A 113,690-nucleotide genomic window follows, 5' to 3' on the forward strand; every position below is an offset into this window, starting at 1 on the left:
AGGGAATAAAAACGGGAATGTAATAAATTATAACGTTATACTCGCATTTTAACCTACTATGAACGTTCGTCCAATAGCTGTTATTTTCCGTTTCAGCGTTCCTTTAGTTTCACAACGCGCAGCCGTTCCATAAAAATGTATTCGGTTCCACGAAGCTGACGAATATCGTTGGAACAGTATGTCTAATTTTGAGCGTCTTTTTCGCCAAATGACATCGTCCGTTAGGTAGCCGAGCGTCGATTTACGCGAGCGTTTCCTTTTTTTTTATGATAGATCATGATTTTGTACGTGAGTCACGAAATAGCGGAGCAGAGGCGTCGACGTGAAGGCAGAAACGGGCAGAGCGAACAAAGAGACAACGTGATTCGTGGGAAATGATTCGTGGATCCATTTCACTGAGATTTGTACCTCCATTAAAGTTCTCGTTCTCATCGAACGGAGAAGTTCCAACAGCAATTTCGCTGTTTTTTCTATTCATTCGCAGTTGTCCGAAAATCGATCCGACGACTCCATTACATCGGTCCTCTGTTCGACCAATTTCAGCTTTGATGGCCGAGCACTACCTACATATCGGAAGCTCGGTCGAAAATCGTAAGATTCGGCTTATTGGACTCGAATTTAGATTTTAGCTGTTCGCTGAACTTTCGTTCGTGTCGCGCGAAATCATATCCGTTTGATTCAAACGGAATTAGAACCTCGCCGTAAGTTCTCTAAAAGCCATCATATTTACGTCTGTACCACAGATTCGTAGAGAAACGTAAAAGGTTTCCATAGAGTTAGCAAGTTCGTAACAAGGCCAATTTGGGAAGTAAATCCGATCATGTCCGGATTAGGTATTACCCATCGATAGAGTCGGGTTGCGAGTCTCCTTCGATCCGTCCTTTCGAAAAAGAATTTACTTTGCAATTTAGTGTTACCTTGTTAGAGAAAATCGCGTTTTCGTTTGCCGCGGAACGGCGGATTATAGTTTTCCGAATTTCGTAAAAAACATTGCGCCTTGGCGCATTTCGATTCCCCTCGTCGCCGTTGAAAAGCGTCGCTCGATCGATCGCCGGAAACGAAATTCATTAACGGCAGAACGATCGCGAAACACGCGGCGCTACGATTTCCCTTTATGCTCGAACAACGGGATCCGAGCGGCAACGATAATCCTCGTCATAATTTAATTCACCATCGATAGAGTTTTCGCCAACGAATGAGTTGTTTACACGAAATCGCGGATCTTCGATTTTCTATCTGTCGTAACGTTGCACGCGGGCACCTCGAAATCACCAGTGCCACGCTATTCGTGTAAAATCGAAGATTTGTAGTAACGAAACTACGAATGCGCGCGCGTCGCTGTGGTAAAAAGCTGGAATTTCGGTTTCAGCAAGCCCGTAGCGCGTGCGCTCGTTCGGCTGCATTTAACACCCCTCTTTGTCGTCGCGATGGTACTCGATTAATTCTACTTGCCAGCAAATTAATAGTTTTCTGCGCTAATTGAGTTTACAAATGGAAGCCAATTCGTTCTCGCCGCTCCACCGCCACTTTGGCGAAAAAATTCATTTTCGCGCTCCTAGATTTCCCGCCCGGCCGTAAAATATTGATTTTTCAACGCTGCCATAAATAACGATCGCGATTCGGGGATCGCTCGCTACTCTTACGAGTTTCGAAAAAAATGGCTTAGAAATTCGAACAAACGATCGTGCTGTCTCACAGTGGAACAAGTCACTCGTATTTGGGAAGTTCGTCGAATATGAAATTCACTTTCGTGCGATTCCAGACAACGACCAGCGAAACACTGTTTTCGTTGCCCGAGTGAATTTACGTACGACGTACGTGCGTTTAGTGGTACTCGCGAACCCCTTTGTTAGAGCGACGATGAGACGCGTCGTCATACTCGACGCAAGTGCAAGTACTCGACGATTCCATCGAGTCGCTTCTCGACTCGAAAGAAGAAACTCGCTCCCTCCGGAACGCAGCCAACTCTTCGCGTTTCGTGCGTGCGCGTCACCGTCACCACGCACCGTCTCGAATGGTCCGAATCCGCGTGCAACTTCTTCTTTCAGTGGCGTAGAAAACCGAGAATTCGCCTGGCCGGCTGTCTATATTTCGGTCAACGAGTTGCGTACCACGAATCGAGGTGATCGATGTCGAGGGCTTTCCGTGGCACGAGTCGAGCACCAAGTATAGCCGGTAAAAGTACAAATATCAGCCACGCTACAGTTTCTCGCCACTTGATCTTCCGCTCCGCGTGCTTTTCGTCCATCTGGTCAGCCTTTCCATTCGGCTAGGCTTGTGCACAGCTGCCTGTTTGCGGACACATTGTCGTCCAACAGTCTGTATTTCGTTTACCTTATCTGTTTGCCGCGTCGTGATTGCGCTGCGCAGTGATACATACACGCCGTGCCGTATCAAAGAAGATAGCCGAGTAAACCGTCCGTCTCTTTCCCCGGTCCATTCGTTCGTCTCCTTGTCCCCTGTGCCGAGACTAAAAACTTTGTTCTCTTCGCCTGACACCCCAACCGTATGTCTCTGTATATCCGGTCACGTAGACCTTGGCCGGGCGTCGCGACGCTCCGACGAGTCCTTTTGCGGGACTCGAGACGCTTCACTAATTCCCCGACATCACGTACGCTCGAGTGCTTCTCTCGATGATTACGTGTCGACGCCCCTCGCATGGAATTAACTCGGTTTGCGTTCGACTCGGATTAACGCTTCGTTAGAGGACCTCGAGTTTTTACATATTCGTCTCCAGCGACTGGAACGAATGACGACGGCGGAGGAAAATTGTTTTCTTTAGTAGAAAACCGAAGCGGGGTTTTCGCTTTGCGATATTTTTATCGCGCTTTGAGCTCACTAATCGTCGGTCAAACAACGAGTTCGGAAACCAAGATACCCGACGATTCAACCAGCGAACCAGATGAAACGAAATTCTATTCGGTTTACTTTGCGCAGATTCTCTTTGTACGATTTTATGAGCGGAGAAGGAAAAAAGCAAAGAATCCCATCTGTCTCTCCACGTTTCGACGGATAACGCGTTGCTCGTTAAAATCGTTCCGTTTAACCGTAAAGGTATCTCGAAAATTTGTCTCGAGAATTGCTCTAATTATAACGGAAATAAGAAGGAACGAGTTGGCTTCGACGCAAAAGATGAAATCGAGTGCCTAAATATTCGCACGAATACGTATCCTCTTCTTCTTTGAGTTTCATTTCGCAACCGACAGGTATGTGCGTGTGGTTATAAACGCGCGCGTTCGATATCTGGATCGGCGCGCATTAGTCAACGTTAAAGCGACTTTCAATTTGTCCCCGAGAGCGTAATATCGATCTCGGTCCAAGTCCAGAAACGTTAATAATCGTCGAAACGCGTGGCAGTCGATCGTGTAAATAAACAAATAAGCTAGAAGCCAGCGATAGAGGCATCGGAGGGTGGTTGTTGTTTCGATTCGATTGCGAGGACGGACGTTCGCCTCTAACAAGCCGTTTCCAGATGCGATCGCTTATAAACACGTCCCAGTCGTATTAATCACGCGTTTCAATGGTCGAGTGAACGCGTTAATTGAATGAATCGAAACATGCATTTGCTCGGATCAATCCGAGCGGTACCTTGTTAATATGAAATAACGAGGACGTTTCGAACAGCATGGCGACGAGGTACCAAAGATTAACCCGGAGTAGGCTGGAGCGCTGCGCTCGATGATTTTCCAACCAAAATTTGACAATCGTGTTACCATCGCGTAACCAGCAATACGAATAGGTGGGATCGATCGGACGCGGGAATGTGTATCTGTAAAATCGGCCGATCGATTAAGAAATTCAATTTACCGACCTTTTCGAATTTCATGAAATTGTATCGCGTTCACCGCGCTTTTATCAATGCTAAACATTGTTATTCTAATTCTTGGCGTGCAATAGCTGCCACGGAAAGCCACGAGTCGATAACATTAAACGAAACTTGTTCGGTTATCTAACAGTGGCGCGATATAACGTAACAATACGAGGGTTTCCGCGGGGTAGGCGTTCCGGCGGTAAGGAACGATCCGAGATTTAAGAATTAATGGCTGCTCGCGAGAGTTGCGAGGCACGCGAGGATGCGTGCACCGAAGCATTTCACACCTGGCTGCGTAAATACAAGAAACTCGCTAGATTCGATTTAATTTGCAGCCAGATTACGAGCGCAAACTCGCGATACGGTTCGGCGTCGCGGCGGAATAAAATCTCCGCCTGTTAATAACCTCGGAAACTCTTACTTCCCGCAACCGTTTGTTTCCTTCTTTAAGATTCGTTCGTTCGTTACGGATCGAGACCGCATCGAGTGTAATACGAAAATTTGACTATCGCGTTAAACACGGTTCCAACCGATTCCGATTTTCCGTTTAAATCAGCTTTTTTATTTTACCGTGGACATGGGAATTGCCGCCGTAAACACCGTGAACAGCGGATACGTATAAACGCGGTGCTTTTTCCGTCCTATGGTCGTTTTCGGCGTACCGCGTTACGATTTTCCTCGCTTTCCTCCCCGCGATTGGTTTTTACCTTTCGCTCGTACCATCGATCGTCATAAAACTCTTGCACTTGCCGCGTACCACCTGCTTTTGAGCGTTCCTTCTTACAGCGATATGCCCGGTTTTTGCGGTAGAACGGACCGATATCGCGTTATTTTCTTTACTTCTCTTCGATATCTTTGATTTCGAGGACGATCGATCACGATCATATTATTCGTCACGCGATAGCCACGACTGTCCGTAATTTTACAAACGTTTCTTCGTTCGATACCATTGTATCGCGATGTCGGATATTATCATCGAGGATCGCAACGTCTAAATTGCATCGTTGCGCTTTTGAAATATTGACCGGTATTCACAGAGAGGTTTTATCGATAACGATTTATAGCGGTGTAAATTCTAATGCGTGCAAACGAATGCGCGATGCTTTCCTTACGACTCTCGCCGTGAAAAGGGATGGCGTCGTAAAAAAATCATAGCGGGCATAAAACAACGTCGATAAAACAGCGGATCGATCGTGATTGAAGGTACTTTCAAACAAAATTATTACGATCCATGACTTCCCTCGAAGCAAGCAACGTTTCGTTGTGTTAAGAACTGAGATATGTACTTACTTACTGTATACCGTATACGGTATACCCCGTACTCTTATCTCCGTGAAATTCTTCTTATCCCCTCACCTACTTACTATCTATCTTGTTTCGCGATAGGAAAGGTCATTTTTTACTCGTCTCCGCCACCCGTTTCTCATTTTTATCAAATTTTTCAATTTTAAACGCCGAATCTGTCCAAGTATTCGCAGGACGAGTGATTATTATTAATTGAAGGCAATACTTGATTGGAGAATTTGGTAATAAGGAAACCTTATTAGGTACGATGCAATATCCTACGTGTTACAGTCCGACTAACGAACACGTTGAGGGATCAACGAAAGAAATCGAAGAAGAGGGAAAAGAGGGGAAGAGAAGGACGCGTTGGAAAGACAGGAAGACGAATAAAGCAACGAAGCAGTCGATCGCGGTGGTTGACTGGCAGACGACTTCTCGCGACGTCCCGACCCGGCAATTTCGTCGGAAATCTAAAATGCAAGTAACAGTATGTTTGTCGAAATTACCATCTATCTACATAGGGGAGAACGACGAAGAAGGGATACGGAAAGATAGATAGAGAGAGGAGAGATCAGATGCTAACGTAGGTGGCGTGCCGACACCAACAAGCCGCTCCTTGAACCGAGTTTCGTGTTCCATTACGTAGACAGACCAAAGCGTCTATCGGACAGAAGCTGCGAGGATTTAGATGCGCCTTTGTATATCGACCAGGAATACGTCGTTATGTCGGGGCGAGTTTACAGTAGGACCAAGTACGTGAGCTGGATGAAATCAGCGACGACGACGCGTACTCGATGTGGCGACGGAATTTCAGATTCAGCAGGCTCGCCCTCGAACCGAGTCGAATAGCGTTCAACCTGTCCCACGATACCCCCCTAGGATAACAACCTATTCGAAACGAGCAGGAAGGATACGGCTTAAACGCATTATAAATACTTGTCGCCTGGTGGTCGGCTGATTCATGGATCGTTTCACGTGACCTCTTCCTGTTACGGAGATCTAGCAATTCGGAATTCAGAGTTCGGAATTCTGCTCGTCCTTGAACACCGCGCTTCAGTCCCGATCCCCAGTGAAATTATTACGTTCGTCGCGCAGACGATCCCCAATGTCGAAAGCAGAAAATGCTGCGCGACGGATGCACGGCTCACGGGTGGCGGATGTTCGATTAAAAAAGGAATAGGTCTCTTTAAAAGAAAATTCTATTGCCTGTAATATATAAAATGCTCGATAAGGTTTATGGCGACAGTTTCTGCAAAGTTTCTACCGCTTTCGCGAAATTCCAGCCGCTCGTAACTCTCGCGTTTAACTGTCGATTCGTTTATACGGACGGCCTTCTCCAATAGCGTCCTTTGGAAAGAGTGTCCTTTGGAATAAGCTTTCCGCTAAGTTTTACAAGAGCGTTAGAGAAACTTGGCTGATGCTTTTACTCTTCCGTTTTCGCGCACGCTCCTTTCCGAGATACACCGACTGTTATACCATAATATACAATATATATACAACTTATTTTTGTATAGTCAACCATCGGACGAAATCGCCACGTGGTTAATCAACGGATGCGCGTTTTTCCCAACGAAATGTCATCCTGAAGTCGAAATTTATCAGGAAATAGCCTTTCGTAAACTATCGTTGGAATAGGTTATAAACGAGCCAATTCCGTGACGTTCGACGAAGCTGGAATTGCGAGGCAACGCATTAGTGACGCGAGGGCGATTGTACATCGATGATCCCAAGATAAACGACGTCGACTTTTGACCTTTTCACGTTGGCGTGCATCGTCGATGGAATACTCCAGAAAAATTGCATTCTTTCGAATCGAAGTTGGGAAATTTTGACGCGATGGACAGGTCGAATCGACGGGCGGGTACGCGAATCGACCGACTCACGAATCGACGTGGCCGCTTTTCGTTTCTTCGAGCTTGAAAGCGCTCGTTCGCGGATCAGTTGGTTAAGTTTCTCTCTTCGGGTCTCTCCGAGTTAAAATGGATCGCGCGAACGTGAAATCACTCGCTCAACGCCCCCGATGCGGCGATTTCATTGAAAGGAACTGCAACGCGGTTGCGAAACTAAGATGAAATACTCGTCTTTGAAACTGACATCGACGTCGTTATCCGAAACAGCGACCCTCGCGTATTTCGCACTTTTGAAATGTTCGTGACATTCGACGAAGATGAAAAATAAAAAGAAATACAAAATTTCGACCGATAATCAGAACTCGGAAGTATTATACAATTTGTATATCGTTTTCAACTAGCTTCGAGGCCTTTCCCGTCCGGATTATCTTAGTTATCGAAATTTATGCCGAATGATATACGTGTAATTACGATGGATCCAATCTCATTTGTTCATTTTTAACTATCGTGGAAGCGCAACGATTTTTATAAAGGGCTGAAATTTGCATGTCTCGTTATATCACGCATAATAGTTTGTGATGTGCAATTATCAACCAACATCTGATATTTATGCACCGTCAATATGCATATCCTGTCGCTGCAAATATGCAGATATTTCGGCATAGATAGAAGGATCGGTGTCTATCATGCACGTACCGGTAGGTGGATAGGCAGTAGCATATAGATTCATCGCGGTTTAAGAGTCTTGACACTTCGGGGACTCGCTGTCCTGAAATTTACGGAGTGAATCGTGCGACCGACGTGTTTCCGCAGATGGTAAGATATCGTGACTGAAAATCGATAGCCGCGTATCGGTGAAAACGTCAGGTCGCGTAACGCAACATTAAACGCCGATAGGTTATCTCTTCGTTCCGGTAAAAATTGCGAATTCGGCAAAGAAGTCCGCTCGCTCGGTTTCCATGGCTCGTGGGTCTTCTACTTCGCTACCGTGACTATCGCTCTCTGCTTTACACAAATTCAACGAACGTTTCATCTAACGTGCGCTAGACGATAGCGGATCGGATGAAGGAAGACGGACGAAGGAAATTGAATAACGCCGGAAGGAGGTGCACCGTGTTCCCTTTGGATATCTCATCATATAATAAGCGGTGTGTAGTCGACAAGATGAAAGATCTTAGGGGAAAAAATAGTTTTAAAGTAGATGAAATTAATCTTGGTAGATTAACTAACTACGACTATTTTTGCTCTCTATATTTTCTATATCCGATTTCCATTGTTAACGAAAATATTGCTTCTTATAAATAAATAATCTGTCGATACTATAGTCGACTTTTCGAGATTTAAGAAGGAAATCGCCGTTATAGAACGACGCAACAACCACTGTTCTTGTTTGAATAAATAAGCGATATTCGAAAGTACGGTCGGTCTTACGTTCGGTACGACTGGCGATCGTTTGGTTGGTCGAGCAACCGTCGAATTACGCGATTCTCGAACATGATAAATGCAAGAACTGTCAAAATTTCCGTCGATCGTGACATCTTCCCATTTATTAAAAAAAAGCCCGAACAGAAGGAGCAAGAACGGCCGGCAAAGAAAAGGATCTGCGAAGAAAAAGAAAATTCAGTTATCGCTGGAGGAGTGAACGGTAAACTTTGTCGTTTACTTTCTTTACTGCGACGATGCCTTATCGCACTGGCTTACGACCGCATCATGGCCGAACGAAACGAAATTGTTGGTACGAAAGTAAAGATTAAAACCGTTTATGTCGAAATTAACACGCTTAATTATACTATTTACTACGACATTATTTATAAAGAGCTCAGGTTAGTCGCTGCTAGCGGAAGTAAAGAACAGCTTGAAAACTTTACCTGTGTATCTTGGCCGACGTGACGCTGTAAACCAATATAAGCTAAAAGTAAATGAAACTTCTCCCGTAATCCTTAATTACCAGCATTCGTTACAAGGAGTAATATCGTCGTTACAGGAGACTAGCGAAATTTTCTTCGAAATAAATAAAGACAAGAACGATAATAACGGGCATTTCATGCTTCTTTCATTTCCATTTATACCTTGAAAGTATACGAAAGAATCTACGCGCGTATAACGCTATACTACGTCGTATTACACGCGTATTTCTCACGGGACAAACCGAACCTTGCGTCATTTTTTAAATATGTATTTATCCGTGGTTTATTCCACGTGGGTAAAATTTTGGCGAATTTAACTTTCTCCTCAGGAAGTAGGAACTGAAAGGTATAACGTAGTAGCGGTGGTCGTTTGAAGTCGATATACTCGGCGCGTGCATCGATTGACACACTTACGTGCGCGCGCGAATACGCCTAAGTGTAGGGGATCCGCGTCATCCCGGCTGTTTGGCAGCCGTGTCATGAAATATTCAAGATACAAATGCCACGTCGAATCCGATCACGAGCACTTCGGTTAATAAGAAACTTTCTAAACTCTAATGCATTTAAATTACCTCAGCCCTCTCCTTCGAGACTCGAGCATTCAATTACGGGCGTTTCATCCGTCGGGGATCGCATTCGACGTCATTCAGCTTATGGATATGCTTTCGTCGATAGCAATTGTAGGTGTTTCGATTTTGTGACCGGGCGAATTCGTTTTATCGCGACAACCTTGAAACTGCTACGACAGTTTGACGAGTAAGAGCCGACGCGGTCGATCCTTGCAAATCGTCGCAGCGGCAGCGAGTTGGAACGTATTTTTCTTTTGCCAGATAGCAGAACTTTATTTCTCTGTCGTACGGAAAGATATCGCTCTCGTCTGCACCGAACCTCGCGATGCAATTGGTTTCCACGTGTGCTTGGGAAAAATTAATGGATCTTTTGAAGCGAGGTGATAGAATATATACAGATATTTCAGGCACAAAGCTAATCCGCAGGCAAATCGATAAGCGATTATCGAATGAAAATTGAAATATCGCGGAATCGTCGTTGTGTAGGAACGTTTATACGACGCAAATGGCTTTTCTATCAATCGCTGATGTTTTTCAGCTTGTGCTTTAATGAAGACGCACGATCAACACGAAAGAACCAACGGTAATCCATAAATGATTGCCTCGTCGATACAGGTTGCCGAAGGTTAGGGCTATAATCAGTCTCCGCGTTTCATATTCGAGGGACGTTCATTACTCGAGATATCTGCTTCTTCTTTTGACGAACCCATGCAAAGGGGTAGCGACACTCCCCTTCTTACTCGATATGCGCGATACGTCGCAGGATTTGCCTCGAAACGATCGAAGAGGCAGACATTATTTTCTGAAATCCGCCAAAGAGTTGGCATTCGTCGCGGAAAAAAGATGGTTGCCGCTTTTCAAGACGCACGATAAGAACGATTTAAAGTTTAGAGGATGATCGCATCGAATGCAATTCTCTGGAGAAAAAGAGACAGAAGGGGTCGGATAAAGCCGCGCCACAATTATGTTCCATCAACGTCATAGCTGATAGGGTTTCAGGCAAGTCGGCGTAAAATTGAAATAGGGGTTGCTAACATTTGGCCGGGGCTAGACGCGTCCGTGTGCTCGCGCGCATATGTAATAGGTTTAGAGATGGAGCAGCCCTTATCTACTGGGCGAGCGTACACGCCGGTAAGATAACGGTCTCTCGACTTCAACTGATATGCAACCGTGTTAAAATCGGTCTTCGCTTAAATATAATCCCGCAGTTGAGGAGATACGTACCGCTCTCCGAAAGTAAAGGAAGTCGTTATAGAAGGATAATATTTTTCAACGATGGCTTTTCTTCGTTAGGAGCCTAGAGTTCGATTAGATACGTTTAAGAGAACATTCAATGACTCGCTAATACTCGCTTCGAAGCATCGTGGAAAAAGTTATCGAATTTATCGTCGGCTAAAATAAAGGCGCGTAGATTATTTTTCAAACTTTATTCGCGAACAGTGTGGCGTGTCTTCGATTTCGACTTCTACGTATACGCATTTTCGATGCAAAATGGAATGAGAGGAATCGCAGATCGAAGTCAAAAGGAATTTTTGACTTTGATTAGCACCGTGTGAAATTGTTTCGACACTTGACAGGCGAACGCCCTTTGTGTTGTCTTGAAACGCGTAGCGAGCAAACGTAATCATAGTTTCCCGCATAGAACGTGTTAAACGCGTTACAAGAAACTCGGCGAAATACACCGTACGGAGTAATCTATCGACCTAGACGGATCGTGTTCGATCATTCCGTGCAATTTATCTATCTGTCGTCTTTCACGCGTCGTGCATTGGATGTGGGCTTTCTAGATAGTCGGCCGTATGAAACGATTCACACACTTAAGCAATTAAGCCGGAGCCGAGTAACCTTGTTTAACAAACGGCATTTATCGCGATGTTCACCTGTTCTGAAATCACTCGATTCCAAACGCATCCTCTCTTTGATCAATCGTCTGTCAGTTTGTACGTATCGGTTTCTCATTTTCTCCTCGTCTTCGTTCCATTTCCCCTTTTCACTCGTCTCTTCTTGTACTTTGTCTCCTCGCGGACGCAACTAATTTTTCGCTCGGGATGCAATTCTTATTTTTTATCCGCTGCAGCGCGTTCGCTTCTGTTGCGTGAACGTCATACCCTTTCCATGGCGAAAAAGAGAGGAAGGGCAAAAATTAGATCGTGTGATTTCGTTCGTTCTTTTTTTAGATTTTTTTTTTTTTTTGTGTGTGTGTTTTTCGTTTTTCTCTCGAGACTATCTCTTCGATCTGCCGACTCCTGTTTCCGTTTACCCCGTCCATTTTCGATATAGTCCATTTTCCTTGCTGCTTGCTGGCTTCGTCTTATATCACGGCGTAATTCTCTTTTCCATCTCGCTCTCTACCGGTTCGATTTTCCCTAACTAATTCTCCCCTAACTGTCCTCTTCATTCTCCTATTTACTCTCGTTTCACCACTTTTTCCCCGAGTAATCGTGCTTTCCTCTTTTTCCAACATACCCTGCTACTTTCGTTCGATTCGAATATTTATCGCTATCGCCAAACTTATCTCTCTATCGAGAGTCGATCGGTCTTGTTTTTATCGTTTCACGCGTCCCTTTTCTCCTACTCTTCGTTTTAATTAATCTTCGATGGTCGCTGCGGTCTTAGGAGCTTGAAAAGAGCGCAAGATCGCTCGATTGCCTGCGTTCCAGCATTTCTTTGGCGTGGCGTTGCAACTTTCTCCTCTACTTTGATATATGATGATATTATATAATATACTTCGCGTGTTAATTCGATCTAATTTATTAATCTGATCAATTTACAAGCGAGTAATATCAGTTGGTTATTTCAGACTGAGAATCGCAAGAGAAAAGAACATAGAAGAATAAGAGAAGGCGAGAGAAGCAGAACAAAAATAAAATAGGTAGAAAGATAAAATAAATAAAAATGAATAAAACGAAGTAGATGTACATAGTACAGATGCCAGGCTGCAATATGGCGAGACCCCGGGTACACCTCTGCCAAACTACTCGGCTGTTGCGATGCAACAGTGAGTGTCCATGAGGATTTCTCCACGTAAAAAAAAAAAAAAAAAAAAAAAAAAAAAGGAAGGCTGCAATATGGAAAGAGACGCGGAGGAAAGATCGATGGCGGATTAAAGAGTGTTGGCTAATTAACAAATTCTGTGAAAAGGATCCCTGTTAGCATATTCGGAAGGGTAGAAAAGAAAAGTTAGATATAAATCGCAGAACGCTACCAACACCAGCATATTTTAACAAGTTTATGTGCAATTAAACTAACCACACAGGTTAAACCCGTTTTCGCTCTAATTTTGCCTTTGTGTCTCCGGCAAGGTTATTTTTTTATGTTAGTCGCCCCATCATCCACTGTCTATATTTCCCCAGACAGTTTCCGCTTTGATTAAACGGCAATAGTGTTGCAACTACCGTGTGTCCAGTTCCATCGCTCGCACCAGTTTATACAGTATTTTGCCGTCGTCCCAGCGATAGGTGTTTCCTTTGCTTTATCACAGACGAGCTTTCCACGAAGATAAACGTGGTTATTTCGCGCGTGAAAATTCATGCTACATATTTCGTTCGAATACCGTATCCGCTATCTATGTATCTTTCCAATCGGTAATGCAGCGTCGCGTTAATCCCAAGGTGGTTGACGAGATCTGAATATTTCGCGCGTGGCGCTTGACTCGGTGCGATGCCAAGTGAAACGAAGCGACTCGACGCAACGAGAACGGTGCGGTGGTGGTGGTGGATAAATCAAAGCGAACGACAGAAACGAATTCGCGTAGTTTCGCGCGCGGCCGGAATAAGTTGCGCTAGCACGAAACAAATCACGGCCGAGCAAACTGGCCGTTTCCGGTGAATCCTGTTTTTGTTTTTCTCGTTTCGTTTATACTACTCCGTGCACGGCGAGCCACGGTCCGCGTATAACATTTTCAATGTTTTTTTGAATTTTCTCTGTTCACGCTCTGTTCCGATCGATCGCGATAGAACAAGCGGAAAAATTCATTCTTCGATGAATGGAAAGCAATACGCGGTACGTTGGCACGAGAAACAGGTATTAACGGTTATACCGAACCTGTCTTTATATCGACTGCATTCGGCGTCAGTTCTCGTTTTCTTAAATTGAAAATTTTGTCGTCAAGTAGACGCGTTTGATCGAACGTTGTAAATAACGTAAAATACAAAAATATTCGATAGAATACCAATTCAATGCTCTACAGTCTATTCCGTCTTTACGTCTATCTATCTTTTCTACACGTTTCATATAGTTACGTGTTACAGTTATTATTTTTGAAACGTGTTTTATCGGTTTCCCGAGGACTTCCGCCAGCTACTCAAATCTTCCGTTTTCGAGGAGAAAGTACATACCCCTGCGTCGATAGCAAGAGAAATTGACTTATCTTGCGTGTATTTCTAAGCAAATACGTACTCATGGCGCAATCTCCATCTCTTTGCACGATGTTTGCAACATGCTCTGCAAACTTTTAACGGGAGTATTGTCTGTGCGTTAAATTTTTACCGTTATTTCTAAAATTTCTTTCGGACGGTAAATTCGGATAGGAACGTACGTAGAATTTGGTAACAAAAAGAGAATCTTACATAGCCGTTTCTTCGTAGTACGAAGAAAGTATACGCGTTATTCTGTCATCTGACATCTATTCGATTAATTGGGGAGATCGAGGCAACTTGTACCCGGACGATGCTTACGATATTGCACGGAAGCAACGGTGTATGTTTAAATATTCCTCCCGAGCCGATAAGAGGCGGCTGTCGTTGACTTTGATTGCACCATTATTCCTACGTCGTAAATGGTCAACTCGGCGCGAGGGAAAATGGTAATGAGCGAGCCTATAATCGTTCTTATCTGAAGTGTATGCACGCGCGCGTGTGCCTACAGCTGACAGGATAGGCCGACAAGAAGAATCGCCGCGAGAAAGAAATTATATTCCGGAATGAACGGATAAGATGTAACGGTGACTGTTAAAAATGAATTCTGTGCTACGGTTTTCCGCACGTTTTATTGAAAAATTTTACCGACTGTGAAACTACGATCTCGCGTTGAACATTTCAACCGCGCTCCCTGCTGTTTATTTTTAGAGAATGCCGTGACACGAAATCTCTTTAATTGAAATTTTTCCAGCAGGAATTATTAACGCGAGTAAGCGATTAGTGTTACAGGGTAACGATCAACGACAGAAACGAAGAAATTTAACGTACATTCTACTTAGTTTGGCGGTACATTCGAGATACATGGATTCCATCTGGCAAAAGTTAATGTAAATTATACGGACACTGCGGTCTTTGAGCTCCGATGGATCAAAGGTAGCCAAAAGGCAGCGCACGTCCGCCTTTTCAGCAAAGTGAAATATCTGCGAGGCATACGAAATATATTTTCATTCCCTGCGAGGCATCCTACTCTCCTTTTTGATAATACGGTCAAAAGCGAACTTGGAGATATTACGTGCGAAAAATATTCATACAATTATTCCTCTCAAAGAAATGGTAAAACTTACAACCTTGGTTTGTTTGTATCCCGCTGTGATCTAGCTGCTTTGTGTTTCGCTTTCTATCATTCTATCTACGTTCGTTAAGTAACGCGCATGATTAGATAAATTCACGATCTTTCTCTTTTCATTTACTTTGCTATACCGTTTTACTTACCGAGAATATTCTTATTTAACGCTGTAACTCAATATCGTACCACGTTCCGTGACAAAACAAAATGTAGTTTAGTCGACGCATGCGGCGCTTTGAATCGAGAGGCTCGTCCGACTAAAAGTAGTTTCGTGTCACTTGCAACGACGGTTATCCTAGCGACGCGACGCGACGCTCTGTCGCAAATGCACTTATTAGTTTTTGACAAGTGTGAAGATCGTTCTCGACTAGACAAATATTTTCGCGACATAGAGAGATATTTTTGTTATCTCGAAATACTCGCTCGTTATAACGTGGAATAAACGTCAAGGGAATCTAACAATCCTGTATCGAATTGTATCACGCTCGCCAAACGGAATCCTTCGGATCCTTCGATTTCTCCGATCGGAGGTGGGAAAGGTGGAAAAATTGCGCGGATTCTCTAATACGGCTAATTAAGGGAACATGTGAAAAATTGCGAGACGGCCACCGTGCATAATGCACGGAACTAGGGATTCGACGGTTTTCTACGCATTTTAATAGAGAACGCTAATTAGAAACCGGATTGCATTACTTTAAATTACAGCGAAACGCATTGAGAATGGCACGAGTGCGGCGGTCAAGCCAATTAACCGAGTCTCTCGATAATTACGAGCCACCGGCCGGTCAGTCGCTTCATTTAAGCCAGCCACACGGTCAATCACCGGTCTCTGCTTGCAGAATTCAAGGACTTTTCTAATTACGCGCGTATTCCTATGTGTCGAGCTGGCTGACCGCGAGTCGCGTTTCGTAATTTTGAAATTATATGGGCCACGCCTGAAATTCGAAGTCGTATAATTTGCAACCTAACTTTCGGCGAACGCGATGAGATATTAGCCAACGGCGTAATAAATGTAAAATAACTGGAGGATATCGTGCGGTGAGAAACTCGTCGTCCGCGGTGAGAAACTCGTCGTCCACGTTGAAGAGCAGCCAAGTCGGTTGCCACGTCGCCACCGGTGAACGGGCGGGTACGCGTAGAAATGTTTGCACGTCGGCAGTCGAGTAATTTCGAAACTTGCGCTCGTAAAGAGTGAACCCGAACACACCACCGTACCGGCTGATATAATTGCACCATCGGTCGACGCGTGAAACGCGTAAATACGCTCCGCTGACGAGCCGCGCAACTTTCACTCGCAATTTTTCCTTCTTCTCCCTGCTTTTTCTTATCCTTCGTGACGATGAGACCAGAAAGCCTCGTCTATGCCGACAGACATTGCCTGTAAACAACGTTCGACGATTGTCGGGCGGCCAACGTACGTAGCAGTCTACAAACAACGTCGTTTGTCCGCTATTATAAGAGTGTGCCAGATATCTACGATTACCTACTTTTTTCACGCCCACTCGAACCCGTAATCACTGCCACTTATACGCGCCTACTGTTCACGTCTAATTTCTGTGTCCCCAGCCACGTCCTTGCCGCGGGCTTACTATCGTGGTTTATAAAACGTATATCGTGTATTTCTTAATTTGCGGAAGAAGAAACAGAAAAGCATTAAACTGTCGCGAAGACGCGAATCTTTAGGCAAAGATTACCAGTAGACTGCGGATTTATACGCATTTATAGGAACGTTGAATTTGTGCACAATCGTTGTACCTCGTTTTCTATTCCGATGGAAAATAAAATATTTGTCCGTGTACTTGTATTTCACTTTCCGTTATCTTGCCGGATTCTCCCCGGACAACGCATACAGAGTGGCAGCGGACGGTCGTTGGTCAGCGTGGATTAGATCTTTATTCGCGGATTATTTCTGCGCTTGAATTCTATCTGCCGTTGTCCGCGGATTCTCCATGAAAAAACACACGTGGATTGTCTGCGATACGTGTCTGAGGACAATTGTCTTCCGGTATAGACGAGGCTTAACCGCGAGTCCTCTCGCGAGCAGCTACGAATAGATCGAGATGAAAATTGTCGCGGTGTACGTACGTAGGAGAGGATACACGGCAGATGCTCGAAACTTGCTCATCCGCAGTATATGAGGTTGGAAACATTTGAGTCGTATTTATTTTTAACAGTTACAGTACGTAGATTCAAAACTTTCTGCATCGATCGCCTTGGGCGATATTGTTTTGCACGCTGCAAATTAGCGATAACTCTAAACGTAGATAATAAGTAATTTACGAGTATACGTACGAGTATAAAAATCTGAACGTCGTTTATTCGGCAGCATCGAGTAATTAGTTCGCGGTAAACAGCGTAGCGAATAAACGTGGAACGCGAGCCGCGCTGTGAAATGTGAAAACATTTGCGATAGAATATACGAAACTAGGAAAATAGTTCGATCAAACGTATTTCACGTTTATCGACGAAAGTTCTTTACCTCGGTAAAACGAATACTTTGGTATTTGCTGCGTTGTGAAATAGCTAGTTCGACTGGCGTTCGAAACTCCACCTACGATTCGATAGCTTCGACCTCGACCTCCGTGGCATCCTTCGTCAACCGAATTCCTGTGAACGTCTGCGGCAGTATTCGGCTCGATACACTGCGCAAAACTCGCGTAGACCAATTGCATATTGAGAATAATCGGCGATATGCTTTCCAGAAGCGAAGAAAATCCAGAAGAAGGAGAAGAAAATTATGAAATTCTCGGTGGTCTTCCCCTGTTATTTCGATAAGAAAATTGCAGGAATATCGGTGGAAAAAATGACAGAGTGCTCCTTTAGAAATCACGCGTAACGTTAGGAGATCAACCGGAGAATATTTTCTACGAACGGCTGATGGCGACAGAGACGCAATTCTAGCGAAGCAGCTGCGAAAGTCGGAAGCGGGCCGCCGCGTTGAAATTACAAGGCCTGTTAATGAAATTTCGCCCTTTGTTCCGGCGTAATACGCTGCGCGCGGAAAGAAAATTCCGTAGAAGCTCATAATGGCTTCTAATGACGATTTTAATCAGTAGAGTAGACGAGAAACTGGAAGCGAGGAGGCCAGCGTTCATCCTGCGACGCGCACCGGAGTAACCTAACTTAAAACGATGGCCGTTAAGTGTCCCCGCGAAGTTTTATGGTTGACTTCGCACTAATGCGCTACACTTTGTCGCCCTGTATGCCGTTAATGGAACCACGGATTAAGGAGGCCATAAATGTTACGAGGACCAACTGCCGGCGGTGATAAGTAGTCGAAAGAATTTCTCGTTCGGTTAAGCGGCTATTACGAGAACACCTATACGTCGCCGGAACAAACATCGTCGATAATGCTGGACGTCTAGTTACGCTAAAATCTCGGAGTATCGAACGATCGACGAATTTTACGACGCGACGCGACGCGACGCATAAAAAGATACGACAAAGAGCGATACGACCGAGACACCAGGTGAAACTTGTCGCAAGTAATTGCAAACGATCGAACGTTTCATGGAGAAATCTCGTTCGCGTTTTAAGAATACAAGCTAACTTGTACGAATCAGGCTACAACGATTTAATGGCCGTTTTATGAAAACGTTAGGTTCGACGTTCGAACTCGATCAAACAGTGTCCTCTTGGCCGATAGAGCGGTAATTTTTCTACTTTTACTCAATCACTACGATGCTTCGATAACAAGGACAAAGTGTATATAAGTAGGTTCGTTGTGTAACGTACTACTGGGCGTAACGTAATTTATCGAGAATGTATAAATTAATAGGGACGTCGGCGTTTTCAATGAAACCTCTTTTGACTGGTATTTCCTGGGTTTCATTACCTTTTTACCGTTGGAATGCTGCAACGCGTTCGTATCAAATCGAGAAGACATAATATGAAATATTAAAAACGAACAGTCGCGGATAAAATAGGTAAATTGAGAAATTTGTCCGTTTGAATTACGTCTTTCCGCTGCTGGCGTTATCGAGGTTTTGCTTCGCGTAGGTATAGATTAATTGAAATTGTCCGATCCCATTTGACGTAGAAGAACATAACGAAAAGTGACACATTTCGCGAAATTGATAGCCGAGGATTATGCATTAATCTTTGCGGTGGAATGCGGAGAATCTTTTTAAAGTGACAGGAAACGCTCGTTTCCAAAAGACATTACCGCGCATCTGAGTGTCGTGAGTGACACATTAACGAAAACCGAGTTTGTGTAATCCACGGAACACGGCACAAATTTCATATCGCGCGCACTCCCATTTACACCGTTTACCGCGCGCCATTTTCACGTGGCGACGTTCAGAAAGCGGCCTGCCTTTTGCTCGCGACATATACGCGTCAGCTACATTCGCAATAAATTTGAAAGCACGGCCCGCGCCAAACGGGACGAAACGACCGTGCCGGAGGAAAAAATGGAACCGCGAGAGGGACGATTACGTACGCTCGAGGAGAGTTTCCGGAGAAAAAATTTCGAGATTGTCGATTCGAATCTAGTCGAGCCATCCGAAAGAATTTGGGAAACTATCGCGCCGGTAAAGGGGCGAAATTTCTCTGGTATTCGGGGAATGAAGAAGCCGTCCGGTCTCCGCGGTAAATGCGATTAACCTTCCTGGAAAGGATGGAACGAACCTTCGATGAAAAGTTATCTCGCACGATCTCACTGATACTTACGTGTATTTCGTCTACGAACGGAGGGTCGAATTCGTTTCCGAGGAAGCGATATCGGTTCGGTTACTGCGCGGACCGGGTCCCCGGATGATGTATCGAACGAGAAACGATTTCGCTTAGTCGAAGGGACGCGTAACCGAAAAGCGTGCCGATTTCGAGGGATGACACGGGTCGAGGGTGAACTTTGCCCCACCGGGTCTGACAAACCGGGACTGACCGTTCGCTAAAGAAAAAAAACTACATCTTGTCACGATAAGTCGGCCACCCTTACACTCATTTCATCCTTGAAACGGTGACGGTGGAATGCGACATTGGACGTTACAACCGCGCGCTTAATTTATAAATTTGTCCAGCTTTCTTCGATCGATATTCTATTCGGGAATTTCCACTCGGAAATATTAACGTTAATTTGCTATCTTGATATTTAATATCGTTTACGTCATCGGCTGAAAAATATTAGGTAATCGTCGTCTCGGAGAAGCTAACGCCTGTAAAGCGCAGATCGATGCCGTTACCGTGATGTATATTTCCATCAATCGCGTTTTTTTCCCACTTGCTTCCGAAATAATTCTATTATTTTAAAGCCGCTTGAAACGAAGCCCCGAAAACGATATCGAGTACGTGGAATGTTTCGCGTTTCGGAAGTTTATAATCGCTTTTACAGATTTATTCTCAGAAATAACGCCGCGATTGTTCCAAGTAAAACACCCGAAAGTTATGCAAATTTTGAAACGCGTTCCAACTGAAAAGCCAATATTGAAGGTGGGATGGAACGGTGGGATTTTTCAAAATATTCGTTCTTCGCGATTCGTACGGTGGAGCGCAGCGCAATGAAAAAAGAGACGTTGAATGATAAGCGACAATCGCAAAATTAGCAGCACGTTCGGCTGGAACGGTATTTTTATGCGCCGCGTGACGCACCGTTGATAATCCTTTTGAAATAACGCGCAGGGCTGAGCTAACGTAACGCTAATGAATATTCGAATCTAATTTTTTTCTTAATTTGCTTCTTTTTTTGACAGGCTGCGCGAGCCTCGGATTTCGTTATAGACGATATTAAAGCGCGTGTCCCATCTTTTTACATTTTTAATTAACCGCTGCATTTTTTATTTTACCGGCCAACTGCTCGCGTCACCTCGATTAAAATATTTTACCGACACTTTCTCGTCTTTTCGCGGGGAAAGCGACCCAGTTTTCCGCCGAATAATATAAACAAATTAGCGAAACGCGCGACGCGAAGGACGAAACGAGAAGCGAATAGTGTGCATCGATCGTGAACGAGGAGCAGGAACCTCTTCCACGAATCCGTTATCTGCATCGGAGAATTGTGGCTCGCCCGAGACATTTTCTCGTCGATATATCTTATAAATAGGAAGAGAAAATTCGTATTAAATTTCCGCCTTTGATCAAAGGCAAATTGAACGGGTTATTTATCGTTCGAAATATTTTGCGCGATTCTTAATTGGACGTGACGTTTGCGTTCGATATGTTACGAGCTTGTCATTCGTTCGAAACAATATCAAACATGTATTTCGTGGCAGAGTTTTTCACACTTTCCATCGTCGAAGAAATAACCATTAATTTCCATACGTCAATTTTATTCGGTCGAGTTTTGTACCGATTCGTTAAAAAGGAATCAAATGGAAAAATCAAAAACTATTTCTTTGGAAAATAATGTGTTTCTCTGTAAATATACATACATACATACATACATATATATATATATATATATCATTTTCGCGGAACTGATTCTCTGTAAACGTCCCATTTCACGATGATTGATTCTCGCGCAATTGCAAAATATTTGTTTTAAATTGAAATCAATTGAAACGTCGCTAACCGAAACGTTAAATCAGAAAAACTTGTTATTTTTGGATTTTTTTGCTGTGTGTCACGCTGTTGGTGAACCAGGAGATGTGATCGGAATCGACCGAGCGGAAATTGTCGAAAGAAAAGAGCTTATTATCGCACGGTCGATAATTATTAGGTGGAATCATTTTTGCGGGCCGTCGAGTGGAAATCGGTCGACTGCCGCAGCAGCTAGCCCCGTCTTCCCAAACGAGTCAGCCCGTTCTCTGACGCAAAAACGTAATGACGTGTTTCCGAAAGAGCGAGGAACAAGGCAGGATTACGCCCCTGGGCGTACTTCTAACCCCGAATGGTCTAGGTTGTTACTTTTATTCGTTGAAATCGACGATTACGGTTATCCTTGGCTAGCAAACAGTCTGCTGACTGTGTGGTAATTAAACGCCGACCTGCACCGCCTCCATCTCACGCTATTGTCCTCTATTTTTCGCGAATCGCGTTTTTCTTGATAAATCCCAGAGGGAGATCGAGGAGCTGGAAAAAGCGCGCCGATCATGGCTGTAATTATAACGAACAGCGAGCAAAGCTGCCGACGTTCGTTAAAACGAAACGGATAGCACCGTGTTGACGATCCAACGTAAATTAAAGTTAAACGCCACGCCATTCGCGCCTCGCAATTATTTCGTTCCACGGCGAAAATCTAACACCGGATTTTCTACACGGTTTCTCCTGTCTTTCCGTTAGACGAGAACCGGCTTCGCGCGAACCTGCTTCTTCCTCGGAGCGAATAAATCTTGCGAAAAAAACGGAGAACCAGCAAGGGACAGGTGAAACTACGTCGAGGCACGCTGTTCGTTTGACCGCTGAAGAATAGCGACTGAAAAACCGGCGAGTTTTTGCGCGAACGGGATCGAACGGTGCGAGCAGCGTGACGAAAAAGCGCGAGGAAAAATGGCAGGTTAGAAAAACCTGAGAACGGGAAACGATCACCTATTAATTGCGCGAATATTTTGCCACCGGGCCAGTTCTTTTCTTTTATTCCGCTCTGACCAGCTCGAAGAAAATAAATAACGGCGCGATACGGCGAACTAGGAGGCGTATAAAATTAGATGTCTTAACGAACGACGGTGCGCATTCTCTTGTTTCTCGGCAGTATATTTTCAGCGAGAATCTTACGAGGTACCGTGATAAATGCGAATCGTAAAGCGGCGCCACCGTATCCGGAGATGTAATTAAGAAGCGAGCAGCAGTTCGAGCGTAACGGGAACGCATCGGTCTACATAAATCTGCTCGTCGAATTAAATTGAACTTTACAAATCCATTGTAGCCGGCTGGTAAAAGTTAGTCAGGAAAGTTAACCACGTACAATCGCAGACGATTCTGTCTCTTTTCGAGTTGGTCGAGAGCTTCGCTAACTGGGACGCTAACCAGGTTCCATGGAATTTATCCCTGGCGCAGCGTGCTCCTTTTGACTCTGCTCCCGAAGACACCCGAAGACGCGTTCGATCATTTGGATTATGGGCTTGCAGTACCACGGGCTACGTGGAACGTTCGCTTTATCCATCCTTGCCGTTTCAGCGAAGGTAGACCAGTCGAGTACCGGCTGTCACAGATTAGTGAAGTCGAGGAATTGACTAAAGTAGTGACACGGCTAGGCATAGCGAGCTCTTCTCCTTGCGTTTAACGTTTTAATTTTTCACCTCATCATCCATTTACGCGCGCAAAATATTTAAACAAATTTTACAACTTACGCGTACGAAATAACCTGAGACCATCGCGTTGAACAGAGCGTACATACGTTTTTACGGAGAGAAAAAATGTAATCGTACTTTGGTTACGCGCATAATACGATTTTTTGCACGAGGTAATTTTGCGCGTGAATTTTAACCGTGTTTAGCGTTTCCGCAGGCAAATTAAATTCATAGCTTACATGTACGATACTTCGTTTCACCGTGAAGAAGATCGAATGTTTCACATATGCCTCCTCGTTTGTATCAAACGCTTCAACGTTCCGCGTTCGAGTAAGTAGAACGGTATCTTACACAAATAACTCGTTACGTTTCGCACGACTAATTTTCATATTTTCTAAACAAAACGACGGTATAATTTTTCCTCTCTCTCTCTCTCTTATCATTCGCGTTTAGTGTTTCTCTAAGTGCTCGAAATGTCACGCGGTATCAAACGTGTGAAAAAGATAATTCTTTTATAAGAATAAAAAGATAATCTCCCATTAACGAACGTGGCTGACCTTGAATCGTCTCGCACCACCTTGACAATCGAAATCGCGGTAAACGCAACTATCGCGTGTCGCCGGAAAAGAAGCGACGAGTAAGGAGTCGCGCAACGCTGTAATTCAATCTTCGACTTAATTTATCGTCCCAGCAGCGTCAAATACCGTAATCGCGAGTTAGGGAAAGGTCGAGGAACTCGGTTCGATAACGAGCCGCGTTTGTCAGCCCAACTGTAATCCGATTGGTCGTGCCTAATTTCGTGGTTAAACGAAATTCTGTCCAACCCCTTTGTTTCTAACTCGCTCCGTCCTTTTGAGATACACGAAAGATTGTTAACGCTAATTTCGTGTTTGAATTCTGCCTGCGCGGTTCTCCGTGTAGCTCGTTAACGATTCCAAGGGACGAAAGCTTATTCGCTCGATCCAGTTTTATTAAGATGCGAATTTGTCAACGTTCGAATCGCATTTTGTTTATCTCGTTGCGTTCTGCTCGTTGACACGATCGTCTGTCGTAAGCCATTCACACTACTCCGTGGATAGTCACGTGGGGAGAAGGACGTTGTTTCGTAATTTCTTTGCGTCGTTTACCACAGAAAATGATATTTCAATTTCTCTTTTTCTCGTTCCTCCTCTTATCCGTTTATCGCTACGTCAAGATACTAACGCAATATCAAAATAATGCTTTCGATCGTAATTTCCAAGTAACGCTTAAAATTTCAAACTAATAATTAAAATAAAGCTACAAATAATCCGAATATTCATTTTCTTAACGCGCGTGAAGAATAAAAATCTCAGAACCCGTGTGGAGAGCGTACGGGATTGCTGGTGGGCATCCGGCGAGACATTAAATTTGACGATCAAACAGAAATCGGTACCCCCCCCCCTCCCCCCTATTGGGTAGAGAATCGTCCTCCGAGTTGGCATCGATCCTGAACGACGGGGACGGTTCAGTGGCAGGGGAGACTGGATGCGCGTCGCTCGCTAATTGGAGCGATAGAATTTCAACCGGGGTCACGATTGGTAAGTAATGATCGGACGTGTCCACTCGCGAGGGATACTTCTGCCACAAAGCCGCGCCGGAGTGGAACGCGGATACGACGCGACGTGTCCATTGAACGCGAACGTTAGGCCGCATGCGGACATACAAATAGCCGTAGACGTCTGTATACATCTACGTATGTATACGTCTACTGATTGACCCATTGTATCAACCCCAGAGTAACTGGCTGGATCGATCGGTCGACCGATGTTCGATCTGTCGTTTATCACCGGACTCGACGAGTATGCTGATAAGCGCCGGTTTTCATATCGATCGAAATGAGCGACGCTCTGGTAAAACTAGCAGCTAGACTTTAATTCCGATAGTACGCGTTCGAGCCGAAGGAAAGCTCGGGAACCTGATTTAAATAACAATCGACTAATCTTCTTCCTCGCGTTTTCCTTTCGTTTACGCAATTAACGTTGTTCTCGGAACAACCATAGAACGGTTTATTGCCGGCGATTCGCTGCGAACGAAACCAGACGCCCATCGAGGCCATTAAATAGCAATTAATTCATGGCCAAACAAGGAAACACGGTCTCTTCTCCGACTGACGGAAATAAGAGAATGCCGGAAAATAATTGCGTCGGACACAATCTATTCTTCTTCCAATTAGAACTTCTTTTCATCGTAGCTCTATTTGTTGCGGCAAAGTTCCTTTAACTTTTTAATTAAATTTTATTCATCTTCGATCTACAGCGAATGTACAGCTGAAAGATGGAAACCTGGAGACTGCAAAATAAAACGTTTGATAAAAACGTAAGGTAATGCAAATATTTGAAACGTTTATTAAAACGCAACCGCCGACAGCCGAGCAATTGAACGAGAGTTGCGATTAATTTTCCAAAATCTCCCTGCGTTTACCCGAGAGAGGTAATTAAAAATTATATCCTTCTCGCGGTCGTTTTCACGCCGACGATGAAGCTGATATCCCGGCTTGAAAGGATAATTAAGTAGACTAGATGATAATGTCGTTCGTTCGTTTATCCTCAACTCGTATTGTCTAACTGAGACGCGATACTGCGGGAAATTTCGATAAAAAATCCCTGTACGTCTACGGCGTTCTAACGTTGATAATAAATTCATTTTTCGCAAGAAGATATAAAAACTTTTTGACCGAGTCGATTAAAACTTTCCACATCTTTCTCGTAGAATAGTGGCGAAATGATAGCGAAAGTAGAGAATTTTTTACTGCTTAAGTCGTAAATTATCCAAATTTTTCTGGCTGTTTTTAAACAAACGAGAGCGCGACGCTTTCGTTTCGCGCGGATATCGTCCTAGTTTGGGACAGATCTTCTCTGGCTAAGAACTACTCGATTGAAGAGGGATCGCGGAATATCAAGGAACCGTGGAATTTCAGCGAGGCGGTCTCAGCGTATTTTTTCGCGTCATTAAACCGTGAACAAAAAGTGTATACTTAGTAGGAGGAAGGGGACAGAGCGGAAACAGAAAAATGGCGCGAGAAAAGGAAGAAAGGGGGCGTCGTGCGGCACGCCTACGGCAGGTGAAATCTAACGGAAGATTGAAGAGGGTGACCGGTTGATGTTACAAAGCGAAGAACGCGCGAAAAAGTCTCGCTGCAAAGAGGGGTAATTAGCGTTGGTCCGCTGGTGGATTAATTAAAACGACTCCTTGAAAATGTGACGTCGACGGTTACTTAAAACGAGAAAAGAAAAGGGTTCGGGAATGAAAGGGCTGTTTCGCGGCCGTTCCACGTCGCACCGGCTCTTCCACCAAATATAATTGAACGGTTTTGTGGTAAAAACCGGCCAACTCTCGATAATTTAGCTCTTTGTAATTCACCTTTTGCCTCGCTTCAGCCGTGCTTTAACTTTGTTTAATTCGTTGGCGCTTCGTTTTTAACGTGTCGCGACCATCGATCCAGGGGAAGGAATTTAAGGATCTTTCGATGAGTTTTTATGTAAATATATCGACCGTAATTCGTCCAAATTTCGGACGTTTAATTACACGTTCGAAATAGGGATATAATCAGGTATTCGGAAACTTGTTGCAATTCCGCACTATTTGACTATCCTTCGTCGATGCATAAGATACATCGTTGTAAAAGACACGTTTTTTTATCCATCAATTTCGAACGTTTCTCTTTAATCTACACTAACACTTAACGTCCATGTGAAAACACAGCAACGTCTATTTGAATTTAACGTGCTATTTAGCGTGCCGGAAATTCATAACATTCTCGCAACCTCGGCAATTGCATAACAATGATAGGAAGATGTATCTACCGTGAAAAGGACTAGAAATTTTCCGAACATCTCTTCGATACGTTTCATGTGCGTTTATTTAAACGCGCGAATATTTTCAAAAGACACAAGCCCTGAATTTATTACGAACGTATTCAGATCTTCGTAAAGATATTTTATCTTATTTTCGATTCATCGTAAGGTGGAAGGAAGAGGAAGTATCGTTGTCAATTTAAATACATCGCTGTTAGAAATGTCATGCGTTTTTAAAGAATCTCAGCGTTACTAAGAATAAAAATCTGACGCTCGATTAGGAATTAACGGATTACTAGGAAATACTAGCCTGTGCTAGACTTTAAACGTGGAATTGGATATGGCATGTACGTTGTCATTCGTTGTAATAGTTGTCAGAAATAACATCGAATGGGTCAGATTTCCTTTTTAATTTAATAAATCGCTACAACGAGAGAATAAGAATCGTCGCTATAAAGTTCGAGGTCCTTAACTATGTACATTTGTAAAAAATCTCTTAAACGAAGAAGACGTAATGGCTAGTTATTATAACCGTCGACTAACCACGTTAAATATCGGACCAACGTCCGTTTTAACGGCTAACAATACGTTTAGATAGACACTCTTGTCGCTCTTCCGGCTTCGTAAAAACGCTTACAACTAACGGTACTGCGTTACGAGTAAATATACATATAACGTGAAATATACGATGAAGTTTATGTGTCCGTTGTGATTCGGCCGAAAGCCTTTACGCTTTACGCGAAAGTTTACATTCCGTTTTACGCGTCTGCTGCCAACAAGTCCTACCAACTGATACAAACGGAGATTTTTCGGTTCTTCCTTTATAGGATATCATTCTATAGAAAGTTATCGTCGTTTCGAGTTAACGGTTATCAATTTTTCGGCCTGTTCGTTTCATGCTGCAATTTCCTTCTCTTTACAGCTTTTCCATCATGTTGCCGGGGAAAAATTGCGCTTATATAATTCCTCGAAAACTAGTAGAACGACGTTCTACAAATATTTTTATTGGCTGAGCTATACAAAAATTGATCATTTTCTATAATCCTGCTTTCAACGTGTTAGTACGGTCGCGCTTTTTGTGTTACAACGATTTAATGCTCGTAATGACATCTGCATACGATAACAACAGAGTCTCGTTGATTCTTGCCATTTCAATTTTTCTACTAGATACATCGCTTCTCCTCGTCGTCGAACGAGAACTTGTCCACAGATTATGTCCACGTGGCAAATACGTACCAGCTAAGGTGAGCTTTTCTCCCGTGGATTCTGAGCTTTCGCTAGTGGCAGATTGATAAGGAAAAGGAAGATGTTAACCCATTCTCATGGATATTTTGTATGAACGATAGCGATAAATCGAACACGGTATCTTTGTCGCCAAAAACCTACTTCGAGGAGGGAAGATATCACTCCGGGATAATAAGTATAACACAGAGAGGTAGGCTTACACAGAACTCGACGAATCGCTGGTACGATTTCTTGGCAACAAACGCGTTTTCTTTGCTACGTACATAATATACGTAATCCAGAAGATGTTTTTGCTCACGCAAACACCCGGCCTTTCGTTTTCAAACACTACCTTGATGAGAATAATTGGACCATCTATATTTACTTAACTCTCGTGGTCCCTTAGGCATAACAAAGAGGAACATAACAAAAGCAACAAAGATTATTATACATTGTGCGAACGCGATGCTAGTTACACCGATCGATACGACGAATATTTACATCGTCGCAAACAAACGTATGTGTACGATAGGCAATGCAAACATGTAACAAATTTTAAATTTAATCCGCCATAACGCAATTTATTCGCTTCGTCAGCATGCTTTTATTCGAGCATCGGCACAAAAATATCGGCGAAAATGGCACGTAATAACTTTACCCCGGAAATAAGCTTTAATGAGAATGGTTTAAAGGTTTCTCCCTATAAAAGAATAAAATTAAGTAGTCGGTACGAATAGCTCCGCAGAGCTTTTGGGTAAAAACTGTTTCAGCGTTTCTTTTCTTAATTCCTGGCAACACTCTCTTTCTTTAAACAGTGCTGCGCATCGGTGCACTCGACCTCTACCGCTGATCCAGTCTTTTATTTCCGAAATAAAACTCGTATTCAAATTTCTGGCACAATTGTCCGTGCACTGAGTTGCGACGGAATGACTGGCCTTTATATTCGTAATACCTTCGAAAGAAACTGGCGCGCGCATCGTTGCAACGTATTTGTAGATTTCTACGATGCGATTCCACGAAAGCAAACTTTTATCGCGCGAATAAAGGAAAAAAGTTGCGTGACAAAGCGTTTGCGCGCTCTTGGACTGATTTACGATCTGGCAATGAAAACAACGTCGAATCACATCGTTTCTAAATCAAGACCATTTCAAACGTTCACGCGATACGACTGTCGTGACACAGAAAATTTCGAGAACGTCGTTGCACTTACGTTCCAATATTCTTTCATCTCTATCTTCTTTCTTAGATTCCTTTAGAGTGTCTCGTTTCTATCAGGTCTACGTAAATTCTTTGACGATCTATAAACGTCTGGTTCGAAACTTTCGTAAAACGTTCTCTCTGATATGCAACATGCTTATAGTAGTTCCTGTTTCTAAATGAATTTTCGTTCACACTCGTAAGTCGATTATTCGCGATAGACACGGAAGACTATACGCTCTTCCGTCTGGCGTTGATTGTATTTCCCGATGACAGGAATAGTATGTAACAAGTTTGCCAGGATAGCAATATCCTTTTCGAGGTAAACGTATAGACGAAAACAAGGCGAAAGTTCCCACGACACGAGACCGAAGCGAGTTTATTATTGGACGCCGTGGCAACATTTCGAACGAGTTTTTGTTTAATTATATCCAGTCTCGGTAGCAGTTGCGCTACCGTAACTCGATTATCCATTCGATCGTATAATTACGCAGAAAATCATCGCGAAGGCTCGTTAAAGAGATTTGATCGATTCGCAAAATGTTTTTAACGATTCGATAACAACTGACAACGAGACGATTTTCTATAGTACTACGAACAATTTAACTCGCAGAAACGTATTATCGTACGTATAGGTTCTTTAACATACATGCGCAATCGATTCGAGCGAACGCGTTTCGAGCTAACGCCGAAGAAAGCAGGAAAGATTTCCTGCCGCGAGTAGGACATATCTACTTGATGGAAAGACTAAAGGAGACAGACTAAAGACAGGAGACTCGATACGATGGAAACTCATCTGTCGAATCCGTACCGATCTGGCGTTAAATGGGGCGATTGCCGCGCGAAATCGCAAGAAAGACAGCGAGAGAATAGAAGGGAGAGTCAGAAAAATTCGCTAGTACTTGTCGCAATATCAGAAAGAAATCGCTTAAATTAGGTTGCACGTCGCTGGACATTACGGTATAACGTTGAACCAGGAAACGTGAAACACAACTAAAAGATCGAGTATTTTCACAAAGGTGTTCTCGCAAGGGACAAAGAAAGAAAGCAACTTATTCGGAAATATGTTCTTACGATCGATATGCAGACGACGACGCTTAGACGAGTTAGACGAAGTCGACGTCGGTTTGTCGTTTGAACGAAGACGAACTCGATCGCCGCGGCTCGCTAACACGCAATTTGCGCCGCGGTTAAAACCTTCCATGAAAACCAAGCACCGGCTAAATGATCATGAAAAGAAGTAGAACGAGGGTAAGTAAGGTCGCAGCCACTCCGCCGCCGCTGCCGTGATGCATTGCTGCTGGATGCTCTGCAACAAACCGAAATTTACGGTGCGATGTAAAAAGGTAGTTTTCATTTTGCCAACCGTAATGAATTACATTGGAAACAACATTCACGGCGAAACTGTCGCGTTCTCGAGAAAAAGACGACTTTTCGATCGATCGGCGCGACTCGACGCGACTCGACGCGACTCGACGCCACGCCACGTTCAGCTAGACGAACATCTCCACTCGCCTTATGCAATTAAACGTAATTGTACGCGAACAGCGTCTTCTAATATGTCTGAGTGATGCGTAAATGAAATTTTGGGAACTTCTGAAACTGGTTGTAACGCGTTGCGCTCGTTCGCAACAAACTCTTCCCGGCAAGTTTCTCGGTTCTTCCCTCCGATGTCGCGCGAGAGAACCCCGGCATGTAGGCGACCGAAGATTTCATTTTGATTACGCGGTTTACGAAACTCGTTTGTACCCAGTTTTGCACGCACACCTCCGCCATCGAGAATAAAACGAATCAAGATAATGGGTTATCGTAACAACGTCGGCCTGCATCTCTAAAACTAAAACACGGAGATATTTAATTTAGGGCGTCGCTGTGCTATTTGGGTTAATGTTATGCAAAATGATTTCGGCGACTAACAGCAGGAAAAATTGGAAGAAAATATCGTATAGCTCCGTAATATGGTGTTACGACGAACGATTTAAGTAATTACCTCGACCGACTACCTTCGTCTTTGATATCTATCAAATAAACAGCGAAATTGGAAACATTCGCCTGCTTTATAAAAGTATCAAAATAAATAAATAAATAAAATAAAAGTACCAAACGGTTATACTCGTTAGCGATAACTTGTTTATAGAGAAGATGCTCGTGTCGAGGTGGACGAATATCAAAGAATATCGTATCGCCAATAGCCAGAACCAGAAGTGTGTCAACGGGGTTTAGGTTCGGCAACGGCTTCGAGTGGCGATATTTGAGGCCCATCGCGTTATATTCTAAAGTTACGTACTGACGACGCGAAACCAATCCACGAGGCTGTCTCGGGACCGATCGACGATCATCGGTCTTATCTTTACCAAGCTCAGTGCCTCTCGCAGCTTCTTATTCGCTTCGTTTTGGAAAAATTTCGCGTATTGAAACGACCTTGTCGAAAGTTGAAAATAATAAGGATTCTAGAAGGATATGATCACGGAGTGGAAAAGACGACGTACCTTTCGGTAAGAGAACTGCGAGAAATGACACGACATATTGTTTTACATAGCGCGGCCAAACGTTGGTACTGTCTGTACGAGAGTTAGTACAACTGCACTTAATCGAATTAGTGGTACAATTAAAACAAAGATCAATGTTTTCGTTTACCATTGACGATGTGAATGTGCACGCTGCTGGAATGGGTGTTACTCGGCGAACAGGTGTACAGGCCTGCGTCTGCCTCGATCGCTCTCTGAATGAGCAAACGGCTGGAAGTCACGGGTCCTCTCTCCGTGACCAAGCTGATACCACCCCTCGGCGTGTCGAAGGTAATCGCCTGCGAAACAAAGAAGACGGACAGCGCGTCGCATTATCCACCTCGTAACGTGACTACCACCGAATAAAGCTACTTGGCGTCTGTAGACGAGGGAACAAGTGGTGACAGGAAGTGTCTCTTTCGAGTGGCGAAATGCATTGCGGAATAAATGCCTTTAAAACACGTTTCCAGCCTACGCCGAGACGCCGACTACCTACGAAACCGCTACTCGAGCCTACTTTTCGCTTTCATATTTTCTTCGTTTCTCTTCCTCTTCTCTTCTTCGTATTTTCAACGAAGTTGGCGAACGAAACGGAAGAACGATTTAGGCAAAGTAACTGAAAACGAAAATAGAACGCGAGTTTCGATCCATTCTCGTCGCGTTTGTCTACTCCTCTTTGATCGACTATCGTTCTTTCGGTCGTTTATAATACGCTGACCGGAGAGCAGAGGAGAAATACGACGGCCTTTTTCCTAATAAATTCCTAGTGGCGAACGACAAATCTCGATTCTCCATCAACGGCAGCTTTATCTCAGTCACGAATAATTTACGTTCGAATCGTCTTTATTTACACGCTGCCCCTCTACGCATCGTTGTCCAGGAACAATCGCGAGCTTGTTAGCAGGCTTCGTAAATAACGGGGCTCGTAGCGGGGAACGCTATTGACCGCAGCGATAATCGATATCGTAGGATAACAATGAACCGCGGGCGTACAATGTACACGTATTCCTGCGACCCTCTTTAATGTTACAAAGAACGACGTTAGTTGCGAAAGATGTATCATCCTATCGCGAGAATAGCTGTTGTCTGTTAGCGCGCGAAAACTTGAAAACCCTTCGCCTTTGTGTCTTCTGCTTTTGACGGGCATAAGAGGAAAACGTTGCGAGTACTTACTTCGTGATCGTGACTCCAAACGATCGTGGACGGTGGCTCGGGAGCGTATTTGACCAGGCACGTGAGGTTTATCGTGCTGTACTTGTTGATGAACAGATCCGGAGCTCCGGAGATCTCGGTGACCGGCTCTGCGATCAGAACGAACTCTTTGTTGGTTTTGCTGGTTAAACCGACGGCCACGTGCATATAAACCGAAAGGCATCTGTTTAGTTTTGACGAAGAAAATGAAGAAGAGTTAGGTGGGGAAGACGAACGAGGATATAGGAGCGAGGGAAATTAGAAAAAAAATTCCGAGGAAAATTAATTGACCCGAGAGATACGATCAATCTTAGCGAGAGATCTTACGTTCTTTTATCTTATATCTATTTAAAATATATCGTCGGTAGTGCAAATCGCTCCATCTCCCACGATTTCCCACGATACGTTAGAAATTATGAAAGATATTTTTAAGCGCACAACAGCAACTCGAGAACCAAGCTCGCGAGGCTCGGTTACAGTGTTTCGTGACCTTTCCGTGTTTAAAATATTGTAGGATCTGAATTTGAAACTTACTTGTCGAGAGTAACGCCGTCAACTATACCACGTAATCAGTGAATAGGCGTTTCGATTATTACGCGTGGCAATCCCTTCGATGACTCGATGATCCTATTAGATTTATAGACACGATACAAGGATCGAAGTCGGGTAAAGTGACGTTAACGAAGAATAGTGGTCTGGATGTTTCTCTTAAATAGCTAAAAGAAACGGTTGAAGGGAAACGCTTGTTTTTGCCCTGGAGTGCTCAAATTCAATCTTATTGTTAGACACAGGGAGAAGGTTGGTCCGTCGAATAAAATCCAATAACGACGGACAAAGATCTCTCGATACGATATATCCGATACTGTTTCTCGAAAGCAGGACTTGGCCGAAGGAATACCGATCGGATCAATTCTACATAAGTCGGAATTCCCTTCGAAAGAATTCGCGTCGCGTACAATCAACGAAAGGCCGGCTACTTCGGAATGCGTCTACTTGCTCGGAAAAGCGTATCGTCTATCGAATCGTTTTGATGGGACGTCTCGTGTTCTGCGAGCATTACGATGTACATAAATTTGATCGAACGGACGAATCTTCCCTTCGGACAGCCGCTACGGAATCTTAAGTTAATAAGTTTTGCTTCATCCTCCTTGCTCTTCTGCTTGCTTTGTTTACTCGAACGAGTCGCAGAAACAACGCCAGATATTCGTAAAGACAGCACGTGTTCCACGACGATAGATTAGATTAGCACCGGTATTATAACGCACACCTCAGTTTGCTTCTTCTTTCGTAACGAGAGAAATTATCGGAACGTATTCTGTTGCGTGTGACTCGTTACACGTAGATTTCAAGCACGTAAAGAGGGAGAACGAAATACGAAACGAAGCTGAAATAGAATTAAGGAGCCCCCAGACCAATGTAAAATATTCGCAGCGGCAGCGAACGTTTCGCACTTGGCTATGAATAAACAGGTGGATTTTGCTGGCGTCGCCGCTGCTGCCGCTCCACGCCGTAGGGAATATTTCGTTGCTGCTACTCCTGCGAATATTTCGCGTTGGTTTCTGGAGTTGACATTAGGTTTCTAGCGAGTTTGTCCGTTGCCGTAATTCATCGTACAATTGTCACACGGAGACCTAAGATTACGGATGCGCTAGGAGGAGTACGTTTCTTGAGCGTTCGATGTAGAGTTTGGATTATCTGACAAGCTCGAGCTCCGGATTTCCTTGGTTTGCTGACCAACTTTAGGGTCGTCCTGCCAACTCGGGCACCTTCGTTTCCTCTCCGGTAGCATGTCCTTCGACTGTTAAATGCACCGCAATATCTGCGATACAACGTTCTCGCAAACAATTTACCGAAGCTCCATAAAACTCCCGCTGCACCTGCTACGTATAACGATAAAACGATAAAAACTTATCGCGGTAAAATAATCCACCGGAAAACGATGTTCCTGCTGTGTAGTCTGCTACAGCCAGAATTATGTCGCTCGAACGATGCGAGAAATATCTATGTTAGGAAGAGCGTAGCAGCAAATAGAATTCAGATTTTGCTATTATGCTGATAGAACGATCGTTGACTTTTGCTCCGGAGACTGCAATTTCGTTGGTAGACGGTTGACCGTTGACATGGTGGTACACGGTACACAAACATCGACAGTGGTAATCGTCTCACGAGTGCGGTCTTGTTATTCCCGTGGCATTTTGCAGGAAGGAATAACAGGTTTATTCGCGCGACGGTTCACCTACGACGGAGGAAGAGAAGCGAGGACGGCCACGGGGATTCCTCGAGTTTCTCGAATTCTCTTTGGTCAGTCATGATTTGCTGACCAACTCCTGGTTCTCGCTACCGTGTTCAATTTTCAACGACGCTGCCTTAAGAGGGTCGTACATTCTCGAACAAATACGTTTTCGCTGTAAACAGAGTTGCTTCTTATTCGGTCGAGACGCAAATTGCTTCGTACAGCGTCAGCTTACGCTCGAGGGAATTGCTTTGTTCGCTCCTCGAAGACGTAAAAATTTTTCCTGGATTAAATTAAAAGACTCGAGGAAAGGGGTAAACGCATCGACAAAGATTTCCAAGCGCGAGCCACCGTCGCTGCGTCAAAGATCTCGACGTTCTTCGAAGAACCATCGAACCGGCCGATAAGTTGCGCGTTCTTCGAACAGGGACGACCGGCGATCGTTCGAGCGAAACTCGACAGCAGCGAGAGATCTTGGCTTCCTCTGAAGAAGCCTTAAGCGTTAAGGGTCGCGGTGACCCTTCAACGGCATATTGCTTCTCCTCCGGGAACTTTGAGTGGACCGAAGGAACAACGGGGCGTGTATCGGTACAGAAGACAGTTTACGTGGCAGTAGCGACACCTCGAGAATTCGCTCCTTGAGGAATAATCGATCCGCTCTTTGGTAGCTGTCTCGTAGGGAATTCATCGACGTTTGTACGCGAAGAAATCGATCGATTACGCTGAAAGTTCGACGAGCCTGCCTGTTAGCGTATCGATTCGTTCGTCACCGATCTTTTCTCCGACTTACTTCGATCGACGAAACCTAGATATTTTTTCAAGAAAAGTTCAAAACGACAAAATTTAAAAATCGAGTACGTTCGTCTCGATAATTCTGTAACTGGGTTTGGCCAGAATCTCTAAGGTTCGTCCAATTCGACGAATTAATATCTACCCAAACCGTCGATCTCCGGTCGATGTTTATTTGGCCTCGGAGCCACGACAGGAAATAAATCGACGAGGCCCTGGATACCTAACTCGACCGCGACTTCGGCCGCAATTGAATCACCGGTGCTCCCAGTGGCTCGCAAAAAAAGGCTAACAAGTGGAAGTGGATAGTAAATCGACGCTCCGGCAAGAATAGAATTCTCCTCGACGTTGATACACCGAAATCCCGGCGATCTAATCAACTTGACTCCACGGCCTTAAAACCTCCCGCTCCAGCGTTTTATTCGCTTTTTAAGAAACGATATTTCCGCCTCGCTTTTCTTCCTATTTGCCTTTCACCTAATTTTATGCCGTATTCCGAATTTCGTTTCTTCGTAATTCGTTGAGATTAGAAACGTAACTTTCGTTAGGGATTTTAAGCGCGTAGCAACTTTGACGAAAGTAACGAATGCCACGACGAACGGACAATTCTTTCCTCTATTGTTCGCAAAAAGTGAGAAATCGAGATCGTTGTTGTAACGAAGAAGTTAGCCTAAGAGTTTCAGCGAGCAAAGAAAGCTCGATATTCGTAATTCTGCAGGGCTATCGTTTCACGCATCAAAACGACTTTGCTCGCAATTTATCAACGAGGCTGCTACAGAAAGGGCGAGGCCAAAATTCCTGAATGCGAGGCGCGCGTGAAATCGTTCGATTCGCTACGTAGCCTCGTTTCATCTGCAAATACAGAGAGACCGTCGTGTCAGAGTCACGACGTGACTGGAGACTGGAACATCAGCCAGAGGCGTAGATAAATTATTCCGGTACGTGAAAAGAGAGTTGGCGATCGATAACGAAGGCTAGCGCCCCGCGTCCCACGCAAGCCAGAAGGTTCAACGTCGCAAAGCGATTTCCATTGCGGTTGAAGGTCGTGACCGGTGTTCGGAAGGACAATAACGCCGGACTTGGTCTACGAGGACGTTCACCCGACGGACATGCACAGAACCGGCGGGGCGGTATCGAGTATGACTTAACGTGGAATAAGCGTGCGATCGACGCGACGCATGTATTATTAGCAACGCTTCGTCGCGTCGCGTTGCATCGCGTTGCGACCATTGCGATCGAAACCGTTCGAGCCGCTCCTACGGTTTCAGAACCTATGATTCCCATATGTTACGCGCCATATCCTCCGTGTCACGACACGACTCACGTACTCTGCCCTGCCCTTCTATCACCGACACGAACACTCCTCTCTCCGATAATAATCTTCCGTCCACGCCATTACCGATAGAAATTGATTGCGTTCGGATGCACCGACCGATAGCTTTCGCGCGTCCCTAGGACGGCTTGCGGCCACGGAAATCGAGCCGAACTCTGATCATCGCATCGTCCACAGAGAATTCGTCCCGTCCCGTTTTTCGCACGGGGAGGGAGGGATGCTTCGATATGGATTTCGTGGTAATTGCCTCGAGATGAACTCGAAATCCCGTGGCAAGAAGATCGCTCGGTCGTTTGGCGCAAGGCGTTCCGTCGTCAGCTCGAATCGCAGAGTTTATGTCATAAACTGTCATAAACTCATGCAAATTAACTAGCCGATAAAAAAATTTATTTTCCAGAGCGTAAGCAGAAAAAATTCTTAATAAGACTAAGCGAGACAAGATTATGGCTCATCGCGCCGAGTCGGGAGAATCCATTTCGAGGAAAGTTTAGGTGGACCGCTTTATTACAGATTGGCGAAATTGCTGCCTTCTCGCGGGCCACAGATAACTGAGAAAAAGTTTCGAGAAATTTTCGGCTAAGCCGAAAAAAAGAGCTAAAGATTTATAAATCTCGACCCTCGCCGTCTACTACCCCAATCGACGTACTTTTTACAAATTAAACCTTTATCTTAAATTTGACGTAGCAAAGTCGCAAGTTCGTGTACTTCCGATAGAAATTGAGGCGCGAAAACGCGCGTGCAAATTTCTTACCAACGGCTGTTTGAACGCGTTCGATGGAAATTTGATTCCGTAGGTGGTCAACGGTCTGGAAAAACTTTTCGTCTCTTCGGAATTAAGAAATATTTGAGAATCAACGAACGAACCGTTCCGTTCGTAAAACGGATACATCGTTTTTGTTCAAGTGTGTGAACTCGAACGAGGTGTGAATATTTCAGCGGCCAATATCTTATTAACGGGGAGATAAGACGCCGGTTGGCCACGTTCAATGGGCATGCACGATCAAAATGCCTTCTCAAGCATGAAACTGGACAGCCCAGCGCGTTCTATGTTACGAGGCACTCCGTAGCCAACGATTCTGCAGTGGTCACAAGGGAACTTGGACGGAACTGTTCAACAAGAGCCATTCGCACAAAGGACCATGATAATGCCAAGATGCCCGCTCCAAGTACTCGGCTAACTTTTCGAAAAGCCGTGGAAATATTCGTACTCTAATAAGATCCGCTCGCTACAACTCGCTTCGAATCCATTGTGCGGTTTAGAGAATTCCGATTGGTTTTATTTGTTGCGCAAATTGCCGTGTACGCTTCGTAACGTTGGATAAGGGCATTACAGAGTTTATTATCGTTTCGAAATTCGAGAAGTCTTCTTACCTGCGCAACTTGCGCCATAACCGTGAAACCAACTTTGGTACATAGTGTATCTTGCGTAATGAAAGGGTTAGTCGATGTAAAGCGTCGGCAAGATACGGCGGAAAGTTTCAGAAGATTCGCGAACGCTAGATTGGAAGAGAAACGATCGGTTCGCGGTTTTATTAGACCGTAGTCGAATTATACTCTGTGCGTGTATGATAAAATAAAGCGAAATAAAGTAAAATACTCGTCTCGTCGTCGACGAAATAAAAGGCAGAACGGGATGCATTGTCGCGACAACGAGCCTAACAATTTCCTCCGCGACTCGCGCTATTTCCGGTGGATCGATCGATTAATAGAAAATATCCGTTTACCTGGAATGCAGTCGGACGAGCATTTGTCGGTGGTTTGGTCGAGCAGGTAGTAATATGTTTTCGCGACGGATTAATCACAGCCGAACGATAAATTTCCACGAGACACCGTTCGTTCGACCGCGAGTACAATCCTAATGGAAGGGCCGGTAAAAGCTCGCGGTTATTTTCGACCGCGATCGACTAACAACCCCGATCGTTATTCCCGACCGCGATGACGGAGCAGTTTTATCGTTCGCGATAATCCCGCAAAATAACGTTCCCCGGGCGGCCAGGATCCCCCAGGAACCGGTCTCTGCTTACAATAGCGGGCCATCGCTATCGGTCGGAACATTATTTTCGGCAAATTCTCAATATGACATCCTTTATTTCAGTTAAACCGACTGGAAAGAGGTTGGCGTACGGCCAACATTCCAAATCATTCGCCACCGTATTGAACTAACGAAACTTTATATCACCCGTATCCTCCGCACAGCTCGTTAATCTGCTCTCTCTCTCTCTCTCTATCTCTCTTTCTCTCTGTCTTTTACACGGATCGTTCTGTCTCCTCGCCTTTAACCCACCAACGTGTCGTGCCTCTCGTTCTCTTTTATCTTCCTCCGTCGTTGCTTCCAGCCGAAACTACAGCTACTAGAATCTACCGGTGCCGATGAGAGGATTATCGAAACCGGATTAACCGATGCTTTCGCAGAAATTGCTTGGCCGCTAGACGTGTCGCAATAATCGGAGCTGCTTCTCCGCCAAACCGTCTCCTTTCAACCTGCTTTTTCCTCATCCCCTTATCCTTTCCCGCCTAACGCCATTTCGTCCTTTCCGCACACTCTATTCGATCAATCGAACCTTCAAACGAACTCCTGTTTAAGTTGTGCCCGTTCAAACCAATTTTCGGATCGCTCTCACGCGATCGCCCTTCTCTCTCTCTCTCTCTCTCTCTCTCTTTCTCTCTTTGCAATCGGTGTCGTTTCGATTTCGCTTCCCGCGAACATTTTGATCTTTCCTCTCTGTATTTTTCAAGCAGAGCATTTCTCCTTGTCCGGTTCATGCGAGTGAAACATTTATCGTTCCATTTGTCACGCGCGAGATGCAAAGTCTGTAATCTTCCACGAAACATTCGTTTTGAATATTTACAAAGTTCGAAGCATAAACGCACGTTTGTTCTTTTGTTAATGCAATTTCTTCGTTAGCTACACAGATCTTCCGTTCGCGTCGCTGTGCCTGCCCGTCAAGCGTTGTGCATAAAGGATTCGATTAATTCGCTTGAAAGATGAACGAGTCGTCTGAGAGGATTGATTTCGGTTAACGGGCAATGTTAAAAAGCTGAATTACGGCCGTTCGAGTTCAAGACATTAGAAAACACGAGATAATTTACTTAAATTTCGCTTTTGATTTCAAACGTGGTACTTTCGAATTGGTGGGAATTTCTCGTGGTTTAGTCGGGCAGGATACTTGGTGGAACGTAGCAGCGCCGCGCCGGTGAGAGGATTATCGAAACAGGATTAAGCAATGCTTTTGTAGGTATCACTCCCGTGCCTGCCGCGTCCATGTAGTCCGTTACTGTAACTGATATGCTCGACTGATCCTCAATCGTTAAAAGCTTTTCCCGTTGCCGTCCCTCTTAGCCACGCCAACTGACCCTTTTCAAAGCTCGTAAATGAACACCATCGAAATTTATAGGCCGTCAAGAATTACTTTAATCCACAAAGTCGAAAATCTTCCAACTGTTCCGTCTTACCGATGCGTTTAATCCATACACAGGAAATACTCGCTCACGCGGTTGTTGATAAACTCTTTTCGTTCGAACGATACGTTAGCTCGTAAAATTTTACCGCAGTGCAGTTTTGAAAGTTTTGCAGAAGCTTGCCCGATTTCGTTGCTCGAATGTAGCACGATCGTATATCAAAGGAGCGTGCAACTTGGACTGTCGGTCGACCAAACAATCGGCCAAATGTCCCTCTTACGACGTAAGTACGACGTAAGCGTAAACGTACTTCATGCGTGGATACGCGAGCCAAGGAAGAAGTTGGACGCAGCTTGCGGAGTGGCGCGTTATTAACGCGAAATGTATACTCGCGTCCTTGGTAACGATCGAAAAGTACAGAGGTTCGCACATTGTAGCACTTTTCCCCGGGCAATTATTCAACTAATGGAAGATGCTCGGCAGGCCGTAGTTAGCGTGGTCGGTAAAAAAAGAGGGTAGGGCGTTGCCGGAGGAATATATCGGTGTATCGTGCATAGAGCGTGCCAGGGCCCCGGTATTTTCACGAAAATAGCACGTTGCACTTGAGGCACGAGAGGTAATTACAATAGCACGCTGTAACGCCGAGGTTCGAGTATTGTTATCACGATGATCCGACCTCCCCTTCCTACCATGTAATTATTCAGCTCGTACGCCACACCAACCCTATAGTCATTGAAATTAAAGCTTTTTGCATTTTCAACGGCGCGGCGCCTCGTTAATCCGTCACGATGACGGCACTTCGTGGCGCGTATTAGCAATAAATTGCGCATGAGATCCGTCGCGATTTGCTTCTGTTTTATCAAAGCCCCAGATTCCTAATGCGAGCCATCCTCGTCCTCCATCGTTGCGCGCAATCATACGCGCCGTGGATTACGTAATCGGGTTTCGCGTTTAAAAGCTGCCCCTTCGATCAGAGAGTCGGTTCCCTCGAAAGCGAAGAAGGTCTCGCTACGGTCGCTGTAAAAGCTCTTGAAAACTTCGCGTCTTTCTGTTTTGATAAACCAGAGCTCCGTTCAACTGCCGGCGTAACGCGATACCAAAATGCAAGTGTTCGACGAACGAGTCTCAGTCAATCGAACACGAACGCCGTATTTTTCTCTCTTCCAGCGAACGATGGAAGGAAGGTAACAAATCACAGGGACGTTGTATGCAGTGTCGGGAATTTAACTGTAACGCCTAACTGAAAACGGCACGAGGCACTGACCATCGACTTCGATTAGCTCGCCACCAATACTCGTCGCACTCCGTTGCAGTAGGCGCGAAATGTTCTTTGAAAATAACGCGTGTCTTTCACCTTTTGTTCCAAATTAGCGAAATTGCGCTACAAAGAACGTACGAGTGAAAACCTGAAAATGTACCTATGAATGGAAAGTGGGCTTTTACAGGCCGGTTTTTATCGTAACGTCAACGCGTACGAAGCAAAAACTTCGCAATGATATGGGAATAATTATACTAACGAGACGTTAGTATAATATATCTTAATTAAAATGTTCTACAAATATTAAATATACATTTAAATGGATTTTTATAATCAACGAAATCACGTTATTAATTATTCATTCAATGGCTTTCACAATGGAATATATAAACAACTCGACTTGCAAATTTAAGGATTCAAGCCAATTAGTTTTCTTTCTTTTTCTTATATTTGTGACGGCACCCGCCACGGAATTTTCCGTCGGCTTCGCGATACAAAACGCTATGCCGGCAAAGCGCAACATCGACGTGTCCGATGTACCGTCGATATCCCTATGCTTCTTCCTCCGAATCCTCGGAGGGACACATACGCGGTAACCGCCGCGGCACGTCTAATAAACGCGTGCTAGTGGGGAATCCGTTTGTTCTCGAACAAAGATTCATTCCGTTCCGGGCTGCGAAGTACGTAACGTCTCCCGTGTCTGTGCGAAACAAACTCGTTGATTGTTACCCGTTACCTGTTACTCGTTACTCGTTAATCGACATTCGCTGTTTATTGTTAATTGTTATTTCGTTAAAATTTTGTTGTTCCGAGTATAGTTTGTTGTGGGCACCTTCATCCACGAACACCTCATGTTTATTCCGCGTTAAGTTTTTTTCTACCAGAAAATATAGATACGTTAAAACGATAAAAGAGGTACATTCGTTTAACTTTATTTATTCGCGTACCAGAGTTTCGGAAGTTTCTACTCCTAATTTATTGCAGTTTTCGAATCTTATAACGCCTTTTTCCTAGAAAACGCTGTGTACACATCTGAAAGATGCGAAAGACGCGTGCACAAATTTCCATTCGTCTCGATTCCAATTTAATCGTAACATTTCGTTGAAGATGGTAGAAAAAACACACACGCACACACACACACACATACATATATGTTTAGCGATAGTTTTATCCGTTTCTTCGTCTTTATGAATTCGTTGATGAGATTGATGCGAAGAATCGGGAATTGCTTCTAATTCTGTCGAGGTCACGAAGTAGGGAACCAACCCTAATTCACTTAAATCTTGCCGTCTTCCATTCATTTACCGTGCACGATCGATCAATCGTACAAGGTTTTCGCATTCGCCGTATAACGTGCAATTTCTCCATGCCTCTGGAGAATATCGTGATCTAGTTTTATCGGAGACCAGTGGCCCGCGTATTTCAATTCATAATCCTGTCGGCCGATTTGCACAAGACTCTTCAACCTGTATTTGCGAAGAATCTTCACCGTATGAAGTCGAGTACTCGAACAGCTGGCTGCCACAGTACAAACCGAGCGCTCCAAAACATTAACAACTCGAACGCACGTCAGGTTATTTCAAACAGTTGCCCCGTTTGTCTTATTCGGTTTCAGGCGTTGATATTAATTTATGCGAGCGGAGACGGAGATTTCGGTGTATTCACGGGAAAACGCAGACTCGTCTCTATGCTCGCCATTTCGATGATTATCAATTGTGGCTCAACCGCAATATTCCAGGTGTGAATATCGTGATTAAATCGTAACGGAGGACGAGGTAATCGTTTGTTAATTATCCATCCGATCCATTTACATATTCGGTGTAACTGTTGTGAAAATACAAACGGGCTAAACTTTCGGCACGTTTGTTAAACAGTTGCAGCATCGTAGCTTACGTTTTACGGAAAATATTAGGCAGAAACGAGTTAACTAAACGACTAAGTAATGAAATTTATAGGTTCTCGTCTTTGATGGAAGAACTCCGTTTATTTTCTTCTCCCCTCCCCCGAAAAGTGTATTAAATATAAATTTAACACGCATAGCAGTATATCGTTACGCTTCTGTCATTACCAAATTTCAATGGTAATGTGTCGTAATTGTTGGACACTGGCCCTTTCCACGACTCCTTCTTCTCGTTTCACGAACCAAGGACGACTTGGCCGAACTGCCGATGGTGGAGAAATTGATGTACGACGAAAAGCAGAAATTGGTTTGCGTTGCGTTGAGAAGATGGAAAGGTAATGGCCTCCGCGGTGACGTAAAAATTCGCATTTGCCGGTCGATCGAATTGCGCATCGAAAATGCCAAGATGCTTCGTTGCTTTCTCAACTTCCTAACGTGGAATGATATTTCATTAAATTAAAAGCGATCAAAAGCACTGGACTCTGTTTCTCTCGCTTCCTCTTTCGTCAAGCTTGGCGTCAACCAAAGTTTCTCGGCGCTGTGCTTTAATTAATTAAACGACAGAAATAGGCAATCAAAAGAGGAACAAATTCGTGCAAATTGTTTCTTCTCTCAGCGAACGTTGGAATTTTTTCTAGCGAACCAAGGTAAATTGAAACGATGAATAAAATACGTATTATAGGAACGTTTCAAACACAAGAAACGCCCTGTTTCGATCGAACGACAACAGGCAACGTTTCTAGACAAAATTGATCTCCGATACCTTCGGTTTTCTCGTCTCTTTTCTGCATAAATCGTCACGACTTATCGATATCATCGAACGATGGTAAAAACGAGATAGGAGGAAATTAACGAAACGCGAAGATGCAACGAGATTTCGGATACCGCGAGAAGCGGAATCTCTGATAAAACGTTGATAATTAACGTAGGCAAACAGCGTTACAGTGAAGATCGATAACGCCTGCGGCGTTTACAGCAAATAATTTTCTGCGGTCGTCGCAAAGTCCGTGTAGTTTAGACGCGGCAATTGCGATACGTGCGATAAAAGTAACACAAGGGACGATCGTAAAGGGGCTATAAATGTAAACGGTGATCGTTTCGACAGATCACGGATCCTTTTCTTGCGGTGAATTCGTAAAAAGGGAAAAGAGGGTGGCTAATAAAAGGGGACGTATTGAATAGAGCGCGGTAGATTTTCCGGGAGTGCCTGTCGAATGTTTTTCACGGAGAATTAAAGAACGATTCCTGCGCAAGGTAAACCGAATAATTAAAAGAAAATTTCAGCGGGGAAATACGCCGGTAAAAGCCCGTAAAGCTGTTACTTTCGAATAGCAAGAAGTATGACAACGGACGTGTTTTAAGTTAACATTCAGGGAATTAACTTTACTTCTGTAACGGAGCTCCGAGGTAAAAATGTTTAAATACCTTTCCTTTTTTGTTGGTGTTAGCAGAAACGAAGTTCGTTTCACGGAATTAAAAGCCGACGGTGAAACGGAGGAGAAAGTCGTGGCAAATGATGTCTTGACTCGATTCCGCAAATTCAATTTGCAGAGAGATGGAACGGCCACGAAACTTCCCGGCGCAAAATATACTTTTGATTTGCTGCTCGAGTCGACGAGAATTTTTTTCGAAGAATTATAAATAAATTGCGCGGTTTTCGAGCGAGCAAGAGCAGAGTGGAGGAGAAGCGGCAGCGAAACAAACGATTTCGTCAAGAAGGGAAGCTTTAAAGGAGACAACGAAACGAGCGACGGGGTCGTTTCTTTTCCATGCAACTGGCTTGCATTCCAGGTTCGAGCACGAGCAAGAGAAAAAGAGAAAGAAAAAGAGGAGACGAGTATTAGAAGGAGCAGGTACCAAGAGGAAAAGGTCGATGTTGCCGTTGTTGTTGTCGTCAGAAAGACTCAATTTGTCGCAGCAATTTCACGGGTATCGGGTGCCAAGAATGCCGCTGAAAGCTCGGCAATTGTTTTTCGATTCGTTCTAGTCTAGTTCCTTTATTAGACGTCGCAAAAGAAACCGGGAACTGGCGTCGATTTGCCACGAATGAACAATTTGTCCAACACCTTTTGAGCTTTTCCTAAAGACGTATCCGACTCTCCACCGTTTCTTTCTTCGTCTCTCTGCTTCTACCTTCGAACCTCGTGTAAATACGCCGAGTTTGCCGGAGATACACCGAGCCACGTGCATCGTTTCTGTCCGTTATTCCAAATCAACGTTCGCTCCTTGCTTCCTAGCGGCGTTGTCCGCTTCCACGTCAATACACAGCTATCTATGTATGTACATCTTTGCTATTCCGCTTCTTTTTACCAGCAAGCACGAAGCAACGAATATTCTTAAAACTACGCAGACTATCTCGATCGAACTCGTATCCACAGTCTCCATTTCGCGACTGATTATAGTCATTTTTTCGCTCGACTTTGTTTCTGTATTTTACGATTCCATTCGCGGAATATGTATCTTCTACGATTAAAAAATCGAGAGAGGCAGAGCTTTTCTTAACGATATGAGGAAACGAGGAAAGTTTACAACTTCTCAATTTGTTATTTTCGCGATTCGATTTCATAGGATTTCCTATAAGTTGGAAGAATCGGAACTGTAACGCTATAACCGCGACAGATCGGCAGACACTTAAATTCCATCGTATCCAGCCGGATCGATAACGATCTACATACGTATACGTATATGTATGTACGCGATTCTTTTGGTTTCTACTAGGCTACGTTTTGTTCCCGGATCATCGGTATATCCGGTTCGATCTCCAGGGTTGGCGATCGATCAATGTCACTGGCTATTATCGGACCTCGACCGGTTGCTACCGCTAAAATCCTGCAGACCGAACAGAAGAAAAAAGAAATCAAGCGATTGTTTCTAGCGTTACACAGATCCGTATATCTCAGGACTTACCGCTCTTACGAGTTCCACGATTTCCACCTGACGAGGACAAGAAAATAGCAGGAAGACTCTTTCGGACGTCGAGTATCGAACGATATTTTGCAAAGGCGAGTCACGCACCGAGACAATTATCGTCCAGGCTAATGAACCTATTGCTCGTGAAAAGAAACGAAAGAGGAAAAATCGGCAGAATCCTCTCTTGATATTCTTTCCTTCCTATCTATCCATTCTATCGGATCAACCATTACCTCCGCTCTCTCTTCCTTTAGTTTTCGCTACTTTCCTTCCCACCTTTAACTCTTGTGCCTTTCGTTTATCACGAAGAAGCTTAAGAACCGACGATATTTTCGGATGTCGTTCGAATTAGCTACGTTCAGGTTGTCCTTCTTAAAGACGAAAACACAGAAACATGTAACGAACGTTACCGTGCTAATTTACAATTCCCAAATGCGCTTACAGAACTTGCATTCCTTCGCAAAACTTTCGTCTCTGATGGTACATACATTCCTTGCAGAAACTATCGTTCGTTAGTCACGTGGCTTGTATAGAAAGTAATCAAGACGAGATTTCCGATTTGTAGCTAGAAATAAATTATCGTTCGGAGCAATTAAGCGATAATTGATCCCACGATCTCTCAGAACGGGAGATGTTTAGGATCAATTATGAAAGTACATTGCGCTTGTGATCGTAACAAATGTAAATAAATGCATCCAGACTGCAAAATATTCTACCAGAGTGACACATTCGTTAGGGGTCTTTGAGGTCGCTGAGGCCGAACATCAGGCTCGTTTTTTACAATTCGATACTCTTAACCTACCGTATGCTTTGTTCCGTATACATTTGACGTATGTGAATCGTAATGTGGATCGTAAAAGTAATGGATCAGGTTGGATCGTTCCGATTAGATCGTCATCCAAGCGATGGAACATTGACTGTGTCATTGCTTTCTTTACCGCTTATCGCTCTGTATGAACGTAGTTTTACGCGGATTTCTACAATTAAGACTTTCTCCGGCCGAATGTTCGTACGGCGGAATTTTCAAAACCGTTCGTTTCTGTGAAAAATTATCCTCGTTTCCGGCTTCAGCGATCCAAAACACCCTCGAGAAGACGCATTCGGATAACAAATTTTGCAGCTCCGACATATACTTTGTCCAGAAGCTTTACATATTTCACGTGTTCGAGTGACCATAAGAATATCGGGGTGATATTTCGTTCCATCAAACACGATATCTGCTACAAAGATTAATCTAGCTTGTAAAAAAGGAACGTCTTGCCGTAAAATTCTTCGGTTCGATGAGAATGATCGCGAGCAAACAGCTATAACTATGTTACGATCCACCAGGGAAGATTTCCTTCAAATTAATAGATGGTTTCGTCGGACAGCATCAGAGCGTAGGTTCGACGGTGTTTCCGCATTGTCATTACGGTGTTTATACCTGCGGAAGATTCCATATCCTCTGTCCCTCTCTTCTCGTCGCGTTCCTCGAACGTCGCTCGATACACGCTCTTACTGGCTCGTATAATTACGTTGCTAGAATAATAACGCGTTTCCTTTCATGTAACCGTCGTCGCGTGTACGATTAAGCCGCCGATACGTACGTGATTACCGCGATATCTGTTTGGTTACAAAGTCTGGGACGATAAGTCTGCCCTTACTTAAGTTACGATATTCGCGTGGTAATTTCGCCCGCAACACCTCGCGTCGTCCGTTAAAACGAGAAAACCGAGGTCACCTCTATCCGAGTTTTCGTCCTCGAGGTTTGCTTACGACGTGATGCGAGTCAAACTTTTGTACGCAGCCGCGCGCGTGTGCGCTGGGTAAGCAATTCTATGCATTAGTGTCACGTAGAAAACGTTTGCGAGAAAAGTTATTCGATTTAAGCGGACCAGCATGGAAGAAGTTGGTTCGAGTAATTCGCGATGGTAATTTAATTAGAGTAACAGAGTTCTATCCTGGTTAAAGGATATCTTACCGACCACGTTGAGATGAACAGAGTATCCGATGGGAGGAGTTGTGGATATTTGGCACTCGTAAATACCAGAATCCTTCTTCTGAGGATATCGTATCCTTAACGTCCACTCTTCCGTGTGCGGCGTATGCATCGCCTCGAAACGTTGATCGCTCGTGTAAGTGTACCGACCGATCGTCAGCAGGTGAATATCTCGATGCCTTACCCACGAAACCTGAAATCAACGAAACGAATATTTCTTCAAATAAGTAGCGATTAAGCTAACGAGGTTTCTCTTCGTTCTCTTCGTTCTTCGCGAGGAAGCAAATACGCCTGACAAATGATACGTAGACATATTCCTTTTATCGCGGTATTCAAACTGACCATAGGAAACAAATCTAATTAGCGCGATTGTTCTTAGCAAAGTTATATCGCCAAACAAATGAATAAACGTAAACTTCATTGTATACTCGACTAGAAGCGTACCGCTGTTTCATCGCTAATCTCGATTATATTATCGCGTACGGATATCGTATATCTATAATCCGTATCGATATTATTCCGTTCATTTTTGGGGCAGGTAGGTTACGGGGCCGAATATAAACGTGCAAAAAAAGGAAGAAAACAGGTGCACTCTTGGCCACTGTGTTTTCATTTGGAACGGTTGCCTGAGCTAATCTAACCCGCGCCAAACTGTGCACGCGACAAAAGTCGAACGAACAACATTCCGGAGATTAATGGGCCTCCTAAAATTCAAAAATGATTACACGCGAAACGATCCGCTTACGTGCTTTTTCCAGGCCGTAATATCGTAAACATTGCCACACGAGCATCGACAAAACCATGCGGCGAAACGTGCTTACGTACGTGTACATTCACCATTTTTCCCAGACATTGGTTCGTTACATCGCGCGAGTTAATTTCCTTTCCATTTTTCCTCCGTTTTACTTACCGCTTAGCACTCTCCGATGATACGTTAAAGATTCGGTAACAATTTCGTAAAAATCGAAAGAAAAAGTTGTAAGAGCAGCGATTCCTTGGATTTTTATGATTCGACGGTTCGAAGAAGAAAATTAACTCGATATCGCGCAAGAAAGTTTTCTGCGACGCACACCTTGCTCGAATTTCTTTGGAGGAAGCCGTTTTCCAAGGCTTTACGAGCGAGACAGTGCCAGCGTTAAAAAGTCGTATCCAAAGAAAATGCGGGATGCGAAGCACGTTGCATTATATTTCGCTTGACATCTTTCGACATCGGCTTATTACCGGTTGCGCACCCTTTTTTATAACATTGGATCATACAACTTCTACTTCTCCCCTTTTCCTCCCTCTAGCACCTGCTCGTGCTGTTACACCATTACTTTTCAGCCCAAAGCCGTTAAGCTTACACGTCATTCCTTCTTTATAGATACAATCCATCGTTTACTTTACGGAATCGTTTTATTTTCTATCAGTGGCAGACTACGTCGTTAATCTCGCGCGATTCGTTGGGTCGCGTCACTTACGAATCGATCCTTTTACGATTGCTCTGTTCGACGAGTAAAACTGTTCTCTCTGTGATTGTTTAATTCACGAGCAAAGTACGTTTAAATAGGTTATCTCGCGAACCGATTAAGTAACTTTCGTCATTTTTGCGACGTTTTCGAATTAACATCTCCGCCCAAATCGCGCAACGTCGTTGCCAACGCTTCTCGTTGATCGTTCATTCTTCGCGTAACAGGGACACGATGCTTTCGTCTGCATAAACTCCATTGCCAGAATCACCGTATCACGGCCGAGTCTCGAACTCGCAGGATATATTTTTAGCTCTAAAGTTTTTACAATTACTTCTATCCTTTCGGAATTCGTTACAGGCTTATATACTTTCGCCGGTTTATTACAACGGAGTAAAGGAGAACTACTGTATTTGCATTACCTCGAAAGTTACGTCGTAAATGTTATCTTTCCTAATGAAAATTTAACGGCATACCGTATAGTTGTACCGATATTTTGCTTGCTAGAAACATTCCGTCATAACCGTTATTCTATTTTTCACGGAACTGTATATTATCGAGAGTAAGGAGCGGAGAAGCAAGATGATTTTTTAAATACGCCGTGGAAGACTCTACTTCCTATCTGAATCGTCGAATACAAAGTGGTAGACAGTGGTATAAAAGCTTGTTACTGCGCAAAATTCGTCACGGCAATATCCGCAATTAGCTACGATAACATGTATATGGAAAATTCTTGCAAAAATATTCGGAGATGATTCTTATTAGGACGTGGGATAAGCAAACGATAAAGTTCCAACGAGGAGTGGGCGAGCTGACGTAACGCAAGTTCGGTTGATGCCGCGTGCTTCTCCGTACCGTTGATCGGAACGAAATCTAGTCGATGACATTGGTACTCGAGTTATTTCCCTTTCGAAGGATGAATCGATCTTAGCGACTGCTTCGTAGTTTGCTTCGTAGCATTTTTTAATTTAATAGATAACGCTTGGTCGTTTGATCCGCGACCGAGCGCAACGAATCGTCGCGAATCTCTGTACGCGATCCGCACGCGACTCTGCATCCGACCCTATTTCCTATCTCCCTGTAATATCCGATGTACAAACGATTACCGATAGCGCTCGTTTAACGCTTTATGATTTACGAATGGAAGCTGACGATGTACGTATTTCGTTCTTCCTTCCTGTCAACGCAATTTCGATTCCAGTTGATTCTTTTATTTTACGGTTCTCTCGAGGAAAGGTGGCTCTTCTCGCACTGTTTTTCGACGATTACGAAATCTCGATTACGAACGCGCGAACAGGACACCAGAGACTTTATGGAAATATATAAAATTAGGAAATTAAGAACAAAAATGTATCCGAGTTGTTAAACGTTATAACGTTCGACGAAAGAGATAGAATTCGCATAGGTTTTGGAATAGGAAATCGTCTGGCTGCCAACGCAAGTGTAGCAGCGCAAAAGACACGCCAAGCTCGTACATATTTCATCATTTACTACGAATACCGTTATACAGCTTAAGGTTACCATTACGTAAATACATGAATTTCCTAGTAACCGTCTGAAACCGACTTTATGAAACTGAAATTACGTTTAGATTTCATGTAATATTTCTAAATCCGTTACGCCCATATCGATAAAAGGATAAGTATCCTTATTCCGTACGATATTACAAGAAATATTTCTCCGTGTTTTTCAAACTTCCTGCTCTTTAATTTTAACTTTGTAATATTATATTCAACGTACGTGTAATTAGTAATTAACGTGCATTAGCGGAATTGAGAGAAATGCTATGCGGTACGGTAATATAGTGTGCGCAGCTCGAAAATTCGTTTATCTAGACCCATTTATAAATTAATACGTGTCATGCGATTAAATAAAAAAGTAACTATGTACGTATGTAACACATAATTTATATCGGTACACAAACGATACGGAGATAAATAGATACAAACTGCTTCGTCCACTTTAGACTTTAGACGCGGCATTTACGATGTGAATAAAATCAACTATTTATTCGCTCTTTCTAACGTATACATCGTATACATCGACGTGTGTTTGCTCTCAAACAAATATCGCGAGTCGAACCTACGACGTTCTTCGCTTCGGATTAACTGCGGAGTTTTCAACAGAAGTGTTTGCGCCTGCTTTGGAAACGTCGCATGTGCGAACCTTCGTGTATTCGGCAAAAGAGACCAATTTTTAAGGTAAATACAGTTTTTGAAGCACGACGGAAAGCGAAGCGGTGCCAAGTAAACTTTTCTCCTCGGAATATCGTCTTTTAATCAATCAGTTTCCTCGTGTAACCTTTTCCGGGCTGAAAAATCTCCATTTTACTCGTGTCGTCGTTACATCGCACGCGTGGACCTAACTGTACGATATCGTCGAAACGTACTAGTCAGTACGCACGTACTTGTTCTGCGTATACGGTTATACGCACGCGTTTTGCATACGGACGAAATTGCAGACGAAAAACGTAACACGCTGTGTTTGTCCGATTCGAACGGTCTATAAACGCGTTTCCTCTTTTTCCGGTTAATAAACTTGATCGGTCGATAAATGCGTAAGACGCATCGTATAAGACGCGCGTTAAACATCGATCGATCGTTTCACCGCAATTTGCAAGTAATCGACAGCGAAGAGTTTTCTAGGATTATCCGTGTAATTCAGGTCGTAATAGCGCAAATTGAAATTCGGTCCGACGAAACACAACTGGAATAACGAGCCGCCTTTCGATGTGGCAAATTCATCTCTATCGATCTCTGACGACAAACGGAATTGCGCAAACAATCGTTTAGAAACGTTTCACGATCCCTTCGCGACACCGTAATTCGCGGATTAATTCGACGCTACGAAGCGTTCCATTCGTCCACTATCAGCGAAATGTTGACGTTTTAGCCGATTTCATCCACTCTTGGGACCGTACGCGTGCCACGCAAACAAATCGGTTGACCCAGCACGCGTGATGTTTGACGTCTCGTTTATCGACTGGCTGGTTATACATGCCGATTTCGTGAACCGGCCCTTGCGTTTGAAACGTTGCGTTGCCCCCGCTGTCAGAATCACATGCGTGTACACGCCTTTGACGCTAATTCTCACTTTTCGATAATCACGATATCTACGACGTTGCTTCAACAACTCGAGACATTTATACGTCGGTACGTCGATCGTACAGATACAAAGATGGAAAACAAGCGTCAGGTTTATTTCTGAAAGGTAAAAGTAGGGCAAAGGCGGAAGATTTGTAAGCTCTCGAAATACGATAAGAAAAGCGTGCATTCTTTGGCAAATCGATTTCCACGAGATTGTCTTTAACCATCAACTACGTGCTCGTAACTATCGTTACGATCTTTTTTGTTGTTTATTTGCCTACTCTGTTACCGAGCAAACGCAACGTTAAATTTAATCATTCTAGATTAAGGAATCAATAACCAAAGTACTTACGGTTCTGTTTCCGAGGTTTTTCACTCTACAAACGAGTTGGATGGTTTTCCCAACCAGGCCCGTCATGTTCGACGGAACCGACGTATCAAAGTAAGGATTCGAATCTTGTTGCGTCAGCCATTCTTGAAAAGTATCGGTTTCGATTAAGCGAGTACTGTGCACAGCTTCTTCTGAAACCAAAAACGTAAAAAGAATCGTAAAAAAGATATACGATTGCGAGCTAATGTCACGATCGAAGGTTTGGATATGTCGCCTCGTAGCCAGATTTTTCGCAAGTATCGATTCGAGGACACATATCGAATACGCTCGACTCTCTTATACCACGGTACACTGAAAACACGGTTTCGATATAACACGGTGCAAAAATTACGACACGATTCCACATAGTACGACTTAATAAATTTGGACCATCCTCATATAGCACGAACGTTTCCACCGCACCGCTTTGATTTCGCTTAACAACGCTTTTCGATACAACGGCGAACGAATTAACCGTGTTATAAAAGGGTCGACTGTATCGCGAAACAGATCTTGCGAATAACTCTCGTCGATGCTTCGTCCTTTCTCGCGTTTCCTCCCATGTACGTATTTTACGTCAGGTATAGCGTTTCTACTTTTATCGCGTGCATGGATTTACTTTTTGATCCCTTTTTTCGCTCTTTTCTTTTTGGCCGTTTTACTTTGTTGTGCTCTGTAATTACGCAAGGTAACCGGCGGCGCGCAACCCTTCGGACTCGTGAAAAATAATTTTCTCGCTCGGCCGCTAGTCGCATTTATTAAAATTAGATCGCGTCAAAGGGAAGTAGCGAGCGATAATATACTTGCAACCATGTGTACATGCACCAGCAACTATACTTTAATAACATTGTCAGCAATTCTACGGCGTTGAAAAATATTCGCAGGCATGGAATCGATAAAGTCGCTCTAAAAAATTGCAGCCTAGATTCCGTGGCGTTATCACCGAGTTTTAAAGTCAAAAATATCCGAGTACCACAAAGGCAAAGCCTTTCAGCGTTGCGTGGAAAATTTGAGAACGCAGTGTGCTACATGTCGATGTTTTTTTCGGCAACTTTTGCCAGTAACCAAAATACGTATCAGTCAAATGGCAACAAATTTTTGGGAAAACTTTAAGTAATGGTGAAACATTGCAAACGAGCACACGCACGCCGAATCTATCGACTTCCTACTGGCGTAGTCTTTGAATCATTTTTGAACAATAGCGGAAACTTTCTCGACGAGTCGAAACGCCAAGCATCCTAATATCGTTGTATGAAAACCTTTTTTCAAGAACATCGAAGGTCGAACGTATTTTCCGTCCTTTATGATCAACGTCCTTACGTCGCTTCGATCGTCGCAAGGACAACGGATAAAGTCGTCGAACGGGAAAAAGTTTATTACAAATGTAACGGTGTATTCGTTTGCAGGATTGGGAAACTGCGCAATTTATACGCGTAATTCGGACGAAGCAACGAGCCCTACCAATCGCTCCGGAACGCATGAATAACCGAATGGTCCTCGCGGAGCCGAGTGGCTCGAAAGTACACCGTGGGACGGCTGGCGCATAACTATCCTGTTCCTGGTGTTCCTGCACTGCGGCAAATACGATCCCGTTCGCACGAGTGCAGGTAACTGCGTGTACGGACGCGTACATCTGCCATAAAATCGGATGAACGCATTTTACCGGAAATGGTCGTCTCGAAAGATTCGTTGGACCTTCGTGCGTGTTATATCCTCCTATACATGTACGATATCCTCCTGTACATGCGTACATATGCGTAACATACGCACGTATATGTGCAACTAGCGCAGCAGTTTCTTTGAAAATAAGTCGTTATTTGGCATTTTATATCTACCTAGTCTTAAATATTTTGATCCTACGGAAACACGAAATACGTACGTACGTACGTACGTAGAATTTTATCTTGCATCGAACTGAAATCGGCTTAGCACAATTGAAAATATCGATCAGCGTTTTAATTACTTATCGTCTTTCTTGCCGAATCGAAATGCTTGTAATTAAAATTTCAATTGGTCGTCGACGATAATTTATATAATAACATTTGTATTGTAACGTTGTTTCCATGAAAATCGTACGCACAGAGAAGAACGTTGCACGTAAGGATGTAAGTAAATTCGTTTTTTAAAGTCACATATCGAATGCAATTCAGCCGTTAACGAAACCGACCCTTCAAGAAAACCACTAAGCGACTTTTCACGAGCGATTTCATTCCTTGGTACAGAAAATGACGAGGAAAATCTTATTAGTGCACCTTATCTTTCTATATTACAATTTCGATGTTTCGATATTTTTCTATTTGTTCGGTTTTAGTAGGAGATCGAGTAGCCGAAATTCGCGCGAAACATTTCCTCGCTTCGTACTCGCGACAGCTACGTTGATTAACCGTTTTGAAATGCCTACAAAGTACCCCTCTCGTTCCTGATCGCCGTGTCACGGCGTACGGTCAGATTTAAGAGGGAAAATACTGCTCAGCCAGACGAATTAATCAATCACCAAACGACAAAAATTACGACCGACCGTAGAAACGTGTTGTAAAATGCTCGCATGCGCCACCCCTTTAATCCGAATATTTTTCCGTTCGATCCTCGCTAACTCACGCTATAATAATATCTACGTTATCCCATTGCGTTAACTCTTGCAGAAAATAACGATTTCCGTGTTTTAATTATTCGAACGATTACGCTTATTCGATCAGAACAGGACGCCGAAGGTTTTATCGATTAACGCATCAATTTACCGTGGCACGTTTCATCGAGACTATGGTAGTTTTGCAAATACGCCTCAGTTTCGCCACAGGCAGCTCCTTATTTCATAAAGATAGCAAAAGTTGAAAGTGTTAACGGTAATACTTTAATCGCCGCAAGGACACGCGGCTTGTTTAATATAGTATGCGCGCCGTGTCGCCATTAAAGTGTTAATTAACGTGATTGTCTCCATGAAGGGGATATCAACCCTTCTATTTCTTTTCGCGGTATTAATCTCGTATAATCCGTTCGCTTCAAAACCAGATATCGAGCTTTGACTTACATTTACATTTATTTATTTTCCATTTCATTCCCATCTACATTTATACGATCATAGCGATACGGTCATAGAAACGATTCCTATATTCGTTTCGATTGCGTTGTTTCTCCTTTGGCAATTAATCGACGACTTTGAATAAGAATTTGAACTTGAATAAGGGAGAATCTCCTAGTTACTAGCAAAAGCTTTTTCTTTTTTTATTCTTTATTTGTATAATGTCCGCAAACGAGAAAAATGTAAAAACGTGCGATATCTGGAAAGATTTTCAACGAGTTGTACTAATTTACGCGACAGCGAGGCTCGAATATACTCGGCTAAATAGTTTGTTGAAGATGTTTGAAATACGCGTGATGCGGGTATTAATGTACGCGAATAATTCTCAAAGAAAGGGATGATAGATAGGACGTTTCGGTAGATTTAATTGACAGCAAAAAGATATTACGGTAGGCACATTTGTTTTGCCAACTATTCGCCTTTAATAGGAAATCAAGCGAAAAAGTAAATTACCAGGCCACAGCATTTAGGATAGGAATATTTATCTTGGAAATTGCATCGAGATGTCGGCGCCCTCGTAGAACCTCACGAAATACATTTATCAGGTTAAAAGGGTTCGGGGACGCGGGAAAAAGGGAAAGGGCGTCGTGACAGATATAATATACGATCCCTTAAAGATATTTACCGTAATAAACTCGCCTAGGCCTCCACCTAGGTCGATCAAACACTCGAAAATTAACCCCTTCTATTTATTTGCCGGCCAGATCCACGCTTTTACGATTACTTGGTAAATTATTTGCGCCATTTCCTGCTCGTACGAGACACCGGAAAAGCCATCTCGGCCGCGTTCTTTCACCGCAGAAGAAACTACCCTTTAGGAGAACCGAGGGATTTCTTGTTTCTCGATGATTCGTTGGAACGGAATAGAATACGACCGAAGAACTTCTCCGGAAATAAGCATCGAAGGTAATTCGTTTGGAAAATAATTGTCGTTTTTTTTTTTTTTTTCTTTCGTAACGACAATAGCCACGACAAACGCGTCGTTAGTTCGTTCGTGCGATCGAACCGTTCGCCTTGACGAACTTCTGCGTTTAATCATTTCGTCTGTACACCGCAGAAATTTCCGCACAATATCCATGGAATGTCAATTATCGGAATATCTATTAACCAAACTCTCGATTATTCGAATCGTCCGTCAATAGGCCGAATGATCAACTACCGACTATCGGTACCTATCGCTTCGAACCAATCGATCATCACGTTCTTCCTTTATTTTTTCAATGAGTTTTCCGATTAGACAGTCCGTTTCATACTTGGTGATCGCATGGAAAATATACATGTATACCGTATATATCGTCTTTATTACTACAGGCGATGATGATAAATGGGGGTAAGTCGCTGTTAGTGCGCGTAAGTGTAAATGCGGAACGTTTACATAGAACGCAAGCACGTATACGACGAACGAGTCGCATACTTTACAAGATTTCTCGATCGGAATTTCTGAAGCTACAGATCCTAGTACCAAAATAATCTAAACAAGTGCGATACGAGTTGGCGATATTACATAGTCGATTCACAGGCTGCGAATTAACCAACGAGGATAAGTAGCGTGACGGGAGAAAAATGTCGAGAAAAGTGTGAACCTAAAAGATCCGGTGGGGTCATGGAGATGCAACGACTAAAACAGTTGCGGGCAACGAGTAACGCTATTAGTAATCTTAAAAAGGAATAATAAATCCGCCAGAATCCTCGTTGACTCGAGAGATCCAGCAGATTTAGCAAGGACATGGTTTTTACGAGCTTAACTAGGGTGCAGTATATTCCCCGAAGAAAGTATACAATAGCTCTTTCCGTAAGTGTCAAACCATTTATGTGGCACCGACGCTTCGAGTTACAAAGATCACGTTGCAACAAAATACAATTACACAGTATCATAGTTTGAAAATCTTTAGGTCACCGACAAACGGTAGAAGTAGGTTGATAAATAGGATATAGAGAAAAGAATCCAGATACGATGCTCAAGGAACATGAGGAGTTACATCAATTGGGGCCAAGTACGAGCCAACAACGCGCACAATCTGTCTAACAGGTCAAAGTGGTCAAATAGGTAGCTCGAGAGCCAAGACAAGCAATCGGACGCAAATACCCATCGACGATAGTTTCGATATCAGAATATCGTGGGCAACGGTATCAATTGCCATATAATGCCATATAATTCCTTGAGACACAAACACGATCGATTTAATCTATATCGCTTGTGTTTGCTAGTCGTAAAAGCTAGACGTAAATAATTTCGAGGAAAATATTTCCCTCGCAATTACCGTATTCAGGTGGAAGAAGGAAATTTTCAAGATCTTTTCAATTTTAAAGAAGAACCTGAGAACGTTGTTATTAGTGGCATGTCTCGTTTAACAGTTTCAACCACAAGTAATTCCGCGAAAATGAGACGGCCGGTAGAAGTTTGGAGGTTTGTTAAGATGGGGCAGTGCGTTCGAGCACAGTATCTAGATTGTTACTAGAGTGATAGTATCCGCGTAGAGGTTGCAAGAACCGAGGAAGCTGGTCTTCCAGACTCGCAAGGTTTCCTCGTAAAACCCGCAAAATTTATAAGCTACTACATCGTTGCCTTACATTTATTAAATTACAAAATTTATTTGCGAGGAATATCGAAAACTTTTTGCGTCATGACCTTTTTGCATAATAGTTTAGCGCGATAATACTTTAAAATGTAAATTCGCTGTTATCAGAGGGGAAGCAGCGACTGGTAATTTCGATCGTTATCGTTGCATCGGTAAAAACGTTTCGTTCGAATTGTTTAAAACGATGTTTTACCTTGTCGCAACTTCCTTCGACGCGGTACGTTCCAACGAACGGAACAAGAACCAAAAACGCGGCGCGTTAATCACGCGGACGTTATAATTTGATCGAAGAACGATTTCAATCTTCGCAAGTTACGTGGCAAATTTCGGCAGGAGAAATCTGTGTTACATAGCAATCTAGCGTATCGATGACCTCCAGGGGAAGAGGAAACAGGGGGAGCGTGATGAATTATTAGCAGGATGGCGGTGCGAAAATCTCTCGTCGTAATAAAAGCGATATAGTCCACGAAGGGGAAGAACTCACTTCCGTGCCAGTCAATTCCGTAAAGAACAACAGAGAGATAAAAGAAGCGAGAATACGTCGATACTCCCCAACGACGACACACGAAGTACGTGATTGCCTGTTCGGAAATGGAGATTCTGTTTGGAAACCGATGCGTCTTTTTTTTCCAGGAAACATGTTCGGAAACCGATTTGTTCGAGATGAGAGTCGTTCGATAACCTAGCCTCTACAGTAGTACGGATTGATAATTTCTTTGACGTGCCACGTTTCTTATACGTCGGGAACATTTCAAAAGCAAGGTATTACATATTCGGGTTTCGTAGTAGGGCCATCAACCACGGAGTCCTGAAATCTCGGTACTCCGGTTATATTTTACGACGACTGACCCTTTCGAAACGACTGACCTAGAAACGAATGATCCCGCCTTCTTATCGTATGCCGACGACTGGTACGACCCACAATGTACGATCGTATAAGAAGCCTCGTCGAACGACGAAACTTGGCGCAAAAATAACCTGACTGATGTGACTTTTTACGTGCAACAACTCCGGCATTCGAAGCAAGAAGACCACCAATAACGCGGTTAAAACGCATAAGACTCTGAACCTGATGCTTTAATCGATTAGTCCGATTCGATAAATTTTGTCGATACTCGGCATTCGCTTCTTTTCGCCCGGTATCATCGAGCTATCGGTGAATGTAACGCGTCTTAGAGTCAACGCCACGCCATTTTTACCTTACGCAGAGAGCAAGTAACGACGACATTCTGCTAAACGTTTTCGTTGGATTACGGTGTTTCGGCAACACAGGCAATCTGCAGGAACATTTGGCGAATGGCAATTTTCGCGAATACATGGAACGAAAGAAAGCAGACGTTTCGATGAAACAAATCAACAGACCGAGGAGCGAATATTAGCAGAAAATTGACGGTATTCGAATTCGAAGAGGATCGCGTAACCGGTCGACGAAATTGGATCGGGATGTCTTCGTTTAGCGGAAGAAGCGCCGGGCATCGCGACTTTTCCGCCGTAAAGCTGCGACGTATATCGTCGTTGTAACCAGGAAATATGGGAAAATACAAGCTAGGAAAATGTCTCGGCTTTTAGCGTGTGAACAATATGGCGTGCCGGTGAAACCGGGAACTGTCGGCTGCGTTCAAAAGTTTTATCATTTTTCCTTATTTCGTAAAACTTTTGAACGCTAGCTTGTTCCAGCGAGTGTCGCGAGCCTGTTCCCCCTCGTTTATTAACATCGCGACGAGATACTTGATACCTTGTATAAGCCGTCGGCGCGGCTTATTGCACTGTTATAAAACTTTAATATATCTCGTCTGACGTATTGATTAAATAATATTTCCAGCAAAGTGACTTCTTGAAAATTTCGCGTAGTTTTCATAAATGTTTATAGGTCAACGATAGTCGAATAGAACGATACGAGGTATCTTCCGTGTCTAATCTTGGATTTTTGCTAAAAAAAAGATCGAAAACACAACCGTTTCGGGCGATGATAAAACCGGCATTTGAACGAAGTAGACAATCAATTAAAATCGAATAAAAGAGGAAAAAGGATAGTGGCTGATAATAAATTTGGTAACCGAATGCAGAGATGGAGAACGTATATTTATAGATTATCTATCGATCGCTTGGCGTTATAGAGTCTATTTCCATTAGTCTCCAAAACGGTCGAACAGCATCGAGTATTCAAAGAATTCGAACCAAACGAAAACTACAGGAAAGAATTTTGATTTACCGTCGTTTCTAGAAATCCAATAGATACTTGGTTCTATTACACCTTGGTGTGTACCGTATCAAGCTACCGCCAATTTCTCCTTTCGAAAATAGATTGTAAATTACGTCGATCAGCAATGACGTGCCACGTTATATATTCATGACGTGACGGATTGTCAAACTTTATCAAAATTTCATTCGTGTTAAAACGATGTTGAACAATCTCACCCTAAATTGTTTCATTGCTCGATAATCTTATTTATTTCTTAAGTAGTTTGTACATAAATAAACGTTAAAATATATCTTCTCCAGTATCATAAAATAAGAAAGTAGAAACTAGATCGGATAATAATTCTGAAGGCTACCATGCTGCCGTGTTGTAGCCATTTTGCTTTGCGACAGGCTTTTTACAGGACCACTTAGGTAGTTCATCAATTACTCAAAGACGTCCCACAAAAGATACGCTCTACAACTCGAGTTCCTCGAACTTTTTTCGTGCTATTTGCTTGACATTTTCTTTCAACTCGCATATAAGTACGTTATAACATTTCAAACGTAGTAGCGAAAGCTGTTCGACGATAAAACCGTCTTAAAATAAATGTAGCAAATTCGAGAATTTAAATATTTTCTATCAGTTTTTTCTCTTGTAAAAATTATAAATTATTCTATGTATATATGCATAAATAAAAAGGACTACGTATATGTATATTGAGCTGTTAAACCATTCGCTGTTTCTTGCGAGAATAATGTTTAGAGAAGAAGGAAGATTAAAAAATAACGGTATTGGTGGCTTCCATATTGAATTTCAAAGTTTCGAGGAATTTCAATGGAGTAGCGACCGTTATAGTCTATAGGGTAAAATCGAACCACAAAAATGTGAGTTCGAAACGTAAAATAATAAAAACGTTTTTGAAACCACGGACGAGATCGTGAAAATTCTATCGTTGCGTACACCATGACATACAGACTGCGGTATCTTTCAGATTCATATTTCTTAAGTCCGTCACAGAACCGCTTACGAACGAAACTTTCGACAAGAAAATTCTCGATCAATCGGTATCGTTACGAGAATACTTTCCCATTTCTTCTTGTACAAACTGATGGAAATTGAATCAAAGGCGAAAGCTAAAAAGGACCATCCACATTAGTTGCTGTATGAAAATACTCGTACTAATTGACGCTCTGGTATACTATAAATGTTAAGAGACGCGATAGTTTCTTCATTCGCGTATATAAAGGAACAAAGTGACGCAAAATACACCGAAATAAAGTTATTAAAGATTCAATTAGTGACAGCTTACTCGAAGTATCGTTAATTTCCATAAAGATCTTTGGCTCGGTGAGAGAAAGCCTGATCTCCAAAAAGAAAAATGTCATTGGCAGTCGCAAAAGTCGTAAGTGGCATTTCCCTTGCGATGCATTTTTTGCGGTTGAATTGCCGGGTGGCAAAAAGATCCGAAGATACGAACGCGTTGCATACGTCGATCGTCAGTGTCACACCGCGCCGCGGTTCGCCACGTAGGCGTCTATTTCCGCGGGATTTCAGTCGCTTGTAGGATTTTCGACGTACATCGTCGATTGAGTTCATCCGAACTTTCGTATTCAGAATCGCATTTCCGTCAAATGTCGTTCGATTTTCCTGTTTCTTTTTTTCTTTCGCCGCTAGAAATTTGACAAGCCAATTTATCCATGGTCGTGCAATTTTTTAACGTATCTCCAAGAACTAGTCAACATGTTTTCTTTCGCGATATTGACAGAGAAAAAGTTGATGGAACTGCGTTTCGTAAAGTATCGCGCGATACTTAAAGCGCTGACAATGAAACAGTCGATTATCGAAATAGGGACCAGTTTTAGTCGCGGTTTCCGTAGCAAAATTTTTAAAGCCACGATTTCTTTTTTTCATCTGCCTTTCGCAACATCGTTCTTGATGTTTGTATCGGAAAATGAATATTATTCTTGCGCTACCAGCGATTCGTTACGCCACTCTCTCCGAAACAGGAGCCTCTCTTGCCGATGAAAATTGTTTCACGGAGACGGTGCAGAATCAATGCTCAGTTAAAAAGCATTCGTACACGCTGACATTTCCAATCCTAACGTTGAAATTGAGAGACAGGTGAACGATTAGAATTTTATTCGAGTAGCTAAAAACGTACAAAAGGAAAAAGATACACGTGTCGAACGTAGATACCTTTCTTATTTTCCGAAGTCGGTATAAAAAGTAGCGAATATATTTCTGTTCGAGAAATTATTTAACTGAATTCTTCCATTATTCTCTCCCCTGTTTTCATCGCTTTTTCCATTAAGCGTATAATTAAGAGCGTAAAATTTGGGTCAAGTCAATCGGTCGGGTTCGTTTGGCGTATCTTAATTTGGAAACAAAAGTTTATACTTCCAAAGCAAGACAATGATTTATGTAGAAGAAGAGGGGTAGAGTAATACCGCAGGTTCCTAAAAACTTGTAAATACTCGCTTCATTGGTAAAGCCAGCCATCCCTGTTCTTTACATCTATTTCCATTTTATTAAATGGAAACAATGGAAGTAACTCGCATACATTCGTGTCCTGGCAAAGTTGCAACTGCCGCAGCTCCGTAGGACATTGCAATAACGTCACGGAAAGGACAACTATGATCGCACGTCTACTACTCATCTCTTAACGCAACGACGTTGAATAAAATTGTAATATTTTAACTATATTTCAAGCTAACTCTGCTGGTTTGTGTCGCATTTTCACGTCGTTCGTAACTTATAAATTATACCATGCATAATAAACTTTAGGTATAGAAATAAAGCTACTCTAAAAGCATTTATTAAACACGCCGCTATTTCGATGCTTATGTTCCTCGTGAATCGTGACGCCGATTGGACCATTGCTTTTTGCCCTGGGACCTTTGCTATAACAGTTGCGCAAAAAGAACAGCTCTCAGGTAAATAATTCTAATGCGAAAGGATCAAAACTGTGCCATCCACTTAACGACTTTCTTCCTGACCGCCTTTCTCGCTTTATGGAAACACGCGGAAAAACACACAGCTTCGCCGAGACTCTATACCGAGATCACAGGATCACGCTTACATAGGAAGGAACTTCTTTCCTTTTAAAATCCGTCGACAAAACTGCGTCGACGAAATAATTTTATTCTTTCTGCCCGCTGTGATATTTTTGCCTCGTCTAGAAATTGTTATCGTCGTGTTTTCGCCGAGAAGCGTAACCACTTTGATCCGCGGTCTGTTTGAAAGTTTGAAAAGAATATTAATAACTTTACGCTTCCATCGAATTCTTCGCTTTAATTATTATCCTATGTTGGAAATCCTATTGCCGCCACTACAACGCTAATTTTACATAAATCAACATTTTTATATGTAAGAAACGTAGACAAAATTAGTTAAATTCGGATTCTAACTACTACGAACGTCGTAATTTTGCTCTACGCTAAATCGATAACTTTGCGGATGATGGGAACACGGTAAGGGCGCTTTAGAGCCGTTGAAACGCGTGACATAAAAATACGTGTAACGCGTGTTACAGATCTGCCCTGTAACTCGTTTGTGGTTCTATTTTTTTGGCTGGTAATAACGGCGAAAGTCGGTTTATTGGCGCTTTGCCATATAGCGAGCGGCGAAAACTCTATGACGGATGAAGTGCACGCTCTCCTTAATACTGCAAAATTCATTTCATCGTTGCGGCTACAGGCAACATCGCGGCCTGGCTCGTTCCCGCCAAGGACCGCCACGGTGTAAAACATTATTCCACATTACTCTTCACGAACCGGAGAATACCGGATGAATTATTTTGTTGGTTTCTTCGTGCCAGCTCGTACTTGCACACGTACGCGTCCCCATTCGTGCTCTCGTCATCCGCTAATGCCTCGATCGCGGTCAAGACGACCCACCACGAAAAGTGACACTCTAATAATCAATCTTTGAACGCAATACGATTATCCAGTTTCAGTAGAATGTATCGAATATTTGCATGCATAGACGCTTATAAAGACTCGTTATGTTTATAACGTTTGTATAGAAACTCACTATGAAGTTATATCGCACTTGTTAAAAGCAAATGGTAATAGATAAGGCACTCGTGCCAGTAGGAATACGTTAGAGGAACGAAATTTCGTTCGATCGGTTTTCGCTGTGTTTTCTTCGCAACAGATATTTTTTAAAGACAATCGGTCGCTTTGAATCGTGCGATACGAAACTTTCATCGAGAGATTGTTTCAACGTTTATTTCGTACAAGGCAAATTCGATAATTTCGCGCTCAAATCGAAACTCACCTAAAAACGGAGATTAAATTATCGGTCCGTCATTCCGTGGGATATTACACCGATATACGATTTAACATACGGATGGTAAAAAACGATCCGGTTCACCGAATATCGGTTATTCGGTAAATTTAGATGATCGCCCCTACTCCTATCTCGTTGAATCTTCCCCTTAACTTTCCGGAAATACGCCAGCTTAAATCAATGAATTTATCGGAAATCAAAGTCGAGGCATTTGAACAAAGACCTGTTGTTACGCGCGATATGCCGAGAAAATTACCGAGCGATCGCGTTAAGATCGATTGGAGAAATCGCGATTTTTTTTATCGGAGAGCATTCCGCTCTGTGATTGTTTCGCATGGCCGCGTTTACAGCTAGGGAAATGCGTCTTTTTTTACGACGCGATGCGACGCGATCCGAAGCATGGGTGCGCGATCCAGGGAGGCAGAGCTAGTCCAATTGAATAAAAGCGACAGGGGCCGACATCGAATATATCAGAAAAGCTAAAAGACAGAGGGGTTAATACGAAATTGGCGCTGGCCCATCAGCCGCCAAGGGACTACGTTATCCGGAGAATTGGTGCGAGTTATGACGGCAGTCAAACGTTTCTTAACCGTCTTCTCAGCTGCCTTTCCTAAAACCCGAACCCTCTGCAAGCGAAGAGGAATTTCACGGATTTGTCGTAAATAACCACTTAGTTAACCCTCCTTAAATCTAACCGGTTCTACGACGCAAGTTTGCGCAGTGGATCTAAGATCCCCTTTTGAATAATGCGCGTACCGTCGCCATTTCGCGAAGAAACTTTATTAAACGAGGCCTTAAGATTTTAATGAAAAGTTTGCGACCCGCTACTCGCTAGAAATTAAAATTTTTCGCTCGTTATCATTGGCGTTGTTTGATTTTCACCGATTACTAGAAAACAGCCATGTACAAAAGAGAAAAGCTGTTCGTCCATCGGTTCTCCGTTAAAGTAAACTTTCTTTTTCAGAATAACTTTTGCAATTTCAAAAGTTAATCGCCATTAGCGGCCATGAAACGCGTCCGATAAAGCGGCCTATAAATAGCCATACTATGATGCGATATTGCTGTTCCGCCGCACCAACGCCGGAAAAAACAGCTCTGCCGTTAGTGAAATATTTCCGGCGAAATGACAAACGAGATTTTACCAAACGAGAACGTAATTCGTGAAATCGACTCGGCTCAAATGTCATACACGGCAGCCGTTTCAAAATGCAATTTACGTGTAACGTTCTACATCGATTTTATCCGCTACATCGAATTTGACTTATTTCGTAAATATGAAAAGCATAACAAATATCAGAGCCAGAAACTGGACCACGTGTGTACGAAATAATTCGTCTAACGGCCCACGTATAACTCATACTGATAATTACATTGGCCGCGTGAAGATAAGCTAACACGAATATTAAGTGTAGAATGCACGGGGTGCAACGGTCGCGTTAATTTCTCCTAAATCATAATAGGTAGAGCCGAATTGCTATAACTAGGCTTGCACTACCTATTCGTTTCGTTGCATCGTAATCATAACCGTGCTACCTTAAATACGCAAAATCGATGATTTTACCGCTCTTCGCCCTATCGTTGATTTAACTTTCACTTACACATCCATTTTACGTTCAGCGAAATTTGCTTCAAATACGGTAGATTCGATGGAGAAAGATTCGCGCTATGGCGCTTTATCACGGTCCGCTCGAAACGACTCTACGTTTACGATCGGGACCCGATCTAATATTATTACGCGATGTACTCGTATATTTCTTCTTTCTATCTTAGGAACCTACGTGTTTCTTTTATTTTCCTTCACGAACGAGTATCTTCCTTAAATAACGTAGCAAATTATTTGGCAAAAACATGGGGACGAGAATTCAGCAAGATTAATTTTACATTAACAGAAAGTAACGATCGAGGAAGTTTTTTACCTACTTTAGAGGGAAATTACGACGGACCGGCCGGCTCGTCCGTTTATGAAGATCAAAAATTAGACCGAGGCGTGCGAATAATTGGAAACGCATTACTTTTGCATTGTATTCCGTGTGTAAGTAATTAAACTGTCATTTGCAGCAGAGTTGTTCGTCGGTCGTTTTTATACCACGAGCCCGCTTAAGAATGTAACAGTCGGCTTGCTTCCTTAAACATCTAATGAGCCTACTTTCGTAGAAAATAAGCTATACAGCTGCTCGTTAAGAGCGTCTTCTGTCCTCCCATCCTCGAACAAATGCAAAACATCGCGTCGCTACAATTCGTCTTTAATGTTTGATTATCGTCCAGACGCTCCTTTTTCCTACGATATACGATGTATAATTATACATATACTACTTCAAGAGAACACGTACCTACAGCTGTTCTTTCTTGTGTTACTCTCCGTATTTGAGTAAACGGACGAATTATTAAGATGTAAAATACCGCGGAAAAATAATTTGATCGTGGCAACTATAGAAATATTAAAAATATATATGATCCAGTGTATTATGTATCGTCGTATCTTAAAATGATTGAACGAATTGGGCTACACTGGGGAGAAGAAATGATTAATGGAAGAAAGGAAAGTCAAAAGAGCCATCGTTAATGAAACGAATATTTGTATGTAGGTACCTGGATCCAACCCACGATAATTTGCTGAAGATTCCATTTCACATATCGCCTTTTCAACTTATTCAAGGCATATTTTTAATTTGAGAAAGATCGAGCAGAGAAATCGCGAACAACGCTATTCCACAAAGTATGCCGTCAAGAATATGTCTTCTTTCGTAAGGAGAATATGAGATAAGGGAGTAACATTTTTACATCGTTCTCAACTAGAGAACGTTGAAGTTGCCGGTGCAACTCCAGAGAGGTTTCCTTACCACTTCTTTCATCTCCCTCCGAGAAAATTTCATTTTTCCTCCGTCAATGTCGCGAACGCTGATCTCGTTATAAATACTATTTCTAATCTCGAAAAAGGCTAGAAATGTATTTCGATGAATTTTCTATGTAATATTATTCCTTCCACGTTGCAGGACGATATCTTCTACCGTGAAAATAATTAGAAGGTAATTCTTTATCGACGCTGCATCGGATCGGCGATATGTGGAGTCTCAGATCGCAAAGAATTAACGGGCAACTTTTGATACGTGCAAAGATTCGGAACCGTACTGTCAAGAATAACGAATGAAACGTCGCGTCGACCATGTTTCTGGAAATTGTGGATCAAATATTTCCGGTGAAACGTTGGCCGATAAAATGGATTTCCAGAGCAGAATTTTCGTTGTTTAGTTTTATCTTTGAACGAAGATGGAGGAAACGAGAGCATGCAGTTTTGAAAGCAAGTACCCGCGTATTGGCTCAATGAATTCGCTTAATGAAAGCATTAGAGCATACCTTTCGAAGCACGTTTTCCAAGGGAACGCGGTTACTGCCGGTTTTGTGCTGCCCGTAACAATGCGCAACCACGCACACGTCCGACAGAGAACTCATCAATGCCGACGCTCTTCATAAACGTAAGAACGGAATTACCGAACCACCTTTCCTTCTATCGTCGCACTAAAATCGTTCCTCTTTCCGTTACGACGCGATTCCGATGTCGTTCGCGATATTAAAATTCATACTGGAAATCATTCAACGGAACGCGAATCGTTTCATAAACGTTTCTCCAGAACGTAGCTATATCGTAGAAAAACGTCTGCACGATTAAACAAAAATATTAAATTTACACTATTTGTATTCGCAGAAATTCCGTTTAATTCTAGTTACCCGTTTTTGTTCTGTTTACGTTATTGTCGACAACTGTCTTTACTCGTTTGAAATCTAAGGAAATCCGAGGGTATTTGATATTATGAAAAGATCATCAAAAAATTTGACATACGTATGTTATAACGTGTACGTCCGCACAAGGTTGGGATGCTGCAAAGAGGATACCTTCTCCAGAGGCAAAGGTATTTCGACAGAGGAATATTTTCTCGTCGGCGAAGAAGACACGGCATACGATATTAACTCGTAGACATTTCATACAGATTTACATATACGAAGGAGATGTGAAACGTTTGTTCCTTTCGTTACAGAGACATTCCTTCGTAGAAATTTGCATCTATTCTCTCACGTTGATCATGGTTCCGCTTTTCTTCTAGGCATTTCTTTTTCCAAGACGTCCGTTTGGTCAGAAAGCAAGGCGCGTTCGAAGAAGGAATTCTCGAAGGACCGTTAGTCCCATCGACTGGCGTGTAATCGAACGCGAAAAAGAGATCGCAGGAAAAACAGATGGCATAAGCGTATTTTCATCTCGTTTCAACAATCGGATCTCCGCTTTAATAAGAGACCAGAAATATGAAAAACTTTCTTCGAACTTTGAAGAAGCGAAGAACCGCCAGTGGATTTGCTAGCAAAGCGTGAAACGAAGACGCGAAAGCATTTTCATAGCAACCGGTACTTTAAACTGACTCGTCTGTTATGGCACTGACTTCCCTACGAACTGAACTTTCGTACTCTAGCTGCCGTGCGCAAATATTTGTTTTCCGTTAAGAGTCGCTCGGAAGAAAATTCGTCAGATAGACCTAAAAACGCTCGAAACTTTCGGGTCAGTGTTTCCTTCATCCCGGCTAATACGCTTTTAGCATAATCGATAAATCGTGGCTGTAGAAGTTGTTCGAATGCTCGTTTCCGCCACCGTATCCGATGATGAATTATACGGTTGGAAAGTCGCAAACGATGATAGCGACTCGGTGGAACGAAATACAGGAATAATTTGTAGCTTTAATTTCGAATTTATGCCGGTTTGCCCGATCCGAAACCGATTCCTCTCGCTCGTCAAGTTCTGTAACCAAATTACCTGCAGTTTACTTTAAATCGAAACGCGATCGGTGTCGTCTGAAACACAAACGTCGCGATTCTAAAAATTTGCGTAACAAGCTGGATACTTCGTGATTACGTTGGACGTTGGTTCGAAGAACGATTCGCGAAAGGAAGGAGGAAACCCGCAGCTTTCAAGAGTGGATAGGTCTCGCAACGGGCGATGCTGAATGATCGTTCGTTTTGAAACGTTTTGAGAAGGCACGATCGAAACGAAGAAAAACAGCGTCGTCGATGTCTTTATAACGAAAACGGTACGCTTATTAAAAAAAAAAAAAAAAGAAAAAGGTGCCGCGTTATATAACGGAGCAGCAAATTACTCGAGATAGAACTGAAAACGCGATGCTTAAGATCCTCAAAGGAACTCCGATTTAATTAGACGAAATAGGGTCGGCGAACGTTTAAGGATATGCTATTCTCAAAACCAACTGGATGGAGTGCTCCTCTGAACCCGTGAAAATGTATATACCCGTTTCTCTCTCTCTCTCTCTCTCTCTCTCTCTCTTTGCCTTCTTACCACGTCAAATTGCTGACTGCGTTTTACCTGCGTCCACACTTTCGTCGTATTCATCTCTCGTCTACATTTGCGCCTATAACTTCCTAATTGCGTTATCACGAACGCGATAGCAAATGAATTAGAACATTGAAATGAATAGGAAATGAATAGGAAAGGAATTTCGTGTTTTCCTTGTGTCACGTTGATATCGACTTTCGAAAATTGGAAAATTTACTGCACAGAAGAAAAATTACAGGAGAAGCATCGAAAATGTGAAAAATTTGGAAAGCTCGATTCAATTTTCAGCGCTATTTTTACTTCGATGAAACACGCCAATTGGTTGGAATAATTACATTTAATTTCTTTCGTCAATCCTTTCCTCTATTATGCTGCATATTTTACGTAATTGAAATAATGTCATATTTCCTGCACATTTTTAACGATAATTTTATTTGCGTGATATACTAGATACAACAAAGGAATTACTTTCAACCTCGCGACCAGTTACATAAAATGAATGATTTAATAATACGAACATAATGTATCGAGTAATAATGGGAAATAAAGGCGATACGCGGTTCGAAATGCTTTCAATAATTCCACAACGGATCAGCTTTGTGTACGTCGAGTAATTTGGAGAAAGCAAACTGCAAATTCGAACGCAATGCGATTTCTATTCCATTAAACAAACGGTACCCTTTTCGATGCACGAAGCTTAATAAATTGTTGCATCGAGTAGACGACCATCACAGTATTAAAACACGCCTCGTCTGTACATACTCTCTATCGAAAAAAGGCAGCAATTAGCGTTAATTAAGCAACAACTACCGCTTTCTCTTCGTCGTGCGACAAAGAATAAGCGGACGTTTTATCATCCTGTAAAAATTCTTGTTTGCAGGCTACGATTGCCGGTCGCGAGGTTGCCTTCGACGCGCAATTATCTTTCTGAGGAAATCTCGAGCCGATTAATACCCTTTGGTATACATATTTGCAAAGCAAAGGAGAGGTGTGCTCGACAAGGGAAAGTTTCCAGACAACGGTTTTTCCACGTTGTTTGAAAGGACAATAACCAGACGAATGTCAAATCGTTACCAAAATAACGCGATATTCGGACGCGGAACAACAATGGACGAAGAGTGGAAGCTTGATTATTCGGAATAAAAGTTAATTGGTCACGTGGCTAACTTGAACTCTAAAGGCTAAAGAACGATGCATCGCCTTTGCTGAATCGAGTCGAGAGAACGTTTCACGGATCCGCGAATTTCGAAAGAAATAGCTTTGCCCGTCGAGCCTTTAACGATTCCATGGCGAGCTCCCTTAATAAAAGTCCGAACGTCTTTTCTCGTGGAACGAATAAATCATCGCTTCGACGACCCATTAAAAAGTCGAAAAAGGGTCTTATTACTCGGGAAGAGAAGAGAGGAGAAGAGAAGAGAAGAGAAGAGAAGAGAATACCAGCTAGTAAAGAAGAGGCTACCGGAGAAAATTGCTGACAACTGCAGACGTGTCTTAACGATAAGGCTCTGGCAATCTAAGCATATAATCTTCTTAAGAGCTTTGCCGTTTAATTAAGAAAGCAGTATTATAAACATATACAGTAACGTAGAAAGCTTCCTTTTGTGGTTACTTTATTACACGAGTATAAACCGATTCTTACTATCAGGTTGACCTACGCGTGTATATTTTCATCGTCGACGATAGAAAAACAAACGAAACACAAAACTACTTACATAGATAAGTTTTGATAGAATTTAACGTTAAGCAACTTTATTATTTCTTTCATATATATTATTAATATAAATGACGATAAACGAAAGCGAATCTCCATCAGCGTACAGAAGTGAAAATGCAGAATGTTTTTCATTTCTTCGGTTTTAAAGATACGATCTATAATACCGTATAAAATTCAAAAAGTTTCATCTTAAATTATAGACAATGTTGGTTTTCTTTGTCTTTCGCGTTCCTTATTTAGACTTAAAAAATATTTTAACCTTGAAAAAGTACCGCTCGCAAAGAAACGCGTGTCTATCTATTCTTTGTATCAGATTCGAGGCTACTGAAACCATAAAGTTCGCTTTGGTAACGAATCCTTGTTGCTTCGTCTTAAAATAGGTATATTTTACTCGTGTTTCGACCAGCGTTGGAAACGCGAATAGAAAAATGTACAGCTGGAAAATGGATCGATCGTCGATCTATAGACGTTGGTAATAGATCAACATCGAAACCAGCAAACTGTAAAGTACGAAAACATCTTTTACAAGGAGTCCTTAAAAAATGACATTTATCCATCAACGTCAGAGGCACAGGACAGGATTATGCAGTTTCAACTGAAATTCCGGAGATTTGTCGTTGAAGGTTCAGGATTGTCGAATCGTTTGTTCGATCGCGATTTTGACACTGACGAATCGGAATGATAGATGTGCCGAGAATTCATTGCGAAATCGCGGTAGCCTATCGAAGTCGTCGCGCAGTTTCGACGCAGAGAGGAAGAGCAAAAAAAAAAAAACATCGTGCTTTCAACGAAACACGCTCGATTCGAATGCCTTGAAAATTCCGTCGATTTCGTTCCGATCAAAAATATGTATTAATCGTCGTTCGCGGGACAATGTACGTTTAAATTTCCATAAGTTGTTCGGAAGCTCTAAACATTTCCTACGCGACGAATATCGTTGGTATCTCGATTTTTCCACGCGGATAACGACGAATTTACGACGAGACGAAACAAGAAGGATACACGTACGTATGTGTTATTGTTCCAAAAGTTGTAGCGTTTATTCGTTGAAAAATAATCGTCAGCTCTAACAGGCAAAGTAAGTAGCGACGCGCATCGAAAATCACGATATATCGAACGAATACACCGATATTCCCATCGCAATTATCATGTTCGATGAATTGAGCTCACTGTATACTTTTAATCTCGCTATAGATTGTTTATAAACACGTTCGTTTTTACCTGTCCGTTTCCATGCAAATTGAAATTGCATTTTCGCCGATGCACGATCGAATATTATACCGCGAATCAAAACGATCCTCGTAACGGATATATCTATCTGGCCGTATATTAGTTATTCGCGAATCATCAAACGGTAAAGTTACAAACGACGAATGATACTAGAAACGAAGATCGAATATACTGCCGCATTCCTCTAATATCCATATGTATGTGCTAACATATTACTCGAGTTTGGAAATATTTTGTCAGTGTAGAATCGCATCAAGCGTCGTTCAGACTTTTGTTCGAGAAAGAAAGGAACGACATCGTTGTCTGCGTCGCGCAAGCTGCACCAGGCTTTCCGTAAACGTCGCATCTCGCATAAATATGGAAATTTTGAAAGCGAGGTTCAGCCATTCGGCTCTCGTCTTTTCACGCAACACCTTCGTATCCGTGTTGCGTCTCGTTCGTTCTCTCCACACGTTTCACCGATATGCAGTGTCAGAAATATCTTGAAAATCTCGGTTGCACGCATCGCGTAAAACGATATGGTTTGAATATTAATGATAGGGACGTTTTTTTATCCGATACAGCTTCGAGGACGTAGCGGGGAAATCCTTTCTGCGATTCTATTACGATCGACCGTATAGAAATACATACTTCTTACTCCCATGGTGACTCGTGAGTATCGCGCTACGCAGCTTTCGCGTGGAGAAGATCGATCTACGAAATTGAAAACGGTGGAGCGTGGCGAAAAAGGCCGAAGCGCGACCAACGAGATAGATACATGTATATATCGTACTTTGCTTTGGCAGAGTCCCAAAGGAATCGCCATAGCTTTCCAGATACGAATTTAAACCGGTCCGCATAAAGTTCTTTCCGATCGATTGTTTTCTTCTAGAAGGTCAAACTGTCTTCGATTTACGCGTTCGCCGGATCTCAGATAAATTCAGCACGCTTCCCGAAAAATCCAATCGATTCTTCCTCGTAACAGATCGCAAGACGAGATTCTCCTTCCCGCTCGTTAGTTCCGAAAAAAGAACGATTTTTCGTTTTCGCGCAGCGAAAGAAACCCGGTTTTAGCTCGTTCCACGGACAATGCAGTTTATTCGTCGCTCGAGTAACGAACTGCATCGATAACGCGAATGATCAAGTCCGTTCGAACAAATTACAGCCCGCGAGATTCAACGGGATCGAGACATTTTTGACGGTCGGTGGTTTCGCTTCGTTCTCAACTACGAGTGCATTTGGATTTCGATGCCGTGTCATCGCGATCAAGAATACGGAAACTATACCGTGTAGACTGCAACTAGAACGCGAAAGTTACGGAAATTACAAAATAGAACGCTTGCTATCGCTTCCATTCTTTTCCTCGTCGAAGGGAACGAAAGTTTCACGAATCGTTTGGGAAATAAGTTGGAAGAACGCAGCAGCGTTATGCGAGGAAGTTGCTGCTTTTCGATCCGGGAATACTTTTGTAAAATCTTTTCCATACGCTGACGCATAACAGTAGCGATAAAAGGCAGGGACTATCTCCTCTGCGTAGGTCGCGCTCACGATCAGGAGGAATTCCTGATTTTTATGTATTGTCCCATGGACATTAAACGCATCATGCACTTTCACACACGTCAACCTATTATAGAACTCATCGAATCGTATCTTTTGACTACTATCTTTATTTTATGTTACGGTTATGTTACAATTCTTGTTTATCATTTATGCTAATCGATATTTGTCGTGCTTTGTGTTTCTTGTAAAGAATCGGTGCAATTAGTTATAGTTGCAGAATGTCGTTCATACCACGATGATAAGTTTCTTTGATAAATATGTCTCGATGCAGTTGAATATTTCATACGTTTTTTACCCACTAGATCGTCGTAGACATCCTGAATCCTTCGAATATTCCACTAGTTTCATACCGTATCATCTGTCTTCGACATGCAATGAATCAGCGCTAAGTAAAAAGCTCTCGATTCTTTCGTTATTCGATCTCCTAGTTATTTCGAAAGCGCACCGTTTCTCTCACTTACACTCGCTATACAGATTTTTCATGATCGATGGGAATAAAAATAAACGGTAAAAATCCATAAATGATTTAGACCGATCTAAAACTGTCATCCACTCGTTTCTCCATATCCTTGAAAGTACAATAGACGATATTCCACGAAATTTAACGAAACGATAACGCTCGCAATTTCGAGGTAAAACGGCAAAATTGCAAATTGAATTCGTATAAACAACGAATAAACAACGAATAAACAACAGAGCAGACGTATGAAAGTGCAATGTACCGTGTGCGGATTCTTATCCAAAAAATTTCAATATAGAGGCATAATTTCGCGCGTGGAAACGTCATGTACGCATAGGGGAACGTCATCGTTTAAACGGTCGATCCCGTTATAAATTTCAGATTAGTTACCCGATTGCTCCATATTTTCTCGACAACTAAGCGGGCAGAGAAAGGAGTGTCTCGTATCGGTGACATAACAACATCGTAAATTGCGGATTGATATATCACCAGGTTTGAATATTGCGGTGACTGGCGTTATTTGTCGCCTTGATCTATGAGAATCTTCTGGCGCAGCAGTGAAAAACAACGCGGGCCTGTCCATAGGTTAAATATATTCGCGCCTGCGTATCTACGATCGCGAATATTCCACATCGAATATACCATCCGATTTGCCGACTTTTATTTATCGATATTAACAGCTACTGATAAATCTCGCTTATAAACTTCCAATTTTATACGAATATCATACATACGCGCGCTTCCATATATCTCTGCTTTAATTCTCCGAGTCAGATTTTTCAACGTCTCGTGCTCGTCTGAATTAGCTCGCAAAGAGTGTCATTGCCGCGCTGCTAATTACGAGCTATTACGACTTTTTAATTAGTCTTTAAAAACTTCTTCATCGAATCGGTTTTCAAGCGTACGTTTCAACAATGGCGCGGCGCGGCGCGGCGTTGCGGTAGGTCAACTGGAGACCAAAGAGACGCAGAAAAGTATTATCGGATAACTCTAGCCGTAGGCACTCGGTTGGAAATTTATAGATAATCTCGAGTCTTACAATCGAGACAGTGACGTCTTTCTTCTTGAACCGAAACGAATTGTCCGAGCAGAAGAAAATGTAGAAATATCGGCGGACGACTTTCCATTACACCGAGCAGAGCCTCCTATCTCGAGGTCCTTGCTACTGAAATTCACGACCGTGTGTTTCAGCTTGTGAACCATTTTTCACGTTATTTCTTATTTTTAATGAATGTGTAGAAGATAAAAACGAAGATAAGAGAATTCGCTAATGAAGGAACGAATAATTCTTTTCAAAAACGGAAGGCCTAACGTCCAAACGACGAGATAATTTGTTTTCACCGAGGAAAAGGTTGATCGATGCCGAATTTCCAAGTGGTTTGAAACGCTTAGAATTAACCAGAATCGTTGTTCTCTTTCGATCGGGGATTCTAATTATTTCGTTGTCGGAAGAACCTATCAACTGGGTTGATCGATCTTAACTCAGTGACACTCCTTTCGTGCCGAATTCCTCTGAGATATGTTCACAGTTCGGCGTCTCAATTGCGACCTACTCCATTAAATGAGCTCGGAATTTAATTGCTAGCCGCCATAAAGGATAATCCGTCTTTATACGAATTGCAATAACATCGTTTAGTTCGAGTCAGGAATCTCTCTCTCGGAAGTCAGGAAATTCTCTCGATAAAGTTGGCTAACCTAGCCAACCGAGTAAGTCAAATAAAATATAAATATACATACATGTTCATCTGTTTATTATTACCATCTTTTCGATATAAAATCATATTGCAAAAAAAAATGAAATTTTCAAGCTGCACGCAATACTTTTTCATCTCTATTGCGGTTTATTCGTGCCATTTCAATAAAATTCGATTTTTCCATTTGAAACAAGATTCATAAGCAGAATGAAAATAATTCCAGGACCTATTATACGTGTATCTATACAGATCTACCTAAACTACGTGATACACGAACATATTACATGGTAGAATGGAATTTGAATATAATTTACTTATTAAATAGATGAGAATGTTAATCGTAAGTGAAATGGAAAAAAAGAAACAGATTTAAATAGTTGTTGAACGATAGGTTCGTCTCGCGTCTCTTCTGCTCTGATAAAATTAATCGATAGTTTCGATCCTCGAACGAACCCGTGAGAATTTTCGCAGATGCTCTTTCGGATCGGTCGAGTACGAGTTAACGTTTTCTAGTAATACAATGCGCGTGAAAGAAAGAAAGAAGGCTGGGAAGTTTCGTTCTTTTACTTTTTTGACGTTTTCGTCGCCATACTTCTACCGCAGAGGGCACTTACACTCGTAAACGTCTTAGCAGAGGTGTTATTCCGGAACGAACATTCGTTAAATATCCAACGGAAGGAAGAAAGTCGACGGTCGGCTGTGCCAACCAAACCAGCCACTCCGAGAGAATTTGATCGTTTTATAGGGAAGAAGAACAGCCACCGATAATCCGTTCGAGAAACGATCGTTTTCCCTCTTGCGGTCAAACCACGGATGATGGATGGACTCAAGCACGTTCCATCTTGTACCAATGGGACGTTACGCCTCGACTTTCTTCCGTCAGTCAACGATTTCAAGCGGTGATAAACGCAACGTGGAAAGTTAGAATATTTTACGGTTGATAAAACTAACTACGTGTAGTCGACGATGTTCTCATCTTTACGAGATGATATCGAACTTTAAGCGTTCGACGATCGACGATACTGCAATGTATGACGCACGACTATCGACATTCTGACCGCTTTTATCGTGGAATCGAACGTGAATCGCGATCGTTTGGCAATCAGATTCTCCGGTATCGCGGCGCCTTTAAACGCGATGTACGTGTACTTTGAAAACGGGTCTATCCAGGTGTTTGTACAGTAAGGTTCGCACGGTATTTGCGGTATTGCAGCGTACGTCAAAGAGAAATTGAAACGCCGAGCGTAAACCACATTAGTCGTGTATGACTCATCAACGTAGCTGTAATACTGCCTTCGCGTTGTTAAATAAACCTAATTCCAGCCATCAAATATTGAAGGCTGCCACGAACTTCTACAATTTGATGCTTGCCTGCTAACGTAACGTAAATTCTTTGAATTATAAATGAGCGTAATACAGAGGGATCTCTCGCTATTGACTTTTCTTCTACGCGTTTTCATTATTCCTGTTACTTCCACGTTTCGTCGCTTATTTTCACCGTCCATTTTATCAGAATCTACGAATATTTACCCAGTTTTTGAATCACGAGAGCTCGCGAGAATTACGTTCAACTTCTCGTCCAAGAGTTTACATTGCGGCTGGTTTTGATCGAGTGTTGTCGAAAACTTCGAAGCAGCTACCGTTATCGGAGAAAACGACGTAATTTCATCGCTCCTCCGTTATCTTTTTATTTACTTTCTAATTCGTTGCTTGCGCAGCTTAATTGTCTACCTATAGACTGTGTCAAAATACCATTCCTTGACAAAACCTTTGAAACACCTTCTATCTTTACAGGACAATAGTTTTCGAAGGAGCGAATTCTACAGTCGACGGACATGTTTTCTTACTTCCCGGCGGATTAAGTCCACTATTGCTGGAAGCGCGCATACACGTTGAGAAGCCCTACAAAAATACGATCCCCTCTTCTTTCTTTACTAGATCACGCTTCTTCTATAAAGAGCAGATCGTTGTATCCCTATAACGAAACGAGCCAGCTGAACTTTATACCTTTGCTGCGAATTCATCGACAATTCATCGATTCGAAGAGCACGTGTTAATATCAGTTCAGAATTAAAAGCAACGCATTCGTACAAATCGCATTTCAAATGCATTTGGTGGAAAAATAAAGAGCAAAATATGTATTAGGACATCGTCGATGGAACCTGTGTAACAGTCGCGTTCAAAGTTTCACGAACGAACCGGTATATCCTCGTACATACGTATACATACACATATACATATACATACTGTCGAAGTGGTCACCATTTCTAAGAAAGCTCTACATCTGGTCTTTTTACTTTTCTCAAGCACCGAAGCCATCGACGGCGTATAGACGAAAGACTGGGACGAAGGCAGACCATAAACAATAGACAGGCGACGTTGAGCTTCGGGGTTTTCAGTTATAGGGTAACACTGCTAGCGTGCGGATCTGGACCAGCTCAAATTATATTCCTACTTGTACTTTTACTTCTGTATTAAAATATATTTTCTACCTTACAATTTATTCACGCGTTTCTCTGTTTGTACATCTAATAAACTCACACATACACATATACATATACACACACGTGCATATATACATACATATGAAATTGAGTCGAACGTATATACGTAATAATAGGCGTGCTTACATCTGTGGGTGTTTAACGGTTAGCCGCCGTGTTCTCGTGTTGCGCGCGATGTTTTTTCGGAGGAGCGGAAGAAGTCCGAAATACGGCTTGACGGGAAACTTACGTCGGGTAACAAAGCACGAAGAAGTTGTGAAAGCAAAATATGGTAAATTATTAACGGTGGCGGTTGTATAGGGGGAAGTTTCGCGAACGTAAATTCGTCGTTCCCTCGGATTTATGGTCGGAATCTCCGTAAAATGAAATAACCCCCGGTCTGTAACCTATGGTGTTCCATTTGCAGGAAACGCTTCGAAGCTAACATAGTTACGAACGTCGCATCATCGTGTCATTACGTCGTACGTTGTCGGTGAGAGAGCAATAGACACTGGCGTCTAAGATAGCGACTGCGACACCGGCCGATACCGAGGAACACGCATCGAATCTATCCAACTATAACTTTCGGATAAACGTGTTTACCGGCGGCAAATGTCGAGTTTGCTTCGCAAACCGAGAACGCGGAATCGCGTTCCCGCCCTTTACGTTCCCAAACTTATTTCGCCTATCCGGCGTTTTCTTTCGACTTTTACATTTCCTCCCCTCCGCGGAGTTTCGATATCTGTTTTTCGAAGGTTGCTTACAAAGGAAATCAGCAAACAATGATAATCTAGAGAGACGGCAAACGAAAATGTACAGAGAAGAAAGAAAAACCGTTTGTTCCTATCGAATAGAAATTCCGTATTTCAATGTTTTATCCTATCGATTCGCGTTTCAACGGACTTTGATATTCAGGCTGTCGAGATTTCTAGAATTTATTCGTGTAACACTCGACGGAGGGTCCTCGCGGTTGTCGACGGAAATTGTTTCGAAAAGAGCAAGCGAAACACGTACAATTTGGCAAGCTGCTAGTTTCAATATTTATGAGTTAAGAGTTTATCCTCTTTAGAGAAAGCACCTCTTTGAAAGTTGTAGCAACACTGTGGACGAATGGAAACGAAAGCAAATAGAAAGAAGTTTACCTGCAGCGTTTCTGTTTGTTAACAGTGCATATACAGGCGTACGTTTGCGCAAAAAATATTTCTGGCTGAAAATTTAACTGACAATATCAGATAGTAATATAATATATAATATAATAGCATCAGAAGGTTATTATTATCAATCGCGTAAAAAGCAAATTACATGCAACTTTACGCACGATATTCTATTAAAATTATTCATTCCAAGAAATGCAAATTTAATCGTCCGCAAAGCTCGATTATATCGTAAAAGTTTTCCAACGATAAAACAACAGGCTGCATTCTCGCGAAAATATTTGCAACGCGATATTTATTAAACGGAGGATAATCGGAAATAATTGATAAAACGGTCGGGAGAGGAACGAGCGCGGAGGGTATTGTAAAAAGTTCGACGAGCGGAATATTTGGTTCAACGAGCTTGTCGCGCAGATAGTACACATGTAGCGATGTAGGTACACAGCTGCTTTTTAAAACGGCGTGCGTGCAACCGCTCTTTTAGTTGACCGCAACAACATTTGCAAAGTCCCTAGGGATCATTGTTTTCTGCAATGCGTTTTTATCTGTCCACGACGAGCCATGGCGAGCCACGCCCGCACGCTAGTTAACGTTAATTTCCACTTCCTGATTCCTCGCCCCTTCGCGCTACCCCATTTCGCTCGTTGTGCACGTTTTCAACATTTCCACCGTTTCCAGTGTTTTCGGCGTCGCCTATCGTACATCCACCAGGTTCGCCGACTTTTACGACAATTCCACGACGCGTCATAGTCACTGGCGTGAAGATAAAAGGTTTTGCGCATTGGAACCAACTTGGCTATTTCAAAGAAGAACTGCTTTTGCATTTTTTAATTACGTTTAACACCGGTGTCCACGGGAAAACACGACTCTCCGAATTAGCATGGTCGGATCTCGCGCCGTAATAAAAATGCTCCTGCGGATCGAACAGATAGGCGTGTACGTACTATATATACGTATACACTATACCGCGATTCGTGAATTTTTCCATGCGCGTTAAACGCACGTGGCCCTATCGGTTAATCGTTAACCATCGCGCAAATAGGAATTTTTATCCAGTACGTACGTTATTTGGATTCGGATTAGGCCAAAGAGAAGAAAATTTTGATGCGCGTTTCGATTACTCGATGGGTAACTTTTACAAGAATTAACAAGACTATGAAAGCTTAGCAAAATGAGAGTAGATTGTGAATTGTCGCACTGGCCAGTGTTGTTAACCGGATCAAATAGGAAAATTCTAATCAACGAGAGACGAACGCGAGCATTTTACTCTCGATAAATGGAGATTGCGCGCGCGGACAACCCGAATAAACAGACCTATGTACATACTACGAAAAATTAGTGACAAAAGGTAATTGAACGACCTGTATATATCGCATCGAGTTGTATTACTTTTCGGATTAAATGACACGTTAATTTTCTCTTTCCTCTTCGATTAATCGATTTTCGAAAGAATTTCCAATGACAAGCACGCTGCCCGAATTTCATAGAACAGCTTAAAATTAACTTTCAAAGTTACGAAGTCGAGTTAGCTTTTTCTACAAGGACAACTTTTGTTTCATTACAAGTTCAATGGACAAGAAGAGAACGTTTTCTTATCGTGACGTGTGTAATCGTGCCAGAGTACGAACAAATTGCGCATCGGCTTACCGTGCAACAGTAGCGAAAAGAAGAAAATGCAGATCATCTTGGCCAGAGCTGGCGCGCACCAACCGCACCCGTTGACGCTGTACCGTAAATCCATTCGCAGAATCTTCACGGTCCATCGTTTCCGGTACATTTCGCAACACCAGCCTCAAAGTCGTGCCAGCTCAAGTGCAGCGATATATCTTTTCTGCCAACAATAAACAGAAATTCACTTTCCGCTCCGAATTTTCGGCGTCCGCGAATCTCCTCGTTTTTGTTCCGTACCTCACCCATCGATACCGTCTCATCTCGTTTCTCTTCATTAACGAAAGTTACTCGCATCGAAATACACGCGCGTAACACCTGTTTCGTTTTCATCAATTTTAATTTATACTTACAACAACAACAACTTTTTAAACACAAGTATCCACTTACTTTCAACGTAATCGACTACCAATGAAGCGGCGTTTCGCGTCCAATATTTATTATTTATTCGCAAATTCTAAACGACGCTACAAGTATTCGACAGATCGTTAAAGTCTCGCGTTAATCGAAAATAAATACCCTGCGATCGAATGTAATAATGGACATTTGCGTAACGCGAACCGTGTAGATTACAGCAATATGTACAATAATAATATTTGTTATACAATTTATAGCCTGACCAGAGGGGTTGCCGATACGAAAGCGACACGACAGCAATTTCACGATGTTTACAATTTCGATTATCTATTCGTGGATTTATTACCGGCCGGTTATTACGCGGCAATAATCAGCCTGTTGTATGAACGAGCCGACAACCGTTGACGCGTCTGCGAGGCTGGCTTGTGCGTAAATTGAAATCAATCTCGAATACAACTCTATCGTTGGATAATCGCTTAAAAGGGTAGTCGCTTTAAATGCGCACGAAAACAGTTTAGCTTCGTTTCCGCGTTTTAAAGCGACACGCGTTTAACCTCCGCTCTCTTTTCACCTATTTTCCGTTGGTCATTGAAAATTTATCTCTTTCAATAGGAAATTCGACAAACGCGAAGCGAATTTCTGATTTAACGAAGCCTGTTTCTCTTCGACCGATCATTCGATCGAGATCGAGATCGAGATCGACATAGAAGATCTGGATGGACTTGGAGACGTCCGTCAAGATGACCTGATGGTTACTGCATAATATCGTATAATAATTGACAAGATTAATCGCGCGCAGGTGCAATAGCGGACTTGACATATTAATTTTGCACGTTTGTCGTCGCATCGTGTAAATTTCGCTTAAACTTCAAGCCGCCCTTCTAATGCCAAGAACTAGAAATCGAATTTGTTCGCCAACCTTGAATAAATACTACCGAATAAGCTGCGGATTTATTACGGCCTGTTGATTCGATTCCTCTCGCTACATGAACATCAATAACCGTTATCGTTGCACGCGTCTCCTTTTTACTTTGATCGATGAACGTGTATCGCCTGCTTCCTACTGTTTGACGATCGACGAGTGAACGGCGAAAATGAATTTAAATAGAAATAAAAATTTGCTTTAAGCATTTGAATCGTGAATTTTAATAACTGATCATTTTTACGAGATAATAGGCAATGTGTTTTATTTAATATTCGAATCGCATATATATCCGTATACATTTCGTTCTTCGTATGTCACACAGTAAATCAAAGGCAGAGTTGCTCGTAGGAGTAAAGTTCGCAAGTTATGGTTGTGCTAGAAAATTCTAGGGAATCGGTTTCAGGCAGTGAAATTTTGTACGACGTCTAAAAATAGGAAACACGATTGTTTCTTCCGCCGTAAATCGTTTATCCACGATTGTCCACGAAACAGTTCTCTTATTCCTCGAAATATTTTCGTGCATTTGAAAATTTGATAACGATTATTAAGCTTAACGATTAAGTTTCTTTACTGAACTAGATATGTCGCGAAACAAACGAAAGGAAGATCTCTAAATCTTTTCCCAATCGATTCGGAAGATATTTTCTGATTATCCGGTAAGCGATATTCTAGTCGAGTAGTGACGAGTAATTTTCGTGGAAAATTTAGTGGATATTATGCAAACGCAAATGTAAATGTAACGCGAACGCGTGTCCGACAGTGTTGTCACGGTCGAGTCAACGAACTATGGCGAAGAGCTGACCAGGCTGCTCTATGTACCGTACTTGATGCATTTTCAACGTGAAAAACGTACCGTGATCGCCGAAGCGACTTGCGTCAGCAGTTGTTGATCCGCAGTTACCGCTAAAACACGTCTATTGCAGTCGTGTCGAGGCCACGGGTACTTTTCTTGTCCGCTGCATTTCTCTTGATTTTTTCCGAAGCGTCCCGTTGAAGCTCAACGTGGAAACATTCATCTTCACACTTCACTAAACATTCATTGTTTCGGTACGATCACGCTTCACTTCGAATTTTCAGTTATCATTGTACATTATGCTTTTTTCTTAACTAGACACTCCACGAACTCACACGACGTTTGTCCGTTATAACGCGTGCTCAGAAGCCACGCAGTGGAACAGATCGGTTAAAAGGTAGCCGCAAGTAGGAGAATGGATTAAGTTTCGAAACTGCCACCGGAATTTTACCGCGACGTAGGTACGATACCCGTCGTATATAAATATACATGTATAATAATTTTTAAACCGATCGTACAGAAACACCACTTTGAATGGCTTAGAAGTACGTACAACCGAAATTGGATAACGCGTCTACCAATAGGTTATGCATATTTTTACGAGTCTGTTCATTTTTGCAAAAGAATTTTGAGCAAATTACGCTGCGTTACAGCCAATAAATCACCGACCGGTCAAATTACATGCAACACAAAAGGGACAAGAGTTGGATTAACTTACGGTACTGCATAGTGTGTAATTGCAGTTATAGAGTAATTCTATTTCCACATAACCTAACTTTCACGGTCGGATCTTCTCGAAGATATTTGAAAGAACCTTTTGTCGCGAAACACTTTCTTATCGACTCGTTCGACGATAGATTAGTCGCACAGTTCACAGCGAACAAGATATCCCGAACAAATCAAATTTCCACGTGACAAACGGACGCATCCTGCGCGAAGATGCACTAACGGAACATGGAACTCGCGATGAGTCCGAGCAGTCGACGATCGCCAATCTAGTCGGCGGTGCTTCCGTTTTCCTTAAGTGCCACTCGTTCGTCATTCAGCACGCACACTCCGTCCTTCGTAAACACGTTTCGTCGCGTGTGTATAAGCATTGCCGATACCGCGGGCAGCGCCGGTAGACCGACTGAAACGAAAATCGCCGCGCCACGCCGGAGCAACAGAGAAAGAGTGAGTGGAGGGGGGCGGCATTCACCGTCAGAAGGAAGGAAGGTAGGGAGGAAGGAAGAGAGGAAGGAAGAAAGGATTGGGAGTGTGAGGCAGTCGGAGGAAGGAGAAAGGAGCTGGTAAGATGGATAGGCAGATAAGTGGACGATCAAAAGGAGCGAGTAAGCGGTGTCCAAAGACGAGTCAAGAAAAAAGTGAGAAAAGAAGAGAAAGAGTGCGAGAGAGTTGCGTAAAGAGATCGGTGAGCGAAATGCTGCCGTGCTGAAGACCGCGACCCAACTGCGCCCGCGCTTAGCCAGATATCAGCCCCCCTCCCCTACCTCCAACCACCGGCGGCGTAGACTCTTACCACCTCCGCCTCCGTTGCCGCCGCGTTTCGCTCGCTCGCTCGCTTCACTCCGCTCCACGAGTCCATTCCGCACCACACTGCTCCACACCGCGCTACACAGCTCTACACTGTTCCACCCTGTTCCACGCTAACCGTCCTCCTACCAGCAATGCCACTGCTGCCGTGCTAACGTCGTCAGTCGATAGCGCTCCTATTATTATTGCGATGATCGACGCCTCGACCATAATGACCGACGTCGTATCCGTTGCCTGTTAAATTCGATAGCGCGATTCCTTGTTACGATCACGGATCCTTGTCCCACGACTCGATACTCCGCGGTTCTATCGCGATTCGACAACGATATCCTTTCTGTCGATGTTTGCTTCGGACGTGACAATATCCAAAGCTTTCTTACTATCGTAACGTTTAGTCGTCGTCGAAACGGAGAATAGGATACTCGGGACGGTTGAGTCTTTATTCGAACGTACGTTCATTGCCAGTCTACAATGGACTATCGAGATTTTTCAACTCCATTTTACTGAATTAAATTTACTGCCTAAATTACCGGGGATCGAATTAGACAAAACGAAGATAAGAATTTTGTTGAAAAGAGTTTATATCTGTGGGTTCCGGGTATCCTTTTCATTCTAGCGATTAGTATCCTCTCGATTTACATACTTGTTAACGTCAAAGTCGTAGCTAAAGTTTAATATACCTCAGTTTTCAAGCTATGCATTAACGTCGCGGATTAAACGTGTTGCATTTGCATTTTTTCATCGATAAAAACGCCGAAGCTGTATACGATGCGAGCTGAAACGTTTTATCGTTAATGGGTATCACCGCGTATTCTAGAATAAACACGCCGTTTCGGAAATTAATCGGTGTTAGGGCGATTACAGAGGCTTGCAAGACGATTGTTACCTTGTTATCCATTGTATCTTTCATCGCATTTTCGCCGCATTTTCGCCGCATTTTCGCCGCATACCATCGCATAATATGACTGATTCGTGTACGATGTCGCTATCGCAATTTCGATAACACGTTTCTGATATCGCTTCGATCGGAATATAGACTTTCATATCTGTCGGATTTATGCGCGTTCTTTCCACGGTTGGAACGAAAAATTGAATTTCGAGCGAAAGCACCCAGATAATATAGCTAAGGTTACTTCAATCGGTATTATACCCACTATATTGTAGGCCATTAAAATTCTCCTTTAATATCCACGTTTCCTGAATCTTCCAATTGCCTTTACTTTATACATTTATTCCAATTGAAATCCCTCGATTTTGATTCTCACTGATGAACGTTTTCAGCTTCGCCGTGTGCGGTAATTTTTCTATCAAGCTATTTACCAACGTATTCTATTTCTTTCAATCGATACGTTTTATTAATTCGAAGAAAATTAAACACAACTCGAAACCGTGGATATCCGTGAAATATCGAATGTACTTCGCGAACGCCCTGACTGGTTAGAAATGAAATTTCAATTTACGTACTGAGAATCACCGCAAAATGTGGCGAGGAAACTTTCCTTTGACAGAATCGAATTAAAAGGCTTCAAAGGGGCGGCAATTTCGTCATGCGATATTTAGATTCGCGTAACGAATTTATCAAAATTAATTTATATCAATCATACCGATTTTTTGTTAACGATATATATTAATCAACAAACATCTTTTTCGTTCGAACCTTTTGCGCGCGCGGGTAGAAGAAATCGATGTGTCTCGAGCGTTGACTTTTCTGGAAATTGAGATAACAATAAAAACGCGCGAGTCCAAAAACAAACGTGGATCGTTAAAATGAGATACCCTTGCGTTTATTTTGCAATTTCATCGTCTCGTACAAGGAATCAAGAGCTATACGAAAAACATTGTCTTTCGCCATTTAAACTTCGTCCTTTTGTTTGTTCAATGCAAACGCGTTATACTCGAAACTTATGTAAAGAAACAAATGTCCGAATAGAAATACATATGTGATTCGAACGATTCGATTGAATATCGACCTGAACAGTGTCGAATAATGTATACGCGAAATAAAAAAGCTACGAGCTACAATCGTACCATGTTATTTGAATTATCGATCGAATGATTTTTTGCTTTTTTTCCGGATAAAATACTTCGGGTAAGGTTAGAATTTTTATACCGGACCGTTTCAACAGATATTTCTCAAGGTTCGTGTCGCGTCGAAAGACACGCAGTTTTTTCACGATTATCGATCATCGTTTGGTCCGAAGAATATTCGCATTCCGATATTCATTTACAACCGAATGTGTTAGTTGCGAAATCGTAAACACAATCGGCTGACCATGTGCCTGTAAGATGCACGTAAAATTTAAGGGAACTGTAAATTCGTCGCGAAGTGGATAGTTTTGTTTGCTGGAAAATCTTCTAATTTTTTAAATGAGATAGTCCGTAAACTTTGGAAACAGCGACGTTGTGAAACGTTTCTTTATGTCGTATTATTAGGTAGTGTTACGTGTGCCGTTGCGCCAGTTCCTCCCGTTGATATCGAAGAAAAACTTGGCACCAATTTAAAGTTTGCTGCTTCCTATTAATATTCCACGATAAGCAGAAGCATATGTTTATTAGCGAGATTCAGGGTGTGGTAATATTTATAACGGCATAGTTTTGTGGTAGTTGAACGTTATAATAATTCTTCGTGCGTCCCGTTGTACGTGTACGAAAAGTAGGCTATCTCTTTAATAATTCCTTAAAACGGTGCTCATTACTTTGCGATGACCTCGTTTAACCATAAAGGATATTTCATAGTTCTCCTCCTCGGGTTCTTGTTCGCATACATTTTCAGAAAACGTAGCTCTTCGCAAGCGAACATACCTGCAGGTATTCCACTGCAAAGCCAATTCCATCGTAGAGGTTAACTTTTCTTTCTGGGTTATTAACAAGTTTACTGGATCGCTTGATTTAGATGAAACGTTATATACGTGGTTCCACTCTATGTTTGTTACAATTTCGATTGTACGGAGTAAGTCGTGTCGGGTAGGAGCTTGATCTTTACTGGTAGAACAAATTTGTCGATAGGCGTCGTCGTTGGAACGTAATCAGCCGTAAGCGCGAAACCGCGAACAATCCTATTTCGTTAATTTCTCAAGGAATCTGGTGTACCGTACGGTTAAGGTAGTTTGCGAACAGTATGCGACAATAATTAAGAGCATTAGCGCTCGGTGCAAAGTGGCAGGAGGAAAGTTTCGCGGTCGTGCCGGCCGCTGACGAGGAATTAGCAGACAGTCTTCGTGAGACTAACTACCGTTGGCTTAGGCGAGGCTGGAACTCACCAAGATCGAGGATCACAACTCGCCAGCCTATTAACGCTCTTATCTAAGAAAGGGATACGGCATGCCGCGTCCGTGACTCGACTATTCGCAACTTTCATCGTCCGTAGCCAGTCGTAAAATTTTCGAGCCATTTCAAAGCTAAAATGCCACTGCCATCGACACACGTGCACCTACGAAAAAATGTCGTCTCGCGGATACATTCGTTCTCGCCTCTCGTGCTCGTCGAGTGTCCTCACTCGGTGGGTTTCATAGTAGAATTTATAGAGCCCGATAAATTCAGCTGAAAAAATGTTGAAAAATTCTATGAACCATCGAATTTTGCATCAGCGCAGATAAAAAAGAAGATATTTCCTTTTATTTGTGCTGCAGGATTTATTGGACCGATTTAGAGAAGTGGATGCATTGTACGCTCATTCGAGCGATCGCTTTTATATGTTCTAAAATGAAAAGTTTGATGTTGAGAGCGGCTCTGTTACTATCGTCATTTTCTAGCTTCTGCGAGCGGAACTGATTTTAAGGAAGTAATTTCAGTTTTGCTTTAACGAAGACTCGTGTATTTAGTATTCCACGTGGCACTGTCGTATGCATATTCGTACGTGGAATATAATATTACGTCGACGATATTTTATTCTTGACCAAAGAGTCGTAACCTTTGCTGTATTTCGTTCAATTATAAGAGATCTTTGAGGTCCATGGAAATAAAATATAGAATTAGAAGCATCGTAACTTGCAAAAAGTTGTTTATGTTTATGTTAAGTCATTTGTTTTGTTAAACCGTCTTATCCTGGTAGAGTGCATCGATCGATGCATTTTTCGTCGACGATAAATTACGATCGCGGAAATTTTCTTATAAACCGGAAGCACTGCTTTAACGTCGCGAGTTAAGACGTACGAGCAGAACGACCGGAACGAAGTTGTAGCCTCGTTAAGTGTTCGATTTCGATGGACCGATGATACCTACAGAGCTTAATAAGCTTAACGTTGTTATGCAAATGTTACGTTACACAAGTTCCCAAACAATTTAGTATATTGCGCAACACGTGAATGGCTCGGTGTCTACGTACTTGGCGGTTACGTTGCATCGTAATAAGTTTAACATAGTTCGCGTACCCGGCGTTCGGACAAATAGGAAGTTTCGCCTGCTTCCAACCCTTCATAACGGCCTCCGTAGTTTAACCACCAATTTCCGCCCATCAATTTCAACATTTTTTACTTTCCGAAAACTTGTTACCTCACTTCGATGCTTATATACACATGTATGTATATGTATTTGAAACGTGCATTTATATTACAATAATATTCTACTTACAGGTAATTGTTACACGAACGAGAGATATTTTTTTATTTCAATCAACTCGAAGTAATTGAGCGATTTCATTCCCTTGGTAGGATTCGTTCGATCCGTTCATTGATTCCTCGTCCGTTATCGATAACGATACGTATATATTTTGCTAAAAGTCAGAAGAGTGATTATAATTACAATGGAAAAATGAGTAGGCAACCTTATCTTATTAAATAATCGCGAAACGCGTGATAAGCGGATTCATGACGCGGAATGAAAGTTAAGAAAACGACGTATGGAAACAGCCTACAACGCGTGTATTTCAATGACAAAATTCATAAAGTTGTTTTATGTAAACGACAACGAAGGTAAGAAGTTTTGATTGGAAAAACCATCAGAGAAACTACCTAGGTATATACACAATCGAAGAAATATGAAGTCCACGAGTAACGGACATTCGGAGATATTACTCTTGAAAATTGGATGCGTGCATCGAACGAAACATTCGTACGTATATATTGTAATTATCGACGACTATAGATACTTCGGTAGAGTTAACGCACGTAGGAGTATAGTTACCAGCGGCAATCTGTATCTTCTCTAACGCGATGAAGCAGGGAACAGGAAGAACGGAGGACAGAGGACGAAGGCACGGAGCACGAAGCGGCTCTGGCGACAGATGGCGTTCACCAAGAATGCTGGGATTTCCACGAGCCGTGATATAATCGGCCGACTCGACGAGACCAGGCCGCAAATACAAAGCAGCTGCGTTTACACGCTTAACTTGCAATCCAACGCGACCCGACCGACGCGGACCGATGCAAAGTGACGCGATGCGACGCGCTAATGCGGACGTCGTTGCAGTAGCCTGCTAAGCGTCGTGTTCTTCAACCCTCGCCAACTTTCATCGACGAGTTCACGGTCTCTCTCCTCCCTGACAATCGAATAACCCAAGATAATACGGAAGAATGAAAAAATGCTTGACATGCCGAGACTTTATGAACCTGGTGCCGCTATATCACGGAGCAGGAATTCCTCTAAACTCGTATAGCCGAGTCAACCAGACGATATGCTAATTTTTCGATTATTATCGGTACTTTGACCTACCTCTACCGATCTTTACTATATTACGTAAATGCCTGTTTAATGATATTATAACGGTAAATAAATCCGGAGGAAAATATAAACGAACTCATCCCTCGTTCAACCTTGCCCGTTTCACGGTGGTTACAATATCGTAATATACATAACAACGAAAAGCCAAGAATATAAAGGAATATAAAAGGATAAAAGTTGAACATCAGACCTTACGAGTATAAGAATGCAACAGGATAACGATATTTTTCTTATTTTCTTGTTACGCCGTCGCTACGTGTCGCAAAAAAATAGAAACAGAAGATGAAAGATAAAAGACCAGCCTGTCGCATTAGAGAAGAAAGAGAAACAAAAGTGTCGAGGAATAGAGCCAGATGAAAAGAGGAAGTAGCTCGTTTTCTTTGTAAATGGATTAGGTTACTATTGTCCAGGTGCTCGAAGATAATCCTATGCATACCGTGTCGCGATCCAGCAGTCGCAGCCGGAGTATAAATCCCTCGCCACTCTAAATGCTAATGAAGCTCGCGTGAGCGATACTTTTACATCGTTTTGGGGTAAACCGATGAAACGGATAGTAACCACAACCTATTAGATTCGTCTTTGTACAATTTCTTTTCGCTTCCTTGGCACGCGTGTTCTCGCCAATCTGATTCGTCGACCAGACCGCTCGATCGATAAACTGCACCTTTTCGTTTCGTTGTCAGTGTTGTGTTCAATGTAAAAACGCTTTTAATCAAATACCCCCGTAATTATACGTTGAAAGTCGTTCGATTAAAATTAATATGCGCGATTGCGTAGGAAACCGTTAGGAATTGATCGAATGTCGTCCAAAGTGGGATAAAAGGAGCCGTGACAAATCACGGTCCGATTTGGTCGAACGAAGCGACAGGAAAAGAAACAAGCAACAAGGACAGAACATTGCCAAGTGTTGCCGAAAGTTCGGAGGATAGCGTTGCGTACGAACAAAACACGAGGTAGTGCGGTGCGGTGTACGAATGAATCTTTCGAACGATATTGTACCAGATGCTAGATCCGACGATGTTCGATCAGTCGCGTTTTCGCTTGCCTCTATGATATTTTCGAATGCGATTCCACCTACGTTCGTCGATATCGAAGCGCGTGTGGCGCGTGCAAGTGGGATTAACAAAAAACCGAACGCGTTCGTACGTTGTCGCAGTCGACAATGGAGCATACGGGAAATGCAAAACGACCAAAGGCGGGTTTTTAGCAAGCGCAACGAGCGAGAGAAGCAAGAAAAAACGAAGCTCGATGCAACAGGGAAAAGAGGCGAAACGGGGAAATCTAAGCTGGTATTTGGTTGATAGAATCGTCGCGCAGTTTTTCTCTCGATCCTCGATACCCCGGTTTTTACTGAAATATGCGCCATAAGAGAACTCGATCGATTTCCGTTCCCTCGCGGCCGAATATAATCGAAGAATGCCGTTTCTGCAAATCACGTTAGCGCCAAAATTCCAACGTATGTACGCTTCTAATCGACGCTCGACGGACCGAATGCAATGCGTATATGTACATACGCGATACATGTATTCACTCACCGTGCTATCCTACGGAACCGAAGAAAAATTTGACTTCTAAATACGTTCATCCTTTTTTAACAGTACCTATTCCGAATCGCAAGGACAACCGCTTTTCATTTGCGTACGTTGCGTCTTGTGCACATACTTTCTTATCGTTTGCGATATAGACGAGCATGCAACAAAAGTTTCGCTCGGCGAGAACCTAGTCGCTCGCTTTTAAGATTAAATCGAATATACATATGTTACGGTAAAAAGAAACTTTTGAATTTTTCCAAGTTGCCTTCTTCCGTAGGAAGAATATCCGATCCATTATACGCTTATCTCTGGCTACAAATTCCCCGTTGTAAATAGGAGAAAATTTGGTTGATCGTGTCGAAGTAATCGAAGAGGGCTTGGGAAATTGCTTCCGCGAAGGAAGCGCTGATATACCATCACGCAGCGTTCTAACTACTTCCTGCTGTTCAAAGTGCATCGCAGGTTAGAGAATTGTGGAAAGCTGGCCCCTTTATGCTACGACTTGCAACAGCGCGATGAAAAACGAGCGCCGTCTGTATAACGAGTAAGAATTATTTTCAGAGAATACTGGAGGCGAGATATAATGGATTATCCTTTGTTCGCTACTTTAGCTAACTATTTGGGTGTAACTCAAGCGGTTGAATAACGTTTCACTTGAAACATTTCGCATGAGAATTAACGTCAAGATGCGTAAAAGGATTTATAATTACGAGAATACCTGTTAAAATTAAAGCACGTTTTTAGAAGCGAAGCAGAAATGTACAAATTTATTACAAGGAATTGTTTAGGCAATTAGAAAAGAAACCAACTGGATAATAAATTAACGTTGCTAGATACCGCTAAGCACATATGTATTTCGTCCCGTCTTGATACGATCATCCGCGCGTTTTCATCGTTGAAAAGAAGACCAAGCTTATCTAGAGGTAACTGAAGTCGTGCAAGTGTGACGATATCGGGCAAATGGCAGACCAGAATCATAGCCGATCCCTTTCTGTCGTTGTGGAGTAACTAAAGTGACGGAAAAGCGTATCGATATCGAACAACGAAAGAAGAGAAGGAAGAAAGAGAAGTAACGCGAAGAGAAGGAAAGCTTTCCCTGACGTTTATCTTCATATCTCAGCCGAGAAGTAGAAATCGACAAAGGAAGAGATAGGGGCGAGTAACGGAGAAATAGAGAAAGAGAGAAAGAGAGAAAGAGAAAGGATGTAGAGAAAGGGAACTATTGTACAGCTTTGATGCAATTTGAAAGACTCATAACTGACGTTCAAAAGAGCAGCAAACATCTGTGTGATACCGCTTGGCCATCGTCCAATAGCCAAGTCTGGTTAAACGAAGCGAATTGTCCGTGGCCGGAGCTACCGGGAGATGGTTTTCCCTTCTCTCGGTCCGCTGCAAGCCCTCTTCTCTTGCTATCTTAAAGGCTCGCACGACCAAATACAACCCGGTTGCTTTTCTCTCGTTTCACCTCGTCGAGCAGCTCGACTCGTCTTACGGACAGACGTGGTCACTCCATTGCTCGAAACTGGCTGAAAGCAAATTCTCTAACAACTTAGCAAATGTTGCGTCCATTCTTTTCTCTCGTTGTCACTTTATTCGCTTTGCTTCTTCTTTCTTACACTTTCTGCCATTTGATTGTTCTCGTGAAAGTTATTTGCTTGTCGGGAAACGTTAGTTACCGTTAGAGCTTCGCTTTTGAGCGTTACTGCAATACGCTTAAGAACAGACGAGAAAGCGAAGATTCTTTCATTTATTTACCATCTACGTACTGTGTAATAGCCTCGAGAAGAAGAGTCAGCGTGAATTTGTTTCCAACTAGAATCCCAGGATGGTCGGACCAAGTTCGATTGAAATGTCCTTTGACGACTGGTCGATTCTACTTCCGAGAGGCAACGAATTATTTCACAAACGTTTCGATCATCCACCTTGAAATTCTTACGATATTATAAATCTCTTGTTGAAAATTTTGTTAATTTCGATATTTTCTTAAGGCGTCGGGGCAAACGAATATCGGGCGCAGTTTCTCGATAAGACATCGTTAAAACGGCAACATCGAAATGTCGCCCAATGTGAATCTCTTAAAAAGTTATCCGCGATCAATAACTGTATAAATTATTTAAACGCACCTACGTGATATAAAGTATCGCGAGAAAAGCTTTTTCGTCTTTCGTTTAATATGTATATAGCAACAAAGAAAACGTCGTATCGTTGGTAGCGAAAGCGAACACCACTTCTAACGGCAAAGGGAAAAAATGCAACTATAGAAATGCTAGGTCCGCTCCATTTTATCGAAGCTTCCGTCCGTTACCATTATAGATAAAAGTAGCCGCTGGTAAATTGTTGTTTCGATTGGCCTGTGAGCACCTTCCGTTCCATTATTTTCCGTGGTCGCACTCTGCGGTCTTCTGGCCACTTTATCTCGAATTTTTCTATTCCACCGACCGCGAACACGACCCCTTTTCTTTGAATAAAAAGACGCATAAAAAGAGTAGCTTTCTTGCCCTGTGCCAGAAATCCTCGCAAAAGTTGTAACGTCGCTTTATGTGGGAAATTTTATTTCTATGATTAGAAATTGCTTCGACGATTCCAAGTTTACATCATCCAAATTTATGTAGTTGTTACGATATGACACTTCCGAACGATGTACGTTGCGTCTAGTAATAATAATAATTTCACGCCAATTATGTAATTAATTTTGCAACTACATCCTCAAATGGGTCGATAGATTCGATGGATTCGTTGTAAGTTGATCAAAAAGGAATAAAGTCGCAACGAAATCTATCAACTGTTAACTGTCTGTTTTAGAAATACGTTTGTACCAACTAAGAAGGGAAACTAATGCAAAAAGCAAGCAAAAACGATTTGTTGGAAGAAAGATTAGAATCGACTGTTATTCAATAACGTCCATCTCTTTGCTGCACCGCATCTTCGTCATTCGCAAGGTCATGATAGAAGAAGCGGAGGCAGGAGCTTTCGTATGAGAACGATTGTAAAATCAATGCTCGGTCGTTAGCAGAATTTATGATTCTCGAGTATTTTTCTCATCCGTAGCTCTTTCTTCTTGCGATCTAGCTGGCGTGGCGTGGTGTGGCGAGGCGCGACGCGGAGCATAATTCTGGATGCCGTATACCGCGTTATTCAGAGAAACCTCGTCCTTGTTCGTGCCGGTGAAAAATTAAAGGTCCTGGTTTCGTTTTTTCTCTTCGAGCATTTATCAAGTCCACGGAACCGAAGAAACTGCACGACCTGCAAAACGTAATCTTGAGCGGTTCAAAGACTACCGACGATCCCTTCACCTCGTTTCTGCAGTTTCACCGCTTTCGGGGCATCTTGGCTCTCGCGTCCACTTCCCACACCTTCTTACCCCTAATCCACTCTTTACGATCTATTTAAGCGTTTCCATCGGATATCGGATTCCCCTTTAATACAATGTCAATATCGTGTATTCGTACATATATAAACTATTTGCACAGTGTATCAGGATACCTAAGTTTAACTAGATAATTGTAGTCGTTGCGAGGCACCAGTTCTAAGTTGCGAGCTAATCGTAGCTGATTCCTCGTAACGCGTTTTGCTTCGTGACAACCGCTGATTATGTTTGCGGTGCTGCTCATAGAATCCCGAGGGCTTGGGTGGGTCTTGGCTCACAATCAGAAGTGCGCTCGACGATCGCGTGCAAAAATTTTCTAACTAATCGCGTGACCATTCGGCAAAACTGCCGCTCCTGTCTAACCTTCCAGCAACTCGTCTATCGGTGGATCCCGTGAAAACGCTGCCATACTAGAACGGCTGTACGCGTGGATCGCATAACATTGTATTCCTCAAGATCGACCGATCTCCGAAGAGCCCGAGGACATGCTTATTCTTACGCCGAGCGAAGCGATCGTTCAAAGATGTCTAAAATTGTTGGAAAATAAAAGAAATATATATATAATCGGTGAGCAAATAAGATCGATATAATAACAATGTGTATTCTAAAGTTTAAAAATGGTACAACGGTTTACGAGTTCAAAGAAGTTTTCTTTTGTTTCGAACTATTTGAAGGAACATAAATTAAAGAGAGCGCCTCGAAAATATCGAGTCTATTCGGCATAGAAAACTCGTAAAAAGTTATCAACTCGTTATTGGCTTTTCGTTCAAAGTGTAACGAGCTACTCAAACGACGAAGGATTTCTGCCAATCTCTGCAATTTAGAACGTACAAGACATAAAGTATATGTATATTTACTGTATCGTTTGAAAGATAAATACTGCACGAAGAAAGAAAGTTCTTCCCATAGCATTCTATTCCGTTTTAAGCGAATGTAAGAAAAGACAGCAGGAGAAATACGGTGGAATTGGCAATAGTTGTAGGAATCTCGGAAGATCGGCGATTAACGGACAGAAACAGAACCGTGTACGAGTGTGTAGTTGTTTGAGATTCCGGCAATACTGATTCTAATCGGACGCAGGTGTGCGACAAACAGTTTCTGATCGAGCGTCATTAGTGAAATTATTGGTTCATTAGCGAGACGTTGGTGCGTATTCTAGAGTAGAGTCTGTGCCAAGGCCGTGGGAGAAGGCCGTAACTCGAAACGATTGCGAGATAGAACTCTCCGCGCATGGAATTTCTCCTGTCCAAAGGATCCTCGGTTCCGTGTTCATCTCGCAGATTTACGACGTTATTACGGGCAATAACCGTTGACCCGTATCTGGCGATGCTCCAGGCCACATTATGTTTGCCGTTGTATCAATATCGTCGCGCGATATTCGGTCTGCACGCTCGTTAGAAACTAGCCTCCATGCCTAGATTACTCTCTCTCTCTCTCTCTCTCTGAGCGAGTTTTGTGACACAACGTCTTCTTTCGATCGACAGCTTTAAACTCCTGATATACATCGCACGTATACTCCGTTTCCCCCTCCAATCGTTTTATTAATTAAAGTTACTCGTGTATCGGATGTACACGGAGCGGTAGAGCTCTGTCGTCTTCTTTGTAAAACTTCTCCATTGGCGGGCAAACCGAATTTCCACAAATTTACTCGCGTTAACAAAGTTACTTAAACGACAGTTTACATCGAATCATCGGAAGAACTAAAAGCGAGGCGTTCTCGCGAGCGCTTCGAAAATTCACTCGTTCTAGGTACGTACGCCAAAGTCTATACGTTCGGTCGAACTACCGAAAGAGAATCAGCACGAACAATTCATCGTGCGTGTCGGCCGCTAAAACACAGTTGAAAAACACTATCAGAAGTCAGGGGAAAGATAAGCAAATTGGTTGGCAGAAGCTTCAATGGGAAAAGCAGGCGTACCTGCGCGGACATTGGCCGATGTATGTAATTCAATGTTTTTGTGTACTTGACTCGATAGCCATTTATCGAGGAACGAACTCGTTTTTTATGGAAGCCGTAATCGGGGTCGCGATAACTAGTTTTATATTAACCCGCCTAAAGGCTGGCCGACAGCTCGAAAATCGGGCTAACCAATTACCGTGTAAACGCGTAATGGCCACTTGATAGTCTACCGCGCGAGTCACTCGGTCCCTCGTTTACTACCTTACGTCCTTATTACGGCGAGATCGATACTAGCTTGCACACTCGGTTCAATTATGTTTCTTTCGCTACGAGATCGGAACATTCGAAACAACGCGATTAACGATAACAATGCGAAATAATTTTCTGTTAACGCCGGAAAGAATTCGCGATAATTTCGTTAACTTTCTCTATTCCATTCACGACGCAGATTGTTCGAATTTGAGTCTAACGAACATCTTATCTTTCGCAATCTGTATTCGTGGCCACGATTTTCCTCGCCAACCAACAGTATGCAGCTGCCGATAATTTACTACAATTTACCATAGTTAACTCGATATTCAAACTAACAGCAAATTAGTATTTAAACGAAGTCGGATTGTTGCAACTTCTTCAAGTGCTGTTTACTTGGTATTCATCTGCCATACATTGCACAACGAAATGCAAGCTGCGTAATTTAACTTACGAATCGTTCTTCTTAGGGCCCACGTTTTCTTCGTCTTCGGCTTCTTGGCAATACGTCATCGATCCGTCACTGCTTGATGGAAAATGCAGAACGAGAAGAATCGTTTTTTTCATTACTTTCTTATCTGCTTTCCGCCTGAGTCCATGTTTCTGCTTTTTGAACTCGAGACAAATCGTGAGCCATTGAATTATCGTGGAACTGTCGAATTTTTCAGTTCCCATGGCTATTAAACTAACCATTTCTCAGGAACGACGACTGGAAATGACTGACATTCGATTAGCTCGACAAAGAGTCGAAATTATGACTTTGCTAATACACATCATTGTTAAAGCTTTTCGAGATGCAGAAACGCGTTCATATTTTTACGATTTACGTCGGAAAATCTAATCGGGACAAAATGACTTCTTATCTCGAACAGTAACGCTGATCGTGAAATTTTGTTACTCGGTTAAATCAGGGAATTCGTCGTTATACATTTTCAATAATTCAACGACACATAGGTAGTTAATTTTTTGGAAAATTTATATCTAATTGAAAATTCGCTAGTCATTTGACGAACAGATTGAATTCTCTTTCATACATTTTTTGCACTGCTATCAGCAGTAAGACTGAATTAATAGCTTCCACGAGGATCGTTTCACAGGCACGAAACCGGTTTCACCTATATCGACAGGTGAAATTTCGTAAGAACAAATTTTGTGGACAACACTCCATTTGGAGAGGGTTCATACGCGATTTATTTCACATGATTAAATTCGATATTTTTTTACATGTTAATTTGAATTGATTATAGATGTCAATACGAGATCAAATACGGTGAAATCAATTTGAAACGCTCTGAAAGTTCTATGACTTTAACGATACAAAGGGTGAAGGTGTAAAAATTGTACGGATTAATTTTATTATTTTTCGTCGGGGAAAGCGAAGAATGTTTCAATGAGATATCCGACCCGAATCTATCGGAATAATTATTAAGTATTCGGATAGTTGAGCAAAAAAAGAGGGAAATATTCTTCGGATGAAGCGACCATTCATTCGTAGCCTGGCAAAAAATTTTTAATTAAACCGCTGCCGGCTATACCGATATAACATCGGGTTTATAAAAGCAACCAGAGGGCATAGCTCTGTTTCGTCAAAAGAAAAGTTACTGGTGTCCATAACCGTGTCTTATCACGGATCTTTTGTCCGATGAAAAACTGCAAGATTGACGTTCATTAACGCATAAATCCGTCTACAACACGAATTAGTTGTATTCTACTATAGCGTGAAATTTTTTCTACTAAAGTATACCAAAGTATACTATTAATTTGTGACAAATAAACTAATAATTTATAATAGTTACCCCATTTATTTATAACAATTTACTATTAATCTAAAACAATTACACCATTAATTTTTGACAATTATACTATTAATTTATAACGATATGTTCCCATTAATTAAAAATAATTATGCCCTTAATTTACAATAGTTATATCGTTTGACTATAATAGCGTAATTATTTTCATCGTAAACTGCCATTCAATATAACTTAACACAGTTCTAAATTCAAAGCTAATGTCACACAAGTGTGAATTTAGTTTCAGCTTGTAAAAGCTATTAAAATTACAAAAATGGTTATTGTATGTCGAAGAGTTTAGTGCAACGACTCGTATGTTTGTTTACTCGCAAGTTAGACAAATAATAGTATACATTTTTTTTGTGTAGATCGTTAATCTGTAACTGCGTGTAATCGTTAACTGTGTACGTCCTTGTGCCACCGAATCGTGCGTCGCCCCTTCCCCCTCCTCTCTGGAAGTTACACAGCGAAACTAAGGTACGAGAAGACATTCAGTCGTCTCATGTCGTATCGATAATGTGCTTCATGTTGTGTCAGGTTTGTAACGTATTCTAACCTATTGGTGACGTCGTTCTTTATTACTGTCATTACTGTACCTTTTACTATCGTTTATATCTCGTTAATATCGTTTAATTAATACACATCTGTTTAACGATTCATTGAACAGTAAGCAGTTTTCTGAAATTTTTTGTTTTAACTTTTTTCAGTCGTCTATTAAATGATGCTGTTACCGGTAGCTTCTATCGTAAGCTTTTGTAATAAAATTTGAGTTTGATTGTGTTTTCATTTAATTATCTTATACATTTGTTTTAACTTCGAGTTATTTTTTGTGCAGGTTATTGATCGATAACAGGGGTAATATACAAGTAACAGGAATATTAATATATGGACGCAACGACGATTATTGATCGGTCCAATGAATTTTCATGGAAATGTGGTAATATTTAATTTATCTTAACTAAGCCTTTTCATGGCGAGTATGGATAACGTTTTATATACAATTTATATTTATTTTAAAATATATTTGAAACATATTTCATAATAGATAATTTCGTAATTATTTAGAATACTAAGATGAAAATGAATACTATTAAATAGATCATTGTTCTGTTCCGAATATATGAAATCATTCTCTTATTTCAAACGAATTTTTAATGAATTATCTTATTGTTTCAATGCAATCCGCGATATAGAATTCTTGATAATTTAACGATAGCTGCGTGTAGAAATCTTAATAACATTGCTATATTACGTGAATTTGCTGCAGTTAATGTCATATACTTGCAGTTTTGTAACTTATATTTTTGTCGTAGAGATGGCGTGCAAGGAGGCTCAATTACTTCAAAGGAAGGTTTCGCGCGCGTTGGTGTAGTATTTTTTAAGTATATTTAGTTGTAAAGTTTTGAATTCTTGCAAATATTTTCGAATATTTATAACACGCGTCTGTTGTGTGTTAGTGGAGTGTATGTTTCGTGTTCTAATAACAAACATTCATGGTATGATTCTTGCAAATGATTGCATTGCATTCCCGGTACTCGTAAGCATTTGTTCGATATCGAGAAATTTCTTATAATTCTCAAGTAATATTTTTCATACTTGTTTCCATTTCTTAATAATAATCTTTTAAATGTGAGAAAAATAGCAGTATATCCTAAATAAACGTTCGATAGGGAAAAGAAGAAAAATATTGAAACGATATTTCGCTTCTTTTCTAACCTCTCTCCCCCTCTCCCCCGCTTTTAAACAGTTTTATTTTCAGAGGATATTTGTGACCGCGCGCAATGTGGTTTGTAGAGTCAGTGTTTGCTACGCAATAGTTTCTTTCAATATTTTTAAATCACGATAGTTTCGATTAAATTATATTTTCGTGTTCTTTTTGTTTAACTCTTAATCCTAATTAATTAACATGATATTTGATATACATATTTAATATTAACATATATATATATATATGTATTTACAATTAGATTAAGGTTTAATTTAATTTTTATATTTCAGGTTTTCACGAAGTCTAGTAAGGTTTCTAGTTTTCGCGTCGGGTTTTCTTAAAAAAAGCTACTTTCGCTGTTTGTTTTGAACATTGTGCAAACGCACACCAAAAGGAGTATTTATTTGACGGTGAGTAAATTGTAGATTTGTTTTGCGTAAAAGGAGGGTGGATGGGTCGCGGATAGGGTGGGTCTCCGCTCGCAGCACCTCCTCGCGGTGAGACTCGGGCAATCAGTATTATTTGATATATAATTACTAATTGTATCATTATACAGCAAAGGAATTAACTGTGTATAATTATTAATTATATGGCAAGTAATATGAGCTAATTGGCTGCGATCCTGGCTAGGTGTTCGTATCGATGTATCTATCTAAACCTTTTACGAACATTGACAATACACTTTTTCATTTATGAATTATGGAGGCAAATAATTAGAGGAAACATTAATCCTCTCTACTCCAAAATTTTATAAGGCGGTTTTCGATATGCTCTTATGGATTTCCACGAGTAAGCAGGTTTAATGTTCAATCTACCATTTTTTTTGCAGAACGTCGCGCGGGTTCGTTTACGTTTCTGAGTATCATGTTCTCCTTCTTTACGACTTGTACAAGGTAAGAAGCCGCCCATATGTTGTTCGGTTTGAGGATCACTGTGCGCCTCCACTGCTTAGGTTGACCTTCTTTCGTTCGTGTAAGGAGGTTTGCTCCCATGCAGGGACATTTTGGCCGATTTTTAATTGTCAATATTAAAAACAACAATTAAAAACAAAGCCGAAAACGCAATTTTTATATTTTTGATTTTCGTCCCATTTCGGCTTCAAGAATTACCCTTTGAATTTCCTAACACCCGTAGCCGAACACCCTGTGTACATAGAGAGCTGTTGTGCGAAGTATGCGCACACATCTGATACATTTTCAAAGTCGATTTTTTCGGAAATAATATTATTTTGTCCCTTTTGTTTTTGTAAACTCATACCTACCCTGCTGGATAACGCACTAACTTTGCAAGACATCATGTAGATACATCTAGCGATAAGAAAAGATTCGAGCAATCAAGAAGAAAGAAATACCGCAAGAGGATGTGAAATCTTCTGTCTCGACTATCGATCGGAGTTTCAACGATGCGGGCAATTTTAGATGCTGTAAATTATTTTAGAACTGACTAGGTGATTGAGGAGGAACGGAGCTTAAACAACGTGACGAATGTAGGAGAAATTGACGTATCGAGAAGAGCTAGATCAAAATAGCAAGACGATTTTAGCTGCTGGCTGTAGCTTCCTTCGCGAGACGAATAATATATCAGGTCCGTTCGATTTCTCGACATTGCCGTTTCATGGAATTAGATAGGATATCTGGATCGGTGTACGTACTTTCTCTAAACGTATACGCGTGTTCATGCGTATGAATCTAGCCAGAAACTCTTTCTACTTTGACGATTCGTTTGGCCTTCCATGAAAGGAGTACAATCAACCATGTGATTTATCGTTGAGGAAGCTCCGCTCGAAGGAACGGTGCGGGCACGCGATGCTCGATCGATACGAGAAAAATGACCGCACGCTGATGCGTTACTCGTTACGGTATTCGAGAGCACTTTTCGTGTTGTTTCCCCTTGACACTTTCGGCTTTTTTATCGAAATGACTGGCTGAGAAATTCTTCGAATCGACCATTTTGTTCTTACGTTGCAGCGGGGAAACCGTGTATGCATCGTATCGATCTCATTCGAATGCTAAACCAATGTTTTACTGTTTATCAGATTAATTTTTTAACGTATCCAGCGCTCATATGTCGGACTTGAAATCATTGGAAATTGATTTATTAATTATATCGCTGTTAAATTAATTGTCATGAACGTCCGCTTACAAAATAAATTTAGCACGAAAGGAAAATATCAGGGCTCGACAACGAAGTTAATATTGTTCGGTTGTTACATAATTACAATTTAAACGATCACGGTCTGAAAAGTACTAATTAATTCATGGCCTCGATGTAGTGCATGTGAAATGTTAATAATAACATTTAAGATAATTATTCGATTAAAACGAGGCTCGATGCTTGTAATTAATAATGCATTATTCGATGTGCAAATATCTGTCATTATGCGCATTAATCATTCAATTGATGCAACTGACACCGATTTTAACCACAAACGGAGAAAAAAATCAGCACATAGACATACGTATATGTATCTATACGTAATTCGAAAACTGGTGCAGCTTGCAAATGTTTGTACATGTATGGTTTTTGGATGGAAACGGGAATGATAAAATCGAAGATATATGTACTGACATTCAGAGAGAGAGAGAGAGAGAGAGAGAGAGAGAGAGAGAGAAAGACAGAGAGTATAGATTAACGGCAGAGGTGTCGAAAATTTAGACATTATGTATCTGTATACAGTATGCAACGTATGTATGGAGTATGTATATGTATAGTACTCCAAACGGATACGCGGATGTATCCGAGATTGCATCTCCTTCTCGTTTCTGCTTGGATAGATGCTCTCGTAAATTCATACCCCATTCGTTCCATTTCGTTATTTTTTTAGATCTTCCCGTCTGATCTTCTTCGCGTCTCTCGTGAAATAAAAAAAGCAGCTGATATAGCTGAAACTTCGTCAAAGTGTACAAGAATTGGACGAGTTTAACTTAGAAACAAACAATTGCGTAACAATTTGGTTCGTCGAAACACCGACCAAACGATGACAAATATATTCTGGTAGAATTTTAAACAGTAATTAACGAGTAGTATTCTAGTTACTTGATAACGCGGCATGATAAGAGAAAAAGGAACAGTGGAAAGAGAAAAGAAGACGGTAGTTGTCAATAGAATTTGTTAACAGACGTTGAGAATAAATGGATTTCGATGTTAGGCACAGAATATAGAACGTAATGTTTAATCGTGCAACGTTTCGATATGACGGCAGAACCGATTGAACAAGAAATACTTTAAATCTTGACAAATGAAACGACTTAGCTCTGGTTATGTAGATGACTGTGACGACTATCGCTATCTGACGATTTAATTCTAATTTCGAAAATTTATTAACTTTCAAATATCGTGAAAATGAGCAAATTTCTCTTGTATTTCGATTTAATTAATCTCGTTAAACTTCACCTCGCTTGCGAAAGTACAACAAACTTGTACGATCTTTCTGGTTCCTTTATTTCGTAACTTTCAAAACAGCATGTAGACAGCGTTCAAATACACCGTTCCGAAATAAAAGTTAATTTAATTACAAATATTTTACGATTTGCTGATATTGCGTGGAAACTTCGAACGCATACCGACGCGAATTCTTTAGTAGGACTTTCTACAATGGAGGGTTAAACCAATTATCTCGAGAAAGTAGCATTTCGTGGTTACGAGACTCGATAGGTTCGAGCGAAAGATAGGTATCCTTTATTCTAGAATTAGAATATTCGAAGGATACTTCGCACGCGGTGATGTCTCCTAACGCTGCCTCGTTGCATCGGAAACGACACGTTAAATCATTTTCAAGCAGAGGATCCTTCGCCAAGGGGTTCGACAGCTAAAATCGCTAAACCGCAGATTCTGTTTGGCAATTAATCGCTTCTTAGCGATTATTATTATAACACCGTGCTCTACCAATAGTGGAGTATGCAACAGACTTCGAACAAAGTTGGGACTTCCACATAATAGGTCGCCGGTAAATTTCCTGGTAATTTACAGGGAGAAAACAGGAGGCCATTAATAACCGTTGTAGACGAGCGAATACCCGTAATTTCAGTTTTGGTATGCAAGACTCGGCCGGTAAATATTTGAACGTGACGCGATATGGTAAAATCCGTAAATGTAAAAGTCGCAACCAAGGTGAGCCAAGGCCGATTGTACGCGGACGCTTTGTTTCCAACAGAGCCGAAACGAAAGTACGTCTAAATCTTTTAACGAGCCTGCCGAGTAGCAACTCGGAGATCGACTCCACTCGCTCTGGTATGAACGGTAACACCCTCCTTTTCGTACGCTCCGCTTGTAAGCCGGAACTTCTCAGTTCCGCGTTTTAAGTGTAATAATATACGGTTTGCAGGAATTTCGCGTATTTAAGACTCCCAGGTAGCAGTTTGCCGTGTACGAGTTACTTTGGCTTTATCGTTTTAACTTGTTCAAATGGTTTACTGGATAATTCGATACGTAAGGTGATACTTGTTCTATGCTCTCAAGTTAATTTCAAGAAACTGTTTGCTGATATCTAATCAGTCGAGGAATAGAATAGGAATAAAAACAAAGAAACTATTAAATCTAATTAATAACAATTACTTTTTTTTATTTCTTTATCCGCATGTCATGACGCGATACTCGCTTTTTTTCAATCTTGCGCTGAACACATCTAACATTTGAAAAAGCAGTTCTCGATTTAATGTTTCTAGAAAGACACTTTCGAAACGAACATTTGTAACAATCGTGCCGAGCTCTAAAAATTAACTCTGAGAAAACAGTATATATTCCTTGTTCGTGAAGGCTGTGAAAGCAGCGGTCCTTGAGGTCTTGACACGGTCGTATGGAGAAGCGGCTTCGTTGCGAGGAGCGGCTTCGTTGCGAGAGGAAGTTCGGTATGGGGGTGCAGATTTATGCGCTCGCTCGACCAACATCGAGCTCGTCTTTCCTATGTAAATACCGAGCCATCTTGTTTACGCGAAGCTAGAGAGAATATCGCTAGGCAAAGACCGTATTTACCGGATTTCCATGCTCTCTATGCGCAGTCGTCGGAAGAAGGTGCTTGGGCTTGAATCAGACCGCATTCGTTGAAATAACGCGCTTACGCTCTCTCTCTCTCTCTCTTTGGATACGCGATGTTTGCGGATTATTTTGAAAGACGACGTATCTTACGATTCGACAAAAATCAACGTTCTCTTCTACCCTTTTGTAAATGATTGTTAAACTTGTTTTTAAATTCATCAAACGGATCGTTGGCTTACCATTGATTCCTGAACATTACGATAACTATGTCTCTTTATTTGATATAGAAACGAATGAAACACGTTCGACGACACGCGATATTCAAGTAACAAGTAACTAACGAAAACGTCTATAAGTTGTTTCCTCGAGTGACAGCTACTTTATTATAAAAAACTCTTGTCGTAGAAAATTTGTCACTTGACTATGCAAAGTTCAAGTTTTCATCAGGATGTTAAAATTTATGAGGTTTAGAGCTTCTGCATGTAATACATTTTTTTGAATATATTTGTTCGTGCCACGGTATCGAAAACGACGGTACAGTTATGAGATCTATCGTCATGTTTGAGAATCAAACTAGGTTTAAATTGTTTAGTTCGTGAGTTGCGTTTGAACGTATGAAATTATTTACTGCACGAAATATTAGACGAAAGATAATGGAAATATTAGTCAATGTGATGATATGAATATCCAAGGATATTCTGGAAGAAAATGTTACGGCTAATGGATTACAACATGAACTATATTACACAAGCTGTTTAACTTACGCCAGTTATAAATGAAGCAACTTCTCAGGAGTCAGTTTGGGCAAGATAGGGAATTCCGTGCTGCTGAAGTAACTTCTTCTGAACGCCACTCTGAAAAGCAAACGAACAGTGAAAGATGATCCCACCGTTGACTCTGACAGTAAACAGATTTTAAGCGAATCGATGACAGGAGAAATAATTTGCCCAGTACTTTCGCGAATATTTTAATCGATAACTTCAAAATTCGAACTTTCGAAACTCAATACGTGAAAAACCTAGCGTCAAACGTACGACAAGCGATGACACGAGCGACAGGTACTTTTTAATATCTATCGATAAGTTTGGAAACGGTCGGGAAAACTTGTAAATTCGTACTCGAACGTTACGTAATAAAAGATTACATCCCTTGTTCGAGATACGAAAAAAATGTCGACTTCGGTGATTTGTTAGCCGATACAAATTTAAAATAAAATTTCTCTCGGTTTCCGTACTTCGTTATTTTCAAGAAACGGGCCATTTTGAAACGAGTTCCGCAACGAAGTTACAGTAGAACATTTGATCTTTGCGGATTCGTTTGAAATATTCATTCGCGCGTCCAACGTGCAAGTTGTTTCGGATGTAACGAGAAATATCGTGTGATTGGCGATCACCGTGACGACACGATTCGGACGTTTTTACGAAATCTATTCATAAAAATGTTTGGTTGGCAAAGCGATCGCGTAAACGCAATTTCCATTTAAACACGAAGGAACAGAAAATAATATGTATTTCATTAGCGATGGTTAGTAGGAAGCCTGGTATTCGTCCTATGCGAGAGAAGTTAAACCAGGGACGAAACAAAACGTGTACCAGCGTTCGTTATCGTTAATTTAGCGAGCATAAACATCGAAGAACGGCGTTACGCTCTCGTTAAACCGGTGAAACTTTTTCGCTGTAATGTTTCTCCGCGAATGGAAACCAAACAGAAGTCGAGGAAAAACAATGACCGCGTTCGCGTATTTGAGCGAGTCGTTGCTGAAACTATTCCTGCGTGCATACGTACAACCTACATATACTATATCAACCGAGTTAAAATGCAAATACCACGTGTTGCGGATGACAGCAGTCTTGATATACGATATAATATACGACTTTAAATTTTAGTTATCGTATTTTGATTAAACCAAACGTCGCTTGTATCAACGTTATTTCATTTGCAAATAGATAGAAAATCATATTTGACACAACTACGTTTGATTTCATCGACAATAAGTAGATCTTAGAGGATTATTAAATTTTTATTTCTACGCTTAACGCGTAACTCGAAAGTGCCGCCAATTCGATTAAATATCACACAAGTTTTAATTACTTTTTCAATCTGTCCGGTATAATTACAAAAATAGGTTGGATTCGTCCAAGTGCTCTATCTACTTCACCTGTATTTTTAATAAATTTTATGCGTCTGTAGGTCTCTTTAGGAGCGCTGCGTGTCGGAGAAAAAACGTGAAATAGGGAAAAGAGGGTGAAAACGAATGAAACGGAAAGAAGAATCAATACGAAGGGAAAATATTAGCGAATCAAGTGTGGCTGAATTTCGAGTAACGAATACTGCGGAAGATGGTCGTATCGTTCCCTTTTCTTTCTGAGCGAGTATATTAACGCATCAGAATTCAAAGCACGCAAACGCGGTCTCCGCCAAATGAAACGAATCCGCTAAAAAACAATCGTACCACTGAACAAGGATGCCCGGCAAAAAGGGCAGAGATAGACGAGAAACGACAACCGCTGAAATATCCTGTTCAACGAAACGTTAATAGCCACGCGGATGCTAAGGGGAGAATGAAATTGTCCCATTTCTACGAAATGAACTTTTCACCAGGTCAAATCATGTATTAATTTCGCGGTCGATCTCTGTGGAACGCTAACTTGTTTTATTCGTCTTTTGTCACAGATTTCAACGTGGTCTTGATCATTTCGCGAATTACTTGTCGAGCATCGTATAGCAAAAAAAGACGATAAAGGAAATCGTATTACTAGCCTTTTGCCGTAATTACAGCTTATCTCTCTCCGTCCTTGAAATATACAAATGCAAATTTAAGTGGAAAACATAAGCGTTTTAATATCCACTATACACTAGGTTGTAAATCCACTATAGACTAATAATATCAGTATGTAATTACCAATGTTTAGCAATTCCTAATATCTCGTAGAATATTTGTTTGTCGGATCGTAGCAATCAACTATCTTCCGATATATAGTAACTCGATAAAGTAACTACGTAAATATTCGTTTCGAGATAAATTTTCGTTCACGCTAAAGTATATTGCAAAATAAAACGAGCTAGGGTTGAGAAACGATCATACGAGAAAACGCATGGAGGGAGTGGGAAAGACGTAGATAAAATATCCTCCCCGATGAAGCGTTAATACTAGCATTGATACTAAGGCACGAATTAAACGATGGCGCCTGTTTCATCTCCGAGCGGAAATTAATTTCGCTCATCTCGCTAGCTGCCAGCCCGAGTACAGATTGAGCGCATTTTAACGAGAACGCTACGTTCCGTTTTACGTTCCTTCTCGACAGATTAACGGTAACGAAGGACGCGGACTATTCTCCCATTTGCCTTTGCATTTTGTGACCAGATAACGGTCACGTACCATTCTGTGTATTCTCTTATCGTAATTTTACGTTTCGCACGAATTAACGACAACCCGAAAGGTCACTCTGTATACGCGAAATCAAATATAATATAACTTTCAACAACTTTTAGAAAAAGTCGTTTGTTTCGTGCTGAAAGCGAGTACAGTTTCTCTTATATAACTAATTTTCCGTTGACAATTATTTGGGATATTATCGTACTAGTACCTGTATCTATCTTTGATCGATCGCAGCATGCGTGAAAACGCCGAACGAGCCAAGTTTAATTAAAATTGGTTCATTTTCGTTCTTTACTGATTTACATTGGTGCACATTTGTATAGCTTTGCGCGTTTAATACGATATTACGTATGGTTGAAAGCTAATTAGTAGCAGACTTTTGTGATTAAAACAAAAGTAACTTCGTTTATTATCAGAAATCTCGCTGACTAATTTCTATAACCGATCATAGTCAAAAGTGGATAGGACGAGATGTAATACTTTCCTGCTCTGGATATAGTATAATGAAAACGCTTAACACACACACACACACACACACATCGATCCTACATGTAATATACAGTGTAGAAATGATCGTAGTAGCTTTCCTTCCCAGAGAGATCTTACAGATCACAAATTCCCTTAAGTTTTGTCCAAACATTTAGTTCATACAAACACTATATCCTTTGACTTGATTCTATTGTCTGCGCGTTTAAAGTCCGAGTCTGCCGGATAATATGTACTTGCGCTTACTATGAATTCGTTAGAAGCCTGAGACAAAGCATGCTTCCTTACTCAGTGTTTTCCATTTTGGAAAGAAAGGTCAGAGGAAACTTACCGAAAAAAACTCATTATCGGATAGAAGAAAAGAAATGACAAAAATTATATACACTTTATAGCGACAATTGGATACAGCCAGTCGGATGAACAAAGGGCTAGGTTTGAGCTAGACAAGGTGAAACACTGTTATGATATACAACAGCTTGTTAGGGAAACTGGGACAGAACGGATGGTATATTATTTGCTATTGAACTCTAGAACGATAGATATGTTTCTGTCAAGTTTCCATAATTAATGACGAAGTAATAGAATCGAGTCGGTTGCTACGAGTAACCAGTTGTATTTCCTGCAAATATTCGAAGCCATATCGAGTCGAACAAATTTATAATTAATCGATTAGTTAAAGCTATCGAATTACACAAAGCCAGTGCTGTCATTAATCGATCACCCCCTTCGATTAGGATGTAATTTCGATGGAACGAATCACTCTCGCGAGAAACTGTGATGTGGCCAGGTGTAACGATCTAGCGGTTTCGCTCGATAGATCGAAAAAAAGCAAAAAAGAGAAAAGAACAATGGAAAAATGAATCTGAACACGAAGGAACAAAGATTAGCATAATAATGGAACACGAAATTACACGCTTGATACTAGAGAGACGGTTGCAATTCATACGGCACAAAGACATCTTGTAGCAAATATATCCCGCAAGATGAAGCATAAAGATAATACGACAACTGCACAACTATCCACCTGCAGTCCGAAAAGTACTGTTGCATAATGCAACGAATCTTATTTTATGAGAGACACGCGCGTTACGATATCTTGGAAAATAATCCTTATCGAAATAATAAATGTATGAGAATGCATCTTAGAGAAACAGCGGCATCGACTAGGATCTTGTCAGGAGCGAGACTGTTCTCTCTTGCCAACTGATAGCGTAGTAAATAGATATCGTTTATTGCTTGTTAAAGTTTAAGACAAACGAACAACATTGAAAATTGTTACAATTTAGGTATTCGATCGAACGTTAACGAAGAGAAATAAAGTTTCTATCTATTTGGAACATATCGATTGGAAATGCCAAAAGTCGCGTGTTCAATAAAGTTCATAGTTTTCACCTTATTCCACGTAGAGCATAAGGTAGCGGCGGTAACGTAATACATATTTTTTCGACAAATAAGAAAATCCGCCGTACCGCAAAAGCTGGATGTAATGTGACGAACATAGAGCAAACATAAAGAAGGAATCTGCTCGCACGTGCGCGTAATAGGGTTACACAGCCATGGCAAACAATTCGTTAGAACGGGGTTACCAGAGGAGTCGAGTTTGCCAGAAATTCGTTGCCTCGTGGACAATGTTTATTTCGTAACGAGCGCACGATCACCGTAAATTATTATTTAGTCGACTGTAAAGCGTTTATCGAAAAACGATGCAACAGCGAAAAATGATTCGTATTCCGGTCTGTCGGTTTCAACGGAAACAACTCGCGTTTGATGCAGAAGGTGATACGTCAGTTCATACTTTCCTTCTTTTTTCGGAAACATTCCTCTGGAGCGAGAACCGTGTCAATCTTCTCACGGATCGAACAACGTATGATACTTGAAAATCATTTAAATAAACCGTAGTTCGTAGAGACGTATTTTCTGATAA

At 42.0% G+C, this 113,690-nt stretch overlaps 1 protein-coding gene and 1 long non-coding RNA gene across 14 annotated transcripts; one reads left to right on the plus strand and one right to left on the minus strand.

Annotated features, from left to right (window-relative positions):
• Positions 1-27,280: 27,280 nt before the first annotated feature.
• Positions 27,281-110,285, minus strand: LOC122568605 (zwei Ig domain protein zig-8-like). 4 transcript variants are annotated; one of them, XM_043728529.1, is made up of 8 exons: positions 109,494-110,285; positions 108,666-108,755; positions 83,092-83,275; positions 53,691-53,860; positions 48,787-48,997; positions 32,987-33,114; positions 31,944-32,112; positions 27,281-30,615 (listed from the first exon to the last, which is right to left on the minus strand). In XM_043728529.1, exons 3-8 carry the CDS (start codon positions 83,219-83,221, stop codon positions 30,527-30,529), a joined length of 897 nt encoding a protein of 298 aa, XP_043584464.1. In that variant the 5' UTR covers positions 83,222-83,275; positions 108,666-108,755; positions 109,494-110,285; the 3' UTR covers positions 27,281-30,526. The 4 variants fall into 4 exon arrangements, with proteins under 4 accessions (XP_043584464.1, XP_043584465.1, XP_043584463.1 ...); XM_043728530.1 differs by lacking the exons at positions 108,666-108,755; positions 109,494-110,285 and adding an exon at positions 85,248-87,101 and having other exon boundaries at positions 83,092-83,270; XM_043728528.1 differs by lacking the exons at positions 108,666-108,755; positions 109,494-110,285 and adding an exon at positions 85,248-87,100.
• Positions 52,328-106,465, plus strand: LOC122568608. 10 transcript variants are annotated; one of them, XR_006317146.1, is made up of 6 exons: positions 52,328-52,453; positions 55,115-55,315; positions 102,055-102,156; positions 102,533-102,585; positions 103,218-103,337; positions 103,757-106,465. It is a non-coding gene; the product is annotated as an uncharacterized LOC122568608 (long non-coding RNA). The 10 variants fall into 10 exon arrangements; XR_006317150.1 differs by having other exon boundaries at positions 102,055-102,153; XR_006317144.1 differs by lacking the exons at positions 52,328-52,453; positions 55,115-55,315 and adding exons at positions 101,687-101,756; positions 101,927-101,964 and having other exon boundaries at positions 103,757-106,464.
• Positions 110,286-113,690: the final 3,405 nt, after the last annotated feature.

The sequence above is a fragment of the Bombus pyrosoma genome, linkage group LG6 (genome assembly GCF_014825855.1).
Source record: "Bombus pyrosoma isolate SC7728 linkage group LG6, ASM1482585v1, whole genome shotgun sequence".
NCBI lineage: Eukaryota > Metazoa > Arthropoda > Insecta > Hymenoptera > Apidae > Bombus > Bombus pyrosoma.

What these genes read in the sequence shown, in the direction of transcription:
- LOC122568605 (XM_043728529.1), bottom strand. Translation starts at nt 83,221, where the DNA reads ATGTACCGGAAACGATGGACCGTGAAGATTCTGCGAATGGATTTACGG. An exon ending in TGTTCATCTCAACGTGGTCG is followed by an intron (nt 33,115 to 48,786) that starts GTAAGATATCCT and finishes TTCTGATCGCAG; the next exon opens with AGCCGGTCACCGAGATCTCC. An exon ending in GCACATTCACATCGTCAATG is followed by an intron (nt 30,616 to 31,943) that starts GTAAACGAAAAC and finishes GGTTTGTTGCAG; the next exon opens with AGCATCCAGCAGCAATGCAT.